Consider the following 144179-nt stretch of genomic DNA (forward strand, 5'->3'; position numbering starts at 1 on the left):
TCTAAACTCTATTCATCCTTGAAGGGTCATTTCCACTCCCACTGCTTCTATGAAATTATTTTCTCATCCCTTTTTAAATTCTACCTTTCACCAGGCAGTTCTTCACCCTTAAACACATTGTCCACAACCCACAGTCACACACTCACTCACATACTCACTTGGCATGGGTGGGCTCATTTGATATGTTTTCTCTGTCCTTGTAAACCCCATACAGTGCTCAGTTCAGCTCTGATTCTGTGAGCCTTCGCTAATAAGAGACATATTTATTACACAAAGGACAGGAGAGTGTGTCCTAGAATAGAAGAGTCATAATAAAAATCCTAAAACATTCAGGCTTGAAGGAGATGCCAGACCCAAGACTCATTCTGCAAGCTTGCCAAGGACCTGATAGTTCCTTCCTGCTCAGTTGTCTCACAGACACCCATCAAACCTGGGAACCAAGAAATTCCCCAAAGGAACTAATCCATTCCTGCTAAGAACCTCAGAGGGAGCTGAATTTCCCTTTTAACAGTCAGATGCCCTGCAGGGAGATGCTCCTGGGGATTAAAGTCCCCTGATGTGGCCGTCCTCCCCATCTCCTTGGATTCCCTTGTCCTGGGTGGATCTCCCCAAAATCAGAGATTTGGCCATTTCCACAACCAATTCTCTGCAGACACTAACTAGGTATCCTACAGGTCTATTCAGTTCTGACACTAACTACCTGGAGTTAGCTCAGACCCACAGCTCAAGGGGTCAGCCCCACAAAACTGCCCTCCACACATGCACTTTAGGCACATGCCACAAGTAGTGGACCCCCAGGTTTCTCACACTTCCATCCAACTTGGTTACAACTCAGGAGTTCCCACCCCTCCTTCTCAGGTTTGTAATTTGCTAGAACAACTCACAGAACTCAAGAAGGCATTTACTTACATTTCCAACTGAGGAACAGCCAAATAGGGCGAGGTGTGGTGGGAGGCAGAGCCTCCCCATTCTCTCCAGTTGCACCACCCTCCCAGCACCTTAATGTGTTCACCAACGCAGAAGCTCCTCAAATGTCCTGTTCAAGCTTTTTTATAAAGTTTCATTTCCAGTCCCCCCACCCCTTCTTGGAGGTCAGTGGGTGGGGCTGAAAGTTCCAGCCCTCTAATCACTTGGTCTTTTTGGTGACCAGCCCAACCTTAAGTCACTTCATTAGCATAAACTCAGATCTGACCAAAAGAGGTTCATTGTAAATAACACAAAACACTCCTACTACCACGCGGGACATTCCAAGGGTTTTAGGAGCTCTGTGCCGGGAATAAAGACCAAATACATTTTGTATTACACCATAAGAGCCAAGTGTGATAAAGGTATCTCTCTTGCCTTAGAGAGTTGGGGGCCCCCTGAGGAGTTATTACGCTTGTCCTTTCCAATAAGGGCAGACATATTACTCTGCTTTCCATCTTGTTCTGGCTGCTAGGAGGCACAATATGAAACCTGCTACTTCTTCACAACAACTGTGTTAGCCCCTATGACTGGCAATTTGTTCCCTTTTCTTTGTCTCAATCGAGATTTTCTATTTTTATTCTATTCCATTAACCTCATTGTACATGGTCACTTTAGATTCTTCCTGAAAGGGGATGAGGTATAAATAAACTAACTGATAACATAGCCATAGGACCAGTGTCTGAAGAGGAATTAATAAAATGAACCTCCAGATGGAGCCTGCTGACCTAAGCTGATCGGTTTTCTCAAAGCAAAGTGCACAAATCCATGTGAAGTCGAGTCGCTGCACAGTTTTCAGGGTCAGTAGGAGACTGCTTAGAACCCTACTCAGTGTCGACACAGTATGCCCTCAGTGTGGACTCAACCATGGATTAACCATGATTCAGGGGTGGCAATGATGCTGAGAGCACGGAAGACGAGAACGTTATTAACAGCCCCCGGAATATAGACCAGCCTGAAACAGGGTAGGCTGTCACAGGCCAAGACTTCATGGATGAATGGGACCTTGGATGGGCCTTTTTTGTTCTGAGGTGTGACTTTCTTAAGGGCAATGACTGGACCGTAATTATTTTTGAGTCCTCATCTCCTAGCACAGTGCCTGGCACACCCCAAACATTCAACAAATTGTGATTTCTCCCTTAATACTATTCCTTGTTTTCCTTTCAATTTGGAGGCATACAGCCATGAACACTGGGGAGCGTATCAGTGTGTTTCCACAGGAGAGAAGAACTCTGGGCTGGGACTCAGGACGCCTGGGCTCTGGCCCCACTGTTAAGGAGCCGTGTGATTTGCACAGAGCAGAAGAGCAGTGGTTGAAGGTGGCAGCTGAAGTCAGACTATTTGGATTTGAACCCTGGCTCCTCTCCTGCTCTGTCTTTGGGTAGTCATTTAACCTCTCTGTGCCACCTATTTCCTCCTCTTTAAAATGAGGGTAAACACCTAGGAGGTGTTGTGAGGACTGAGGTGCTACAGTCATCCCTCGGTATCCATGAGGGATGGGTTCCAGGACCACTGCAGATACCAAAATCCGCAGATGCTCAAGTCCCTTATATAAAATGGTATTTTCATATAACCTTTGCACATCCTCCCGGATGCTTTAAATCATCTGTAGATTACTTATAATACCTAATACAATGTAAATGCTACGTAAATAGTTGTTATACCATATTGTTTAGGGCACAAGGACAAGATCAAAAGTGTGTACATGTTTAGCACAGACGCAACCATTGCAGGCCTTTCCATCCGCACTTGGTTGAATCCACAGACGTGGAACCTCCAGATACAGAGGGCCAACTGTATATAGAAGTATTTAGAACACTCCGTAGCACATGCTAAACTTCATATTGCTTTTATTATCTTTAATAAGTCACAGTATTTTTAGGCCTTAACTTTTACATGTCTCAAGAGTCACGTTTGAACTGGATGAAAGACGTCCGATATGCAGCATTCATCACTACTTTCTCATTCTTTGCCCATAACAGACATCACTAATTGATCACAGCACTCTCTCCTACCGAGTCCAGTCATAGCTTTGCAATCTTTCCCAGGGCGATACTCCAGGAAGGCACTGCCAGTCTTTCAGAGTTAACACAAGAAATAAAACCTATCTGCTATCCTGGGAAGAGATTACCTTACAGATGCTGTGATTCTGTGATTCTTCATAAACAGATGTGAGACAGGGCTACAGAGGCCATGGGAAAGGAAAGGAATCAGCCTGTACGAGACCTTCAGAGCTATTCTGGGTACCATCCTGGATCAACTGACCCCTCCAGACACGCAGCTCGGAGACCTTGCTATTCCTCAGCTTCCCCCTGGGACAAGGACTGGACTGTTTTCTCCCCTCGCAGTGTAATTGCAGAGATAAAATGGTGTGTGGCTAATTGCTGAGTAGGCCACAAACAGAGCAAGCCCACATGTAATTTCAGACCGGCAGAGACTTTAAATTATTCAACCTGATAACCAAAAGATGATAGCGACGTGTGGAAGTGGAGAGAACATTTCAGGGAAACAAGAGGCCGGCTTTGAAGGCAGGGTAGTCAAAAACAACCTTGTATAAAAGTGAAGAATAACCTTGGGCAGAAATACAAGGGGGCAGCTGAAGCTCACTCTGTGGGTTCTCATTCACCAGGAGCCTCAGTTTACCTGTGAGAATAACAAACTGCTATAGACAACTAATTCTTAGTCATCCGTGAAAATCCACAAATAAAACAAAATAATACATACCATTTTGACAAAAATAACCCCGCTGTGCCCATCCAGCGAGAGCAGCCATCTAGCTTCCCTTTCTCCATCTCCCTCTGTCCTCGCAATCACTCTGAGGTCTTCTTTTGCCCTCCTTCCCTCCCAGTTCTCATCCCATCCCCACCGTTTCCTAGTGAAGGCCTTCCCACCCTCCTTTTCTTTCCATTCCCATTGCCACTGCCCTTATCCGGGCATGAGCCATCATGGCAGCCCCTGGGCTCTGACTTCCTGCCTCTGGCTCTCCCTAACATGACCACCTTTTCCATTTTCTCAGGGAAAGCTCTGATCAAAGCAATTCTCCACTCAAAAACCTTCCATGGCACCCCCTGCCTGTGAAGGGAGGCCCCAGTTCCCAGCCTGGCATTCGGGGTCCTGTACAATACACAGTCCACTCACCTTTCAGGTTTAATTGCTGCCACTTCCTCCCACTCCCTCTGTTCTCCCCAAAAAGCCTAGAAGCTGTTCCTGAGATATACTCTCTCCTCTTGGAGGCTTTGCTTGGTTATTCCCTCACCTCAATGCCTTCCCCACGGACTCTGAAGGCCAGGCCTGGGTGACTCCTTCGAGATATTTAAACATGCTGACAATCACCCCGTTGAGTTCTAAAATCATGACACCCTTCCTTAGACAATGGGAGCACTGTCTGAAGGGCTGTAGGGAGTCTGTTTCTACCTCCTAGGAACTCCTTGCCTGTACTGCCAACCACCCACGGCAAGGGCTCCTCCAGCCCTGACCCCAACCCTGACTGGCCTCTGCCTGTTGGCAGTGGGGGATCTGTCAGCCTGCTGTTAGGACAGTTGGGGTGTGATGGAAAAGGGGTTGGCAAAGGGGTCATAGAAGATAAAAATCTCTCTAGAATCCCCTCTTGTCCTTCTTTGCCTCCTTCTACCTTCAGTATTGTTCCTGATTTCCCAAATCCCCTTTAAGGCCATTGAAGACAAAGCCACAATATTCTGATGGGTTCCAAGTCACTTTTTCCCCCGAAAACAAACTCCAGCCAACTAGGTACAGGCTAAACCATAGCCCTCATCTCCTTTTAACTCCTGTCCTATAAATCTAAGGTGGAGAGAGTCATCCTGAAACATCCTCAGTTGGAGATCAAGCCCTCACCACCTCCACTTTATGCACCTCCAGGATGGGACTGCTTTGGCCGCTCCCCACCCTTTCTGCCCATCTGCTGGGATGGCATGGTGCCCACTCACAAGTTGGTTGGAGCCTATGGAGGTGCCAGGCAACAATGTGTTTTGATGGGCAGCCTGCAGAAGGTGGCAATTGCCATCTCTTGTGAGTGAAGGCCATAAGCAGTGCCAGCCCTGGCATGCCAGGTCTCTGTACACTTGTTCACACCTGTTGACTCTCCAGTGCCAAGAAAAGCATACTTGAGCTAGGGACAATGGTGGGGGCAGATGACATTCTCTGAGCACCAGCCTCTTTGGGTTTCCTTGTGGGGGCAGATAGAGCCTAGAGAGATTGGGTCCACCAGATCCAGAACCACACCCGTGTCCAGCACTGGAATTGCTCTGTCCAGCACTAGTCTGTAACTCTACTGTCCTCTAACACTGGTCTGTGCTCACTAAGGAAAAGGTACGCAGCTGAGAGACTGCAGCACAGGCACGGTTCAGCAGAGACACAGCCATATCTCCAAGCCAGAGAAGAGAAGCAAAGGGAAGCTTGGGTCAGATTTAGGAAAGTTCTTTCTATGAATAGCCTACAGTGCTTTGAACCCTGATAACGTATGTCCGGTCTACCTTGGCACCTCCACTTCCTCATTCCCCAACCTGTCCCAGAGAATTGCTGTTTTCTAGCCAGAACACGAGCCCAGCTCCAGAGTCAGACAGACCTGGTTTTGTAGCTCAGCTCCACTTGCTGATCTTGAGCAGGTTACTGACATTTCCTGAGCCTCAGGCTTCTCATCTCCAAAATGGGAGTAACCACACCTATCTCCTTGGATTGTTGCAAGAGTGAGATGGGGCAACATAAGTAAAGTGGCTAGTGTGGTATCTAACACACTGTAGGTGTCCGTCCTTTCTGCCCCGCTGTCCCTGTCTTCCTTCATTCTCCACTCCAAATAGGAAAGGTGTTTCAGGAGCCAAATGATATTACAGATGTTAGTCTAGGAATAGGCCATGGGGAATAAGCAGCAGGAGACATTCCAAGGTAAACACAGTGGGAGAGAAGAGGGAAGAGAAAGGGATGGAAAGAAGAGAGGAGGAAACTGGGGTTCCCTTCCATCTCTGCACTCCATGTCAATGCCTCATTCCAAAAACAGCTCACGCACTCCATCCCCACCTCCGCTCGCCAATGCCTTCCCACTCTTTCATTCCAACACCTCCACAACACTTGCTCAGAAAAATAAAAATTAGAAAGTACATCACGAATTCTCATCATCTAAGGCCCTATGTATGTACACAAGACGATCCTACACCAAGCCCTTGTCATTCTCTCGTTCACTATTCTGTGGTGCCTGCAATGTGCCAACGTCAGTGCTGGGCAGAGGGAGGGTGACGTGGGCAAAAGTCCTGCCCTTTAGGTTCTCAGTGCAGGAGGCAGAAATGAGCTCAAATAGCCCTTAAGCAAGGCAGTCTGGACTGAAGCGCTAACCAAGACATAAGCAAACAGCTCTGGGGAAACACGGCTTTTGTTTGTTTAATTTGTCTCTGCCTTCCACATTTGGCTGGTGCTAATGTGCCAGGTCTGCCTCCTGCCATAAGGCCCTTGAGAGTAGGAACCACCTGCCCTCCAGCATGGGGCCATCTTGAGTCTGTATCAAAAGCTTGAAAGACAGCTTGGATCTGCCAGAGATTCCCAAGGAGTTTCCCCGAGGAATGATCCTAAGTGCTGGATGAGGTAAGTGATGCAGAAAAGGAAGAGGAGCAAACCATTGGAAGAAAACACACAGGCAAAACTCTGCCTGCTTCCCAGGGCAGGGGAGGTAGGTAAAGAGGAGAAATGGGATGGGCCAGGGGCTGAGAATGGAGGAGTAAGTCTTGGAAGTCGAAGAAAATTCTTGTAGGGCTGTTCCTGGATGCCTCAGAACTTTCAACAGAGTGTGGGCCCCCACAGCCCTGAGGGGGCACAGGGTGCTTGCACAGAGTGCATGGGATGGATAGCCCAATCCTGAGCAGAACCTAGCTCTCGTGTCCACAGGAGACCCAGAGGAGAATAGAGCCGCCAGAAACCAATCAATTCAATTCACAAATCATTTAATATATTCCCCCTCTGAGTCTTTCCTGGGGTCAATGGTGAGCTAAAACATAGTCCCTAATCTCATGGAGCTTAAAACAAGCCCTAGAGTCGAGAAGCCTGTATTCAGAGCCTGTCAACTCCACTGAGGAGCTGGGCGAACCTGAGCAAGTTACATAAGCTCAGTTTCCCTATCTGTAAAATGGGAATAAAAAGTAGTGTGTAACTCGCAGGGTTGCTGTGAGAATTAAGTCAGGCAGTCCAGGGAACAGCTCAGTGGTCTGCCCGGAACACAGGGTCAATGAACGTCAGCTGCTATTTTTGTTGTCATTGTCATTGTTATCCTTACCATGTTCTTTATTATCGGTAGTAGTTGTCTCAAAGTTTAGTTGGGGAAATGGAAATTAATCAAATATAAGCACATTTCAAACCTTGATAAGTGGTAAGAGAGAATCACCATAAACAAGTCATTTATGGTACTCTGAGAGTGAAAACCAGCGTCCTGACAGGGAAATTGGAAAGGACTTCGCTGAGGAAATGGCCTTGCAGCTGAGAACTGAGAGCTGCTTGGATGTCAATCATGGCAAAGGGAGCGAGGGGGTGTGGGTGGGTGGGTGCGACCAGGGTTCCAGGCAGGTGAGACTGCTGGGGTAAAGTCCCTGAGACAAGAAGCTGATCCCTACAGGACAGTTGGTAATTCCCAGAGGGCATAAGACAGAAAGAGGAAGCCCCAGGAGGTAAGAAATGGCAGAACCACGATCCTTATTATGTCGGGAGAGGCTGAAAAAAGATTTGGGAGATCCAGCTTCTCTGGGCACAGCAGGCTGATGGCTGCCAGAGACACCCAGCATAGCTCCACCGTGATCTGGAACTCATAAGCTGCCTAAGTGCCAGCAGAGCCCAGGCACGCTGCCAGGCCCGGGAAAAAATAGAACTGCCCATTCCTCTCCTGATGGTGAGGACACCATCACCCGGAAGCAGAGTTCCTATCCCACCCCAAGCCAGTCAGTGCCACAGTACTCTCGCTTCTGTCTGAGAGGGTCTCACGGCTCTCATCAGCCAGGTCTACCACCTACCTAAAGGGAACAGCCAACGGTGCCAGTCTTAGACTCAGCAGATCCACTAATCTCCCTTCTGAGAGAAGAAGGGAGTGTTGAAGCAACACTTGAGTCTTTCCTCCAGGCTCCACCGGAGTCCCTCCGGGGCTCAAGAGTCTCAAAGACTGAAGTATAAATCCCGTCTCTACCACTTACTGTGAAACAGCCTCAATCTCCTCATCTGCAAAATGGGGCTGACACCAGCTATTCGCAGGACTACCCCAAGAGGATAAACGAGGTGATGTGTGTAAAGCACTTCACACAGTGCTAACACATACTCAACAAAGGGTCAATAGCATGGCTATTACTACCCAATTGATCTACACTGGATGAGGAGGATCAATCCCCTAGGGAAGTTGGAGCTAACAACCCTGACTTTGAGCTCTCACAATTACCGCTCACCCGTGTGCTCCTAAGTTGCTAGCTGTGTAGTCTTGGGCAGATTATTTAACCATGTTCTACCTTGGTTTCCTCATCAGCAAAACACATATAGTAATAAATCCTATCTTGTAGGATTGTTATGAGGATTAAATAGATTTACATATATATATATATAAAATGCCTGGCACCCAGTAAATATTTGCTATGATAATAATGGTATTATTTTAACTTGGGTTATGAAAAGATCACTGGCTGCTGTAGGGGCAGAGTGAAAACAGAGAGGCCAATTAGAGGTGTATTGTGATGAACAGGTGAGAGGCAGTGGCTTGGATCAGAGTGGCCACAGGCTTGCAGAGAGGCACTTGGATTCTGGATATATTTTGAAGGTAGAGAGACAGTATTTGCTGAAAGATCAGCTGAGGAGTGTGAGAGAAAAAGAAGAGTTAAGGGTGACCCCAAAGTGCAAGGCTTAGAAACTGGAAAGATGGAGTTGCCGTTTACTGACTGAGAGTAAAGCAGGTATAGGGAAGAAATTGGGAGTCCTTGATTATAGGAGCAATTAGTGATCCAACTAGAGATATCAAGTAGGCAGATGTAGGTAAAGGTCTGGAGTTCAGAGAGAGGGACCAGCTGAGGATGCAAACTTGTATTTAAAGCCACAAGACTTAGATGACATTATTAGAGACTGGGAATGGATAAAGAGAAGTCCAAAGACTGAGCCAGACATTCTCACTCTTAGAGGTCAGAAGGTAAAGAGAAACCCATCAAGAAAACCAAAAGGAGCAGCCAGGATGGCAGGAGAGAAAGAGAGAAAACGTTGTCTCTGGCTATAAGCAAGGAAAGGGTTTTGTGGCAAAGGGAGCGACTGATCAACTGTGCCCAGTGCAGGGCTGATGCCCAAGGAAGATGGGGCTGAGGACTGACACTGCACTTGGCAACGTGGGGTTATTGGTTACTTGGAAAGTGTCTTCTTTGGTGTAGTGTGAAGTGGAGGTAAGCCTGAATAGAGTGAGTCCAAGAGGAGAGAAAGTAGAAACAGTGAGTATGGACGCCTTCTTTAAGGAATTGTGCTGGTGGTACAGAGAAAAAGGATGGGGTCATCCTGGAGGGAGAAGCAGGGTCCAGGGAGGATCTTAGCATGTTGGTTTGTTTTTCTCTTCTTTCCTCTTAGATTTTTTATTTTCTATTGAGGTAAAATTGATATATAACATTATATAAGTTTCAAGTGTACAACATTATAGTTTGACATCTGTATACACTACAGTGATCACCGTCAAAGTCTAGTTACCATCCATCACCATACAGTTGATCTACTTCACCCATTTCTCCCACCCCCCAAACCCCTTCCCCTCTGGTAACCACCAATCTGTTCTCTGTATCTATGAGTTTGTTTTTGTCTTGTTTTTCCCAGATTCCACATGAGTAAAACCACACAATATTTGTCTTTCTCTGACTGACTTATTTCACTTAGAATACCCTCAAGGTCCATCCATGTTGTCACAAATTGGTTTTTTTTTTCCTTTTTAATGGGAGATATTACGGCATGTTTGATCACTGGCAAAAGCAGCCCAGAAGAGAGGGAAAATTGCAGGAGAAAGAAAGGATGTCTCTAGGAGTGATGGCCTAGAACAACCAAGGGAGAAGGGTGCAGATTACCCAGGACAAAGGCAGGTGGATTGAAAGGTGTGCTAGCCCAAGTGTTTATTCTCTTCTCTTCTGTTTGCATTGTTTCCTAGGTGAAATGTGAAGCAAGCTCATCACCAGAGAGCCCAGTGAGGATGTTGGAAGGTGGAAAGATAAGAGCACGTGTGATATTGTCAACTAGGAGACAGGGAAGGTGATGGATGAGGGAAGCGTAGTGTTGTAGATTGCTGGGGAGCATTGAGGGCCCACTTGAGCTTGGCCAGTCAGGAACCTAAAGTAAGGCGGTTATTATGGTCCATGTTTCTCTCCAGCTAGGCTCAGGTGTCTAGGTGGAGCACAGGAGGAGAGGAGGGTTGAATTAACTAGGGCTGGGATTTTGCCAAGCAAGCATGATGGAGGGAGATGGAGTTGAAGAAGATGAGGACATGTATGCTCAAAGAACGAAACCTATTAGAAAGAATGAAAGCTTGCAAATAGTCCTGACACCGCAGTCCAAAATCCCAAATAGAACACAAAGTGGATGAACCCAAGTTGCCTCTGCTCCCTGAGCCTCCATTTCTCACCTATAAAATGGGGATCATAGCCCACCTCACAGGACATTTATGAAAATGAAATTACAGATGTGAAAGTAATTTATGAAATTGAAGCAAGGCATCATTTATAAGCCAAAACGCTACTTGTAAATACTTTGTTAGTCCAATTTGAGTTACTCTTTGTTCTTGAAAGTCAAAATTGCATTTCTTTAAAACAGTACTCTAGAATTAAAAATGTTTCTTTATTTTAGACTAGCAGTCCTTCCACAAGTGAATGACACCCTGAGGTTTTCTGGTCCCTAGCTAACTCATCGGGTGTTTAATTGACACCCTTTCACTACTTTACTCCATTCACCAAAAAGAGATGCCTTAGGCAAGCCATTGGGTGAAGGTGGGGGATGCTGTAAAGGTGACTAAGACTTGGGCTCAAAATGTGAGAAGCTCAAAATCTAGTGAATAATTTGAAAGTCTGCATTTGTGAAGCTCCTAGAGGTCTGGAACTCTCTCTCCAATTTGCTTTGCCTGGTGATGACCACTGCACAACGCAAAAGAGAGAAATACTCAGTAGACGGGTCAGACACTCTCCCGCTGACACCTCCCAAGCTGCAGTGTTTCACAGCTTATAAGTCACTTTAAATCGTGGTCTTGCTTGTTCTTTGCAATCACCTGCAAGTGCGTGGAGTGGAGATGCTCATCCTGCTTCACAGAACAGGGAGACTAAGACCTGTCCAGGGACCCAGAGCCAGTAAGTGACAGAGCCTTCTTTCCAGACCAACTGTCTTTCCACTGCCTCATGGGACTTGTGGCCACATGGGACTAGAGCCCAGTTTTCAGGCACACTACCAGTGGGTAGGTATCATCGACTTAAAGAGTAGGTGGCACGGTACTAAGGAAGCGCACTCTGTTGGAGAAGGTGGAGAGCGCTCCATAGAAGCTGAGCACGATTCTCAGAACATTCCCACTCTGCAAATCATGGCCTATCCTGAGACCCTTTTCATGTGCTCTTGACATCTGGGGAAAAGAATAGAAAGAGCATTGGCCCCAAATTTAGAAACTTGGGTCTTCATTCTGCTTCCACCACTCACTGTGGCCTTTTCCTCTTCCCATGCTTCATTAGCCTCATTTGTAGCATGAGGAGGCTGGCTTCTGACATCCCAGACCCCTCCAGCCCTGACTCTCTGGTTCATCTGTGTCTGCTCCCGCAGGTCAGGTGTGCTTCTGACCTGGGTCCTCTCAAGAGCCTCACGACTGAGAAGCATGAACAACAGACCTCAGTGGCTCTGGTCCACGGAAGCAATGAAGGAAAAGACTTTGGGTACCGATTATCCATTAGCCCTTTAGAAGTCCCCTGGAAAAGACACTGGTGTTAGGAATGCAACTAAAGCAAAGCATTCATTGATGCATTCACTCCTTCAAGTTACACACAGAAAAATCTTTGCTTGTGGGCCAGGCACTGGGAACCAGGCAATAAGACCACATTGGTGAGCGAAACCAGGCAGTTTTTGCCTTTCTGCAGTTTACAGTCCACTGGAAGAGACAGCATTAACCAATTCATGGCAGAAATACATATAAGTTACAACTGTGGGAAGTGCAATGAAAGGGAAGTACACAGTGCCTTGAGAGTGTGGAGTAGGTGTTTAACCTAGTTAGGGAGCTCAGGGCGGCCTTCTCGGAGGAAGCAGCAATCAGGCTGCCATGGTAAAGGAGCTAACAAGGCAGAGAAAGGCAGAGTGTTCCAAATGAGAAGCATGGAATGTGCTGTCTCCATAATGGAAGGGAACCTGACAAATTCATGGTCTAAGAGAGGCCAGAGGAAAGGAGTCACTGAGAGCAAGGGGGAGCATGGTGCAGGATGGGACTGGGATGCAGGAGCCAGGCCAAGAGTGCCTCCACACAGTTCTTAATGCGTGCGTTTTTTGACCTAGCAATTCCAGCTCTAAGAATTGATCTTACAAATACTTGCACAAGTCTACAAAGATTATCCTTATATATGTTTACTGACATGCTTATATAATTAATCTTGTTACATCTATTGCAATGGATCATAAGGTAGATTTACATGTACTCATATGGAAAGATATGTTATTAAGCGAAAAAAGCAAATTGCAGAACAGAATGTATAGAAGGAAGAAAATTTACATTTTAAATGCATACGAATATTATGTGTTGGGTATATTATATACAATTCCCTAAGAATAGAAATGAATCAAGGTTATATACATCAAATTGTTAACAGTGGTTACCTCTAAGGAGTAGGAATAGAGAAGGACTTTATTTTTTTCTTGTTATGTGTCTTCATTGTTTGAATGTTTTCTTATAACCAGTAACTATTTGTTTTGTTTGACAGTAAAAAAGCGTTATATTTTGTTTTGTTTTTTAAAAGAGAAAGAGCACCCAGCCAACTCCTTGAAAATCCCCCAATGAACCCAGGGCCTCAATTAAGGCTGGGTTTGTGCTTCCTTGGAGCAAGCAGACAAGGATTCTAAATCACCCCTCACCACCTCTCACTTTACATTCTCTTGGATTTAGTGGCGAAGGAAAATGAGTATGGGTCAAGTTTGATAGAAAAGAAGGAAGCAACAAAAGAAAGGAAGGGGGAAGGGAAGAAGAGAGGAAGAAGAAAGGAAGAAAGAAAAGGAGCCCTCCTATTTCCGTCTCCTCCCCAAGTGCCCCTCCAAGAGTTGCTGAGCAAGAGCCATTAGGAGTGAGAAGGAAGGGAATGCCACCAGGTGGAAGGGTGCATGCGCCAGCGGGACTGGCAGAACAGCACAGGGTTTGGACACAGAACAGTAAGAACCATAACAATAACAACTCCCGTCCTGAGGTGCACGTTCTTGGATTGGACCTTTTACATACAGCGGCTCAAGATAAGGAATTTAATCCCTAATTTTGCATTTAAAAAGCGGAAGTCCCATGATTTCTCAGAACTGTAACTTCTCTCATCATCTCAGTTTTCTCATTTGTATCATGGGGAAAACTTCCTAGCTCCCAGGGCTTTTTGAGGATCAAATGAGATCCTACATAAATAAAAGTATTATTCATTCTATAATTGACATTCTTATTGGCACTCCAGCTACTGAGCCAGAACATAGGATGCTCACGAGCATGAGGCGCAGTCACCCTGGTATCCAGTGGTTACCATGTGGTTGCTCTTCAGATCTGCTGAAAAATGGTGACTGGAAATAATTTGAGTCCCATTCACAGATTTTAAATAACTGACTGTATGCAGGGGAGAGGATTTGGCTGCGGGGAGGGGTGGTCGCTGGTACCACGCAGCTGCTATGGCTGTGAAAATTTAACCTCAAGCAGCCTAAACATTCATTTTACAATGTACACTGCTGATTACTTAATTATGTCTAAAATATAAGTCAGACACACTACAAACCCCAGGGAGTAAATTACACAGATCTATGAAGCAACATCTATGCACTCAGTCTGGTCTCACATTTCTGAATTATCTCTTTCCCCCCCAGTGAATGTGAAAAATCTCTTCCTTTTCTGCAAAACGTATGGCTATTGCAAACAAATGATCATTTTCTCGATATTATAAGCCCGGCGTAGGAGAGCCCATCTTCAACCTAACATTTCAGACTCTTACCAACAGGTTCTTATCTTTATGTATATTTGAACTAGGAGATCTACATATGCTTGATCTCAGCATGAACCTCCCCATGACCTGATTTTGTTACCATGGTCACCAATTAGATGAGTCTTGTTGACTGCAGAACAACAGTCAAAGGATTTCTATTAAGTTCCAGGGTGGAATAACATCATATTTTGTGAACACATTTTATAGGTTATTTTTCCCATTTGCTTGCCCCAAGGTCTGCCTCCCTCTATCTGCTGAGAGTGCAGTTGTTACATAAAACTCAAAGAAAATGCTTCCTGGGGCCAGTAATTAAATTTTCTTACAAAATGAAGGGATCAGCTGAGACTCATATTACCACCTTCTCCCTCTAGGATACAGCAATGTAGGTCTTACCCAGAACTTACCTACAATCATCCTTCTCTAAAATGACTTCACCCCCACTCCATGCCTCACATGGGTACACGTATATGAAAATACTCTGTAAGCTGGACTGATAATAGCTGCCCTATATATGCAAAACTCTCAGGGTATTCTTGAAAAGTTCAGCTGGGTGAGATTTTTCGTAGAATCATTCCAGCGAATCAGGGTGGTCCAATGAGTCAACGATCTCATGAAAGCCATGCCTGATGTCGTATGAATGTTGACATTAACAGGTAATAAGTAGGCACTGAATGTTTTATGACTGTATGAGTTTCCAGTGGCTGCCATAACAAGTTAACACAAACTTGTTGACTTAAAACAACAGAAATTAATTCTCTCCCAAACTGGAGGCCAGGAGTCTGAAAACAGGCTGTCAGCAGAGCAGCAACCCTCTCCCAAAGTTCTGGGGGAGAGCCCCTCCTTGCCTCTTCCAGCTTCTGGTGGCTTCAGGCATTCCTCGGCTTGGAGCCACATAGCTCCAGTCTCTGCCTCCATCTCCACATGGTCTTCTGCTCTGCATCTGTGTCTTTTCCTCTTCTACCTCTTATGAAGGTACTCATTATTGAATTGAGAGCGCACTGGGCAATCCAGGATGATCTCACCCTGAGAACCTTAATGATATCTGCAAAGACTCTTTTTCCAAATAACGTCATATTCACAGGTTCTGGGGGTTAAGATGTGGACATATCTTTGGGGGGGCCACCATTCAACACACTACAATAAGAAGAACATGCTTTTCTGAAAGTTTGATAAAATTAAGCTTAGGATTTTTGTATGTGTAACATCACGTACTTATCACCAATTTTGAACTTGATGCAATGCCAAAGACTAATTACAAGAATATATACCTCCCTCGGTATTTATCAATCAAAGGCTAAAAGTTTGATTTTAAACTGGGGAATCAGGTGTAAGAATGTTGAGAAGGTATAAAAAATCCTAATAAGATGGCTTAAGATTCAAAATGGCTCTAAGATCAAAATAAATTCCAAATACCAAAGGCATTCTGAGAACAGTCAAGAAACAAAAGAATGACTGGAGTTGAGAAGACCACTGAAACAGCTCAGAACCAATCAAATAGCTGAAAACTAATAAAATAGGTGGAAACGATCAACAAGCAATAAGCATCATGGAAGACACGGCACTATTAATATCTGTGAGCATTTCGGTGCAAGGCATCGGGAACAAGGGCCACCGTGGAATCTATTTTGACAACGGCTATGAGGATGGCTGGACCAGTACATGTTACACTGAGAAAGCTACTCACCTGCATTACTTTGTGTCATCCAGCCATATTCTTCCGTTCTTGCGATGGTTGCTTTTGACCAAGTGGCTTCATGTTTCAAGTTATGCCAGGTGTAGATGTGTTTATGCTCCTCTGTTAAAATGCTGTGCGTGCCACAGAGTCTGGGGTGGAAAGTTTGGGGGTCTTTGTTTTGTTTTTTTGTTCTGTTTTTTTATCTCCTGCTAAAGCACCATATTAAGGATGGGGTGAAGAATAAAGTTTGTACTCTCCAAATACTGTTGCAGAAAACCTGCTTTTTGTGCCCATTTTCTGCCACCCCAATACCTTAAGAACAGGGATTACGTTCTCCGTTTTCAATTACCCTGCCACAAAGTCCACCCACCACCCTGAGTACTGTATTAGTTTCCTATCGCTACTGTCACAAATTAATAAATGTGATGGCTTAAAACAACACAAATTCATTACCTTACAGTCTGAGGTCAGAAGCTGAAATGTTGCTCACTGGACAAAGATCAAGGTGTCAGCAGGGTTGTGTTCCCTTCCAGAGACTCTGCGGAAGAATTCTACGTGGAGAATTCACGTCCTTGCCCTTTCCCGCTTCTGGAGGCTGCCGCATGCCTCTGCTCCCTTCCCTCCTCCATCTTCAAGCAACAACAGGGAAGTCTTCTTACATTGCATCACTCTAACCTCCTCTTTTCCCTCCTTCTTCCACATTTAAGGACTCTTGTGAGCACATTGGTCCACCTGGATAATGCAGGTTACTCTCCCCATCTCAAGGTCTTTAATCACATCCACAAATTCCCTTTTGTCATGTAAGGTAACATATTCATGGGTTGCAGGGATTCAGGCAGGGTCCAGCTTTAGCAGGGGCCACTAGTCTCCCTACTATAGGCATAAAACAGATCAAGAATCAAGCCAGGCTAACTTCTTGCAGTCCACACACAGGCCACCCCTCCAGGTTTGGCAACATCTCCTCTAATCACCAGAGTTTTTAACTAATTCCTCTGTGGTTGGGAGCAGCCGCAGGGGAGAGGGGTGGCAATTAGAGGTAGGTGGCTAGTGGTCGGGTCATCAGCAGCTGAGAGTCTATAGTTTACAAGAACAAAACTACCCCTTTCCAAATGATCGCCCTAAGAATTCCACCCCAGATGGGACACGGAGTACAGGCGTGCCTCATTACAAGTAAACGTCACACGAGGAAAGCTGCCCTGACCCACTCAGATAATTTGCCAAAGCAAGGAATCACCACGGTGAAGTCAACCAAGCCTCACCCTGCTGGAACTGCCAGCGGTTTGCACCACTTAAACGTCTCCTAATGGGCTAAAGCAGTTGCTAATGGGCTAATAAGCTGGCCATTAACAGCTTCTTAAGTAGCAGACTGGGGGAGCCTGTGATTCTAGTTACAGCCCCTGAGATTGAGCTGTCGTCTCAGTTTATAAAAGCCCCTAAATTGGGGCAAGAACTCTTTCCCCTAAAGGTTGATTTATTTGCCTCCAAATACCAAGGCAGCAATTGTTCAAGTTACCAAAGAATTTCTCCCTTCATGAAAATATTCCCTCTGAAGTTCCCTGCCAGGTTCTTCCTTTGGGCATTTAAATGTTGGTTTACAGACCCTGAGTTATTTCCAGAGACACTAAGGAATAGATACATTTTTTAACGGAACTTTAAGACATACTGTTTAAAAATCAGTCAGAAATGAAGATAGAGCCTCATGACAATCGTAATACAAATGTCCCCCAGCATAGAGTGCAAATGAAGTCAGGGTCACCTTAAAAGCTGACCGTCACTACCACCAATCAGGACCCACCTGCTCATTCGCTCATCCAATGAAGACTTACTGAGCACACAGCCGGTGGTGCTGTAGAAGGGAGAACAGCTGAGAACAAATGGGCAAAACTCTGTGCCGTTCCGGAGCTTACATTCTGTAAGTGGAAAGACTGAAAATAACAACAAATGAGTAAATGATATATTAGAGGGTGAGAAGTGCATGGAAAAAGATAGAGCAAGGGAGGGAGAATGAGGAGTGCTGGGGGGAGGGTGGTAGTGAAGGGACACCTCCTTGAGAAGGTGGCATTTAAACAAAGACTTGAAGGAGGGGAGAGTGGTGAGCCAGGAGGAAATCCTGGCCTGGGCAACAGCTGGTGCAAAGGCCTGGAGGCAGGCTGGGGTCTAGCTTAGTGGAGGAAGAGTAAGGGGGTCCGTGTAGCTGGAGAAGACAGAATAGATGAAGTCATAGGGGTCACAGGAGTCTGGATTATATGGGCCTTATAAGCCGTTGTAAGGACTTCAGCCTTTCTTCCAAGAGGAATAAAGAACTGCTGGGGGATTCAGAGCAGAGGAGTGAAGGAACGCCTTTCCTATGTCAAAAGTCTCTCTAGTTGCTTCTGGAGAACCCCAAAGCAGTGCCTACAAGTTGGCTTGTTCCCCCATGGTACTCCCCTAGTCAAGACACCTCTCCCTGCCTCCACCGCCAACGTCCCCTATGAAATGCCAATTCCTGGCCAGACTGCTGCTCCCTGATGCTCCTGAACAGCCAGCCCAGGTGTGCTAGAGCAGCGCCATGCAGGTGTGACCTCCCAGCCCCATCCTGCCCTCAAAGAGCCTGTTCCCAAAGCCACGCAACTTCAACAAAGATGCTCATAGCCCGTCTGAGAAAGGCTCCCCCAGCATTTAGCCCTCGTGCCAGGCTAGTGAGCCATTCCTATTCCTAAAAAAAGACTCCTAACAGATATCCTAATCTTATAATTGAATATTTTTCTTGAATTATGTCATGTCATAGCTCCATTTTCCATGAGCATATTACTCCCTTGAAGTCTAGCTATATGAGTGTAAAATCCAGCTTCTTTTACCACCTCTCCTTTGGATTTATCCTATCTTGGAAACCCCTCTGATGTCAGGGAATACGGTTTTCACTGTATTTTCCCCCAGTACTGAGCACCAAGCTTTGCATACAGTAAGTACTCAATCAATATTGGCTAAATTTATGTTTATTTATTCCCTATGACCTCAAGCCCTGTGCTAGGCACTAAAGCAATCAGAGAAGTGAAGGGACCCCCACCTACCCCCTCAAAGAAGCTTATAATATGTTTGGTGGATAAGGAAAGTCTGGGAAACAGTGTCAAATGGTGGTAGCATATGATTAAGTACAAGAATTGGACATTAGAAACTGGCTCCCATGAATCCAACGAGGAACTGAGTGAGGTCAGAATAGTGGAGAATGGTTTCCCAGAGAAAACAGGACGTAAACTGGAAACACTGAAGGATGAACAAGGTCATACAAGATGCATGGAGTCACCATACTCCATTAAAGAGGGAGATACAGGGGCCGGCCCGGTGGCGCAGCAGTTAAGTTTGCACATTCCGCTTCTCGGCGGCCCCCGGGGTTCGCCGGTTCAGATCCCGGGTGCAGACATGCCACCGCTTGGCAAAAGCCATGCTACGGTAGGCATTCCACGTATAAAGTAGAGGAAGATGGGCATGGATGTCAGCTCAGAGCCAGTCTTCCTCAGCAAAAAGAGGAGGATTGGCAGTAGTTAGCTCAGGGCTAATTTTTCTCAAAAAAAAAAAACAAAACGAGGGACATACAGAGTTATTGGCAGCCACAATTTGTGTTGCCTAGGCTATTTCAAAATCACCCTTGTTAACGTCTATGACTTGGCCAGTAACCCTCGCCTCGAGTTTCACAACAATTAGTTGAGGTGTGTAGAATAGACCTCAGCAGAAATCCTATCAATGTTCCATCAACAACAAAAACAAACTACACTGTCCTTACCTCCAGAGAATGAGCTTAAATGACAAAGAGAAAAGTGTTGTCTAACTTCTGGATAAAAGAGGTCAGGCAGCTGGAGACACTGAAGGGTTTGCTGTAGGTGTGCAGGATCCGGTGATTGGCACCAGGAATTCCCACAAGTACATAATGGAGGAAACTTGTTTACAAACAGGTGCGGGTAATGTATGGGGCTTAGGAGACGACAGAGCACATAATTGAGGGGGACTACGTTGGTGCTGAGTATTACACCCAGAGGCATAATAATGCTGTTCCATGTCACCTCAGCAATTAGCCCTCCAGTAAATGAGTCAGCACGCTATTGCAAGCAGGAACCCAGGAACTTGTTGCCTGAGACAGTAGAGGCAGGGTTGTGAGAATCAGTCTGCCTACATGGGAAAGAGATCAGATACTCTGCTGTTCGAGAAATATATGAAACAACTAACTGACGTTCTTCTTCCACCAATGAAAATAATTCAGAACACAGGCTTCAATAAAAGAAATACATCTATGAACATAATTAAAGGGCTAAAGATGGCCATAGAAATCATGGGACATCAGTATAAAAATTGGTTATCTAAGAGGTGAAAATGATTTTTGTATTGCTAGCATTAAAGTTTGCAATCTCTGGGTGCTGTCTTTGCTGGGGAGAAAATTATGAAATTCATTAACCCAGGTGCTGCCTACCCTCTAATACCTAAGAATTGGTGTTTATTGGTTTGATATCACATATGTGGATCCAAAGTGTCATCATTTGACTCTGTTGACTGAACTCAAGTCTCTGCGAAGAAATTAAAATTGTGTGTAAAGACTTCACATTTGTGTCAAAGATATTCTCTAGGCAAGATTTGAATAAGTTAAATCACATACAAAAACAGGTTGCTGGCTTGGAATCTGGTAAACCTTTTCATTATGCAATAATTACTTTGAAAAGTAAACTGTTCATGGGGCCAGCCCCATGGACTAGTGGTTAAGTGTGGCAATCCGCTTCAGCAGCCCGGGTTCCCAGGTGTGGACTTACACCAGTCGTCAGCAGCCATGCTGTGGCGGCAACCCGCATACAAAATAGAGGAAGATTGGCACAGGTGTTAGCTAAGGGCAAATCTTCCTCAGCAAAAAACCAAAAACAAAAACAAACAAAAAAAAACAAGTAAACTGTTTGCTAATTTATCTAATATGTAAAAACGGACTTTTGCTTATTGTATTTTCTGAAAGTTGAGTTTACTTGCTTTTGTGAGTTCTAGTTAGCCAAAAAAAGATCATCTATTTTTCTTTAAAGATGAAACAATAACCAATCTCAAAAGAAGGATATAGTCAGACCCTTGAGACGCTACTTTTTCCTTCTCCTTCCTTGCTTTAAGTCTTGGCCAGAGTTGGTCTTTAGCCATGTGATTTTAGGGTGATCATATGTCCAGTTTTGCCCAGGACAGTGCTGGTTTACACTTGACATCCTGACATAATTATGTCTCTCATTCTCAAAACGTCCCAAGTTGTATGATAAATTATATTGTTACCACGTATATTACAGGTTCTAAGGAACTAGGCATTTATTGTATTTTGAAATCAATTAAGATGGCGGTATTTGGACATTATTCCCATTACCTCTAAGGATGAAGTCAGAGCTCTTTACAACCCACTTGGGAGATTTTGCTAAGTACACAAGCCACAACCATGAGTTTTCTGGGTGTGCATTTCCAAAACCAAATGCACATCTATCAGTACCCCCTTCTCTCTAACAACCACCTCCTTTTGTCGGTGGTTCCCTAAGCACAGTAGATAGTATTTGCAGGTTAGCAACTGAAAGCAATCAACAGGAATTTATTGAGCCCCCAAAATATGTCTCAGATAATACAAAACGCCTAGTAGCATCAATCGTTTGATCAGACTATGATTCCTCACCATTTATAATGCCCCAGTACTCACAAACTTGTCTTCCTGGTTTCTATGTGGAAACTGAGGCTTAAGAAAAAAAGAATAAACTCACTGGGAATTACCTAGTAGCAATTCCAAGCTCTGCCCAGCAACCACCACCCACAGCCCCTGCCCCGACACACACACACACACACACACACACACACACACACACCCTTTCCCAGTGGTAGAAGCGAACCTTCAAAAGAGACGCAGATTCATTCGACAAATGTCCTATTTTCTGTCTCTCAATTTTTCATAGGCTGAATTGGTAATGGAGCTAATAAAAGTTCAAGACTGCTCTTTCTGGGGGCCAAATTTTTCTTTTCTCCATGTCATGCTTTTTATTCAGAAAATAATTTTCTTTGCATTGTTTTCACAAAAGCTTTCCAGCACCCCCGAATAATGCAGAGAAATTGGCTTTTATTTTGAACGGGTTTTTTTCAATGCACACTGTCTCTCTCAGCATATCTATTATATTAATCTAAGCCTTAATGATACAATGGGTAAAAACAGTGTACGGATGTGTATAAATGAAAAATTTAATAGATTTCCCTCTTAATGTAATAGAATTGGCATGAGGCATTGGGAACAGGAGTGAAAGTAGTCACTCAAGCATTGTGTTTGCACGATATTTAAATACAAGTGGCTGGGGTATAAGTACTCCTAAGTACACCTGAATGGGATGGTGCCTCCTAATCATTGTTTCAGCAAGTGACAGTTGTTTACACAACAGCAGCACATTCGCTGCTGATTTGAATAATAAACATGTTTAAATACCAGCTGGATAATAGAAGGATAATTGAAACATAGTTTAAAGCTCTGATTTACAGGCATTGTAGCAACACTTTCATTTGCTATACAATGCTACACTTCTGTGCAGTCTCTGAAAAAAAATGTAAGGTATTGTTTCAAACATTGGGGTCTATTAAACTAGATTAATACACCCAGCGTCTGTATCCATAGCTCAAGCCATGCCTGGGTGTACTTGACGTGGCTATTGTGCAATGTGTTTTAGCAAAACACTCGAGGACAGAATAGAATCAGTCAGAAGCCCCGCAATGCAGCGTGTCCACCAGGGACCTGAACCCTGGTACCTGACACAGAACCAGAGCACATCACCTGGGGCTCACGATTCACAGGTGAAAAGCAAGCGGGTTGACCCAGAAAATCTCTAATTGTGAAATTTTATGAAGTTACGATTCTAAACTCTACCATCTTTTTCTCAGTTTCTCCACATGTCCTTTTCCTTCTTTGCATGCCCATTGCTACCATCTTAATTCAGGCCAGTTTCACCTTTTACCTGGTCAGTGGTGAGGGGCCTAACCTGGGCATGTGTTCCCAGGGCATCCCTGTTTCAACCAACCCACACAGCATCCCCCAGTCAATGGTCCCTTTCCAGGTGGGAGCTCCAGATGAGGCTGGCTGCCTACTCAGGGCGGCCCTCATGGGTGGGCAGTACCCAACAGGTGTTAGTTATGACTCAAGTCCTTAAACTTGGGGGATCCTGAAATGTGATTAAACCTGTTCACTTAGAATAGGTCACACTTGGGGAAGTTATTCCAGTAACCAAATTAGCAGGAGCCTAATTTGCCAACCAGAATGCTAATATGTTCATTGATTTATCAATTTACAATGGGAAATATATCTTAGAGGATAATTCACAGTGGTCATTCAGAACACTCTCTCCTGGAATGATTGCCTCAGACGAGCAAATTACGTGTCAGAAAGTTGCCTAATGAATATAAAGTGAGAGCAAAAGGAACGGGAGGAATTGCCACTTTCCACTCCAGGGAAAATGTTGCCTAAAAGTAATAGCACCCAGGCACCAAGCCAGGCATCTATTATCTCTAATTCTTATAAAATCTCCCAGGAATTATAATTCCCTTTTAAATATAAGGGACTGATCTAAGGCCACATCGTTCCTGAGTTATAGCATCAAAACCACACTATTTGCTAACTAATTGCTAATCATAATGATGACCAATAATAACTACCAGACATTAATATTAAGCTCTCATTCTCTTTCTCTCTCTCTTCCTTTCCCTCTCTTGGATTTGGCTGAATAAAAATGGACAGGTGTTTATTTTCTGATTCCTTTTTCAGTGAATCATCTCCACCAGTCACAGGGGCTGTCTTACACCCCTTAGAACGGGGGGGGGAGGGGGGGTGCCCCACAGAGGTTCAATGAGTGACTGAGTGAAAGGTTAAATGAACCTTACATGATGGTTACTCAATGCTAGACATGACGTTCTGAGAATACAACCTGGTGCGTGGTAAGAGAGTTTGGACAATCATTGCATCTCCAACCCATTAAGAAATGGTGTTACTTCTGCAAATGATGCTGCCTGTGATATGAGTGGCTCGCTAAAATGTAGCTTCCATCACAACCACAACCTGAAATTCTGAGGACAGATTACCAGCATCCTTCCATGTACAAAATCCATTTCCCAAGGCCATCGTTCCATCTTGTTACTCACCTATTCAAAACTAGGTCCAAAACCAGGAGATCCATTTTCAGAAGAAAGGACTGCAAGCTCGAAAGCCTTTCCTGCCGTGTCCTCAGCAGGTGAATCACGGTGCCATCTTGCCCTCAGCTTCCCTTCTAAGAGAATTTGCTCCAGTCACAGTCACTGTTGAAGTAGTAACTTTCTGATCCTTTCCAAACCCCAGCTGATTGGAGGAGTGAGGGCGATGATCTCAGGACAACAGATACGGGGGCCGGCCAACAGCCTACGGCACGGCCAGACACCAAAGAGGAGTTGGTCAATTGTCTCAATCTCTCTCTCTCAGATTAGAGAAAAATCAGACAGTTGGTAGTGAAGCCAGAGGCAGGAAATGTGCATAAAGAGAGAAGCCATGAGGTAGAATCAGGGCCATGAGGAATGAGAGCAAATTACAGTTATATGGGAGCAGGAACAATGAAGAAGAGAAACCAAAAGAACAGAATAAGGAAGTGGTCAGAGTGTGATCTATGGCACCAGACTGCCTGGGCTTGAATCCCGGTTCATCCTTTCCTACAGTGTTGCCTTGGGCTAGCTGCTCCACCTCTCTATCAGTGCCTGGCATGTGGGGAGCACCATGTACATGTTATCACGTTAGGGATTGTTACTGAGCACTTAAAATGTGCCAACAAATGCTCTCAGTTTATTACATGTATTGATTCAATTAATCCTCACAATAAGCCTATGAAGCACTATTGTTATCCCCATTTCGCAGATCAGGAAACTAAGGCACAGAGAAGTTAAGTCCTTTGTCCAAAGTCACACAGCTGGCAAGTGGCAGGGCTGGGATTTGAATCCAGATAACCCAGCTCTAAAGCAGCCATGCAAAAAAATCACAGACACCATCAAAGAGAGAGCACGTGACCTGCAACAGAGAAATGGCGGCTCAGGAGGTACTTTGGCCAGAGACTTAGTCCCAATTCACAAGTGTCCAGCAAGGCACCCTCCTCCCTTTGCCTCAGGTGGTCTGCGTGAGTCGCTTTTTCTTGAAACTGAAAGAGCGTGACTAAAGCTGAAATTGCTCCTGAATTGGGTGACAGTGAGGTGCACTAGCGGAACACAGAAGAGGATCTCAGAAGACACATGGGCTAGGTGGAAGTGGACAATGCACAGTGACAGGGAGAAGAGAGGCAGGAAGCCCCGCAGCCCCACGCTCCAAGACGGTGACAGAGCGAACATTGGGCTTTCTTTTACAGAAGCTAGGGATCTTGAGCCCACTAGACGGTGGCTTGTGGGGGACTTGGCCTTAACTCAGCCTTACGGGATTAGGAATGAGGTAAAGACGACAAAGCAGATGGATGCCATGCGCCGTATCAGACAATTTACAATGGGAACGCGGCACCTCCCCTCTTTCCTAAATAAGAGGTTGTATGCCAGGTGCCTGATTTGCTTCGCTGGTAAAGTTAGGTGTGCTTGCTACACTGAACTCACTCAGGTTGAAGAAAGGCAGGCACAGCTAGTGCGGGAAACCAAGCCTGGGACAGGAAAGGATTTGTTTTCTTTGTCTCCTCCTCTCTATTTGTTTTATAAATTCTAAAATAGGCTATAAGAGCCACACAAAATAATCAGAAATGATAAAATGTTAGAAGTTACCAGCAAAGAAAGCAGAGGATTTCGTAAGCAGAGGAGCAGTCTCCAGCCACTCCTTCTAGAGGATGAAAGCACATTGTGGATCAGTGATGGTGAGGCGGGGCGGAGGGAGCTGAGACTCAGAACACACGTGGAGGAGCCGGAGGCCCAGGAGGAGCTGCTCTGAGGGCTGGGATGGGGTGGGAATAAGAAAGGGGGCAGAAAAAGAAGGAATTCATTGAAATTCTCTATAGTGACTCATCAATCTCCATTTTCCCCTTACCAAACCAGGTGTTTTTAGCCCAGGTTAAAAAAAATCACCAATTTATGGCTAAAGAAACTGAGTGAAGCAAGAAGAATGAGGACAGCTAGTGAGGGACATTTTGGCATCTAGGGGACCCTCAGCATTAAGGCAGCTCTCTAAACTGCCTACATTAAAAGGAAGGCTGGCAGGCAACATGCCCCACCCAAAGGACCAGAGATCCCAGTCAGTGATTCCACTGCCTCACTCTACAAATAAATGGACAAGCAAGGATTACAGGCTACTTGAAGAAAGACAGAAATACGAAAGAGAAAGTTCAAGATAACCAAAAAGTGTCTGTGGAGAAAAGAGGTAAATTCTGGGATGAATAAAGAAAAACAAAAAAAAAGCAAAACCTTAATTAATGAGTTCAAAAGATCTGAGAAGATCCATAAAACAAAGATGGGATGCTATTTAAAAAGACGTGAAGAGGGTATAAGAAAAAACACAGGGAAATGGAATACAGGATTGATGAAATAGAAAATTCAGATTGAGTTTGAAAAGTAAAATCAAGGAAATCACCAAAAGTAATTTAAAAAGAAAGAAATACAAAACATCAGAGAAAAGATGAGAAGAAATACAAATCCATCTGATAGCTTCAATACTTAATTAATAGGCGTCTCAGCGAGAGTAGAAAGAACAAATAATAGGAGGAATGTCCCTGCACCAAAGAACCCAAGTTTTTGATAAACAAGTTCACTGTGAGTAACACAATGAATGAAAAAGGAACTATAAATATTGGGAACTTTCAGATCTTTAGGGATTAAGAGATGATTTTAGAAGCTTCCAGAGAGAAAAAAAATCAAGTCACCTGCAAAGAAATGAGACTAAAAACGGCATCAATTTCCCAAGAGCAACACTGAATGATGAAAATGGTGAAGATAATACTTTCAAAATTCTGAGGGTAATTGGATTTAATATCCACTTAAATTGTCCATGAAGTGGGACATTTTTCACCCTGAAAGTTTGTCTCCCATACTCTGTATTAGGAAATCACTCGAGGATGTGCTCCAGCAAAACAAAAGAGTCCCACAAGAAAGAGCATCCATGCCCATCTTCCTCTACTTTATATGTGGGACACCTGCCACAGCATGGCTTCCTGAGCAGTGCCATGTCCGTACCCGGGATCTGAACCGGCGAACCCCAGGCCACCAAAGCGGAACATGCGAATTTAACTACTGCGCCATGGGGCCGGCCCCTCCAGATTTTCCTTGTTACAAATGATACTATATAAATATCCTTGTACATATTCTTACATACTGATATATTTATTTCTACAGAATACATTCTAGAAGTGGGGTGATTAGAATAAAAATATATGCTTTTGTAACTTCCACAGATACTTTCAGATTATTTTTCCATAAGGTTTTAGCAGCTCGCACTTACACCACTAAGAATGACAGTTTGTACATCTCCTCACTAGCGCTAGATGTTATCAATTTTGGTTTGTTTGTTTTGCCAATCTCTTGCATGACAGTAGTATCTGATCATTGTTTTAATTCTGGCAAACATATTTTGAAATGTCGCAGGCTCCAAATATAGATACAGCATGAGGATTTTTTGGTTTTATATGTGATAATTAAATGTTGATAGGCAAGAACGTCTTTTCTGGAGCAATGATGTGAGAAAGAGGGCGAGTGTGAGAGCAGGCGTGAGGTGAAGTGTACTACATATGTCAATCATAGTGACAGCAGTGAATGCTACAGGCATCTCATCTGAGTCCCTGCTGAAGGAGAGTGCCATGTCACCCTGCTTTGTACCACATGATCACCCTGCCCACCCGGTGTCTCGATTAAACCAGTGAGGGAAGCTGGCCTGAGGATGACAGATCCACAAGTTGTCAGCTGTCTCTAACATGGCTTGGTGGTGAAAGACTGGCTAGCCTAACTAGATTCTCACTCTCGGGAATTCAAATTGAGGAAATATGGAAACAATTCTGTCGCTCACTGTGGTGAATGAAACTACGTGGCCAAGAGCGGGAGTTGAGTCATGGCAAGCCAAAATCAGGAAGAAGTTGCAACAATAAGGTAGAGAAGAGATTGAGCAGCCATAGAGAAAAAAGTTGTGAGATAAGAAAAGATACCGAGAGTGCAAAGAAAAAATAAGCCGCTTCTTAGGCAGAAGAACATAAGGAAAGCAGAGAAACCATAAGAGTAAGAAGAGTTCCTGGTTATGAGAAAAAGAGACGAGCCAGCTCTTCAATCAGCCTTAATTCCTAATGCTTTCCTGGTTCCTCGTTTCTATTCCAGTTTCAATCTTTATTTTTTATTATTATAATTTTATTGCTTGTCTTTCTTATTACAAAAGTAGTTCAAGTTTATTGTGGAATATGTAGAAAATGCAAATAAATAGAAGAGGGAAATAAAGATCCATCCTTGATTCTATCATCCAAAGATAACCATAAAATATTCTTTATCTTTTCTTCTATTAATTTTCAATGGGATTGTATGGCCTATATTATTTTGTAAAATGATTTTTCAGAACATTTAACAACATGAAAATATTAATAATATTAACAATATATTATAAACATTTCCCATGTAATTATGGAAAATGTATTTTTACTGACTATGTGATAATCTGATCTATAGATGAATTGCAATTTATTTGACCAATGCTCCCATTTTGGAATTTACAGTTATTTAATTGTCACTACATAGGGGGATAAAAATCCTTGTACTGATATCTTTTCCTATAATCTTTGCAAGTTTGATGCATAAAAAGTGGTATTGTTTTAGTTTGTACTTAGTGGATTATGGGAAAGGCTAAACATTTAATGTGTCAACTGGCCATTTTATACCTTGTTTTGTTAATATCCTATTTATATCATTTTTTACTGAGTTTGTTTTCAATGACTTCTAGAAGCTTTTTATTTATTAATGATATTGACCTTGTTTTATACAGTGCAAATATTTTCTCCAATTTATTTGTCTTTGAATTTTCTTTATTGTGGATTGGACATTCAAAAGTCATTTATAATCTCTATCTCCCTAATTCTCCTCTGTATTAGAAGTTGGAAAGCACACTTTCCCAGACTCCCTTGCAGCTAGGAGTGGCCATGTGACCACTTATGGCCAACAAGATATTAATGGAAGTTGCTGGGTGAGGCTCTGGAAAAAAAATATTCTTTTACTAAGGGATAGAATCTGCTGGCATGCCTCTTGGTGACTTTGCCTCTTTGCCTTCTATCTGGAAAATGAATATGGGCCTAGGGGTACATCAACAATCATTACGCAACCATGAAGTGACTTCTATGAGGACAAAGCTCTATACTCTAAGGATAGGAAATAGGAGGATGGAGACAGCACAGATTTCCTGAGCCACACTATCAGATAGGCTACCAATCTCCAGATTGCTTATTGCATGAGACAAATAAATTAATACCTATTTAAGACAGATTTAAGTCAGGTTTTCTATTACTAGCCATGGATATTCCTAATTAATAAATTTATGGTAGTTTTTGTAAACATAATTTTTAATGTAATAAAATCTACCCATTTTTTTCTTTATAAGTCTACTAAGTGCCAAACAAGTACCAGAAAAATAAATGAATAAATGCTTTATGCATTTTGACCTGTGAAGAAATATTTTCCTCGCACCAAAGATGATGTCAATATTCATCTGTATTTGCTTCTAACATTTGCATCCATTTTACTTTTGGTGTGAGGAAAGTATCTCTTTCATACAGGAATTTGTCTTATGGAGTGAATTGGGAGAATCTAATTTTTTTCTCTAAATTATAATCTTGATTTTTAAAACACCTTTTACTGAGTAATCTTTTTTCTTTTCACTGACTTAAGATGTCACCTTACTACTTTATTCAACATTTATAATACATTTTATGTCTTATAGAGCAAACCTAGTGTTCTGTTCTTCTTTCTTCAAACTCTATTATCTCATGTTTAATCATTTAGTTAAGTTTAGAATAATTTTGTTATGTTCCAAACATGGTCATTTGGAAATTTTGATTTAAACTGAATTAAATCTATAGATTATTGATAGCTTTAAATATTGATTGTTTTCATATATTCACTCCGATTTTCTCTTATGTCTTTCAACAACACTTTATAGTTTTCTTTCAATGCGTTTTTTTTCTAGGTATTTTATAGATTTTGTTGCTATTATTGATACATTTTTTCTATTTTTTAATAGATTTTATGGTAGACATAAAAGCAGACAACTTTTTTAGGTTTGTTTTATATATTGGCACCCTCTTGAACGCCATAATTTATTTTAAAATTTTTTGATACTTTACATTTTTAGATGTATAATCATATCATCTGAAAATAATTATAATTTTGTCCAGCCCATTCCCGTTCTATACTTCTAGCTTTTTATCTTGTCTTATGCTTTGGTACCACTGGAGAATAATTACAACATAGAGGTGGGAATGGGCAGCACGATCTTTAATGGGTCTTCCTCAAGTGTTGTAATACTGTTTATGATGCTAAATGTTGACATAAAATAAGTAATCTTCAGCATGTAAAGAAAACACACATATTCTTAGGAAGAGTTGCTTAATTTTCTCAAAAGTCTTTCTCGAGATCCATTACAATGAAGCGTTTTTTAAAATTTCTGAGCTATTTTGAGTCATTATATTAAGAGATTTCCTAATGTGAAAAGATCCTGTATAACTAGAGTAAAAATTCTTGGCCATAACCTATTTTTTTAACTTACTGGCAGATTTTATTTGCTAATATATCACTTATATTTCTTTTATGATATGTTCATCATGGATATGTCCTCAAAGAAATTGGTTGTTAATTTTGCTTGTTGTTATCTTTGTCAAGTTATAGTATAGGATTACGCTTACTCAGGAAATGAAATTACAAACTTTCACATTATTTTTCTAGTTAGAAGTAATTTTAAAGGATAGGAATTATGTGTTCTTTAACAGCTTAAAAATACTCAACATGGAAAGACCTTGGGCCTTTTCTTACTTAACGTAACTGTTTGAGAACTTTTTCAACTTTTTTTAGTCATTAGTTTATTTTTTTTTATCTTAACACAATTTTTACAGTTAGGAACACAGCATTTTAACTAGTAGTCTCAAAATTTTTGAAACTTTTCTATGTATTCAATTATATCCCATTTTGATTCCTACATTGTGTTTTTTTCTTTATTATATTTTCCAAGTTTTAATAATTTTTTAGTCTTCTCAAAATCCCAGATCTTGGATCTATTTGCTAACTACATTACTTTGTAACTGTTAAAGAATTTATAAATCTCTGCTTTTATCTTTAATTCCCTCAACTTGCTGTCCCTGAGACTGTTTTGTTGGCTCTAATTTCTTGAACTGAAATACAAGTCATTTATTTTCATTAATTTTTTAATATTAAGACAATTAAGACAAAGAATTTTAATTCTGTTACTTCTTTGATTGCATCCAAGTTTTGATATGTAGTGTTCTTTTTATGATCTTCTAAGTTACATGTAATTGAAATTTTAATATCCTCATATTATTTAGAAGCTATTGGAGGTGGCTGTTTTGTTGTTATCTTATTTTCTGCTTTGATTGGAGGTTTCATTGCTGCTTTTTTGTTTGGGGCAAAATTCCATGTGGTTGGGTATATTTTTTCTTAAGTTAAATTTTTCTTATTAATTTCTAGTTGTATTACAGCGTGACCAGAAAAGACAGCCTGTCCCATACCTGCTTTTGGGAGTTTGTTGAGATTTTTGGGTGAGGCTTAGAGGTCACATGGATGCTGGAAAAGAACTAGCATATACTGTAGCATACACTGCTGAATAAAACATATTTATTAAATCAACTTAATTTTTTATATAATTCAAATTCTCTACATATGCATTGGTTAGGAACTCTTTATCCAAAGAATGAGAGAGAAACATAGAAGTCGCTTATTACTATTGTTTCTGTCTTGATTTTCCTATGTATTCCCAGCAATTTTACCTTATATATTTCAAGACAATGTTCACGGTGCATAGAAATATATGATGCATATCTCCCTTGTGAATTTTACTCAATCAATATAAGGTAACAAGTTGTATGCTGGTAAACTGGCTCTCTAAAGAAAAACTTTAAAAGCCATGATCTGTAGCATTTGCCAGTTCTGTGGTGTAAATGCTCCCATCATGGCTAATTTCAGGTTATTGATGTGGTCACTGAACTCGGAGTTGGAATGAGATGGACACAATGAGCTCTCACAGCCAGCACAAGCCAGCTCCACCATACCACCAAAAGTAAGTTTCTTTGTTATGTTTTATGATCTTTGCTTTGGAGTCTGTTTTAGTACTAAGAATAAATATATACATATACATATATGTTTGCTTTTTTGTTTATTTGCATCTGCCTGATACATCTTTGCCTATTCATTCATTTTTAGTCATATCACATTTTTTTTACAGATACATCTCTTGTGAACCATATTTTGTTTTAAGACCCCTTCTGAGATTTTTTTATGTTATAATAGGTTTAACGTATTTATATTTATAGTTTTTGCTGGTATATTTGGTCCTACATTTTTGTTTTATTTTGTGGTTTGTTTTTCTTTTGCTTCCTTATTTTGTTCTTTGCTTTCTATCATTTGTTATATATGTCACATTTACTTTTCTAGTTTTTATTTCTAACATGGGTTCCCTTGCATTTTTTCAAGAGCTTGGTGAAATATAGACTTCTCTAATTGTCAGATTCAAGAATGAAAAAGTATCTTTTAAGATCCTCTTATTTGGGATCAGAAACGTAGGACCCAGGAAGGGTTTGTGAAAAAAAAGAGCACTCATAACACGCAAATGTTTTGGAGTTCAGTTATGTTCCCTACGTTTTTAACCCCAGATTATCATAATTACTTTGTGTTATTTTTATTTATATATTTCTTTTTTTAAGAATAAGATATTTGCGTTCATTTTTATAATCACACATTAAAAAGTAATATATGCCTAACTGCAACTAAAACAATTTTAGAGCTGACTATCGGCCTTTTATAACAGGAAGACAACAGAGCATAACAGTAAAGAGGAAGGACTCTGGCACCGGACTCCCTGAGTCCAAATGCTGGTTGCACCCTCCACTGGTGGTGCAACCTTGAGTAAAGTTACTTAACTTCACCGTCCCTCAGCTCCTCATCTGTAAAATGGGAATATTCATAGGACATACTCCATAATGTGGTGTGAAGTTTACATCAGTTAATATGAACAAAGGTCTTAGAACAGTGCCTGGCACACAGTAAGCGCTGTATGTGTTTGCTAATATTATTATGACTGAATTTTAGTGTTGCTCTCTCTCTAAGAACGGCCTCAGGAAAACATCCTTGAGTAATTTTTCAAGATGGGCGTGTGTGGTATATTTTCTAAACCTAGTGTAGCCAAGGCTATCTTTCTCTTACCTTCACATGTTAACGACAATATGACTGGGCTTTAAATTCTTGGGTCACAACCATTCCCCCTCAAAGCCCAACAGATGATTCTCCATTACTTTCTGAAATTTAATGTAGCTAAGAAGTCTAAAGCCAAACTTATTTTTGCTTCTTTGTAGATAATCTAGTTCTACGTGAATTTTTATATGATTTTTCATCATCATTGTAATTCACAATTTTTATCAGAATGTCTAGGTATGGTTTTCTTTTCATTAATTTTGTCTGGAGTAGTCTTACAAGTTTTTATTCAGTTCAAAAAACGTGTCTTTCCTCACATATTTATATATTTGGGTTTTTCTCTTTTCCATTTATTCTGTCCCCTGCTTCAGAGCCACCAATTATTCATGTGCTGGCTCTCCATTCTGTCTTCCACTTCTATCATTTTCTATCTCACAACTTTGATCCATTTTCCTCCTCTGCCTTTAAAATTTGTCCTTCAGAACACTATGACTTTCCAATATATCATGTAGTGTTCTTCACTGACTCCATTTTGCATCCAAGTACAGCTATTAAAATTTTAAAGTTTTTTCTATCCTTCCATCTCTGTCCACCTTTCTTTTTACCTCATCCTACAGCAGCTTTCTTTTATCCATGTTGATTTGCCCTCTATTGAAGACGTTAAAGAATTTTCTGAATTTTAAATCTGAATCCTGACATTGACAATTCTTAGCAGTATGCATTTCCTTGACTCTTCTCTTTATTCTCAGCATTTTGATAGGCCTCACTATCCTTGAACAAGGTGAACCATATCTACCCTCAGAATTTGTCAAAAGACATGGTGAACTGATTGCATTAGTCTCATTTCTAAATGTGTTTGGCAATCTCATCCCAATCACTTTCACAGCTGGGGGTCAGGCCAGTGTGCAGATCTCCACTTTTAATTCCCAAATACAGCAAGTTTTCCTCTGCTAGGTCACCACTGTTCTCTGAAATAGCATCATTTACTACAATGGTTCTCAAATTTTAACATGCATCAAAAACACCTAGGAGTCTTGTTCAACCCCACATTGCTGACCTCCATCCCCAGATTTCTGATTTTGCATTTCTAACAAGTTCCAAGGTGATGCTTCTTCTCCAAGACCACACTTTGAGAACTATTCATCTATAAAACCACTGTCTGGTTCTCTGATCCTCTGAAATGATGTAGTGCATGAAATGCAGTGATTTCCAGCACATGTTTCTTTTAGGCTTTCCTCTCTCTGCATTGCCCTACGGTGTCTCACTTCCGGGTTCTTTAGAATAGAGTATGCCTCCACAATCCCCCATTTCACTTCCTACCCAGGTATTTTCTGGGAATCTCTGACTTCAAGTAGTTATAAAAAGGTGACGGGGAGTGGGGAGGAATGGGAGAGAAGACATCAGCTCCCCTAATGTCTGTATTTTGGGTTGATACTTGCATACGTTTGAGCCTCAGAGACATGAGAAAGAGGAATGCATGGAGTGCCTTTCCGCCATTTGTCAGATCATCTCTGTTTCGTGCAGCCAAGAATGTATCCATCTTTATTTATGCAGCTCTTTGTTGCGGGTAGTACAACTTCATCTTAAATGTTGGCACTTGGCTGTCTGGACTCTGTTTTTAATGTCCAAAATGTTTCAGTAGATCTTTGGTGAAAGCTCTCTCAGAGTCCATTGGCCAGGCGCCATTTTGAACTAAAACTTTTCTCGCACATCTTGACCAAAATCGAAAGCTCAGGGATCCTGACTTCTTACTTTGACATCCAGCCCAATTCCTGACTCCACGTTAATGACGAACCCAAAGACATAAACTTCATGCAGCCAAAGCTTTTGTGACTAAGAGCCAACTGCCACTAACTTCATACCAGAAGCAACTTAAATAGAATCCTTTATGAAAAATAGAGTAAAATGGTGCTATGAAACGAGCCTTTTGTATTATACAGGACATGTGACTATGACTGCAAATGGTGTCTTGTCTTGTAATTTTAGACCCCAACATCGCCACAAACAGCATCACCACCCTCTGTCTACCCCTACCCCCACCATGTGACTCTTCTAGAATGTGTCTCCTCTTAAGCCACATCAACCATCTCAGGGCAGCACTCTGCCCGCCTATCACATGCCCAGCTGAGCTCTGCCTGGGGAATCTGCTGAAGGTACCAGCTGCAAATAGTTCCCCAGAGGAGCAGCAGTTCCCACACAGCATTATAAGGGCATAGATGCTTTAAAAAATGGAGGACAAACATTTTCAGGAATTGTTCATAGCCACTTTATAGAGAGGGAGGGAAAGCACACAGGCAAGAAAGGTAGTAAGCACAGGGGCGCTCAGAAACATGGAAAAGGACATTTCTCTATCGGTAACAATGCCTATTATATGACATTCAAACACCACAAGTGCTATTCAGCTGCTTGTAAGTCACGAAAGGTGAGTGAAAACACTTATCTCCTTTGTAGAAAGGGAAAAGGAGGTGGAGAATCCTTCACACAAAGATCCACTTTGACTTAAAATACAGGGTAAGCAGTACTAGAAATCTGTGTGCACAAAGCCCACCTATTAAGATTCTGAACAAACAGGGAGCCTCAATCCCACAAGGCTCCATTGTTAAGATGTGGTTAGTTATGTCGAGGACACTAAACGAAGCTGCTTTTCATGTGTCACTTTGAGCACTCCCAGTTGATAACCATAGTGACTCCTGGGTCACAACCTCAAATGGGCAGCCATTGTGCAGAAAACAGCAGATGGGCCCCAGTGTAGACAGTACGACTAGGAATCCAGGCCTTCGGCCAACTGGGCTGGGTCTTAGCAAAACTCAGAAGTAGGTGAAGTTTTACTTAGAAGTCTGTCTGTTGTCCTTTCCATACCCCCTCTGTGCACATGGTGGCTGCCTGTTTCCCTGCTCTGAGTCTCTCCTGGAGCCGCCCTTTTCCAGGAAAGCCCCCACACCTGATTCAGGTGTCCCATTAAAGTCTTCCCTCAGGACCCCAGTTCTGTCAGTCTAAGGATCTATTTGATGCTGAGGCACTGATGGCTGCTGATAGATTAACCCACCTCCTTGCCAGAAAAGAGATGCGTTTTGTTCCACATAAAGGAAGTATTTTAACAGCTGCCTTCAAGGCCTCATCACCACCAGGCTGGGAGGTGAATCATGAGGTGGGTGAGGAAGGAAATCTCAGTTCCTCCTCAATTGACACAGCTTCTAACCACCCTACAACAAGCCCAACCCTGTTTCTGCCCCATCACATCCCACTGAGGTTTGGCACGCTGTCTCCTGGATCCTCTGCTTCACTTCTGTTTAGTAAGTTCTGAAAATTCTGTGAAGGTGAGATCTCACCCCAGCGGGCCATCACCTGAGCTCTTCTGCAGCCCTGCCCTCTCTATAGGACACTCCCCTCCCCAATTGCTAAGACAAAGACAACCTGCTGCCACCTTTTAAGATCCTGTTTAAGACAATCTGCTTTTCAGATGCCCTTGAGAGTGATTAATTCTACCTCTCACTGCACTTCTACGGCACTCACGGTGCTGCCATCTTGAACTTCCCATCCTAGCCAGTGGCAAAGTGTCAGCCTTGTCTAGGCAGCCAAAGGTCAATGCATCTCCCCTCCTCTGATGACCACAGAGAGCTCCAGGTCTTCCTAAAAGGGGCCGCTTCTTGTGCTGGAAGCAGAACCTTTGTCCAAAGCCCAAGCACAATGAACCCGTTTCCAGGCGGAGGAAACAACGCCTGCTTCACCTCTCAATGGAGTCAAGAAGGAAGCAAGAAAAGATTGGTCTCCAAGAGCCCCTTCTAGCAGGTCAAACGTGCTTTAATGTTGGCTTCTTCTGCCAGACCCGTGAAAAATCCACATCAGCACTGCTTTCCCTCCGAGTGGGATTCATCGTACGTCTTGCCACATTAAGCTGCTATTGATTCCTGTAGGGGAAGGAAGGGTGAAGGCTGAAGGAAAGGATCTGAATCTGTATTCAATAGGACATTAATGGAAACAAGAGGGAAAGAGCTTCTTCTGGAAAAAGTAGAAACCACACCAAGCAGAGCTTCAGAAATAGCCCCTTCTCCATTCCTCCGGCCCCAACCCATTCCAAGCCCATTGTCACTCAGTTCCTGGGACTGTCACAAAACCCTTCTTCCTAACTGCAGTCCCTGCCCTGGGTTTTGTCTGGCTCCACTCTGTCTTTCAAAGCATTTCCAGAGCTCTTATCATGGAAATAAACGCGATCACGTTGCTCCCCTGTTGATGTTCCCAGCCAGCCCCTCTGCCTGCAGAATAGAGGCTGACTGTCTCCATCTGGCTCCAAACTCCTTCTCCCACTTCATGTCCAGAAAATCCTCATTTTTCCCCAAAAGTTCCAGTCACCCTGAACTTCTTGCTTTTCTCCTTGAACAAATTAGACTCATTCACAGTTCTAAGCCATTGGGATGCAATGCTTGTTGCCTGAAATGCCTTTTATGCCTGTGAGCACATCTCCCAGCCATTCCTCACCTCTTCCATGAAGTCCTTTCGGAGTTGCTCCGGGTTGCCCTGCACACCTGTGTTCTAGCCTGCAGCAGACTGTATTGTAATTTGCCATTTCCGTGTCTCCCCCACTCAACTCTGGCCTCCTCCCAAATGAGGATGGTGCCTTATGGTTTTTGTATCCTCAGCATCTACCTTAGAGTCTGTAATCAAGTAGATGCTCAATAAGTGCTTACTGAGTGAAGAAGCTAGGAGGAAAATAAGCCTTCTCCACTCTTAGATCCGTGATCTCATCCACATACCCAGCTTGCCAGGGAGGGTGATTCCTAAACATTGTGACTCTGACCCCGCAATCACCCACTTCCATTTGATTCTCTCTCCTATGGGCCTCCTTGCCTTTCACTTCCCACACAGCCCACCTGTGTCCCCCCCCCCCCCCCCCCCCCCCGCCCTGGGACTCTTCACACCTAGAATACCATCTCTCCACACCTGGAAAGACGCTCAAAATTCACCACCTTCTGTCAGCCTTCCTTACGCAATTGCACTCAGGTCTGGTCATTCCCTTTGCCATAGCCCACCAGATGAAGAGGCATATTTCGTACTACGTTATTCTACCCCCAGATTCTTGAGATATTTTTTCTCTCTTGGATGTCTCTGTCCCACGCCATTGACAAGAGCTCTGTCTCCCTAAGAACATAAACTTCTGGATCCTCCCACTGTATTACAACAGGTGTGATCACATTAAGGGGAAGGGGAGTAACGTAAAACCATCTGTCCTTTACTTCAAATTTAACTTGGGGACAATTACATGAATCACCAAAGGATACTCTGCAGTGTTACACTCTTATAGAGTATTTTAATTTTTTTTTTTTTTGACAGATCACAAGGCTTTTAACACCCCAGGTAACTAAAGCGTTAGAAGCCAAACTCAGAGTCACTCCAAATGAAGATCAAAATCTTTGAAAAGAGTATATGGAAATTTGGGACAGATAGGATTCCCTGTTCCAGAATCATTTTTCATATACAGCTTTGTGGGAAATGAAATATTCGTAGATCATGGACCCCAATCCTGATGTCCAGGTGCCTAACGCAATTTGCGTATTTCCTGCTCTGGTTCCCTGTGGGTGGAGTCCGTCTGCTCCGGAGGGCATTTGGAACCTCCATTTTCTTCGGAAAGTTTACTTTTTGATCTAAGAGGTTGCCAAAATCTTCTGGGGATGGAGAAACAGACACTGCAAGAGATAGCCCACCAGCACCACCAAATGAAATCCAGACTGCCACCCACCACTGGGAGGGCTGCTGGAGGGGTCGGACATCTGTCAGGAACTCTCAGCAGGACGCTTTCTGTTTCTTTGGACACGGCTGAACCTCTAAGGGGCAGATGTCTATGCTCCCATAATAGTTCATAAACAGTCCTGTTATAGCGTGTTACACTATGTTATAGTTTAGCTATGTTTCATTACTAGTTCAGTCATCCCATGCCAGCTACCTCCAGGCACTGTGCATGAGCTGAGGGTAGCACAGTGAATAAAGTGCGTGGCTTTCCTGACTCAAGGAGCTTGGATCTTTCCAAGAAGACAGAATTTGTTTAGGTGACTACAAGTGCGATGAGCGTTATGGAAGAAAGACACAAGTTGCTATGGGCACATATAATAGAGAGAAGCTGCTCTGGAGAGGGAGTCAGGAAAGGCCTCCTGGAGTGTGTGACTTTAAATTGAGACCCAAGTGTTCATAGAGCATAGTCAAAGGAGGGGAAGGAGGAAGGGCCCAGAGAGAGGTTACGTCATGCACAACCCCATAGCACAAAGTGGCAGAGCCAGGATCGAAACCCAGGCAGGCTGCATGCAGGTGCATTAACCACTATGCCTCCCTGTGAGGCGCCAGGTGGGACAGGGCTGTGTGGGATTTCGTCCTAAGAGAAATGAGAAGGAATTAAAGAGTTGTAAGCCAGGAAATGGCATGATCATTCTTGGACCTTAAGGTCACTCAGGGGCTGGCCCCGTGGCCTAGTGCTTATGTTCAGCATGCTCAGCTTAGGTGTCCCAGGTTTGGTTCTCAGGAGCAAATCCACACCAATCATCAGTGGTCATGTTGTGGTGGCAACCCACATACAAAATAGAGGAAGACTGGCAACAGATGTTAGCTCAGGGCTAATCTTCCTCAAGCAAAAAGAGGAAGATTGGTGACAGATGTTAGCTCAGGGTGAATCTTCCTCAGCAAAAAAAAAAAAATCACTCGGGCTGCTATCTTGAGAGTGGATTGGAAGAACACAAAGATGAGTTCAAGGAGACCACAGAGAAGGAGAGATGATGGTGTCTGGGAGCAGGTAGTGGTGGTGAAGCAAAGTGGATGGACCCAAAAGACGTTCAGGTGGTTCAGGTAGTAAGATGTCAGGACTGCCTTTTTGACTAGATATAACTAGAAGGCAGAAATTACCACTCAGCTAGATGTTCTCATATGGCTTAACTTACTATTTCCTATAATTCTATATATTTGTCTTAATTTTCTGCACTGAGAAATGAAGATCTAAAAAAATGCATAATTTCAAGGTCAGAGAGGCTGTAAATGGTGAAGACAGGATTTGAACTTAGAATTAGAATCATATATATATATATGTATATATACACATACATCTATATTTCCTGTTCTTTGATTGCTAAGCTCACATCTTGGTCATATTGTATTCAAAGCTCATGGGGCCCATACCTGCCACATGGCAGTGGCTCAATAAATTATTGAATTAATGAGCAAGAGAAAGTCATCCATGGGCTTCAGCTCTGCCCCTGACATTGCCTCTTATGACATCATCACACACTGGCAGGTCCCACTGTCCCCAGGCAGCACCATCAGAATCTTCCAGGCCTGCTAAACAGAAAGGTTCACGCCAAAGCACCAAGGCATCACTTTCTCTGCTTGCCTATCAGGCCCCAGCTAGTGACACCTGCCCACTGGCCCTGTCTCACCTGACCAAGTAGAGTCCTGTGTCTGCACCTCATAGCCTCATTAATCCTTAGGTTAAAAAAAATTAAGCCAAATTAAGCTGGACAGTTCAGGTATTATTTAAGTTCCTCCAAAGTCTTAATAAATTTCACAAATATTTAACAAGCGAATTAATTTATGTAAAGATCTGTACATATTTGATAAACTTAAACCAATTTAATAAATCCTGTCTTGTTTTAATAAATGCAGGATTAGGGTTAGACTTCCTACAAACAGTAAATACCTAAAGAAAATATTTGTGATGTGTGTATATATACTGTGCCTGCCTCTTCAAAGATCAAGAAAAGATTATCTTTGCCATAAGGACTTTAAACCACTGTGTTGTGTGTGCATTTGTAGGGAAAGAGGCAGAAGAGTGAAGGTTAATGTGTTGACATGTTCAGACTATCAGGGCAATGATGGCTTTGTGGACAAGATGATGTGCCAGAGAGAGCACCAAAAGCTCAGACTACGTGAAACTTCCAGAGTAGAGTAAGGACAAATGTGAGAGAGGATCTAGAGAAACTATACTCTTTTTAGAAATAGCAAATACCTCTGCCACACGTTTTTTTCTCCCTGCACTCCTTCCTATTTTTTCCAACTAACAAAGCCTATCACAAAATCCTATCCATCCTTAGTAGATGGACTAAGTCCAAGACTTAGTTCACACTTCCACTGTTGTGTGCAACCTTCCTTAGCTACATCTCCACCTCCAGCAGAGTTGACACTTGCTGCCTTAGACCCTGATAGCACCCCGTGAATATCTACAAGACAGCACTGATCCTACTGTAGTCAGCAGTGTGCAAGTCTGTCTCTCTCACTGCACTGTGAGTTCCTTCTTGGTGCCATTATCAACGGCCTGTATTCTTTCAAAGGATATTTGTTGAGCGACAGTATGTGCTAGGTGATATGCTAGATAATAACGACGCGATGGAAAGAAAATTATGGACAGATAGTTCTTGCCGTCATGAAGCTTACAGTCTAGTTGAGTATAGCAGATGTTCTTGGTGTCCCGCCTGTATCGTTTCAGCATTTATCTCCATAGAAAGTAGGATTAGAAGTTGACGGGTGGGAAGGAGAGCACTCTTAGCATATGCAAGGCAAGAAGAAGTGCCAGAGAATTAATTCCCCTACAAGCAGTCCTCAACCAATGATGGATGGAGAGTTTGTAGATAAATACCCCAGCCTCCTCCATCATTGGTTGGGATAACACTACGGCATGCTCTGTACTGTTTCCCAGAGTTCCTCAGCAGAACTGAGCTCCAGCCACCCAGAGTAGTAATTGACTTGAAAACATTCCCTTTATGGGCTTTCCTGCCTTTCCTATCTCACATCCCCATTTATTACTAGATTTTCCTGGGATCATCTCCCCCTAAAAAAACTGTTTACAATTGAATCATTTCTTCAGGGTATGCTTCAGGAGAAACTCACACCAGGACACTGGAGAACAAACAATTAAGTAAGAAGTATGATCCCCACCTCCTGGTATTCACACTCTTATGTAATGCTCATCCCTCTAATGTGGGCTTGTGTGCTGGACTTATTGACTTGTCTCTAGTGAATAGACTATGGTACATGTGATGGGATGTCATCTCCAAGATTAGGCTATAAAAAGACAATGACTTCCATTTTGGGTGCTCTCTCGCTTTCTCTAGGGAAAGACAGCTGCCATGTTGTGAAGCCGCCCTGGGGAGAGGTCCACGTAGCAAGGAACTAAGGCTTGCCAGCAGCCACATAAATGAGTTTGGAAGCAGATCTCTGAGGCCTGCCAACCACCAAGTGAGTGAACTTGGAAGCAGATCTTTCCTCATTCCAGCCTTGAAATGACTGAAGCTCCAGCCAACATCTTGATTGTAACCTTGCGAAAGATGTTGAACCAGAACCACCTTGCTGGGCAGCACCTAGATTCCTTACCTGTGGGAGATAATAAATGTTTGCTGTTTTCATCTTCTAAGTTTTGTGTAATTTCTTATGCAATAATAGATAACTAATACAAGTGATACCATAGAATTCTAGGAAGATGGTGATATAATTATATCATGGGCTATCTTCCTCCTTTTATTAATTCTCTTCCTGAGGCAATTCAGTTAGTGCAAAATAAAATTTAGTTACATTACTGAAAATAGGGAAGGGATCTCATCTACATATCAGAAAATTTGGATTCCTATGAAGATAGGATCCTGAGAAAGGGGAGGAAAGATTGCCACGGGCTTACACTGTCTACACCTGGAAGAGACCCTTCTTTCATGTCAGCTTTTTAGAGCTCCTGCTCACACTCTCACCACATCTGAGTACAACCTTAGACTCTGCCAGGCAAGCAGCTAGAGAAAAAGGGATTATACAATGCAAAGGAGAAGTCCCCAGAGCCACCCACCTTCCCATGGGGCTTTGTTTGTATACAATAACTCCACAGCTGCCTTCCCACTCCTCAGGAGTCACTCCTCATGCTAAGAGCTATATCCACTGCGAACACAGTTGCTGTAGAGATGCTGATAGGGGTCAGAAGAAGTTGTCACGACTGCCCTTAATGGGGTCCTTTCTGGGCTTGATGCCATTCCAAGAGCTTCCAACTTAGATCCAAGAAATAAATTTTTTGAAAGACATGAACTATCAAAGCTCACTCAAGAAGAAATGGAGATCCCATACATTGCTGATGGGAATGCAAAGTCTATAATCTCTTTGAAAAACATTCCGGCAGTTTCTTACCAAATTAAATATGCACTTACTATATGACCAATCAAATACAAACCTTTGTACACACAATGACTTGTATATGAATTTTCATAGCATTTTCATTCATTATGTCCAAAACCGGCGTTAGAGGGAGGGATGTCCATCAACTGGTGAACAGGTAAACAAATTGTGCTATATCCATAAAAAGGAATACTGCTTAACTATGAAAAAGAACAAGTTATTGATACATGCAACAACACAGATGAATCTCAAAATCATTATGCTAAATGAAATATGTCAGACACCAAAGACTATAGATAAATAATTCCATTTATATGAAATTCTAGAAAAGGTAAAACTAAGGTGAAAACAGGTCAGTAATCACAAAGAGTTAAGATAAGGGAAAGGGATTAACTACAAATTGGCAAAAAGGAACTTTCTGGGGGGATGGAAATATTCTGTATGATGATTGTGGTAATGATGACACAACTGCATACATTTGTCAAATCTTGAACTGCATACTCAAAAACGGTGAATTTTATTATACACAAATTTTTCCTTAATGAACTTATTTTTTTAAAATAGCAGCACGTTTCTATTTTTTAAAGACTTGGGATAATCTGAGTGCAAGAGGATATTTGAATTTAAAAAAAAAATTTTTTTAAATCTCAAAAATAATAACTCAGTGGAGGACGCGAATGGTAGAATGTGTGTTAATGAAAACTGATTTGTGATTTAGAAGCTTGCCTTGAGAAACTCTCACAAAATACAGGGCAAAAAGACAAAGTACTGGGATTTAAGAGAGAAATGGTAGGAGTCATGGAGGACGGAGTCAAGAGAACCAATATCAATACACAAAGGTGTCCAAAAAGAAAAGAAAGTAGTGGATAAGAGAGAGCTCATAACCGAGGAAGTAATAGAAGCAAAGTCTTCCAGACTGAAGAAAACCCTAATCCTTCACACCGAAAAGGCTTGTCAAGTATCAGGAGGAGTAAGAAAAGGATCAAAGTGAACATGTCTGATGAAACTTAAAGCTTCATACGCCCTGTGTAAGTTTCCAGATGGACAAGATTAGCAACAATTAAAAAAAAACTCCGACTGTCATTAAATTCTCCTAAGTAACACTAAAAAATAAAAGATAGTAGAAAGATGTTTTATATGTAATTCTTATGGCAAAGGTTTGCCATAGCTTCTCTATCCAGTGTAGCAATTATTTCTCCTGAGCACAGAAGAAAGGGGATTTTTGACATGCAAGTATTCAGAAAGTTTACCATTCTGTCTCTTTATGAGAAAAATTACTCCTGAAAAATTCAGATAAATTGAACATGAATTCAAATGAAGACCCCATGAAAGAAAAGGACAAAATATACATGAATTAATTGTGATCAATGAAACCATTAATATGTATAATTACTTCTAAGCAAGTCTTGATGATATGGCTATGAAAAAATATGGTTTAAAAGAGGATATAATGCAATAGTAAAATAAATGTTAATCTGGAAATAAAAACTCAAATTTTTATGAGATTCAAGAGGAGATGGGAAAAAGAAATAAAGGCACAGTTAAACAATTTTTGTCTAAGATGATAATTTTAATTCATGAAATTAATAAAGAAAAATACATTTTAAAACATTTATCAACAATATGAAGATTCTCACTAGTAGAATACAATTAAGATGTTAAAATTCCAAGTCACTTTGTGTGGGGGTGGAGAAGAACAACGAGGAAGAGGTGCCACTCAAGTAAAAGCTGGGAAAAACGGAAAGAAGGGCAGTAAGACATGTAACAGAAAAAGGATGGGAGCCATACCAGACACCGAACTTATCCCAAAAGAACAGAAGTGAGTGAGTTAAATTCCCTTAATAAAAGACAAAGATGCTCAATGTATGTGGAAAAAATAAAAGCCAAAGCCACATATAAGCTCTTTGTTAGAGATTGACTTGAAATGATACAAAACAAAGTGTTGAAAATAAAGAGATGGGACTGCGATTTTACATCTAAAATTTTTTCCTCTATTTCAAACATAGAAATAATAGACTTTTTATCGAGTTTTAAAGAGGCACATTTACACACCAAAATGAACACGCATTTCCATGGGCCAAAAGTGGAACAAAAACCTCTGCAAAGGCAGAGATGGGAGAGTAAAACAAAATTTACCAAGTCAAGAGGAGCATCAAAAAGAGAGAAGAAAAACAAAACAACAGGGAAAATGAATAGTAATCAGAAAAATAAAACAAGATGGTAGATACAATCCATGATTTGTATGTAATCAGAATAAATTTAAATGGATTAAGTGGGCCTATTAAAAGACAGTGGCCTCAATTGGGTTAAAAACATTAGCAGCAACAACAACAACATCAAAATCCAAGTATTATGCCGCTTAAAAGATCTACACCCAAGATAAAATAACGTTACATTTGAAAAAACAGGCAATGAAGAAAAATATACTAGACAAATACTAACCAAAATAAAGCTGATTTAGCATTAATGTCATCAGGTGCAATGGAATTTTAGGTGAAAAACCTTAAAAGGACTAAAAACCTTAAAAGGACATCAACATATTGGGAAAAAAACATCAATTAGATATAACAGTCATGATTCCCAAGCAAAGGGCCCAAGACTCATGAAACTGGTTCTGGTTCAACTACTTTTAAAATTTGTATTTGGGAATGCAGTTCACTTTGGTGAGCAGTGTCTATTTTATATTGCTGCATCAATTGAACTTTTAATATAAATTATCTCATTTACAATTCAAGAATCTTGTTTCTGTCTAGATTTTCTTTTCAATTTTACGTGGAACATTTAAAAGAATTGACAACATTCTAGATAACAATTTCAAAGAATTGACATCATATAAACCATGTTTTCTGACCACAGTGCAATTAATAAGAATTCAACAATAAAGAAGCATTTTTTCTTAAAAACCGAACATTTGGAAACTAAAAATCACACACTCAACTCCTGAATTAAAGAGGAAATTACAAAGGATTTCTAACTAGAGAGGTTCTATTTATCAGGACTTCAAAGATACAGACAGCATATTACTTAGTGGAAAATAGACAGCCTTAAATGCATTTACAGAAAACTAATGAGATTGGGGCCGGCCTGGTGGTGTAGTGGTTAAGTTTGTGCGCTCTGCTTCAGTGGCTCAGAGTTCACACATTTGGATCCCAGGCATGGACCTATGCACCACTCATCAAGCCATGCTGTGGCAATGTCCCACATACAAAATAGGGGAAGATTGGCACAGATGTTAGCTCAGCGACAATCTTCCTCAAGCAAAAAAGAGGGAGACTGGCGACAGATGTTAGCTCAGGGCCAATCTTCCTCACCAAAAAGAAATAATAATAGTAAATTAACAAGATTAAAAATAAATGAGTTGAGCATTTGTTTGGAAAAGTAGGAAGAATAAAGAAGAGAAAAGAAAGAAGGCACAAATAAACAATATTAAGGATGAAAAGAGGAACTTAACTACAAATATCATATATATTTTATAAATTATATGAACAACGTTATACAATAGATGAAATAAATAATTTTCCAGAAGAATATAAACTATTAAATATACAATAGAAATTATCAAAATTCAGGTAGAATGGAAATCCTAAGCAAACCAAAAGTCATTTTTTAAAAATGGAATTGGTAGCCAAAATATTTTCCCATTCTTGCCTCTATCTTTCCAAAAAATGAATACCAAGATCAGCGGTTATTTCAGGTAAGTATCACTAAATTTTCAGGGACAGAAAATGTTACACAATTTTTTTAAAGAAAAATAGTATCAGAGGGAGAGTGCCCCATCATTGTATTATACAAGACCAGGATAGCTTTCATATGCAAACAAAAAAATGACAAAACAAAAAATATATGGACTTATTTCATTAATGAGCATAGAAAAGAAACCAAACATAAAATTTAGCAAGTTGAATCTATCAGTAAATTAAAATATGTTAATTTCAAAGAAGGATTTATCCTAGAAATGAAAGGATGGTTTAACATCAGACGCCTCTAAAGTAATACCCCACAATAAGAGTTTGAAGGAGAAAAATGCACATGACTATCTCAATACATACAGACTACGAATTTAATAATATTAAACCTCATTCATGAAAGACTCTTAGCTATCTAGGAACAGAAAGGAATTTTCTTAACCTGACAAAACATATCTACCAAAAAAGCTGTTTATTATACAATATTGAATAGTAGGAGAGAGAGCAGGGATCTCTTTTTTCCTGACTTTAATGGGAAAGCGCCTGAAATTTTACCATAAAGTTTTACCATTAAATGTGGTTCGTGCTGGGTTTTTTTGGTATATGCTCTTTGTCAGATCAAGGACATTCCCTTCTATTCTCCGTCCATATGAGTTTTTATCCTGATACTCAGTCAGCCAAAGCAATAAGATAAGAATGAAACAAAATTGTCTTTATTTGCAGACAAACTATTAGGACTGATACAAAATACATCAAGATTGCTAGACATGTGATAAGCACACAAAAATCAGTAGCATTCAAACACAGGTGGAACCAATTGGAAAATATAATAGAAAGTAAAATAGGATTCACGACAGCTACAAAAATCTAAGCTACCCCAATGAAAGGTCACTATCAAAGCAAACCTCACAAGCTACAAGTAAAACTTTATGGGGAAAAAAATGCATGAAACTTCATTGAAGAACATAAAAAGAAAACCTGAATACATGGCAAGATAAACCATGATCATGGATAGGCAAACTCAATACCAGGAAATGTTCTTCCTTGAATTATTCTATAAATTCAATGTAATTCCAATCAAAATCCCAATGGAATGTTCCCTAGATATTTAAACACTGATTCTAAAACTTACATAGAAGAGTAAATGTCCACAAATATCCAAGATACTTCAGAAAAAGAATAAGGAGGAAAAATCAGAATTCCTTAAAGTTATAGTTTAATAAAAAAAAAAAAAAAAAGACAGTGTGATATTGGCAGAGAGGTAGACAAATAAATCAATGAAACAAACTAGAAACATCAAAACAGACCCAAAATATATGATACCTTTGTATAAGGTAGAGGAGGCATAAAAATGGCCAGAGAAATAATGAACTGTTCAACAGAAGAGGTTGGGACAATGGATTTTATTATTTAGAAAACAATTGATCCTACCTCCCATCATATTCATTAAAAATTAAGTTAAATATCTAGATATAAAGGAACAAATCTCTATAATTTTAGAACAAAAATAAAAGAATGTCTTCATGAATTCAGTTTGTTCTAATTGGATATGGCATCTATTTTGATTGACAATTACTCATGCTGTGCTGGTGTTCCATATTTTATTGTTTAATATTTTTAACATCACCTCTGCCAACAAAAACTTTGCATCTAGAATACATGAATATCTCCTATAAATTAGTAAAAAAATAGACATCCCAATAGAAAATAGGTAAAGAGTATGAACAGGCATTAACAAATGAGAAAATGGCCAATAAGTTTGAAAAATGTTCTGTCTCAACAGTAGTCAGGGAGATGCAGTTTAAAAAAACAAACACACACAAAAACAAAAAAAAATCAGTGCAGAGCTAGCTGCTATCCTTTAAACTGACAAAAATTTAAAAGTCTGACCATACCAATTGTTGGTAAGAATACTGAAAAATGAAAACCTCAAATATCTCTTGTGTATATTGACACAATCACATTGAGAAGAAATTTGGCAATGTCTAGTACCAAAAAAATCCTATAACTCAGAAATTCCACTTCCAGTTTCATACACTAGAGGAATTCTTTCACACAAACAAAATGAGACATTGAAGCTTTGTTCATAAGAACAAAAAATTAGAAATAATTCAAATGCTTGACATAGGCGAATGGATATAAAATGTGTGATATATTCATATGATAGAACTCTGCATTAGTTAAAATGAATAAACATATTCATATATATTAACGCAGATGCATCTTTAAAAAAACATAGAGTGGGGGGAAAATGGTCTTAAAATGTAATGTACAGTATGAGATCTTTCAAGTAATTTTCAAATACACAAAACATTACTATGTGTTACCGTATACGTGTAGTGAATATATGAGAGTCTAGACTGAATACACACCAAATTCATGATAATTCTTCCCTCTGAGGATGGAGAGAAGGGAATTGGACTAGAGACAGAAATGTAGGAGATTTAAACTTTATGATGTTTTATTTCTTTCAAAACAAATCTATCGCAGACTAGGAGAAAATATTTGCAAAAGACGTATCTGATAAAGAATTGCTTTCTAAAATATAGAAAGAACCTTTAAAACTCAACAATAAGAAAACAAACAACCCAACTAAAAAATGGGCAAAAGACCTAAACAGACAGCTCACCAAAGAAGATATACAGATGGCAAATAGGTATAAGAAAAGATGCTCCGCATCATACATCATTAAGGAACTGCAAACTAAAACAACGAGGGACCAGCCTCTGGCTGAGTGGTTAAGTTCGCGTGCTCTTATTCAGCGGCCCAGGTTTCGTGGGTTCAGACCCCAGGCAGAGACACGGCACCGCTCACCAGGCCATGCTGAGGCAGCATCTCACATAGCAGAGCCAGAAGGACCTACAACTAGAATATACAACTATGTACTGGGGGGCTTTGGGGAGAAGGAAAAGAAAAGATGATTGGCAACAAATGTTAACTCAGGTGCCAATATTTTAAAAAAAAAAAAAATGAGATGCCACTACATACCTATTAGAACAGTCAAAATCCAAATCACTGACAACACCAAATGTTGGCAAGGATGTGGAGCAACAGGAACTCTCATTCATTGCTGGTGGGAATGAAAAACTGTACAGGCACTTTGGAAGACAGTTTTACAGTTTCTTACGAAACTAAACATATTCTTACCATATGATCCAGCAATCACGCTGCTTGGTATCTACCCAAATGAGTTGAAAATTTACGTCCACACAAAAACCAGCACATGGATGTTTACAGCAACCTTATTCATAATTGCCAAAACTTGGAAGCAACCAGAAAGTCCTTTAGTAGATGAATAGATAAATAAACTATTGTACATCCAGACAATGGAATATTATTCAATATTATCAAGCCGTAAAAAGCCACGAAGGAAACTTAAATGCTTATTACTAAGTGAAAGAAGCAAATCTGAAAAGGCTACATACTGTCTGATTCCAACTAGATGACATCTGTAAAAGGCAAAATTATGCAGACAGCAAAAAGATCAGTGGTTCCCAGGAATTAGGGAGCCAGGAGGAATGACTAGGCAGAGCACAGAGGATTTTCAGGCAGTGAAACTTAGTGTAATACTATAACGGTGGATCCATGTCATGGATGAACCCTAACATAAACTATGGACTTTGGTGATGATGTGTCAACGTTGGTTCATTGATTGTAGCAAATGGACCCGTCTGCTGCAGGCAGTTGACGGTGAGGAGGCTGTGTGTGTACGGGGGCAGGGCCCAATTTAGGAACTCTGTCCTTTCTGCCCAATTTTGCTATGAACCTAAAACTGCTCTAAAAAGTAAAGTCTACTAAATTTTTTAAAAATTTGAAGTACACACGAAAAATGTTAAATTTGTTCATTTGGGATGGGTGAGCATCTAGGCTTTACTGTATCGTCCTTTGTAGCTTTCTTTGTGTTTATTTCTGATTTTCAAATAAAGCTTTTTAAAGAAAAAAGGATCAAAACTATATATCAACAACTGTAACTTAAAGAAAATAAAAATGAATATTTTATAGTGATAAAAGGTAGAATTCACAAAGAAGATAAAACCATCATAAACATTTACACTTTCAAAAATCAGAGAAATTTATGAAGCAAAATCTATTAGAAACACAAGAAGCACTGAGAAAAATCTCAACAGTAGTGGAGGTTTTCACTTGCCTTTCAAAATATCAATAGATAAAACAGATAAAAAATAAATAAGGATATAACCAATATGAAGAAACCATTGTAAGCCCGGTTTAATAAATATATTTTGAACTTTGCAACGTAAAACATTACATATTTTGAATTAGATATTTGAAATTCTTTTCAAATATCCATGGAACACTTTTAAAAGTCGATTATATATTAGACCACAAATAGAACTTGAAATATGTAGAAAATGGAAATATGAAAAGCCAGGTGTTCTGGCCTTATATTAGGTCACATTAGGAGAGAGTCAGGCTGCCAGGAAGGGCCCCCTTGCCAATCTCAGCACCACGAAGGCACTCAGCACAACCATCAGATCTTCCCTCTGGGTGAGGTTTCACCACTCCTCCTACAGGGTTCCCAAAGATGCCCAGCGCCATTGTGTCCCTCTTGGAAATTCCCTTTCTGAGGAAGAGTAAGGGACTGAATTGAATGGAGAAAAGCCACAAGATGGATCCTTCTTGACCTAATTTGAGTTAAGTCACAAATCACAGCCTCTAAACCCTCTCTTTTTAGAGCAACCTGCCACGATTCTCTGTAAATCTTTTGCTGGTTAAATTTCCCTTCAAATTAGTTGCACTTTGAAAGTGAAAGAGGCAAACGGGAAAAGAACACCAGGGGCGACAGTTAGTGGCGTGAGGAAGGCAAGGAACTGGGGAATCTCAAACACAGAAGGGAAGTCTTATTAGCAACGCACCTGCCTCAGGCTTCCTAGACGAAAGTTTTCTCTGGCTAATTTACCGTGTGTGCGCTGGATTTGCTCACCACTATGAGCAGGACATGTCAGTTTCCGTGGCCATATGTAAAACCCCAGCACAGACCAGGTCTGCACCCTCCCATAAACATGAGTCAGAAATAAATGGGAAGATTTATAAAGGGGTGGTGCGATGCTTCAGCTACATTGGTTTAAAGATGGTGAAATAAATGAGTTAAACCGTTCGCTCTGAGTGTTTCATGAAGCTGATCTAACGTGCAGTTTTGTCACCTGACGTGTCTTTAACTCCTCAGTAAATCAAAAAGCTTAACAAATATTAAGATGGCAAAGATTACCTGTGTGGGACAGATTTGATCTTTCATCCATGATCATTTAGGAAGCCAAGGACTCAAGAAGAAAGCAGCCCGCATGTCACGTGGCCAAGAGGAAGGTGCTGAGGAGGTGGAAGGAGAGGCCATGCCCCAGCCAAGAACCTCATGGTAAATACTGATCTTTCTGGTCCGCCAAGAGGGATGCCTGAGACTTACAACTGTGGAACTTTCCAGAAAGTGAGGCCTGCCCCTTTGCTGAGTGTTTCCCAAGGGCCTCTCTTTCAGCTCCTGACACCCCTCAAAGCAGACCAGTCAAACCCCCACACCAGGCACGGTACTCCACAAGTAGAAGTCACGGACACAGGCACTGGTTCCTTCTCAGAGAAAGAATGCAAGTGTTGCCTTGGGGCACCCAAAATCCACTAGAAATATGCTGTGTGGGAGAAGATTCTCCTCTCAGTTCTGAGAGATTGACTTAGGGCACCCCAAGTTATGAAACCTTTCCATCTGAAAAGGACAAATGAGTAGGAGGGCAAAAGCCGACAGCCTCACCCTCTTTTTTCATCATATACATCAGAGCCAACACTGGAGGCCAGAGATGGCCACCTACCCATGAAATACCTAGAACCCCCAAACCCTAGGGCTGGAGAGACTTAGCAATCATCTAGTCCTGGGGATCCAAACAGTGACCTGTGGAACCCTGCACCTTCATGTCCTTGTGGGCCTTGGGGACCACCAAAGAGGCAGAGGGAGAGGCAGGTAAAGAGGGGCCGGTGGCTCCTCACCTGATTCCAGCCAAACAGCTCTACTGGGACACATTCCATCCATTGAAATTTTGTGTAAGATATCTTGGAAAAAGAAAGGTTGCCTCTGCTCATTTTACAAATGACAAACTGAGGTGCAGAGCACAGTACCTAACGAAGATGTAAGAGTTTTAACACCATAGGAGTTCAAAGGAAGAAAAATAGATTATACATCAAGGGGATCCTAAAGCCCCTGTTAGTTAATATGCCTTTGAAAGAGGAGATGAGAAAGAAAAGTCAAGATTCTGCATCCCCGAGTTTGATTGGTAACTATATTTGAAAAATTGCACCAAAGTTTGTGAGTGGTGAAAGGGGACCCATGGCAGACATCCTCTCCAACTCAGAGGCACCACACACCTGCCTCACAGGCCCCTTTCGTGCGGAGTGAAGACGTTCACCCTAGAGACACGGACCTGTGCTTGCCCCAGGTACCAATAAGATAGCCAGTCAGACACGTCTCCCCCGGCCACTCCCTCTGCCAGCACGGATGCGCTCAGGATCAATGCTCAGAACAGATCCTGCTGCTCCTCCTCACAGCTTCCAGGGCCCAGTTACTGGAGATGTTATGGGTGATGAGGCTTGGAGGCCTCAGCTCTTTCTTAGAGCACAGGAAGCAACTCTCTCGTATCCAGGGATCTGCCATGACTGTGTTAAAAGGGAGAGAATGGGGAAAGAAAGAAATGACTTGTAGAGGTTTATACTGAATTTTGTCCTGATACCTAACCAAAATGACCTTTTTTTAAATTTTGAATTTGTAAAGGTAATAGCTTCTGCTATTATTTGTCTGGGAGTCCGTAAGAGTCCCATTTTATTAGATCCAAATTTCCTATTTAGACAACAGAGCCTAAGAGCCTCTTCAGAACAAGTAAATAATATGCATTTTCCAAAGTAATTTGCAGACACAAACATGTATGCGCTCTGCTCAGATTACCAAAAGGACAAAATCACCAAGAAGATGATGATGACGTTTAATAATTTCAAAACTAAATATTTCTGGACCCAAAGAGAAATACCTACCGTGTCCTGGAAAGGTCCCCTTCAGCCTGCTTGATAGATTACACCTCATTTTACCACCTTCCAGATGCCCTTTCTGATGGCTTTGAAAAAGCAGCTGGGAGAACATCATCTTTAAACCTGCCTGTACTATTTTCGGTTTCAGAGCGGGGCTCTCCCACTCCCATAACCAACCATGTGAAATATCCTTGCAACCACTCTCAGAAACCACCTTCGGGAAGAGATCAGAGCACCTGTTCACCGCGAGCTCCAGGTCCCTTCTGCTGGCTGTCTCCAAGCCCAGCTCTGTTTGGGACTGGCCCTGGCCAAGGAGAACCCCGCCAATGGCTGACATCCACCAACCACCCACAGGCAGACTTACAGGAGCAGTTGATCCATCTACCCTGAGCCCTGTAACAGTTGGGCTAAAATTAGCGGCCTGGGGACAGGCTGCTTGGAAGGAGAATAGGGGATAAGAGAGAGAAGGGCGAGAACAGCCTGGAAGACCAGCTTTGGAGAAGCAGACTGAGTCTCTCCTCGCTCTGTCTTCAGGAGGGAGAGGGAAGGCTGGATTCTTAGATGGGGCTGGACGGCAGCCACCTGGGAACCTCGGGATACACCTGGGGTCAATTGCTCCCTCAGGCTCCACAGAGGCGGATCCAGTTCTCTGCCTCCCCTCTGAGACACCTTTCCCACACCTTTCCGTTAACTCCTATCTTTCTAATGCTTCAGAACTCTTCTACATTTTTTGTGAAAATTTCCCTATATTAATCCTAATCGGTTTGGGAAAATTTGGGGTTTTTAGACCATAGTCTAAAATGGTCAAATGGAGCAGATGATTAAAAGTCCTAAGCGGCACGTAAGCATCAAATGTAGGCTTGTGCACGTGCCCCCAGACTGTTGGCCTTGGAGAGGGAGGATATATCTGCTAGGGCTTAGTATTCGTCCTCCTCCTGCCGCTACAGACCACTGGGGTCCGGTCTTCCTCTTAGGAATTTGCTTAAAGCAAAAGTAGCAATCCTACCCACGTGTCCTTTACAAGAGGTTTATTACTTTTAACAAAAGAAACAACAAAAACAGAGCTGGCAGTCACTGCTACACAGGTGATGCTCTGGGGTACATCCTCCACTTCCTCCCACACCCACTCACAGGTAGAAAAGGGAAGCCAGGAACTAGGGTGAGGAGAAATGACTTCGTGCCTTCTCCAGTTTATTGGGGCCAGTTTTATGGTTAATGCAAAACCGAAAGGCCCCTGGCCACTATTCAGTGATAGAGGATTTTGCACAGTGCTGCTCTGTAGTCAATGAGAGAACAGTGAAGTCTGACTCCTGAGCTACTGGCCTGACTCTGAGCATCAGGGAAGACCTGGTTGGCACTGGCTGTTGTCATTGCTGGGCTGATTGGCATCACAGGTAGACAAGGGAGGCTGGCATTCACCTTTAACTGTAACATTGCCCAATATTGCTTGGTTCTGTGAACTAGGGTCATAAGGTCATTTTCCTGGTTACAAAGGCAGAGCAGATGTTCCATCCTAGGCATTAAAAATGGCAGATGCCAAACTCTGCAGACGTCTCCCAAAGCAGGGTTCACTGGGCTAGCTATTCATATTGACGTGCTGATATTTTGGAGATGACATTCAAGAAGATGTATAAATTCTGATGCATTCTCTAAGAAAGCCATCACAGAACTGTAGAGTCACATCTTGATATAGGTCCATGAAACTACTTCTGGTTAAACATACCGGAATTCTTTGGAATGAGTGTCCTTGATACTTTCTTATAAAGCTCTTCTGTTTTCTCCCTTGGACTATGTGCTTCCCTAGGAAAGGAGTCATGTTTATTTCTTCTATCATCACCTCAAATATACCCATCCTGGGATCCAAAACCCGGAGTATCCTATAGATGGATGCTCCAAACAGATTGTTGACCCTTGATGAGGGCTTTCCAGCTCTCCGGCTTACTTCAGTTTCTATCTTACGAAGACACATGCACACAGAACCAAATGCCCCAAAAACTGATTGTAGACAAGGACACCACTGACAAACATCAAACATCACTAATTTCCCAAAGCCTCACAAGCTCCCTCAGAAGGCCGGCAGAGTCACAATGGCTACCTAATGATGGAACTCTTCCAGGTGCTTTCATATTAACATGGTCCAATGTAATGCCAAGCTGGGAAGAATAAAGGTTAACATATTCTATTAGTCCCAATTGTCATAAGGATTTTACCTAACAATATGGTTCATTAAATGCTGAATCCGACAATTATGTTCCCCATAATAGAAATTATTCAGATAGCTATGATCTGAATAGTTGTGATTTATTAATTTAGACACAAATTTAATTAGCAATTGATTTCAATTGTGCCTCCCCCTGAACAATAAGTTTTGTGGAAAAGCATCCTGGAAAAAAATATCAACTAAGAAATATCAGGTAACAGTAAAGGAAGCAACCACTCTACTTTCAGAAATGCTATTATTGCTTTCCCCTGAAATAATAACAACAAAAATAACTCCAGGCAGCTTGAAGAGGTGGTTATTTTCCCTCCATCTGAAACACTGCTCCTGACCCCAGGGGTAATGACATCCCAGTGAGGTGACAGCTGTAGTGGCACAGACACACTCACAGAGAAGAAGTATTAGAGCCCCAGGTTCTTCCTGATCCATTCGAAACGCCCTCTCCAGCTCCAGGTCTAAATGGAGAACTATTGCCATGCCTTCCACCTCCTGTGCCCTGGGGGCCCTGAGAAGACCCAGCGCTGCTCCCTCACCATTTCCACGAGTTTCTGATATCTTGTACTTGGAACCAAACTTTTACATTCCTCTTTGGTATCAAATCCAAAAAGAATGATGCTATCCATAATCCAAGAAAAAAAATGGAAACAGAGAACTATAAATAGAGGAGAATGCCTTCTTTTTAGAAAGGAAAAGTGGAATTTCCTCTCAGAGGTCCTTTAATCACTTCTCTACACCCAATTCCATTGCTACCCCAACCAGATGTGATAGACCAGTAGTAATTTTCCATTTAGAAAAAGGCTTCTCATGATGTTCAGAGATGTGGGGTAGGACAATGACAGGGTAGGGAAAATGGGAGGACGAGGAGGGGAAAATTGGAATAGATGTCTTTCTTCTCCTCCTTCCTCCTTCCACTGGCCTCAACCTTAACTGGCTTTCTTCCTACTGGTTCCATGCCTTGGACTATGAAAGACTGTTAACTATATTGCTTTAATAAATAAATATACTAATAATAGAAGCCAACATTTGGGATTCTGGATTTAAATCATTCTACATTCAGATTGTGGTCCCTAAACATAATTCTCCACTAAAAGAAATCCAGGTTCCTAGGTGAAATGACTGATTTTAGGTTGAGGGCATGAAATATACAAGAGGAACCTGGAACATCTAGTCACAGCAGGCGACCAGCAAGACTACTAGGGCCTTGCCAAAAAGACTCAGATGCCAATTCGAAGGGGCTCTGACTGCAAAATTTGGGGCAACTTTATTGAAACACACCAAATACATTATAAATCCATGATTGCCTAATGATACAAAACAACAATGACAACACCTCATTGGTCATCTTTGAAGAATAAAGGAAAATCAACTCATTTCTCTGAAAATTGGTACACAAAGGGAAAGAATCAAGCGTTTATCTGCCTTTTCTATATGAACTGTACCTCAAAGTAAACAAATAGTTGATGAGGAGAAGTTCCTCTTTATACAAGTATTCCAGCTGACAAATAAAGGAAGGATAGAAAAATTTAAATATCACTATTGTGTAACTCTAATAAGTAATGAATCTAGGCAATGATCTTTGATGGTTACTGACATCAAAAAAAAAAGAGGACCGGACATTATGTGCCTCTGGGTGGATATGCAGAGCACCATCCATGAAGTATCTTTGCAAAAACACTGAATCTGGTTGCAATGGATTGAATGTTTGTGTCCCCTGAAAGCTCGTATGTTGAAACCCTAATCCCAGATGTGATGGTATTTTGAGGTGAGGCTTTTGGGAAGTAATTAGGTAATGAAGGTGGAGTCCTCATGGATGGATTAATGCCCTTATAAGAAGAGGCCAAAGAGCTAGCTAGCTCCCTTTCCACCATGTAAGGATCCAAAAAGTCAGCAGTCTAGAGCCCAGAAGGGGGCCTTTCCCAGAGCCTGACACCCTGATCTCAGACTGCCAGCCTCCAGAACTGTGAGACATAAATTTCTGTTTATAAGCCACTCAACCTATGGTATTTTGTTATGGCAGCCTGAACTGACCAAGACACTGATCAAGCCACTAGACCTAGTTACCAGCTTACAGGACATCCTGGAGGCAGGAAAACATGTTCAACAATATCACACAGATGCATCTGGCAAAACTAAGAATGGGGAAAACTTTACAGGACAAATCACCTGTTTTTCTTTTCATCCGTAAATCACAAAGAAAACGCAAAACAAAAATAGCAACAAAAAAAGGAATGGGAAGAACTAATGGATTCAGAGACGTTTTTTGAACCATATCAACTAAACGCAATGTGTGGACTTTGTTTGGATCCTCCTGCAAACAAATGAACCTAAAAAAAATGTTATTAAATAATCAGAGAAATTTGAAGGCAGACTGGACATTCAATGATATTAAGGAATTGTGATTTTCAACTGTGATAATGGTAATGTAGTTATGTGTGTCTTTTTAATTAAAGAGTTATTGCCTTATACAGACATATACATACTGAAATATTTACTAGTGAAATGATATGATGCAGGAGTGGGGCTGGGGTCCGGTTGTCAGGTGGTGCAAAGGCAAGGTCAGCACCTGGGACGAGGATCCCTTCAGCGTTGCATCCTAGGTGCCTCACTTGACTCACCATAGTCCTGGCCTGCCTGTGATGTCTGGAATTTGCTTCAAAATAATCCAATAGTGGGGAGAGAATGATGACTGGGAGTATAAATGAAACGAGATTTGAAAGTTTTTATTAAAAAAATATGATTTTTAAAAATCCTCAAAACTGATCATGCTACTCAAAAAAAAAAAATGCAAGGTGACAATAACTTTTGAAATAACTGACAGTAATTACTGTTTGCAAGTTTACTACCACTCAGCACTCGACTGTGAGCTCTTTCACATCGGATCTTATTCAGCTTTGATTGACTGACTCAAAAATACATCTCATGCATCTCAATGAGCCAGGCCCTGTGCTAGGAGCCAGAGATGCAGCATTGAACAGGAAAATCCCTGCCCACAGGATGCTTATATTCTAGTAAAGGACAAAGATGAAAAGAAACAAAGTGACACAAAAGGGAGGGGTTGATAAGACAGAAAATCACAATAGGGAGTGTACTGAGGACGGGAGGCTGGGAAGGCCTCTCTGAGGTAGGGCTACCTGAGCAGAGGCCCAAAAGAAGAGGCATCACCATGTGAAGAAATGGGAGAACTTCAGGCAGAGGCCTCAGGAAGCAAATGCACAAAGGTCCAAAGTCAAGAAAGACTTGGCTTGTTCAAGAAAACAAGAGAAGATAGGTGGGGCTGGCACATAGTCAGCAAGGGGCAGAGAGGAGCAGATAAGGTTAAGATAGACACGGGCTAGATCATTTAAGGCTTTATGAACATCATGTTTGTTTGCTTATCTGTTGTTTTGTTTTGTTTTTGCTGAAGAAGATTGGCCCTGAGCTAACATCCACTACCAATCCTCCTCTTTTTGCTTTAGGAAGATTAGCCCTGAGCTAGCATCTGTGTCAATCTTCCTCTATTTTATATGTGGATCGCTGTCACAGAATGGCCAACAAGTGGTGTAGGTCTGCACCTGGGATCTCAACCCACGAACCCAGCCCACCGAAGTGGAGCATGCCAAACTATAACCCCTATGCCAGCGGGCAGGCCCCAACTTGTCTGTTTTTTAATCTATATCCACTACAACAATCGGAGTGTCTGGTGCATAATAAACTCAGTGTATTGATCTGGATTAACTGCTTCTATATTTGTAAAATTGTTTTATTAGAACTTTAGACATTTGCTCTTTATGGATTAATTCTTAAATCTGTGCTGTTAAAAAACAAGACAACAGGCCCAAAATGGAGTCGCTTATGCTAAATTCCATGTCACCAAATCAAGACTTAATTAAAGTTTTGGCTCTCTCAGAAACAGAATCAAAAACTAGTTAATCGAGAGTCACCTGATCAGCGCTAGTTGGGTCATCTGCCTGATAGACCCCTGCCATTCCCTAAAGAAAAGTAACTTTGCAATAACCAACCCACTCTTTTGCCTAGTATAACTTCTTGTGCCCTCTCCCTTCTGCCTATAAAAGCCTTTTATTTCCTACAGCCCCTCAGAGCTCCTTTCTGTCTGCTCGATTGGATGCTGCCTGACTCAAGTCGTTTTTGCTCAAATGAACTCTTAACATTTTTAATATGCCTCAGTTTATCTTTTAACAATATTAACCACAGTTCTGCTAATTTTGCAAGTCTCTGTGTTGACTCCAGGAAACCCGCTGAAACCAATCTATTTAACTCCTTCCCTGCTTCAGCACAGGTTTGGCAGAGAGGGAAATGTCAATGAGCCTGAGTCCTTCATGCTTTTCCACAGCTTGAAGTGAGTTGCAAGGTGGAATTAATTGGGGTTGGCAGGACTAGAAATTGAACATAGCCTCTTCGTTCCAGAGGCATGAAGTCTTCCCACTTTGGCTTCCTAATCTGGTTTGAAATAAATTTCTGGAATGTCCAACATCCCCATATTCAAAGGTAAGTATGTATGTATATTCCAAAGACAAATAAAAATGTCTTTTGGATTATCTGCCGTTTTCTATTATTTGTGGTACAGTTCCCCTCATTTCATGCCTATGATCAAGAATTAACATTACACCTCAAATACAAGTGAATGGGAAAGGTAACAGAGGGGAAAGGCTTTCAAAATAGCCTGAAATAGAAGCAATTTGTCCATGTCTAATTTGTTGGGCAAAAGGACTTTCACCTGTTAGGAGAACAAGGCAATCTAGTTTGAGGTCTTGAAAGAGAGGACAAATGGAGCATTCTCTTTCTTCATAATTGTTCACATTTAATGGCATTGCAAGGGCATGTTAGTTATTCCAACTGAAAGCAGTTTAATGAAAATATATGCATATTGGTGGTATTGATATGTTAATGTGGGCAATAAAATATAAACCTTTGGGGAAACAAATGGTAAAGGGGGCACCAAGAGGCATTATTCCCCATCTCACTCGGACTTGGGCTCCAAAGAAGAATAACCTGGGCTACAGTCTCCCTTCCTGCAACGTATAGGCTATGGGTGCAGGGAATGCAGATCAATGGAGATGGGAAGATGATCGTCTGAGATCTCCACGGTTTGAAACCACCACTGAAGGGAACAGATCCCACCACCTGGAATTTCTCCCCTGTCCACAACCCCAATCTATGTCTTCATTTGCCTTAAAAAAAAATGTAAAATTCTTCTTTAGCAAATCTTCCCATCCACATTGGTCACTCCGCTTGGGTTCCATGTACGTACAGAACTTTTGCACATGTTGATGTATTGCTTCAAAGACCACAATTTGCTGAACATTTTTCCAGATCATTTCATCTGAGTATTTTTGTGTTCGTTTGAGAATTCAGGTGCCTGGAACTTTTCCCTCTCATTTGGGAATTCAGGTATAAAGTCAATTTTCTATAATTGTTTGTGGCTTTATTCCCAGAAGGGGAACTGTTGGATGACATTTCCATCAGAGACGAAAACTGACCAGCTATTTTGTTTAAACATTGCTTGGTCACTGGAATTCCAATTCAGTTGGTATAATTTGTATTGATTCCTCCCATATGTTCCTTTGTCAATTCCTAGTATCTCCACTTCCTTCTCCTGTCCCTTTATCAGCAGGCTCTAGGCACACAGACATCTGCCTGGAGGCAATCAATTCTTCTGCCAATATGGAATTTCACACTCACACACACAAAAGTAAAAACAAAAGTCTAAAAGAGACTAGTAAAAAAAAAATAGGTTTTGACTCATTTCCTTAAGGCTCTTGGGCCTGCTTTCTATTAAATTTGTAGACCGGTTTTCTTCCGGTCTGTAGACAGGACACGTGGTCATTTATTTTCATGGCTGACTGGGCATCTTCTCACAGGAAACCAACAACCTGCCTGTCAGAGAAAAACCAGAGCTCTTTCCGCAGCCTCCTCCTTACATTTTTATCTCTACCCCAAAATCTCCGAAGGAAGGATCCTAAGTCTCTGAACCAGAAAAAGAGTGTTGCTGATGATAACTATACATAAGGGTGACACTAGGCCTTACCCAGGGCAGATTCCAAGGACCTTGGAGGATCTTGAAAAACTGGCTATGAATTTAGCTTCTATTTAGTTCTCCACATGAAGAAGCATGAAACATATACAACCAGAAGCAGAATACATAATAGCAGCTTGTTCCCTCCTCTTTGCCATTCTTCTGGTGCCACCTCAAACTCCATCTCCTCAGTAAGGACTCCTTTGGCAACCCCAGAACTGAGAAGCGTTCATTCCTGGCCATACCTGGAGCACTCCCTCGGGAGCATGCTGCTGGTGTTCCAGATCTTGCCACCAGACTGTGTGCCTTGACAGAAAAGACAGAGTCTTGTTCTGAGTTACCAAAATAGCATCAATAAATATTTTTTCAATAAATATTGATCCATCTAAAACCTTTACTTTTAAAGGACCAGATGTTTGTTACTTATTTTAACAGATATCTCAAAGCAGAACTAAATAAAAGCTATTAAGTAGTAATTAGTGAACCCTGTCTCTAGACCAGGAAGTGGGAAGTCAGTCGGAATTTGAGTTAGGTGGAGGTTGAGGGGATGGGAGGGACGTACGTAGTAAAGAGAACGAAGAAATCCATCTCAGTCATCCTCACTCCAACTTCTGGGCATTCTCTTATCCTAAGCCTGACCCCGAACACCTTTCACCAAGAGAAGCAAAAGATTGCTTCTTCTTCTAAGAAGAGAGAGGATGGCCCCTGGGTATGACTTCAGTGTAGGCAGCAGTGAGGTGGGGATGGTGGTGGAAGAGGAATAGGGATTGAACCCTGCGAATCATTTGCTTTCGGAGTGGATGGGCCTACGAGATTCTCTTAGTCCAAATTCCGTATTTAACAGATGAGAAAAATGAGGTCCAGAGAGGATAAATGACTGACTCTAGGCTATAGAGTTGATCTTAGGCAAAATAGGGATTAGAATCCAGATTTCCTGACCCTTGGTTCTATATTTTGAACTATCTAAGTCAATTAACTATATCCACTTAATAAAAATGATATTAATAATGAAAGTAAATATCTAGAATTAACCTCGTGAAAGTTGGAGTCTCGTTGATTGAGTTTTTAAAAAACTACTATAACCTAGGTATAACCTAGGTGTACAAATAGAGTGACCTCAGAAAGCTATAACCAAGGGATGGTCACATAAAGTGTTAGCAGGGGTGTGAAGTACACTACTGATGGGAGGGTAAATTGGCACAGCCTCTTCAGGGAACTAGTTCGCAACACCTGGTAAAGCTGAAGATGCATATTCTCTTTAACCCAGTGGTTCCACTTCTAGGTATAGAAACTCTCTTATACGAGCATGAGGAAAAATGTTCATTAATGTAAATTACACTAGAAATAACAACCAAAAGATAACCCAGTCAGAGACTGGGTTCCCCAGGAAACAGGATCTGAGATGGATATCTGCATGCAAGGTGATTTTGTGCAGCAGGTTTTAAGCAGTACTCTTGGGAGCAATACCCGTGAAAGAATGAGGGAAATAGGATGAGGCAGAGGGAGAGGTTGAACTGCACTGCAATAGTCACAGAGATCTCAGCCAATCCAACAGAGAATTCTGGATCTGAGACTGCCCCTTAAAGGTGTACCAAATGGAGGCAAGAAGTTCAGGCCTTTGTACCCTTCATCAACTAGGCACTGGATGTGAGCTGCCCTGGGAACCTAAGAAGGGGTGTGACTTTGGGTTGGCAGCTCCCTTTGGCTGAAGGCAATGATTAAAGAAGGACTTAGCCATGACCCATTAGCAGCCAACATTCTCTTCACTGGGGAGAATGAATATCTTGGTCCTAAAGGAAGAACTAGGTGGCACACCATGGCTTCCCCTATAGCACCCCTCTACCTCCAAAAATGTGGAGCCAGAAATTTAAACACATTTCTGAAAAAATCTTGGATTAGAAAGAAATAAGTGCAAGAGGCCGACCCCGGGGCATAGGGGTTAAGTTCAGCATGCTCCACTTCAGCAGCCTGGGTTCATGGGTTCAGATTCCTGGTGCAGACCTATGCTACTTGTTGGTTATGATGTGGTGGCAACCCCCATACACAAGGGAGGCAGATTGGCACAGATGTTAGCTCAGGGCTAATCTTCCTCAGCAAAAACAAAAGAAAAGAAAGAAATATACAGATCATAAACTGTTTAGAAATGAACAACAAATAGAACACAACACACCAAAATCAATGGCATGCACCCTATATGAATCTTAAGAAAATTTATGGCCTTAATACATTTATAGAAAATAAAATCGTTGATAATTGAACTAACTAAAAATCTGGAAAGGTAAAAATAAATAAACCAGGTAAAGTAGAGAGAATGTAGATAAACCCAGAAACTAATGAAAGATAATATTTTTTAAAAGAATTGATCAATAAAACTAACAGCTAATTCTTTGAAAAGACCAAAAAAATAAACTGGCTGTGTGTGATCAAAAAAAGAAGGAAAGCTACAAAGGAATGGAAAAGGGTATTTAACTATGGCTGCGAGTTTTTAATTATAAGAGAATACTAGGTACAATATTATGCCAATAAATTTGAAATCTTGATTTAAAATAATGATTTTATAAGAAAGCATGAATTATAAGAGTCTCAAGAAGAAATGTAAACGGTAATGGACCAAAACCTTTGGAAAAATTGTACCAAACATTCAAAGAACAGAAAATACCCAATTTATACCAAACGCTGCATAGCATGGAAAAAGTTGGAAAGCTACTAAACTCATTTTATGAAGCTAGCATATCTACGACATCAAAATTGGACAAGTACAACACAAGAAAATAAAACTAAAAGCCAATATCACCTGTGAACAGATGTGCAAAGGTCCTAAATAAAATATTAGCAATTTATCTGCAACATATTAAAAATAATAATGAATCATAGTCAAGATAATTTTATCCTATAAATATAAGATGGCTCAAGCTTTAAATATCTATTAATGTTACCCATTGCATTAATATATTAAAGGAAAAATCAATATAATTATCTCAATAGATTCCCACTCCCAAATCAACAACCTATTTATAATGTTGATTATTTATGATATCAGTGATTACAATGGCCTGCGGTGGCTTAAATGACTCGCAAGGACCAACACAATCTAGCCTCCTGTTATAACTCTGACTTCATCTTTTTCTAGCTCACTGGCTAGAAGAAACAGAGAATCGCATTAACAGCTGCCACAGTGATTGAAGCCTAGGGGGTAGAGCTTCAGAAAAAAGGGAGCTGGGGAAGAGAAGACAAAAAAAAATCTGCATAAAATTCACTTTAAGCTTTTATCCAACTCCTGAGGGCAAGACCTCCAAAGACCTCACAGAGCACAGCCACTGGGAGGTGAAGAACTGGCAGATTTCAGAAGTTGTACACTGCTGGGAGATGTTGAGGTTCAGGTCCAGCCGAAGTGGCTAGATCTTGGGGAAAATCCCAGGCTTTCACTATCTGGTTTTACAGAATTTTACTGTTGGAGGAAACTGAGTAAAGGGTACACAGGAGGCCTCTGTACTATTTCTTACAAGTGCATGTACATCTATGGAGATCTCAAGATAAAAATTTTCGTTAAGAAAAAATGAAGGCAAAAAAAAAAGAAATGTTCTCAAATAAGGCAAAACTGAGAAAAACTGAGCAAATTCATCAGCCCCACTTTTGGCCTGGAGTAAAGGAAGTTCTTCAGGCTAAAGAAGCAGTGAAGTGCACAAAGGAATAAACAATGCTAGAAAGGGTAAATGTGTGGGCAAATATTAAAGGCATTTAAGAGCAAGAATATTAACAACATCAAAATAGCAAGTACATGTACACCAACACCAACACCAACGACATGTATATCCTATAACCCAGTAAATCCACATCTCAGTATTGGCCCTAGAGAAACACATTAAGGTACACATCCAAGAGGAGGCAGGTACGAGGGTATTCATTGCAGCTTCATTAGCAATAGCAACAAATTGAAAATAGCACGAATATCCAGCAATAGGGGATGGCTAAATAATTTATGTTATATACCTATGGTGAAAAGCCATGAAGCAGTTAAAAAAGAGTGGGGTTACATTTAATTGTGCTAATATGGAAAGAGTTTTTAAAAAGCAAGTAATAGAAATGTATGCACAGTATGGTACCATGTATATAAAACATTATAATTTTCTAGAATATGTGGATATACATATGTGCAACACTTTTGAGCAACTACTATATGCCAGACATTGTTGTAAGTGCTTTACACAAATTAACTCTTTTAATCCTACAAAAACCCTAGGAAATAGGTACTATCATTGTCCCCATTTTTGCTGGTGAAGAAACTGAGGCATAAAATTAAGTTACTTGCCCAAATTGCTGTGGGTAAGTGACAAGACTGGAATTCAAACCCAAGGAGATGGGCCCCGGAATCTGTGCACTTCCGATGATGCCTGAGAAAGGGGCTCAAATGTGCACTTGAAATTTTTAACAATGGTCACTTGTAGTTAGAGATTGGGTTTGGGGTGGTGGCCCAGGGGAACTTTAGCTTTGTCTGTACTGTTTGAATTTTTAACAAGAATAAACTCATGTATTGCGCAGGAATTCCAAAATAACAACTAAAATTTAAAAGGAAAGTAATGAACCTTATTAGAAAAAAAGTAATTCAGTGGGGGCCTGATTCTATACCAAGAAGGAGATCTCTACTTAGAAATATATGTATACATAAATACGAATAAAAGCAACTTGGAACACAGTTTCAGGAAGTTCACTTACTGTTAGAAAAATATCTCATTGAGTAAGAGATAAAATGTTCACAAAAGCTGAAAAATCACAAGACAAGAATTTGGTTCAGGAGAAAGTCAAGAGTCTTATAAATATTTTTATATTTATGAATTTGGGGACTCACATGGCTCTCAGCCTACTCAAGAGTTGATTGCATTAAAACATAAGCTGACCCAGCAAACAAGTTCTTGATCCCATTGTTCTTTGCAGTGGACATACATATATTAAATTAAAATCATTCTAGCCCCAAATCATTTATTAATATACCTAGAGTACTCCACTTGCTGGTTCACTGTATACCCAAAAAGGGATTAATCGCGCAGCTACTTAACCTAACTCATACCTAGGGACTCAGTAATTAGGCTGAACTCTGATGAGATGGTTGGCTGCAGAACTGAGCTGTCCAGTCAACCATGCATAACCAGCGAAGCTCAAAAGGACAGGTGAAGAGCAGACTCTCTCTGCTCAGTGCGGGAGGATGCCCGGGAGGCCCCTAATGAGTTAACTAACGGAGGCAGAAGGTCCCTGGAAGCGGTCCATCAGCTCCACAGCCATGGGCCTTGCCCGGAAGCCCAATAGTCAAAGCAAATCACGGGAGCCGACTAGTGCAGGTCTGGAATTCCCAGAGAGCACAGGTCAGCCAGCTGGCACAAGCTCCTGGGCTGCCGAGGGTGCTGCCAAGCTGGGAGTTTCTCACTCAGAGCTCGGGGCTCCAGCGGGCAAAGCCTTGGCTCAAAAACAGACAGCTGGAAGAGACAGAGCAGTCACATCAAAGAATCTTAGGGCTGGATCAGACCTTGAGAAATCGTTTAACTCTCCCCCTCCAGCCCTCACAGATTAGGACAACCTCCTCACCCCACTCCCCTTTTTTAATTATGGCTACAGTCGTCCCTTGGTGTCCACGGGAGATTGGTTCCAGACGCCCAGGGATACCAAAATATGAGGATCTTCAAGTCTCCATTACAAAATGGCCTAATATTTGCACATAACCTACGCACATCCTCCCCGCATACTTTAAATCCTCTCTAGATTACTTATAATACCTGATACCGTGTAAACGCTATGTAAATCATTGTTATACTGTATTGTTTAGGGAATAATGACAAGAAAGACGCTTGTACGTGTTGGGTACAGACGCAACCATCGTGGGCCTTTCAATGCATAGTTGGTGGAACATGGGTATGCGGAACCTGGGGAACAGAGGGCTGACTGTGTTATTTTAAAGGAAACATTCCACAACCTCCCTCTGTCAGAAGTTCTCCCTCCCCGAGCTCCGGCCCAAACTCTCTTTGGGGTATTTTGAAACATTTTCTATCCCTAGAAGAGGTGGAGATGAAATACAAGGCCCCACATATATATTGACAAACTTCCTTGGGCTGAAAAGAGATTCACACGCACTTAAAGAAACTATGTACAAAATTGTGTTCTTATAAAACCCGTAAGTTGTGGGAGAAGGGGTAAGTAGAAAAGAGAAGATACATTTTAACATTACTAAGAGGGGTTATTTTAAAAATGGAATTATTTCATGATTCTTGAAGGTGAATTATCATGGTATATTTTAGAGATTGTTTACAATAGTAACTGCTTCATAGAAATTTGTAATAAGCAAATTAGCAGTGAAATTACCCAGTGTCCACTGTGTATCTATAAATCACGAAAACGCATAAATTCATGGGTTTTGCACTCCCCAATCCACCCATCGGGACCATGAGGCTGACCGAAATCTTCATGTGGCAGAAAGGAGAGGAAACAGCGGTCCTAGTTAGGGAGACCAGCAGGTGGAATTGGAATACCCAAAGAAAAGTGATGAATGAAGATATGTTCAGGACAGACATCAGAATCAAAAGCGTCCAGTTGCCAAACAGGTGGTATCATTATGCTTCTTGGAAGGTTTATCTAGAATGAAGCAGGACACAGCCAGGGGCTGGTACACAGGAGGCAGGGTCCAACCTCAACAACTAAACAGGGAGCCAGGCCTCCAGAGCAAAGGAAACCGAGGCAGAAGCCCAACAAGAAGACATCCTGTGGAGGAGGTACACTACATGCCAAGTTTGAGCACAAAATGAATTCCAAATACCATCTACTGGTAGAAATGGGTCACCTATTCCACATTCAGACTTGGTTCTCTTTGGCAATGGATCTGCTAACGGCAAATGCTTGGTGGGGCTGGAGCAGTGGTAGCAGCTGTAAAGGACCATTGTGAGGAGATTTTATCATCAAGAAGCAAATAGTCTCACAGACATAGATTGTATGTCAGAGATTATTTTGTCCAGTGTATTTTGGACTTTGGGGTGAGACCTACTTGTAAGTCATGACCTTAGTGGCTCTCAACCCATCAGTTTTTGCTAAGTTCTGTTGTGAATGGAATGGAATGGAATGGAGTGGTGTGGAGTGGAGTGGAGTGACATGGTGTGGAATGGAACCAAATGCATTGCATTTAGCAAGGCTAGGCATTGTTTCTAGGAAATTTATTGGAGGGGTGTGTGTCAGAGAGACATAGGGAGAGACAGAGACGTACAGAGACAGGTAAATAATGTCTGCATAGGTGATTTCCACTAGGTCACAGTTTTAAAAAGTTGTAAAGTCACTGCCCAATCAACTCTTCTTCTTTTATAGGTAAGTAAATGAAGGACCAAGAAGGGGAAGAGACCACAGAAAGAATGCCCTAGGAGGAATATCCTAGTCTGAGTCTTTCTGCCATACCCACCTACAAAAACCATGCTCTCTGAACAGAAAACTCAGGACACATAACAAATTTATTTCTACGAATACTCTCAATAGATATCAAACAAAATTACATTTTTGTTGTTCATTTAACAAATTGTGTCAAAAAGAATAAACTACACAAAAACAAGACTTTCTCTGAAGGATCTGATCTATATGGTTGCTAACCATAGCCTGTAACCTCTCCATATGGTCACCACAGCTATAGCCTGCGGCCTGTTTTGCCCACCAAACAAAAAATTAAACCTGCAATTTAGATATTCAGCCACTACGTGCCAGCCATGCCATAGAGACACATTTTGAATACCAAGGCTCCAACACTTCCTCTTTTAGTAAAACAAAAAAATTTGATATTAAAACTCATAAATATAACATGGCCCCCCAAAATAGATAATTGTTTTAAAGCAAAAAAAAAATTGAAGTTAAAAAATCCTCAGGTACAATTTAGCGTCTTTCTCTCTGATCTTTATTGCAATTTTATCAGTTCACCCTGAATTCTAGATTACTCCAAAGCCCCTGCAGTTGGTTTATCCTTAGCTCTTAGGTTTCCTTGGCACCAAGGCCCCTGAGCCACTCAGCTCCCGGGAGCCCCCTATGAAGCCATTTCTTTCCAGACTTCTAAGAGCATCAAAGGAAAGAACTCTGTTTTTTCCAGCTCCCTCTTCTCCGAGTCTCGCTTCTTTTCGCTCCACTGAGCAGAAGGCACAGGGAGAGGAGGCTTTGGGTGACATAAAGCCATAAATACCAGTCAGAGTCTTGCTCCCCAATACTTTTCTACTTCATCTTCTTTTACTCTCTCCAACTCTTCTGTTTTTCCCTACTTGGACTTAGACTGAATGTGTATCCTGTACTCTACCCCTTAATAAGTCACATCCATATCCAATGTGATTCTTGGAACAATCCTGGTACGGGGTAGAGAAGGTATTCCTAGCCCCGGTTTATAGATGAGGAATTTAAATTCGGAAAGATGAAATGACTTTCCAAGGTCTCACCACTGAGAAGAATGCAAAGTCACAGTGTGGGGCCACAAGTCCGTGTTCTTTCTATCGTTTATCATATTAGTCAGGATCCAGTGAGGAGGCAGCATCCACACAGTAGTTTGAACAAGGAAGGTTTAATATAAAGACTTATTAAATAGTAACAGGGAGTTAATTACTCAAGGATAAAGAGACCTCTGAAGAATAAAGGGATAGCGAGTACAGGGAGCAGATAGAGGAGCAGTCACTACTTCTAAGGCAGAGGCACAGCAACTAAGGAAGGACCGCCAGCCCAGGGCTGAAGGCCAGGCCTCGTTGGGGAGGATGTGGCTGAGGCCCACTGGATGGTGGAGATGTTGGGTGCTGTATGCTGGGGCTGGAGGGCAGAAAACTGTCTGCTGGGGGTGGAGAGGACACCAGGGAGACTCCCTGGAAAGCCACCCATTGGGACAGCAGTGAAACTCACCAGAGGGTAAGTACCACTAGATGACGTGCAAAGTCACCGGCCACAGGGCAGGAGCAAGAAGGAGGAAGCACACCAGAACCAGGAAGAGAGGCTTCTGCCTCCTGAAGTGCCTCCTTAGCGCCCTCTATTGGCAAGGGTAGTATTGCACCAGCTGGTGAAGAAAAAATGTTACAGTGCCCAGCTCCAGCGCCACAAAGCAGGGCAAGGTGGGCTGGATTTGGAGCTGAGAGACAATGAATTGATAACTGGCTACACTTAGCAATCAAATGTGAGTGCCCTTTGAGAAAGAGAAGCACACCTGTGATTTTTGGAAAGGCAATCTGTAGATGCTCCTTCCTTTGGAATTTGAGTTTCATGTCCCACTAGCAATGGAGGAGACTGTTTCCTTTTGCATGATGATGCCACAAGGTGCCATAAAAGTATAAAGATGAGCATGAGAGTTATTGATTTGGTTACCCCTGAGGGAAGGTGGAGAGAATGATCAGGAAAGTGATTCATGGAGAGTCTTCAACTGTTCTCAAGCAGTAGGGAGATGGTGAGTGTTTCCTGTATTATTCTAAACTATACCCTTCAAATGTCTGAAATATCTCATGGTAAAAAAATAAATGATCAAAATAAATAAGCATAAACAAAATTTTAAAGACGCAATGAGACAAAGATTCAGAATTGCTTCTTAGAACGGGTTAATTTTCTTTATTGTTTCCTTCTTAATATCGTTTATAGTTTCTATTCCTTGATTGCTCCTTAAAACTGGTTTTCCTCAAGGTTCCATGCTGAGCCCTTCTCTCCACTCACTGAGTGACCTTTTCTAATTCCAGGACTTCCTTCTCTACGTGAATGTCATCCAAGTTTTATATTTCTCACTTGGATAAGGCTCCTGAGCTAGAGCCCATCCACTCAACTGCTTCTGTGACGTCTCAATTTAGATGGGCCACAGGCACCTGAAATTCCATATGTCCAGGCTGTGGACACCTATCCCCTACATCTACCTCTCTGCTCTCTCCTGCCTCTCTCCTACCATCCACTAAGATGCTCAAACAAGAAATACGGGCACTGTCCTCGACGTTTCCCTCGTCCTCCAAACCCAATTGCCAAGTTCTGTCAAGTCCTCTTTTTAGTGTTTCTTAAGTTGGTTTGTTCTGTTTCCACTAAGAATTTCCTGGTTGAGACCACCACGGTCCCTCACCCAGGCCACCAACACTTCTCCCTCCTGCTCCCTTCAAACCCAGCGTTCACACTGGAGTCAGACAGAACCAGATTATGGGGCCAGATGACCTGGAAGCACCCTGGGGCACCAGTTTATTTTTTTACCAGACACCCTGAGCTATTGCTCAAGTAGATCAAAGACATGGTGCCAGCTAACTCTGATTCCTGTGTGTGACTTACATCACTGACAAAATATAAAATGGTCCCAATCCTGCTAAAGTAGATGGTGTCCCCTTGAGAGATGACCTAGCACTACACAGTATTCTTAAGAGCCACAATGTGATTGTTTGGTGAAATCTAGGCCACACCACCAACCTGAGACCAGCCAGAGGGCAGCCATCGAAAGTCACTCATCTCTGCTGAAATTTTGAAACAGTTATTCATGGCGCAGTTCTGATTAGCAAACAAGTGATCTATTTCACCTAAATCTGAAGACCTTTTAAGCCTCGCAAGAAGTTGCTACATTCAGAAAATGACACACACACAGCAAATAGAAAAAGGAGAGAGAAGAAAAGAACTCAGAAAAGTGAGAACACTTTTTGTCTACATGAAGGCAAAAAGAAGACATTAAAAAAATACTTTTAAAAAAAAAAAGAAGATTGCGGGGCTGGCCCCGTGGCCGAGTGGTTGAGTCCGTGCGCTCCGCTGCGGGCGGCCCAGTGTTTCGTTGGTTCGAATCCTGGGCACGGACATGGTACTGCTCAACGAGCCATGCTGGGGCGGCGTCCACATGCTACAACTAGAAGGACCCACAACGAAGAATATACAGCTATGTACTGGGGGGCTTTGGGAAGAAAAAGGAAAAAATAAAATCTTTAAAAAACAAAAAAAGAAGAAGATTGAGTAACCACATTTGTGTGAGTTACACTTGTGCATGATAATACCTTCCAGGTATGTATCAGTTTAGACAGGAAAAAAAACATAATCCAAATATGTTAAATTGTTATGTCACATTCGGGGGGGAAAAATTAACTCCTTATTTTGAACACAAAGAAAGAGATATACAATTTTTATTCATAGAAAATCAGTTTATCTAAAAATAAATCTTAAAAAAATACATATTTTTTTAAATAGCCCCTTGAAGTGGCTGGTTCAAGATTCTGTGCCCCCCTTAAGATGGTTCTCTTGGACGTTGGCGCCATCTTCCCTCTTGCTAGCGAGCTGTAATAAAATGCCCTTTCTCTGCCACCATCTTGCCTCTTGACAATTGGCTTTTGTCTTGTGACGAGCAGATCGTGCCCTTTGCGTGGTAACGTATGGGGGTTACCTTTGTCAGATTCTCCTGCCCAAATTGATTTCCCTTCCACCTCAGAATGTTACTGGGGTGCTATCCTCACCAGCAGTCTTTGGGCATATTGAAAATGCCAACGCTATTCACCCGAGCAAAGCAGAAACAGCCAGGTACGTCAGCACCGTATGAATCACGCAAGGCATTCCAAAGCCAAGTAGAGATGACTATTGGATTAGACTTCCACTCAAGCTGATAATTGAGAGTTAGTCCAGTTTGGGGTTTGTTTGCTCATGTCCCTTTAAATCCTGGCCATGGGATCTGGCCAGCCTGGGAGGAGAGTGGGGCCAGCAAGACAGGACAGGACAGGGCAGGGCAGAGCTTGCTGCTGAAGCCCCTGCCGCGGAGGGGAGGAGAGCAGGAGGACAGTGCTGGCCACTGAGCAGCCGGTGGAGATCTATTGGGTCAAGGACCCAGGAGGAACTCATTCTGTACCAAGTTCTATCATTGTCTCGCTCAACCCAGACAAAAAGTGGAGAGAAAGAGCTAACAGCCATTCCATCTGAGTGCGAGAAGCTCCCACCAAGAAGCAATAAGAATGTGAATAACAGGTACATCGTCCTCAGAGAGAAAAGAAGAAAGGGAAAAAAGTAACCCCCCCATCCGTGTGCGCCAAGTCACAAAATTTAATTAGGAAGATAAGAACTGGGGGGCGAGATTGGGTTGATGTTCCTTTTTTTTTCTGGTTATGAGCTCAGGGGGGAAAGGAGTGAGAAATAATTTAAGCACAGAATTAACATCTTCTAATAATCTTAGACAAAACCTGACTCTGTTTTGCTTTGGTTTGTAAATTAGCTCATGATTAAAGTGTCTCTTCAGCCTTGTGCTATTGTCTTCCCGGGCCTGTTTGCTGAATGCCACCCTGACCCCAACGCCCTTGTAGCTCGAGTACAAGATTCAAGAGCGCGAGGGAACAACTATTATAAAGCGAAGTACTTGCAGTTTTGCTGCAAAATCAATGAACTTTTCAAGTGATTTTTATCATATTTTGCAGCTGTTCTGTTGGCTCTGGAGTGGTTATCGTGCCGTCAGCCTTGGTGTTTTTAAAGAGCCTTCTTCGGCTGGAACCCTCCCCTTCTCCCTGAAGAGCAGCTGGCCCGCCCTGGCTGGAGAGGCAGGCTTGCTAGAGAGGGTTTACCTGGCTCACCTTAGACAGAAACTCCAGGAACGCCCATCTTGCATTTTTAAACATCACAGGCTGATGGGGATGGAAAATACAGTGGCGGTCAACTAGCCTCTGTGTCGCCAATGGGAACGTGGATACCCAACCTGCTAGAAAAACAGGCCTTAAAAGATGAAAAGTCAGTGTAGACTCAGCGGCCATGTGCCACTCTCACACGCTGGCTTTATGGGAGCCCAGGAGAAAACAGGGCAGCTGAAGTCAGCAGTGGCTTAGCAGAAGGGGAGGGGATGGGAGCGTCCCAGTTCTGTGTGGTCCTCCTGTCAAATGGGCTTGTAGACTAAACCACGTCCTTCAGGCATGGGTTGAGCCTGAGGACATCAAGGAAGTAAAATCTAACAGGAATCTTTGCTTAAAACATATTTGGTTCATTTGCTCACATTCCCTGAGAATCCAGGTGACCCACATAAAATACTGAAGCTTCAAAATACAGGTTTACTTAAAATGACTTTAAAATGGGCCGATTTCATAATGCTAAATAACACTATATTTAGTTGGGATACTGAATTAGTGAGAAATCTGAAAACACGCCCACGGTCCTCTCCTCCTCTCCTTGCCCTGAATTCAGCAGGCTAGCCTCCAACAGAAGAATCAGAACTGGTGGTTAGACATGAGCCAGGAGTGAGGGCTCTTTGGAACGTGGAATAGGTGAGCATTTTCTCCAAAGAACTTCCCCCGGATAACCTAATGGTTGTAATCACCAACCAGTTAACCAATAAATATTTTGGAAGCATTTGGTATGTGCTCAAGACAGAGAAAAGTTCTCTGAGTTCCATAAAATAATGATAAAATTTAATTCCCAACTGCAGGAGACAATTGTTAAGGGCTGAGCTCCACGACACATACTCTAAGATGGATCCCAATTGGTCTCTCAGGATGGGTCAAATTTAGGTAAGTGGAGAGAGGGAAGAACAAGCACAGTAGGGGATCAGCCCAAGAAGAGGTGGGGTTGGTGCAGGCAAGAGTAAGGGCATCCCACTCGGATTATTTTAAAGACCCACCTGAATTAGGTAGAGCAGGTGATATGCAGGCATGGGGTTTGTATTCCACCTGATGGTGCTAATTTGGGGGTGAATCAGGAAGGGAGTTTATTACGGTTATCCCCAATGTCTACAAGCTCAGCTATTGCTACTACTGTCTTTTAATCTGCTAGCTTTGAGAACCAATGGTAAAACAGGGAACTCTTACCAAGGATTGGTTGGTTGTTGGGAAAAAATAATTGACCATAATAATAGTAAACAATTAAATAACAAAATAGTATTGAGTTCTTTCTCCATTCCAGGTGCTATACTAAGCCTTTAACTTTCTTTATGTCATTTAATCCTGACAACAACCCCATAAGGTGCATACCGCTATTAGCTCTGTTCATAGAAGAGGAAGCTGAGTCACAGAGAGGTTAAGTAGTTTGCCCAAAGTCACACAGCTGATAAGTGGCAGAACAGGATTTGGAAACAGCTTAGGTTTGGAAATCGTGTTTTTACACCATGGATTTTGAGGTGATAGTGCCGGCTGCAAGCATCTCGTCTTGGGCAAAATAAGAGTTTGACAAAAGTGATGTCTTTTCCAAGACCTCAAGTCAATCACTATTCCATTTGCTCAAGCAGCATGAGCATGGACATCAACACTCTGCTGAGCACTATATAGCAAGGAATCCACAGGCCCAGAAAGGGATGGCAGGAGAGACAAAGTGACTGACTCCTCAGGGTTTGAGGTTCAGAGCTGGCTTCCTAGAGGAGATGGAATCAATCTAGGCCTCCAAGTTTGAGAAAGATTGGGAAGAGAAGTAGAAAGAGAGCCTTGAACAAAGAAGAACATAGCATGAGCTAAGATACGCAAGTCAGAACATGCACAACATTTCAAAGGGTCAGTGGATAGACTGATCTGGCTGAAATAAAGTAACAGTTTAAACAGTAAACATTTTTAAAAAGCATATAAGTGTTAAAAGCCAAATGCTAGTGTTCAGCTAAAGCAGAGATGTTATCTTGTAGACTTTGGGGGGGCACTGGATGAGTTGAACACGTGAGTAACTCAGTAAAATCTGTGTTTGAAATAGATTGTTCAGAACAGATTTGGGGAGTAGGAGAGGGCCTAAGGTTGTAAGAATCTGGACCACGACTGTGGCAATGCAAGTGGAAAGGGCAGGTCGAATGTGGAAGAGATTTAACGAAGAATGAAGGGTGATGGGTTGAAAATGATTGCAAGGAAGAAGGTGCAGTCAATAGATCATCTCAGCACCAATCGTCAAAAACAAAATTAGAAGGGATCTTTGGAGCGGGAATGGATAGAGGAAAAAGAGTTTGGTTTTAGACTTAGTGAAACACACGTAGGGTGATCATATAATTTATTGTCTAAACTGGGATGCTTTTGAAAGTGAAAAGGGGGCATTCTTAATAATTACTACATGACAAAACACATAACTGGGACTGCCAGGGCAAACTAGGATCCATGGTCAGCCTAGACTAGGTGACAGTGGAGATGTTCAGCAGACAGTCGACAATGCCAGTCCGGAGCACTGAGGGGGGAAGACAGGACAATGGAACGTGGTCTCTGCTAGCTACTGAGATGTAGAGTGTGAAGCTCTGAGACAGGGTCACTCTCTAAAACATCTTTTTCTATAGAGAAGAAGGGTCCAAGGGCTGAGATTCGGTGGCTAGCAACAGAGGGAAGAAAGGAGGTCAGGAGAAGGCCAAGAAGGAGTTATAGAACATATGGTCATAAAGGTAGGAAGAGAGCTAGTGGAGCGCCATTTTAATTTTAGGAGCTTTACTGTACACACACACACACACACACACACACACACACACACACAAGCACACTCCCCTCTTGAGGTAGGTATGATGCGGGGTCAGTGATCCGAGGAGTTGAAAGAAAGATTTCTTGGACTCTCAAGATCTGGCAGTAGTGCTCTTTTATTTAGAGAATAGTGTGGAATAGCATGGGGACAGGACCCATGGGCAGTCAGAGCTCCTGCTGCCACTGCTGCTGCTGCAAACATGGGTGGAGAGTAAGGCTAAATTTAAGGCATAGTTATGTGAGTTATCTCTTTACAAGACAGAGGAAAGAATATGTCAAAAGAGTCATTAAAATGGTATCAGTGCTGGTAGGGTCCTGGTTATTGGGTGGTCCTATAACTTTTTAGGTAAGAATCAAACCAGATTAAGTAAATGGCAGAAGCCACGGCTTAAATATTATCTTCAGCTAAAGACAAAGGAGGATGTTGGGGGGGTCAGTTACATGAGGTTGCCAGACAGTAAACAACTTAAGTTCTTGCCTTTGGCATTGATTAAGAGTTTCTAGAGAAAAGGTTATCCCCCTTCTTCCTGGCACAGAGAGGGAGGCATCTTTACAGATGGAGATTTTTTCCCTTACAAATGTAAATGTTTCCCAACAAAGGGCAAGCAAACTCCGCTCCTCAGAGTTGCTTTTATTAAAAGTAACCAGCCCCCTTCTCATCTGCAGTTTTAAAAGTAACCAGCCTAAAATAATCCTCATCAGGTATAGCCCTCAACCTCCAGGCTATCAGGAGAACCATCCTTGGGCTTTAATTACTGGCCTCCCAGAAACTACATGCAATATTTACATATTTCGTCAGTTGCCCCACATCCCTTACACCTCCAACCCTTCCTATGCTGTGACTTCTGCTTGGAATAGCCTTCATGCCTCTCTCCTCTTCTTACCTCGACCTCTGCACTAGGCTAACTCCCACTCTCCTTTCAAGATTCAGCCCAGCCTTCATCTCCTTTGGGAAGCCCTTTCTGAATTTCCCAGTGTGGCTGTGTTGCACTCTGGTTCAGATCGCATGCTGGGTTTGTGCCCATTGCCGCTCCTTCCACACTGTATCCCAATTGCCTGCTTACTGGACCCTTCATGCCCAGACCAAAAGTTCTTGGTGGACAGGAACAGTGTGTCTCATCTCTATCACCCATCATGCTCAGCACGCTGCCTGGGGCATTGATGGAGCTCAGTGAATGTTTGATCAATGAATCAATGGATCAATGGGTTGATGAATGGTGCCAAACAAAAGCTTAGTGTTTCTTTACTTCTCAAGGTCACTAAATAAGCTGTCACTAAAGACTTGAATCTGACTATTTTGCCCTCTCTTGTCTTTTGTTTGATGACTGCAAAGAAAGTAGAAATGGTCTTGGGTTCCTGCTGTAAAATAGATTGGAAAATAAGAGATAAGTAGATGCCCAGCCTTCTAATGGAAAGAATAGGAGTGCTAATGGCTGCAAGGATTAAGATGACTAATTTCTGTTCTCCCATTGAATTTGGCCAGAGACTGGGCCAGTGAAGGGGAGACAGACCACCAAGGGAGAAGAGAGCAGGGGAATGAGTGATGTGTGCACAAAAATCAAGTTTTACCTAAAGCTTGGAATCATTTCTGAAGAGTCGGGAGTAGAGAGCAGTCTCTGATAGAATTCACAGCTGACTACAAAACACTTTTCTGAGAGCCAGCAATGGCACCACAGGCAGAATCTAGCGTGGCTTAGTGGGCTGAAGACCCTGGTCAACCCTCAAAGAAGTCCAAGCAGGCCTCTACCCAGTGCAGGAACAGCCTCCAGGGGGCGATGAGGTGGGAACCAAACCAAACCTTGGTCACTGAGGTGGGGCCCACAATCGTCCTGTGTGAGAACCCCAGAATCCGAGAGGGAGCTTAACAACAAGCAGAAGCCAACTTAGTAACTGTTATGGACTAAATTGCGCCCCCCTAAAATTCATATGTTGAAGCCCTCACCCCCAACGTGACTGTATTTGGAGAGAGGACCTTTAAAGAGGTAATTAAGGTTAAATGAGGTCCTAAGTGTGGGGCAGTAAGCCAGTAAGATTGGTGTCCTTATAAGAAGAGGACGTGACACCAGGGATGCATGCACAGAGGAGTGGCCACGAAGGGACACAGCCACAAGGTGGCCATCTGCAAGGCAAGGAGAGGAGCCTCAGGAGAAACCAAACCTGCCGACACCTTGATCTTGGCCTTGCAGCCTCCAAAAGTGTGAGAAATAAATTTCTGCTGCTTAAGCCTCTCAGGCTGTGGTATTTTGTGACAGCAGCCCTGGTGAATTAATACGGTGGGATATTGAGATTTTGTGGGAAGAGACGAAATCTATCTCTGGGTGAGTATTGGGCTGGCAGGGGTGGGGGCCAGAAGCTAAAACAACTTCTCTAGAAGCTGTGGCAGAGCCAGAGGTAAAGGCTTCCATTTCCTTGCAGAAATTCTGGCCCGAAGCCTGATTTAAAGTGTCGAGCCATGCAGGAAAGATCCTGTGAGGAGAACCTCACAGAAAGAGAAGATGACAAATTACAAAGGACGTCTGTGATGGTTTATATAAGGAAACTGCTTCCAATATCAGCCAATCACCAAGACTTCCCGAGCTGAGGCCACTGGGATTTCTATAGGGAGCCTTAGCCCAAAACACAGCAGCAATGAACCCTGGGGGTCAGGGACAAAAAATCAATACACGCACTGCCTTTGAAAGCCAAGATGTTCTATAAAAGCTTTGAGCAAGGACAAGAAAAAATAGAGTTCCTTTGGGTCTAGAGATTTTTTTTCCCTTTTTTTTTTTAACAGATTGCCTGTCTGCTCCAAGAGATGGAGATTGAAAAGTTGTATTCTCTGTGTGAAGGATCAGAGAAAACCTTGAAAATCCCAGTATCCTGGAGGATTCACAAAGGGTCTCAAGAAGAAGCAGGACTGTGTGGAACTTGTGTTCTGGCCTGTGTGGATGTCAAGGCGGCCCAGGGCTCCCCACTGCTACTGGGATGGTGTCTTTGAAGTGAGCTGAGCTGCCCTCGTTATGAAGACCCACCCAGCCTGAGGCTCGATCTCTGGACACACAACAATTTGGGGGAGAAAATAAAATTAAAATGAAAATTAAATGACATCTACATTTCTTGGGGTCTTTGACCTAATTTCAGAAGACTCAAACTTCCATATGCCTAGGAATCATCAGGGGTTTGTTAAAAGCACAGATCCCCAGGATCCACCCCAAAGACTCTTCTTTAGTGACCTAGAGCACTGCTTCTCAACTATCTCTGTGAAGGACCAGTTTTTATTGACTTCCACTCCATCACAGACAGATAGCTTTTAAAATACAATACAAATGAATTTATAGAAAAATTAAATTTAAAAAAACATATAATGCAATCCTCAATTTTTTTACTATGAGATTCAATGGATGTAAAATTACTGTCAAATTGTTATAAAACTCACTAAATGCTTGCTATCAATTTCTGTTCTTATCTAGCCGACCACCGGTCACGAGCAGGCTTTGAACAGGCAGGCACGAGTCAGCGAATCCTACTGAGTTTGTTCTGGAGTGGAGTCCGTGACCAACATGCCACCCACTCCACACCCAGCCTCGGTGATGAGGATGCAACCATTCAGGAACTAAGCTTGCGTCCAGTACAGCAGCCACTAGCCACATGCGGCCATTGAGCACTTGGAATGGCCGGTCCAAATGGAGGGTGCCATAAATATAACACAAGCTGGATTTGAAGACTTAGTGTGAAAAGAAAGAATGTCAAATGTCTAATTAATAATTATGTATTGATTACGCTTTGAAATAGTAATACTTTTGGATACAGTCACGTGTCGCTTAACAGCAGGGATGCGTTCTGAGAGATGCGTCGTTAGGCGATTTCCTCGTTGTGCGAACATCACAGAGTGTACTTCACAAACCTAGACGGGATAGCCTAGTACACACTCAGGCTACATGGTACTAATCTTATGGGACCACTGTTGTACGTGGGGTCTGTCATTCATCAAAATGTTATATGGCACGGGACTGTATTAGTATCTGTTTGTTTTTTTAATATGGCTACTAGGAAAGTTCAAATTACATATGAGGCTGTAATCTATGTGCATTGGATACTCATGCTTGTAAGGACCTTGTTTTCATTTCTTCATATGTGTGGAGCATTTACTCTGAGCTCTGTGTAAACCAGACTTGGGCTTGCCCTCCAGGAGCTTACTGTTGGGTCCACTCCCATCTCTGAGTTCCCACAGCGCACTTCTGCCCACTAGCAAACACCACCTTATGTGTGGGATATCTGAGTAGCAAACACCTTGGAACAAAGCACGAGCCTTTTGTCGAATCAGCAGCAGACCAAAACTAAGTGGAAAATAAATATAATAGCCACAATAATAATACTAATGAGTAAATGTTTACTCCTTGTGCGAACAATGTAAACAATGAACCATGTATCGGTTCTATGCTTAGCCCTTTGCATATATTATTTTACTTAATCCTTATAACTCTCCTAAGAGAGAATGTGATGGTCAGTTTTATGGGTCACTTTGGCTAGTCTATAGTACTCAGTTAATCAAACAGTAATCTAGGTGTTGCTGTGAAGGTACTTTGTAGATGTGGATAATATCTAACCATCAGTCTACTTTGTGAAGAAGACTACCCTTAATAATGTGGGTGGGCCTCATCCAATCAGTTGAAGGCCTTAAGGGTGAAAGCTGAGGTTTCCCAAAGAAGGAATTCTACCTCAAGACTGCAGCATCACCTCCTGCCTGAGTTTTCAGCCTGCCAACCTGCCCTACAGATTTTGGACTTTCCAGCTCCCATAATTGCGTCAACTAATTACTCAAATTGGCAGCCAATTTAAATAATTTTAAATTCCTTAAAACAAATTGTGTCAGCCAGTTCCTTAAAATAAATATGTATCTCCTATAGTTTCTATTTCTCTGCAGAGCCCTGACTGATACGGGGAGGCATCATTTGCTCCATTTTATAGATGAGATTAGTGAATTTACCAAATATCTCACAGCCAGTGTGTGGCAGAGCTAGGCCTGGGAACTGATCTGTTTGACTCGAATCCCATGTTTTCATACTATTCTCCTGTGTTCCCAGAGAGAAGGCAGTGGGCACAAGGGCACTGGCGAGGCATGAAACACTGGGGACTGCCCGCTGAAGCTGCCTCAGGCTGCAGTGGGTACAGCACTGGTCGCGGCCCTGGCTAGGAGGCCTGACTGCACAGGTGTCTGCTGTGCATGAGGGGACATTGCGTCATTCTGGAGGCTCAGCCTCAGCGCCCAGAGCTAAAGCTGGTCAGAGAAGCAGACCCTTGAAGGTGCTGATGAGAAGCACCCCGCAAGGTGCAGTCCTTGCACTCCTGGGGCAGCCGTGTTAGTGCCAGCACCTGATCTGGAGGAGAGTTTGGACATCTCACTGTGCCCGGGAAGAGAGGAGGCCACACAGAATATGCAAGATGATGGATTACAAGCCCTGCCAACTCCATCTTGAACCAGAGGAAGGATGCTTGCGGGGACTAGGGTGCCTGCAGCTCTTCGGGGGCCTGAGCATATCAACACATCAACAGTTTGATCCTTGACTGTCCTCTGGATTTGTGTGTTCTGGAGAAATACTTGGTCCATCCCTACAAATTTCTAGTTCCTCAATTGTCTATTCAGGACAGGAGTCCTTCAGATCTAGCACAATGCTTGGCATGCAATAGGAGCTCAATAAGTGAATGCCAAAGGATGGATCAAGGAGCGACTGAATGAACGAATGAAGAGACTATACCGACGACAAATATTGTAGACCAAACATGGAAGTGTGTAAAAGAAAATCACCCCTTGTATTGTCCAGGATCCATCTACTTTCATTTAAATGACTCCAGGGGAAAACAAAGTGGGGAGAAGAGGGGAATTGGGGGTGTGGGCAAAGGTCCGCCTGGATGCACAGAAGCAAGTCAATCGCCTGCAGGTCCCCTCGGCAGCATGGAGACAGGTGAGGGGAAGACATGAGGAATGGTGGTGGCTGGAAGCCGGGTGGAGGGTCGTGCAGGCCCTTGAAGCCCAGGCTCCAAGTCTGGACGGATGCTCATTTCCACAGCATGATCCTCTCCAGAAGGCTCCAAGAGGCAGCACGGTCAGGGAGATAAAGCTCGGGTTTGGAGCAGAAGAGCTGGACCACGTTTGCACCACCACCCGCAACTCGCCCTCTGCCCGCCAAGGGGGGGGGGGGGGGAGGCAGAAAAGCCCAGCTTCCTCGGCACAGGGCTTCTGGGTCTGAAAAGCGGAGATAACACCTCCCATTAGGAAAGGCGCAGGAAGGCTTTGCGCACCGTGAATGCAAAGGGCTCCCAGGCACCAGGAGCCAGAGACAGCCCCTCAGCAGTCAGCCTGCAGCCGCATCCTGCCTCTGCCGTTCCTGAGCACCCCTTTCCAGGAGAAAGCGTGGGCCACAGTAACTGGGATGTGGCCTCCTCAGCACCTTCAGCTTTGCTGTGTTTGGTTTTCCCAGTAAAGCACAGGCTGGCCTGTTCCGCTCTCAGGAGGGTCTGTCCCTGGAGCAGCCTGCTCGACCCTGCCCTGCCTGCCTGTGCTCTAGTCCTCAGCCCTTCACTCCCGCAGAAAGTCCCTGAATTTCACCAGTTTCTCCTCAGCCACTGAAATGACAGATGAGGCAACAATGTCACTTCCATAGAGAAAAACATGCCAAACTGGATGGAATTTGGAACGATCAGATGGAGGAGTATGGACGAGGATTCTGGTTCTTACAGCCTTGAGACTTTGTCCACGGTGTGCATTCTTCCTGCCTGTGCTCATTCCACTAACCCCAAGGGCGGACACCAGCCCCACTCCTTCCCTGGGATCGGCCTCCCATGGAGAGAGAGTCCTGGTACTCAGTCACTGACCGACCCCACCCAACCCACAACAAGGCGGTAGTCCTGGGAGGGCAGCGGCCAGTGATGGCTTATAGACAGAGAGAAAGGAGTCCCCATCTTCACATGGCTTTTAACTAAGCGGAGTGACCTTGTCTTCTCTAAGCCTCAGTTTCCTCATTTGTAAAATGGGGAGATCCTATATGTAGATGTAGGGCCAACACACTGCTGAGTCACTTTCAACGTGGTACTTCATTCACTCATTCATTCATTCATTCAACAAATAATTATTGAGCACCTACTAAGTGCCAGGCACTATTCTAGCACTTGGGGAGCATCAGCTGATGAAGCCAAGGTTGTGGGTCTCACCCTCATTAATGCCAGTGATTTTCACCTGGGGGAAAATTTCAACACACTGTGTGGCGCCTCGAGGCCATCAGCTGCCCCCGCCCCTAGGAAGTGCCCTATTTTGCTGTTTTATCAGGAGTGTTTGCAAGGAATTCTCTCAGGAAGATGTGGTTCCTGCTTCTGTGATGTCATTTTCACAGGTAGGTGAAAGACACCTTCAAGGTCACTTCTAACACAGCTTATTGTCCTTAAATGTAGTCTGCAGTATTTTTTTGGACTTAACTGTAAATTTCCCCATGCAACTCACAAAACATCAAAACCTTGCTCCCTGTGAAAGGTAGCGCTTCCTTCTAGGACCAAAGCCGACTGTCTTCCCACTTCAGGGAGCGTTTGCTCCTCTCCTAGGTGCAGAGCACAGCTTTGCTTATCCGTTCAGTAGGCACTTGGCGGGTCCTCAAGGGCCCGCAGGCTAGACGGACAGAGACAAGCAGGCAGCTGTAGGTCAGAGGAGGCCCCCGGGGCTCTGGGAACATGAGGGCAGGTGTCCGACGCGCATAGGAGTGGGCGTGGGCCAGGGAGAAAATGGCAAGAAGATTTTTGCCAAGACAAACTGAGCGGCAGAATGCGCTTGGATTTGTGCCAACGCAGTTGAGGTGAAACCCCCTAACTTCAAGTCATTCTGCCAGGGATTAGGATCTGGGGGGCCTGCTACTTACGAGACATGGGCGGCCTGAAGAATTCTCTTAACTTCTCAGAGCCTCGGTTCGCTCATCTGTAAATAAAATAAGAGCTAATGTGTAGCACTTAACATAAGCTGCCTCGAATGACCGTTTTTAGTGCTCTACAAATGTTAACGCATTTCCCACTCACAATGACCCAATGGGTTAGGTCATATTATTAGTTCCATTTTATAGAAGAGGAAGTGGGATACAGGGACGAAAGCCAAAAGTCTTTACATCTGGTAAATGGTGGCATGAAGTTGGACCAAAGCACTGGGGCAGCAGAGCTCATGCGCTTGACCAGCAGGCCATCCTGCCCTTTAAGGAGAGGGTAATACGCCAATACAGAGAGCTATCTGGAGATTCAAACAAGTCTTTAGAGACTCCAGAAATGAAAGAAAATATTCTCATTATGATATTTGTTATTATTAAAATGACTAAAAGCACAAGTTTAAGACTGTCAGACACGTCCTCTTCCATCGCATACAGAACAACTAGCCAACACATTAGAGGTGAGAAAGACACACCCACAACACAGAGTGTCACACTGAAGAGTTCCACGTGAGAATTCCGGTGCGTGTTATCTCCCACTTGGGGAGAACACAGCTCCTTGGAAGAGACGGGCGCACACTGTATTTCATCCCCCTTGGAGCCTGTGTCTCTCACCCCATAGAAGGAGATATGAGGGGGCTTCTCCCGGCTCCACTTCGCAAACTCTCCTTTCCTGGGAGAAGCTTGATCATCTATGTCAGAGCCTCTGCCAGGCCCCAAAGATTGCACTGAGGTTGTGATTGAAAAATAGGTACACGGATGAACCCCACGGCCCGCCAACCTCACTAGAAAAAATCTCACCCGCATGGTGGACACACACCCCCAAACGCGAGAGACGGGATTGCTAAAGCTTTTGTACCTGAGGCATATGCAGTTCTAGAATACACCACACCTGGAGGAAGCCTCAGTTTAGCTCAGGAAATGGTTCTGCAGAAACCAGCTTAACTGGGACCAACAACAGAGAAGGAACATCCCAAGGGAGGTGTTATGGTTTGAACTGTGTCCCCCAAAAAGATGTGGAAGGCCCAACCCCCCAGTACCGGTGGATGCGGTCCTATTTGGAGACAGGATCTTTAAAGAGGTGATTAAGGTACGAATGAGGTCATTAGGGTGGGCGCTAATCTGATGTGACTGGCATCCTTAGAAAAAGGGGAAATTTGGACACAGAGACAGACACACGTGGAGGGAAGACTAGTGGAGACGCAGGGAGAGTGTCGTGTGAAGACTGGAGTCATGCTGCCACAAGCCGAGGAATGCCAGCAAGCCCCCAGGAGCTAAGGGAAGGATGTGGACCAGCCTTTGGAAGGAACCAACCCTGCCGGCACCTTGATCTCGGACTTCCGGCCTCCAGAACCCTGAGACAGTAAGCATCTGTTGCTTAAGCCACCCGCTTTGTGATGCTTTGTTATAGCAGCTCTAGGAGACTAAGCAGGAAGAGACAGAGCAATGGAACTCCCCACAGCCCCCCAGCCAGGCTCCCAGGGGAAAGGAAAGCCCAGAACGTTTCTGCTCAGGCAAAATGGGAGGGCGTCCAGAGTGGCTCCGTGCTGCTGACACAGCCGCAGGGAGATAGCCAAGGCCTGGCTGAAATAAGGTCTGAGGGGAAGGGGTTATTACCACTCCAGGGCGAGATGAAGTACCAGGATCCACAGGTTTCTTGCATGAAGCAAGAGCAAAGCTGCCTGAACAATTTACAAAGCTCACCACTCAAACAAAAATCCTGATAAGTACTGTGTGTGACCTGCTGGGGCTACCCAGAGGCCTGTGAGAGGGGTACAGAGACGGAGGAGGCAGATGTATTCACTGCTCTCTAAGGAACATCATGTACCTTAATACCCAAGAGTCCTCACAGCACCCAGAAGCCCAGAATCTGAAGAGGACTCTAGAAGTTACCATGTTAAATGTATGTTGGCAAGGCTCATTCATTCATTTATTCAACCATATATTTATTCCACAAATTTATCACTGCCTCCTATAGCCGAGATACTATGTCACCGTGTGACAACAGCTGTGTTAGTTAGGTCCCTTGACTGAAACTGACAGAAATCCAGTTCAGGCCAAAAAGGGGTTGGTCCAATGCACAGGACCACTGTGAACTGTTGTGTAGGTTGTGCACTGCACAACCCTAGAAAGCAGCATGTGAACATCAGTTGTCATACTACAACAATTTTCTAGAAGGGAACATTCATATGGTTGATGCAATTTCCTGATAAATGGAAATGTTATGGTCTTGAGAAAGGGAGCTTTCTCCGAGTTCACACAACAGCACCACGTGGGCTGGCCCTGCCACCACCACAGCCTGGGAAGGGCTGGAAAGAGCTGGCTCTCAGGTATGTCTGGTATCGGGACTGTCAAAATGTTTTCCATCTCTACCTCTGCCTCTGTCAGAATGTTGGCCTGATTCTTGCTCATTAATGGAAACACGGCTACCAACAGCTCCCAAAGTCTACCTCCACCTCTGCCAGAAAGAGGGAGAGAAACTCTCTAATGCACTGGTTGACCTGCGGGCAGAGGGGCAGCATTTTGGTTGGCCCAGGATGTACCAAGGGCCGAGAAGGAAGCAGCTAGGTATGGCCGCAGGAACAAGGCCAGGCAGGAACACAGGAATCCCCAGGGGAGCCATTTGAGGGGAAGGGGCAGTTCGCAGGACAAGAGATGGGGCGGGGCAGAAACAGCCCCACGGATCCACCGGCATAGCTAATGCCACCTGCCAGGCACCATGCAAAGCAGACGTCACATACGCTGTGTCATTTCAGACATTTAATACATACACACATTGTGTCATTTAACCCTCACCACAATGCGGCTGAGTAGCTGCTCCCACTTTACCCGTGAGGAAATTGGAGCTTCCCACATGTGAAGACTGAGCGAGGCAGGGGCATAAATGTCAATATTCACTCCAGAATCACTGTCAGTCATGCTTGATAGGCCCAAGTTCTAATTCTCCCTTCCTGATCCTACTTCTTCCTTCCTTTCACAGGTGCTGATCCTTAATAAACATCTTACACCCCAGTGTGTGTTCCATTGAGCCCAACCCACAACACAAGAGCCCTTTGCTAGCCGTGGTAAACCACGACCTGGACGCAATACTCACAGCAATAAATACTTCCAAATTCTACCAATAAAAAAAAACTTATTAAGAAAATTAATCATCAATCCAACTATGATAGAGTAGCTTTCATCAAACCAATCTGCCTGCCAAGAAGAATTATAAAACCTAGGGGGAAACAAACTGTTTGAAGGCATCAGAGAGAAATCAAGGTAATTAGGATTTGAAGGTCCAGGATCTTTGAAAAATTAGAAAAACACATTAAAGCAAGCAAGACTTTTCTCTGCTGCTCTTTCCTGTAAGAGCATTTGCCAGTTCACATCATTGGGTCCAGAGGCTGAGCCCCAAGCAATAACGTTGAGCATTTGACAGTCCCATGGTGTTGGGAAGACAAAAGTTGGAATTCAGGGATCCCAAGGTAGTTATGACTTAATAAACCAAGATCCCAGAGAAAAGAGAACATCAGCAAAAGAAGCCTAAAGTTCTGTGCAGCTTCTGCTCCTTAAGTATTTGCTGAGTCTTAAGCAGCCCCTGAATAAGAGTCTGGGAACCCAAGCAGAAAATAGCTGCTAAGTGGCTACAAATGTTAAAAAACAAATAAATTGTGTCAGTTGTATAGAATGCAAAGACTAAAATTAGAATATGGACCCACCAAGAAGGAATAGCCTCCATTCACATAAGACTTTTTTAGTTGAGACGCCAAAGTGAGAAACCAGAAATTAAGTGGCCGACATAGAGTCTACATAAAACCTGAAACTGTCTTGAACCATCCAAGACCTGACTGAACCAAAGTAACCCACCCTTAGTGAACTTGCTGGCCAAATAAATAAAAATAAACAGATCTTCTCCAGAGATGGACAACATCTTCAAGACTCTTAGAATTTTTCAAATACAATGTCCAGCATTGAATCAAAAATCATGAAGCATGCCAGAGGATAGGACCAAACCATTGAAAATCTAGAGAAAAAATAGACAACAGAAACACTCACAGATGATCCAGATATTTGAATTATCAGACACAGAACTTAAAATGATTGTGATTAATTTGTTCAAGAAAATGTATGACAAGATGGAAATTTCACCAGTGAATTCTTTTAAAAGAATACAATGTAAATTTTAATATAAAAAATGTAATTATGGATATTATGGGTGAAAGAGATTAATTTAACAGCAGATTAATTCATCAGAAGAGAAGGTTATTCAACTGGAAGATAGATTAGCAGAAAATGTAGACAGGCACACAGAGAAAAAAAAAATGGTAAAAAATTATAAATAACCCATAGGCCAAAGAAGAAATCAAAAGGAAAACATTTTGAAATGAAAGATAATAAAACACACTATTATCAAAACATGTAAAATACAACTGAAGCATATTTAGAGGGAAACTTACAGTTTAAATGCACATACTAGAAGAGGGCTGAAAATTCAATTATCTAAGCATCTAGCTCAAGAAGCTAGGAAAATAACAGTAAATTAATCACAAAGAAAGTACGAGGAAGAAAATTTAAACAAAATGCACAAATTAATTAAAAAACACAACCGAGGAAAACTGACATAAGGACAAATAAAAAAATCTGAATAGTCTATATCTACTTAATAAATTGAATTTATAATTTAAAAATTACTCACAAAGAAAAATTCCAGACCCAGATAGCTAGCAGTTAATTTTTCCAAACATTTAAGAAATAGCATTAATCTTAAACCAACATTTCCAAGCTCGTTATATAAAACTAAAACCAGCATAATCTTGCTAGTAAAACCAGATAAACACATCACAAGAAAAAAAAAACCAGGCCAATATCTCTAATAAACAAACTCAAAAGTCTCCTTTAAAAAGTCTTACTCAGCAAAAACATAGGCAAATAGAATCTAGTGACATCTAGAAAGGAAAATACATCACACACAACTTATTTTAATCCAAAAGTAAAATGTTGATTCAGAATTTTAACATTAATCAACATAATTTATCACACTGACAAAAAAATAAAGACTAAAAGATGGAATCATAGCAATAAAAGCAAAAACCAAAGATTGGTAATATCCAACACCAACACCTGTAGAAATAAAAAGAAATTTTAATCAAACAAGAAATAAAAAGGGAACTTCCTTAATTTGATAAAAGTTATCTTCCAAAAAAAATCTATCATGCACCATACTTAATGACGAAATATTGAAAATTTTGACCCTGAGATCAGGAACGAGAAGGATATCCATTATCACCACTACTGTTTAGCAATAGGCTGCTGGAGGTCCTAGCTGGCATAAAAAGGCAAGAAAGAAAAATTTCTTCTATTTCTCTTCTCTTTAAAAGAAGATTTTAAATTATCATTATTCATAGATACGTAATATGTTAGATACAAATTCCAAAAATAATCTACAGATAAAATTTTCAAATAAATAATTGATTTCATCAAGGTCACTGATAAAAGATCAATATAAAAAACGGATTGCATTTCCATGTTAGAAACAAAAGATTAGAAAATGGAATTTTAAAAGGATGCCATTTACAAAAACAAATAAAATATCAAATACCTAGGCATAAATCTAATGAAAGATATCCAAGACCTTTACCCGGAAAACTATGAAACATTATTACTGAAAGAAATTAGAGAAGACCAAAATAAATAAAGGAATAACCACATTTATAGATGGAAGGGATGTAAGTTTCAAAGATGTCAATTCTCCCTCAATTGATATAAAGATTCGGTGCAATTCCAACCAATATTCCAGCATTTTTTTTCTGGAAATGGATAAATTGCTTCCAAAAATGCAGTGGAAATGTGAAGGTCAAGAATAAAGAGCACAACTTTTGAACATGCATACTGGAAAAACAATATCATCTTGACCATTAATTCATACCATATAAAACAATAGATCCAGATGTTTTTGTAAAACATGAAACAATTTTACTTTTATAACAGAGTTGTCCAATTAAACTTTCTACAATGAAGGAAATGTTTTATATCTGCACCATAGTCAATGCCATAGCCATTAACTACATGTGGCTTTTGAGCACTTGAAATGTGTTTATTGAAGTGATTGAGGAACTGAAATTGCTTTTAATTTTATTCATCTCAAATAATTCAAATGTAAATTGTCACAAAGACTGTTGTTTTCAGCCTAGAAGGACTGGAAAACCAAATTTACGCTCCCACTTAAAAAATCAAAAAAGAGGGGCTGGCCCAGTGGCACACTGGTTAAGTTCACACGCTCTGCTTTGGCAGCCCGGGGTTCACCAGTTCAGCTCCCAGGCATGGACCCAGACCGCTTATCAATGCATGCTGTCTAAGGCGTCCTGCATGTAAAATAGAGGAGGATGGGCACAGATGTTAGCTCAGAGCCAAGCTTCCTCAACAAAAAGAGGAGATTGGCAGCAGATGTTAGCTCAAGGCCAATCTTCCTCAAAAAAAAAAAGACCAAAAACATAAGAAAATGCTTTTTCAAGACTGAATATTAAGCAACAAAGAAGAGTGATCCCTGAGAATGGGAAACAAACAACGCGAGTCTTATGATTGCCTCTGCATAGTGCCTTGAGAGAGTTTCCAGCAATGCAGGGAGAGGAAATCCAGGCAGAGCCCCGAGTTCTTCTGGAGTAGAGAAGATGCAGTTGAGAATCTAAGGAAACCAAGCTGCAAAAGTTTTCTGGAAAGAGTACCAGAAGAAAAGATAGCTTCACACAGAGGGAACTCTGTAGATCTACAGAAGGTCGCATCAAGTATTGAACGGACAATTGATCAGGACAAGTAAGAGGAAACTACCCAAGGCCAGGGAAAGAGCCACAACAAAGGGTCAGAGAGAATAATACCAAGCACCCACATAAAGCTGAGAATAGTACCTGTTGCCACCAGCCAAACCAGAAAATCCCATAATTCTCAGGGTGTCAGGTAGAGTATTCACAAGGTCTTGTCTCAACAGTGAGTGAACCTTAACCTAAACTAAACACTGCTCTCAGCTGCCTGACAAAAGCTAAACGAAGACCCAAAGATATCCCACTGTTTCCAAGTAACTCAATGGCTTCCCAGGGATATTTATAGGAATATAAAAACATCTAGCACCCAATGAGGAAAAGCTTACAATGTCTCATACAAAGACATTCCATGTACATGGATTGGAAGAATAAACATAGTTAAAATGTCCATTCCACCTAAAGCAATCTACAGATTCAACGCTATCCCAATCAGAATCCCAATGACATTCTTTACAGAATTAGAACAAAGAATCCTAAAATTCATATGGGGCAACAAAAGACCCCGAATTGCTAAAGCAATCCTGAGAAAAAAGAACAAAACAGGAGGCATCACAATCCCTGACTTCAAAACATACTACAAAGCTACAGTAATCAAAACAGCATGGTACTGGTACAAAAACAGGTGCACAGATCAATGGAACAGAATTGAAAGCCCAGAAATAAAACCACACATCTGTGGACAGCTTATCTTCGACAAAGGAGCTAAGGGCATACAATGGAGAAGAGAAAGTCTTTTCAACTAATGGTGCTGGGAAAACTGGAAAGCCACATGTAAAAGCATGAAAATTGACCATTCTTTTTCACCATTCACCAAAATAAACTCACAATGGATCAAAGACCTAAAGGTGAGACCTGAAACCATAAGACTTCTAGAAGAAAATGTAAGCAGTACACGCTTTGACATCAGTATTAAAAGGATCTTTCCGGACACCATATCTTCTCAGAGAATGGAAACAATAGGAAGAATAAACAAATGAGACTTCCTCAGACTAAAGAGCTTCTTCAAGGCAAATGAAAACAGGATTGAAACAAAAAAACAACCCACTAACTGGGAAAAAATATTTGCAAGTCATATATCTGACAAAGGCTTATTATCCATTATATATAAAGAACTCTCACAACTCAACAACAAAAAATCAAAGAACCTGATCAAAAAATGGGCTGGAGACATGAACAGACATTTCTCCAAAGAAGATATACAGATGGCCAATAGGCACATGAAAAGATGCTCATCATCGCTGATCATCAGGGAAATGCAAATCAAAACTACACTAAGATATCACCTTACACCCATTGGAATGACAAAAATAGCTAAAACTAATAGTAACAAATGTTGGAGAGGTTGTGGAGAAAAAGGAACCCTCATACACTGCTGGTGGGAATGCAAACTGGTGCAGCCACTATGGAAAACAGTATGGAGATTCCTCAAAAAATTAAAAATAGAACTACCATACGATCCAGCCATTCCACTACTGGGTATCTATCCAAAGAGCTTGAAGTCAGCAATTCCAAAAGTCCTATGCACCCCAATGTTCATTGCAGCATTATTTACAATAGCCAAGACATGGAAGCAACCTAAGTGCCCATCAACAGATGAATGGATAAAGAAGATGTGGTATATATATAATGGAATACTACTCAGCTGTAAAACAGAACAAAATCATTCCATTTGCAATAACATGGATGGACCTTGAGGGAATTATGTTAAGTGAAATAATCCAGCTAGAGAACGATAATCTCTGTATGACTCCACTCATATGAGGAATTTAAAAATGTGGACAAAGAGAACAGATTAGTGGCTACCAGGGGAAAGGTGGGGTGGGGGGTGGGCACAAAGGGTGAAGTGGTGCACCTACAACACGAATGACAAACGTTAATGTACAACTGAAATTTCTCAAGATTGTAACCTATCATTAACTCAATAAAAAAAAATTACCAGGCATGAAAAGACAGGATAAAACCACGAATAATGAGGATAAAAATCATTAAATCAGACCCAGAATTGACCCAGATGTTAAATCAGCAGACAAAGAATTAGAAGTTATTGTAACTATATTCCATATGTACAAAAAGTTAAGTAGAGGCATAAAAGATATAAAAAGACATGTCAAATTTCTAGAGAGGAAAAATATAATGTATGAGATGAAAACACACTAGATGAAATTAATAGCAGAATAGCTATTCTAGAAGAAAAGATTAGTGAACTTGAAGACATTACAATAAAAACTATCCAAAATGAAACCAGAGAAGATAATTTTTTAAATAAAGAGAACAAGAGTAAGCTTGGGACAACTTCAAGTAGCCTAATTATAACATGAGTAATTGGAATTGCTGAAGGACAGGAGGAGGAAAAAGAAAAAATACTTGAAAAAATAATGGTTGAGACTTTTCCAAATTTGGTGAAAACCACATAACCACAAGTCCAAAATGTTCTATGAACTCCCACAGGAAAGAAATATGAAGACAAATACAACACGGCACATCTTTATCAACTTGTTCTAAACCAGTGATAAGATGCAATCTTAAAAGTAACCACAGGGAAAAAAAGCAGTTATGTAGAGAAACAAAAGTAAGAATGACAGCAGAATTCTCACTAGGAACGATGTAAGTGAGAAAACAGTGCAGCAGCATCTTTAAAGTGCTTAAGGGAAAAAACTGTTAACTAGAATTCTACTTCCAATGAAAATACCTTTCAAAACTGAAGGTGAAATGAAGACGTTTTCAGACATACAGAAGCTGACACACTCATCACCAGGAGATCCATACTACACGATGTAAAATGAAGTCCTTTGAGCAGAAGGCAAATGATGCTACATGAAAATAAGGATCTATACAAACGATAGAAGAGCAATAGAAATGGTAGCTAAACGAGCAAATATGTAAGACTCTTTCTTATTATTTTTATGTTGTTAAATGAAAAAACTAAGACTATAAAACTCCTGGAAAAAAACAAATGAGAAAAATCTTTGTGATCTTGAGTCAGGCAAAGATTTCTTAGATACAACAAAAACAGATGTATAATAGAAGGAATTGTAAATTGGACTTTGTCAAAATTAAATCTTCAAAACACACTGTTAAGAGAATGAAAAGACAAACCACATACTGGGAGAAAATATTTACATATTATATATTTGATAAAGGACTTAAGCCCAGAATATTTTTTTAAAACTCACAAAATTCAATAATCAGAAAACAAACAACAATTTTTAAATGGGCAAAATATTTGAACCAACATCTCACCAAAGAAGATCTATGGATGGCAAATAAGCATGTGAAAAGATGCTCAAAATCATTAGTCATTTGGGAAATTCAAATTAAAACCACAATGAGATACCACTACGCACCAACTAAAACAGCTATAATCAAAAAGATAGCAATACCAAGTGTCGATATGCAGAGCGACTACAACTCTCTTAAACTGATGATGGGACTGTAAAACGTTAAAACCACTTTCAAAAAGAGTTTTTCAGTTTCTTAAAAAGTTAAACCCACACATACCACATGATCCAGCCATTCCACTCCTAGCTATTTACCCAAGAGAAACTAAGGCATATGGACGTCAACAGAACAGGCAGAATAATTGCCAGCCCCCCCACCAAATGCCCACACCCTATAATCCCTGGCACCTGTGAATATGTCACTTTACCAGCAAAAGGGACTCAGCAGATACAATTAAGATTACATCTTTGAGAGGAGGAAATTAGCCTGGATTATCTAGGTGGGCCTAGTCTAATCTCATGAGTCCTGAAAAGCAGAGATTCTTTCCCAGTTGTGGTCATCGAGGGATGTGGCAACAGAAGAAAGGTCAGAGAGATTCAATATTGCCGTCTTTGAAGATGGAGGAAGGGCCCACAACCAAGGCATGCGGGTAGGCTCTAGTAACCGGAAGAAGCCCAGAAATGGATTCTCCTCTAGAAAGGAGCTCGGCATTGCTGACACATTGATGTTAGCCCAGTGAGACCCATTGTCAGACTTGTGACCTGTAGAACTGTAACATAATCAATCTGTGTTGTTTTATACCACTAGGTTTGTGATAATTCATTATGGCCACAATAGAAAACTAATACGTGTATCATAGCAGCTTTATTTATGATAGTCAAAACCGAAAACAACCCAAATGTTCATCAAAAGGTGAACAGATAAGTAAACTGTGATATCTCCATACAACGGAATATTATTTAGCAATAAAAAGGAATGAAATATTGATATACTCAAGAACATGATAAATCTCCAAAATAATTATGCTGAAAGAAGCAAGAGCCAAAAAAAAGAGTACATACTGTATGATTCCTTTTACGTACAATTACAGAAAATACAAGCTAATCCATACTGACAGAAAACACATCGGTGGTTGCCTGAAGACAGGGGGAGGGGTGGGAGAAAGGAATTGCCAAGGGGCACAAGGAAACTCTTGGGGGTGATGGGTACGTTTATTATCTTGATTGTGGTAATGGTTTCACAGGTGTACATAAGTCAAAACTTATCCAATCACATGCTGTAAAATGTATAGTTTATTGTATGTCAACAAATCTAGGAAAAGAAATCCAAATAGCTACATGAAGCTATTAGTTACTATACTGGATAGTGCAGTTACAGAATATAAAATAAGAGAATATACGCACGATGTTGGATATACATAAAGATTTCCTTAAAAAGCAATAATTATAAAAGAAATGATTGATAAATTGAACTTCATTAAAATTAAAAATTAAAGCTCATCAAAATATAACATTAAGAGGGTGAAATAGCAAGTCATAGAGTGGGGAAAGATATTTGCTATATAAATATTAAGAAATTGTGTGTGTTTAGGACTTGTATCCAGAATACATAAAAAAACAACAAATCAAAAAAAGAATAATAGAGAACCCAATTTTTTAAAAACAGGCAAAAATCTTGGACTGGCACATCTCAAAAGAGAATATTCGAATGGCCAATAAAAACATGAAAAGATGGTCATTATCATTAGTCATCAGGGAAACGAAAGTTAAAACTTCAATGAGATACACTACACACCCACCAGAATGGTTAAAATTTTAAATAAAACTGACAATACTAAATGTTAGTGAGAGTGTGGAGCAATTGGAATTCTCATACACCGCTGGTGGGAGTGTAAGTTGGTACAACTACTTTGAAAAACTGTCAGCGTTTACTAAGTCTGAACATATATAGTCCCTATAAATCAGTAATTCAATCCTTTGTATATTCCCAACATAATGCACACAATGTGGATCAAAAGATGTGTACAAAAATGTTCATAACATCATTATTCATAAAAGCCTAAAAGTTGAAACAATACAAATGTCTATCAATGTATAATGGATAAATAACACACAATATAGAGACAAACACACAATGGAATACAATAGAGCAAAGAAAATACTGCCATACTTTCAGAAATGAATGAATCTCACAAACGTAATGTTCATTGAGTACAAGAAACAAGACCCCAAAAAGTACATACCAAATGATGAATGGTGACAGAAGTCAGCAGAGTAGTTACCTTTGGGGGAGAGTAAGTAATGCCCAGAAGAGGGTAACAGTGAATTCTGGGCACTGATAAGTTCTGCCTCATGATGTATGTGGTGGTTGAACAAGTGTGTTCACTTTGTAAAAAATTACCATCTTGTTTAACTATGAATTATGTACTTTTCTGTGTATATACTGTACAGATCTTCATCAATTTATGACAGGGTTATGTCTTGATAAACTCATCCTAAGTTGAAAATATTGCTGTCGAAAGTGCATTCAATACACCTAACCTGCAGAACATCGTAGCTTAGCCTAGCCTACTTTAAACGCCCTCAGAACACTTACATTAGCCTACAGTTCGGCAAAATCATCTAACACAAAGCCAATTTTAGAATATAGTGCTCAATATCTCCTATCTCAAGTAATTTATTGAATACTGTACTGAAAGTGAAAAGCAAAATGGTCATAAGTGTATCAGTTATTCACCCTGGCGATCCCGTGGCTGACTGGGAACTGCGGCTCACCACTGCTGCCCAGCATCGCCAGACAGTGTCATACTGCACATTGCTAGCCTGGGAAAAGACCAAAATTCAAAATATGGAGTACGGTTTCTACTGAACGTGTATCGCTTTCACACCATCACAAAGTCAAAAAATCGCAAGTCAAACCATCGTAAGGTGGGGACCATCTATACGTGAATAAAAAAGTTTACTAAAAAATTCTCATTTAAAAAATTAATCGAACAATTTAAAAGAAGAACTCAATGGCCTAGATAAAGGCCTGCCATCAAGTTCTGGGTGGGGGTATTCAACAGGAAGCACCCATGCTGACTAGCCAGCACTAGTCTGCTCTCCCCACCTGTCACCGCTCCGGATCGGATAATAAACATCCTCACCAGAAGAAAGAAATAATTGCAGCCACACAATTTTTGACTTGAGATTTTCCTGTTTTTACACCTAATTTATCTGAAACATTCTCCTCCCTCTTCCCTCACTCCCCCACCCCCACCTCATTTCTGCGTCCATTTCGCTCAACTGAAACAACAGAGAAGAGCCGATGCAGGTAGAGCGCGGAGGCAATTACAAAATAGATACTTGTAAAGGCATCGCTGCCATTTGCGCCACTTCAAATATTATCCCTTATGAGTTTTCTCACTGAATTAGTGCCATTTAATGTGTGCATATGGCCAAGGGGAAAATATAAAATTGATCAACAAGAACAGGAAAATGACTCCAGAGAATCTTTGTGGCTTTGTGAATTGTTGCTTGACATTGTGGTTTTACCAGATATAATGGCATGATTTACAATTTACAACAGGGCTTGGGGGATGCAGATACAAACATTTTTACTTAAAATACCGGGAGCAGATGGGCAAAAAAAATACAGACTGGACTTGGTCCAGATGCTGAGGATGTTGCACATTTTCTGACTCCTGCACGAAGGCATAAATAACACCAATTCCTCATCGTCCATAGAAATTCGAGAGGCCTCACAAATGTAACCCGAACAGTAGATAAATATGAAATAATTTCTGTGTGTTAGGTTATTTTGGAGTCTATGTGTTGCCTTTTCTTGTGAGGATATCTGATGTCCCAGTTATTCATGATATCGTACACAAAATCATGAAATTGCACCATGAAGACAAAATTCCAGAGAAGCTGGGACGCTAAGAACTATCTTGTTTTTCAGCTCTGTCCCCAAATGCAATTCTGTCCAGCCATACTTTGCATGCCGGAAATGGGTAATTTCACCATTCAGATTGATAAGTAAGAATCGTGACAGACTGTACAGATATCCAGACCTGGATCCCGGTATCAGAGCTTCCTCCACGTAGCTGCGTCACTTGACAAGACTCTTACCTAATCAAGGTCTTGATTTCCTCATCAGCAAACCTACTGGAAGATCACCAGATGACCGCAAAGGCCAACCTGACTCTTAGCATCCTGTGGTCAGTTTAAGCCAAGCTCACCCTTCCTCTAAGACCACTACCTTTCCCAGTCTGACTGGCCTCAAAATAATTATTTTCATTTTGGACGTTTCCATCTTCTAGTTCCCATTAAACTCCAATTTCAGTAACAGATGGCAATGGTTATAAAAGCAATAAAGAAATTAAGCAAGCCACAGAGATGTTAACTAAGAGATGGAGGCAAGATTTGCCAGAGATAAACTGCAACATAATCTACTTATAATCAATAGAAAGTTGGCTGTATTTCTAATTATCTAGGTATTGGTATGATGTTCATCTCTTCCGAGGAAGGACTTAGAGGAAACAGGATAAAATGCAATAGGAGGGATAGCGGTTAGAGATAGGGAAGAACTTCCTGAGAGTCGTTCAAACTAGAACACATTACAGAGTTGCTACGTGGGCTCTGTTTTGTAGTCCCTGCCCTGTATGTCCAGTTTTTCCCAGGTCTATGTTGATGGCGAAGAGACGAAGATAATCAAATGCTCGAAAGAATTATAATAAAAAGTCAATGGGTCATACGAAATTTTTCATTAAAAGAGAGGGAAAGGACAGTGTCAAAAGCAATGGATAGGATGTCTTCACTCTAAAACGGTTAAGAATTGCTCCGTTACGGAACCTCTTTCCCTGGGGAAGTCCTTTGAGAATAGACCTCCTATTGGCCTCTGGAGAATAGTGACTATGCTTGGAGGCAAGTGAAAAATAATGCGATTGCCAAACAGATGATTCGCATTTGGGGCTAAAATGAGAGCAGGTCCCAGGCAGCATATTTCACAGCTTCTGGCTCCTCTCATGACAGCGTTTCTGAGGAGGTGGCCAATATGAGGCTCCCAGAGCCTGGAGCAGAAAACCTGTTCCCTCCTCTTCTGCACTCACCCACTGAGCGATACACAAGTCACTTCTCACCCCACCTCAGGGCCATGCAGAGGCTGTGATGAACGCTGACTTTGAGGAGGAGCCCTGACGGGGCAGCTCAGAACACAACAGAAGTGGTGGTGGGTACCATAACTGCAAAGATCGGGAACTCAACCCACAGCATGGAAGGCCCTGAGAACATCTTCTCCCTTGCCTCTGTCCCTGGATGTGGCTGGATGGATTCAGACTCCTTAGCATCCCAGACTTTCAGGGGAGAGTAGGAAAGCTGTAAGGGAGGCTGACAAATTATGTGAACCTTGCCAAAGAAAAACTAGAAAATCATAGCAGACCACAAGGTAAACTGATTTTAGCAGATTTCATAGTTAACATCAAAAACATCAGCTCTGGGCACAAAAAAGATTTCTTGACTGCATTCATTCCTATGTAACTTAGACAAGTTACTTAACCTCTCTGGTCTATTTCCACCAGAACATTTTCCCACCAAGTATTCAAATACTATACAGAAATGCATTTAATAAAAAAGGACTCAAGAGAAATAAATATTTCAGGTGTTAGAGCAAAGGAAAAATATAATTATAAACAGATAGAAAAGTAATACAGTTTTAGTGGCATTCATACATAAACTATAAGACATCTAGCCCTATTAAGTCAATGGAGATAAGCTAAAATTTGGCCTTTGAGCTTCCTAGCAGCCAAAGCAAAGAGGAAAGGATGATCAGTCAAAAAGTACAGGATATACATATGGTGCAGGGGAAGCCAAGCCTTTCCTTAAACAGAAACCTAGAAGGAATTTTTAGAAGATCTTTATAAATAAGACTCTGTATGATGCAATGAGAGCATCTTGCACAAAATTCCTAAACCCTAAGAGATACATGTGGCTGTTAAAGTCCCCAATTTCCCTCCAGATAGAATAGGAAAGATATCACAGATCAACCGAACTCTTTTCACTGGGGCTTTGTGAAGGTAAATAGAACTGACTGCAGGAAGCCTGAGCACTGTGAGATGGAAGTAATTTGGTTGAGGTGGGATCATGCATGAATGTGTCTGCCTCCACCATGGAAAACCCTGGCTAGCTTGATGGGGCATTTAGCAAGACCAGATGAATCTTGGGACTTTGTCTCTTACTTGTGTAAGGAACAAACTTATCTTTACTTACCACTCGAAGTTACATTAAGCTGGGACTATGCCCAATATAAATATTATCTACAAGACCTTCACCGTAACACATATAGAGTAGAGTTTTTAGAAATGTATCCTGGGTGATAGAATAAATGTGTAAATTTCTGTTCTTAACCTAATGCTTTAGTGTGAGCTATCAGGGAGTCTTGAAAATCATGTCAGAATTAAACTTTGGCTACAAAAGCAGACACAGAGGCAAACTTCATCACTGTGTTAGCCTTAAAAGACTTCATTTTCATATGCCAAACTCCTATTTAAACAGCAGCAGCTATGGGCTAAATTAACCAACCGATAACATGGTGAATACTGGTATGGCCCAGGCACAGTTATGGACTTGAGATAGATGTAGTCATTAGACATTATTAGCCAGACCATGTGTATCCAGTTGGTCTCAAAATTTTTTGGCTGGAACCCTTTGTTCAAAGAGAATTGATATAGAAGAATATACAAATAACAGCTGAGCTTCTCTAGCTGAGGGGTAGGGGACCCCAATTACTCACTCCAGTTGAACCAAAACCAGCCCCAACTGCCCTCCCAGACACACCCACATGCCATCCACCCCTGTCCCTGAGGACATGAGCTGGCCAGCCTCCCCTCCCAGCTTACAGAGGAGGAGAAAAGGAGGCACCCTGGGACTTGCCTAAGGTCACACCATCTTCAGCCCACAGGAAAGCCCTACAGCCACCGAACTGAACAAAAGAGCATTTAGAACACGATCCCAGAGGAAAGGGAGCCAGAAGAAACCATGACAAGTGAGAGAAGTCACTGCACTAGTGAGGGCACACACAGGCCGGGCGCTCCGGGGCCCCTCCCTGACGTCCTCGTCCTCAGGTAAGCCCGGGCAAGGGCACAAAGGATTCCTCTTCACCCACGTGGGAAGAGGGGGAGCCCAACGCCAGAAGGAGAAAAGGAACAAAAAGAGAACTGAAACACACCGCTCGATCTTGGGGAAATCTTTATTCCCTTTGAGGACACCCGCCAAGCCAGGCGACATTCCTGCCTCCACCCAAGTGTCTCTTGCAGAGGCCACAAGAAGCCATCTCCTGCCTTCCCACTGGTCACTATCCTTCAGCATCCGCCACGGCCACCACCGCAGCAGCCGTGACGGCAATCCTGAACAGACCCGCAAAACTCCAACTAACTAAAGACAAATAATTAATCACATTCAGGCGGGAGAAGGTTGGCAAAGCCCCCCTGCATTGTGTGACCACCTTGGCACCGAAATGGTTAGAGACCATCTCCCTCCACGTCGCCTCCTCTCATTGTGGTGGAGAGCTCTTGAGAACGTTATTAGCTGGGTGTGCGCCTTGCCGTTTTTCCACACGAGGCAGATGGGTAATTACGAAGCTAATAGTCTGATTGAGAGAAATCAGATGCAGTGGTTTGCCCAATTAGATGATACATTAGCTTCCTTCTTTGTAAGCAGCTAATGTGCGAAGCAAAGTGGTATTTTCGAGGGTCAGAATCCTTAAACAAGTGCCGAGTTGCAGATTATTGTATCTCTCTTTTTTTTTTCTAATGGAGGAAAAGTGCTAAGTCTTCATTACTAAAAGCATAGAAAATGCAAATCAGCTTCTGAAACAAAAGAGAGAAGGGACAGGCGAGAATATTTGGTGTCCGATGTGTCAACCTACAACATCAATTACATTGAAATGCAATGCATGGCAGCCTAATCAAGGATAGTATAATTGTAATAATTGCGTGCTTTTGTTGCAGAGCTGCCGCTGTTGTTATTTGTCAACCATTTGTTCCTCTCTATTGTTAAGGGGGGGAAAGATTTTTTTTTTAATGTAACTGAGAGATTGTGTAGGTAATGGGTGAGCAGGCAGCCGTCCTCAGAATGTGTATGGGGGGTCTTGCTTCTCTGCTACATGGTGGCTCCTCCGTGGCCCTGGCGAGCTGCTGGGACAGCAATGTGCGCTTGGGGTAGGAAGGGACAAAGTGGCCGGCCATGCCAGGGTGGGCTTCAGTCTCTGCCCATGTCCCCAGTGTCCTGGGGACAGAGGCAAGCCGAGTGACAGGCCTGAGGAGGCTGAGAGGAGAGCAGTGCTGGGAAAAAGCCTCATGCCACATCCTTCTTCTCTCCTTTAGCAAAGTAAGATGGAAAGGAGAGAGAGGAGATAGAGCTGTTGCACTGAGATCTCCACCTCGTCCTGCATCTTTAAGTTTGGGCCTAAAGAAGGACTTGTTTTGTTTTGATAAATGACCATTGCCTGCAAAATTCCCATGGAAAGAAGTGGGAAATAGTTGTTAAAACAGCAAAATGAAAGATGAGGTAGCTAGTAGACCAGCCAGGCTAGCAATGTCTCCCAAGATGCAGATGGAGCCTGGGGACTAAGGCTCAAATCCAACTCCATCCCTCACTGGCCTGGGGAGCCTAGCCTTTCCACGGCCTCATTGTCCCCCCCCGTTTAGCACACGGCTGCGAATCACCCTGAGCAGTGCCCCCTCTGTGGTGTGCAAGGACTCCAAACCTAGGATGCTCCCAAGTCTTTGGGAGATAGAAAGCACTCTTGAAATGCCTCTAAGTTATATAAACAAATTTCTTCTCCTCTCCCTCTTTCCTGCCCAGTTTTTTTTCTTGTGTATAGATGTTTCCTAAAACATACTTATAGGGAAGGGAGAGGGGAAAAAATCAGCTTAATAGCCAACCCTGAAAAGAAAACACAAAACAGGGATGTTCACGGAAAGCCGAAGTTGAGCTGGAAAATTCTTCTTAGGAGCAGCTCTCAGCATTCAGATCAGATAAGAGGTTTATTTTCTCACTTCAATTGGTCTTGCCAATAGGTTGAAACAGAGGCACAATGGAAATGGGCTAAAACATTTAACAGAGCTGTTAAATCTCATTCTCCACAGCTAAAAAAGAACAATCCGGGGCCGTCTTTACCAAGGGGAGGCTTCCTGGGCTGTAGGAGGCTTTGCGTGTATCCCTGACAATCCTGTACATACTCCAAAACTCACACTAATTAAAAGCAAATAATCAAATACATTCAATTTGAAAAGTTGGCAAACTCGCGTGTATTATTGCGTTAGCACCTTGGCATGGAAATGCTCACATCGCGCTAATCTCATTGTGCAGAAGAGCTCTTGAGCTCACTATTCACCGAGCCCAGGCCCCTCCTCCCCCGGGCTCCCCTTTGGGCTGCCTTCCCCCCTCAGCCCTCTGTTGCCCCCCCCACCACCAACTCTCCCATGTTAACAGCAAAATAAGAACCAAAACTGGGACTCAAGATGGCCTTTCGCCTTCGTTTGGATCTGACCTGAGGTCTGATGTGAAAAAGATAGCCTTCCTCTCACCGCATCTTATTTATCTACCTAGAGAGAGAAGGTCGGGGAGATACTGCAGTTTTTGAATGAACTTTGCAGCCGTGAGCCTTGGCTATGCCGTCACAGTCGCCATCCTCAACCCCCCGCAATGTTGCCCTCCCGGGTGCTCTCCTTGTCAAACTGGTGGCCAAATCTGAGCGATGAGCTGACAAAATGAGAAGAAACCTTCAGATCCAACGCTGCCGCCTCTGGGATTTCAGTTTCTTGGGGGCTGGTTGAGGGAAGAGAGGAGGGAGTTGCCCAGAGAAATGCAAACTCCTGCCATCAAGAATGGGGTGAGACGAGCTCCGACCAGCCAGAATTTTTCTGGCAGATCTGCTACCTGAGGCACATTTCTTTTCTCATCCTGGACTCCTGCCAATCACGGCCTCCCAGCATCCAGGGCTAGGAGGAAGATGGGCAGCTTGTCCTCAGCTCTGAACAAAAGAAAAACAAATAAAGTCACATTCAGCCACATGACACTCATGTCAGTGGGAAAAGGAGCGAGTCATATGGGCCGTGCTCGTAGCCGATTCTGGGAGGCAAAAAACAGATGCGTGAAGCAGGAGCTGGTTCTGGAGAGTTCCTAGGAGTGGGCGCTGGAAGAAGCCGTGGGGAATCCTTGCCGGTGAGACTCGACTAGCCTGTGGGTGAGGAGACGTGGAAGGCTGTTCCCTCCAAGTCCAAAATTCCAGATCACTTTCACATATGTCCTAGAGCACAGTAATTAAACAAGAGCATCCACCGAATGGTACTCTCCTTACTTCAGAAAGAATTGTTTGAGGAAAACATCAGGCAAGTGTTTTGGTTAAATCCTTTATGGTTGTAACACGAAGCCCGTACAGATGATGTGTTGGGCAGTTCTTGCGAAGTCTGACCATTCCCTTCCCCGTCCTTTTAATCTGGTCCAGGGGCCTCATCTGGATCCTCTCACAGTTAAAACGACTACCTCTTACCTTGCCAGGTTTCTGTTTCTTGTTTTGTCCATTACTCAATTACTCATTCAATCATTCATTCCTTAATCTATTCATTCAACAAACACTTATTAAGTAATACGGTTCCATCAATACTGTTATTGACCCTGAGACTACAAAGGTGGATAAGGTTAGACACGGTAATTCCACTTCTGGGTATGTACCCAAAAAAATTGAAAGCAGGAAGTTGAATAGATATTTGCACACCCGTGTTCATAGCAGCACTATTCACAATAGCCAAAAGGTGGAAACAACCCAAGCGTCCATCAGTGGATAAACGGATAAACGCCATATGGTATATGCGTACAACAGAATGTTGTTCAGCCTTAAAAAGGAAGGACGTTCTGACACAAGCTACAACCTGGATGAAACTTGAAGACACTATGCTAAGTGAAATAAGCCAGTCACAAATATTGCATGATTCCACTTACATGAGGTTCCTACCGTAGTCAAATTCACAGACACAGGGGCTGGGGGAAGGGGGAAATGGAAAGTTAGCGTTTAATGGGTACAGAGTTTCAGTCTGGGAAGAGGAAAACATTCTGGAGACGGATGGTGGTGATAGTTGCATAACAATGCAAATGTATTTAATGCCACTTCACTATACACTTAAAAATGGTTAAAATGGTCAATTTTATGTTATGTATATTTTACCACAATAAAAAACGAATACAAAAAAGTGAGTAAAGTTAGTTACAGTATTCAAAGAACTCAGAATCTAGCAAGGAAAGAAGATGGGTTAAAAAATATATAGTCAGGCCTGGCCCAGTGGCATAATGGTTAAGTTCAGTGCACTCCACTTTGGTGGCCTGGGGTTCACTGGTTCAGATTCCAGGTGCAGACCTATACAACTTGTCAAGCCAAGCTGCGGCTGTGGCCCATATACAAAATGGAGGAAGATGGGTGCAGATGTTAACTCAGGGCCACTTCTCCTCAAGAGAAAATAGGAAGATTGGCAACAGGTGTCAGCTCAGAGCCAATCTTCCTCACCCCTCAAAAAAAATTTATATATATTATATAAATATATATAGTAAGTGCAATACCATGAGGTGAGTACCATAACCACAGGAGACACAGATGAAATGGAGTCTAAGGGGAAGGGGGTTCAGAGTCTGCAGAGATGCTGTCTCACTGCCCCCAGAGCAGGTTATCTCTAAGCCTCAGTTTCCTCATCTACAAATGGAGATAACTTTCCTCTTTGTATCGAGCCTCCATTTATTGAGCAGCTACCATGTATCAGGCACCACACCGGGCCCTTCAGGTCATCAAACCTCATGTGTGACCAATAAGGCGGACATTTTGCCACCACTTTCCAATGAGCAAACAGGGTTAAGAGACTGATGGGTGTTCCACAGCCACATAGCTAGTAGATTGGAACGCCAGGGTTTGAACACAGTCCTGTGAATTTCTAGCCCGTGTTTTTCTGACTACACTAGTAGTTTGTGGACTGTAAAGTCTCATTCAAATTTAAGGGACAGCTAACTGAAAAAACAGGTCTGGGAGAGAGAGGGGCTACTGGGGTTGAATTGTGTTCCCCCGAAAAAGATACGCTGGAGTCCTAATCCCCAGAACTCAGAAGGTGACCTTATTTGGAAATACGGTCTTCACAGAGGTAATTAAGTTAAAATGAGATGGTTAGGGTGGACCCTAATTTAATAGAACTGGCGTCCTTATAAAAATGGGAAATTTGGGCAAGAGACAGGACAGACATGCACACAGGGAAAACGCCACGTGAAGATGGGAGTTATCCTCCCACCAGCCAAGAAACTACCGGAAGCTGGGAGGAAGGCCCAGAGCAGACCCTTCCCGAGTGCCGTCCACGGGAGCAGGGCCCTGCAGACACCTTGATCCCAGACTTCTGGCCTCCGGAACCATGAGAGAGTACATTTCTGCTGTTCTAAGCCGCCCAGACTATGGTACCTGGTTACAGGAGTCCCAGCAAACTAAGACAGGAGCCGACCAGGAAAAATTGAGAGGGAGGCCTCCTTGAGGTTTTGGAGAACATTCGCCTGGGGACGCTGGGATGCCTCACAGCCCTCAGGCGGGAGGATGCCAGGGAGCAGAGGGCTGGGATCCCCGTTTTCTCCTCTCTTGCCATCCCCTGCTCTTGCTCACTCACCCAGAGCAGCTTTCTTTTAAGAATTTGATCCATGATGTTTTGCTTTTATTTTTATTTCTGTCTCAGTTGTAAGCATCGTTGGAACGTTATCGGCCTCCTGACAGCTGTTTCACGGCATGGGGCTGTTCCCCTTGTAAATTACAGGTGCAAGAGCACCCATGTCCTCAGTGCTGAGACCTCAGACCAGGTCCTGCGCCCCACAGCGGGGCGGGGGCTGCATCACTTTCTCCCACTTTTTTCTTTTGGGGGCCTGAACGCTTACCTGAAGGCCAGCTGCTCTCTGAGAAAAACAGGACAGCTCTGGGGCTATGGTTTAAACAGAGCAGGGGTAGAGAGCTGCCAGCCTAAACTGGTCCAGAAGCCAAGGCACCCAGGAAGCCACATCTCCTCTTCGGATCCCCGACCCAGCGGCAAGATTAAGCAGCCGGCTTTGCAAAGGAACTCCAGGAAAATACTGATAAATTGAAGAGCAATCCACGAGGCACTCAGGCTCCCTCCCTGAGCTCTACCTAGCCCCCTAAATTTCTGTCAAATCTTTTCTTTTGTCCCCCTCAACGAAGCCCATGTGTGAACGGAAATGTTTTTGTGCATTAAAGAAAATCAATGAGAACAGCTCAAAAACAATTTCAAGCTCCTCTTCCTCCCACAGGGTGGCAAAGGCAGACTCTGCAGTGTTGTGCAGGGGTGCCAAGGAGAGCCAGACTCATGTGGGTGGCAGAGTTCCACCGGAAAAGTCACAGACTCTGACGGGCTGCATCTCACTTCTCGGTCCTAACACGAGACATTGTTCCATAAAGCCAGCCAGCCTGGGAGAGTGCTGACTCTCTTCCCAGAGCCCTTACGTTTCAGTCTTCAGCTGTATTTCTGTGCAATTTTTGTCCCTGACCCCAAGGTGGGGCATCTTTGGGCATAATCGGGTATTAGCACTAAGACAAGGGTGGGGGGAGGCGGCTGATGGAAATTGTACAAGATGTAGAGTCAGAAGATCTGAGTTTGAATGTCAGCTCTACCACTAACTAGCTGTGCAACTTTGTAACAGTCACTTAACCTCTCTGAGTTTCAGGTTCATCCTCTTTAAAGTCAGGATAGTCGCACAGATCTTGCCTGGTTATTTTAGGTAGGAAATGAGATAATAATATATAGGACTCAGTACATGGTAAGTGCCCTTTAAATGGCTGGTTACCACAACCATTTTTATCACTGACCTCCAGCTAATTGCACCTCCACCGGGGCAACAAAGCCGGACAATGTGGCCACTGGGAAGGAACACTGTCCCGTCAGCCAAGAAAGAACCCTCAGGAGCACCTGCCGGAAGGGTGCCATCTTTGGAGGTGAGGGACGGCTCACTTCAGCCTCCAAGAGAAAAATGAAGAGATTTATTTTTAACCACTAAAATAGGCACATTGGAGCAGTCAGGCTGGGAGGGGCAAGGGGAGGCGGGGAAGGTTCAGACTGCGGCAGATGTCTTGGCTGGAAGAGAAAGTTCTAGAGAACGCACCGAGGGTTGGGGAACAGGGGGCTTGGGCTCAATTCAGAACAGCCAGCTCCCTTCCAGACGGGAAACCAGAGCAGCATCCAGAGGGATCCCCGGGGAGACCCCGCGTGCAGGGCCTGCCAGCCGAGCCGCCGGGGCTGGGGGAGCCGGGCACGCTCCCCACGGTCTTGGAAGACAAGTTGGTTCACCTGAGAGGGCTGGAAAACCGTCACCCTGGGGAGGAAAAAGAAGATGGGATTTCTCCCGGGGTCGGAACAGGACCCTGCCGGCCGGAGACAATGGCTCGGAGAGCTTAACAACTCCACCCCTGTTGACGAGGGAACTCAACACCCTGGAGATCGGCGTGTGAAATCTGCACTGGGGAAGACGGTCCTCCTTTAGCTGAGAAAGCGCTGCGCTATCTACGTGTGAAAGCTTTTGTAACACTGTTCCCTGCTCTCCATATGGCGAACTTCACCCAAATTAGGAGGAACTGACGAACAAGAATCCAGCAACTTGGAAATGAGAGCGAGCTCCAGGAGCCCATCCCAAAGGCAGCCGCAGCTGGGCCCCACCCCTCCGGGCGGTCCAGCAGGGCAGGGGAGCTCCCACCTCCTCTCCTCGAGACTGCAACCTCCCTTCAGCCCCCAAAGGCTCCCCCCACCCCACCCCGGGGCAAGGTGTGTTCCCTCTCAGTGGATGCAATCACCATCGCCAGTAATTAAAATAATAGTAATAATAATAACAACCATTTATTGTGCACTCACTGTGGGCCAGACAATATGCTAGAGAACTTGCACAAGCTATTTCAATTAATCCTCATCAAAACCCTGTGAATATGTATCCTACTTAAAGTTAGCAAAATTGGGGGTCAGAGAGGGTGGTTTTTTGCCCAAGGTCACACAGGAAGATTCAGAGGCACACTGGTTATTCAGTTAAGGTCAGTTCCTCAGGCCCACTCTCACCTTCTCCAGAGCCAGCCCAGGAGTGGGGTGGGGGCTTTGCTCCAGTGGAAGCTGAGGGCACCTCCTGCTGCTGGCATGGAGGAGAGGACAAGTGGCCAGAGCCCTTGATGGTTTCACACCAGGGGGATTCACACACAGAATCATTGACTCAGAGGGGACTCTGACAGTTGACTCCACATGTCAGGTCTGGAGGGGAATTTAATGACCGAGACCACCCCCTCACGGAAAAACCAAGGTTCAGAAAGACAAACCTGAGTCACACAGCAGATTATGTTAATAAAACAGCCAGGACCTACCCACCGCATGTTCATTCTGTGACATCCTAAAGACTCCCAGAAAAGGAACAATTTCTCCTGTCCTTCTGCCCACCTCTCCCTAGTCCTGTCTAAAGTGGAGGAGTGCCCTGCCGAAGCAGGCCCACGTTGTTTGGGCTCCTGCTCCCTCTCCAGGACCACCCTCCACCCATGTCTCCCCACTCTGTGCCCCGTTTCCTGACCTCATTAAACTCAGCAGCCCTAACCACAGTCCCCATCTCCCTTTCTCCTGGCGCCACCTCCCCTCCAGCTGCACCCTGTTGGCTTCCCCCTGGGTCTGAGCACCGCGCCTGCCCCATCCCTTTCCTTCCAGCCTCCCTGGCCCAGTCTGGCAGGACGAAATGAAGCTCGATGCAAAGATGTTTAGAATGTTTATCCCGGCGATCGCATTATTTACAGCAACTCTGCGCTGTGCCCGGGGCATCGCATGGTTTGAAAGATGCTATACAAACTAAAATTGCGTGGCATTGTTTGTTCCTCCACATTCTGCGAGAGAGAACCAATCTCGTAATCACTGTTTTTGCTCCTCAAATCAGGGACGCTCCATTTTGTGTGCATGGTGGCTAATCTGGAAATAAAGATTCATCGCAAATGTAGAAGGAGCTCTGGAAGCAGTCAGGGCCTGGTGAAGGAAAGGAAGGCAGCCGGGAGAAGGAGGAAAAGACAGTGGAGGTGAGGCCAGCGAGAGCCCTGTGGTCTCTGGGAGCAGGGACAGCAGCCCGTGCCCGGGGTGGTGGCAAGTGCCACATCGCATATCGGTTCCCGGCCGACAGAACAGGCCCCAGGGAGCGCTTTGCCCCAGACCTCCACACGGCCAGCTGCAGTCCTCCTGCAAAGCTCCTTGCTCCTGGGTCTTCCCCCCAAGGTCAAGTTCTCTGGAGCTGGGGCTGACCCTTTCAGAACATAAGCCAGGGAAGCGGAGTGGGGAGGAGAGAAGAGGATCCCAGCAGAGGTAGGAACGACCAGGCGCACCGGAGTCCCTCTTCAAGGACATGGCCGGAGGGCCAGTGGAGGAATAGAGCCTGGGGGCTCTGAAGCCATCCAGCTGGTTTGCAGCAGGACTGAGTTAGCCCTGAGCTAACTCAGGCCTCTCGCCCTACGTGTCAACCTGGCTTGACCGGCCTACGTTCAGTCCCAGCTGAGGCACAACCCCAGGGCTCGGGTGTGGTGGCTGGATTGTGACTGCTGTGCCCGCACAGTATGTCAGCTTGGGAAAGGGGATGAATCTGTCCTCACAGCCCAGCCACAGCTTACTGGAAACCATGCCATCCTCTTATTTTCCCCACTCCTTTTCACCAGCTCACCTAACCATCCACCACCCTGCTCACAGCCCTGGCTAAGCTGGCATCTAGGTCACTCCCTAACTTTCCCCTTCAGCCCTCCCAAACCCTGTGCGTTTTTCAATGTCCAATTCAGACCTCCCCTTCTCTGTAACACCTTCCATAATCTCCCCATACCCCATGGCAAGATTACTCAGTCTCCACGAGGCCCCAGATCCTCGATCTGTATCTCTATAGAACATATCCCATGTACCCGTGAAACAGATGTGTGTGGTTCTGCCCCTACCGGACGTAAACTCCTGGAGGACAGAGACCCAGTGTGGTCCTATCTCCAGCACTCGTTATCCCCAGCATCCCGCAGAGTGCCCGGTGCGGTGTGTGATCGTATTGGAGCATGTGAGTCATCCCTGCAGCCTCCAGGCTGTAATCCCGGTGACATGGGGCCAGCTGGGTAGTAAAGGGGAGGTGGTCATGGATAATCACCTGGTGGTCCAACACTTCACTGACTTAACTTTTCCTTTCCAGAGGCTTCTCCGGCACTTTCTAGGTTGTTCTAAAAGCTAACAATTCCCAAATAGTTCACATTCTCTCCATTTGCCAAGTTTGAGCATGTTGTCTGCTGAGTGAAATTGCGGTGGAGTCGCACAGCAATTTAACTGGTCTGATGCACGAGGCCTCATCATCCATTACCACGAGCGTTTAGAAGCGAGGTAATTACAGGCTGCATTCCTGAAGCCCGCGGCTCTGCGGCTGCAATCCTGGAGTTTATTATAACAGTGGTGATGGAGACGGGTCCCAGGGATTCCATCTCCAGACTGTTCAGATTGGCGTTAAAGAGCCTCAGAGGGATTGTGGGATGCCACTGCCCCTCTCAAGGTCAACTCCACTCCCAGGAGGAAGCCCTGGGCTTCCCCACTCCAGCCTTCTCCTGTGGGACTAGGGGTGAAACCGCCCAAGGGCAGAGATGGCTCCTCTGATTTCTCCTGTCACCAACCCCAGTCCTGTCGCACCTCAGATTGCACAGGGAAGCCCACTCCCTTAGCTTGTCACCCACGAATTCAGGCAGAATCGTTGCTCTGGGGTGAGCTGTAGGACAAAAGGAGCCTTACCTTGATTAACGTGTTAAGGAATGCCCAACACTAGAGGGCGGTTAAGGAGTTTTCCAGATCTCACTTTTAAAATGTAAATACCATGTTGAGGAAAAACCCGCTGATCACTAACAATAGTACGATTAAGTGGGGATGAATTAGTATAGCAGAGCCTTTCCAGTGAGGGAATGGCTTTGATTTTAGGAAAAGTATTTGATTCCAAGGTGGAAGGTCGGAATAAACTCTAGAGAAGAGGGAAGAAATAAACTGCACAGCTTCGCTCACAGTCAACCTTGAATTAATACTTTAGATAACTAGTTAATCAATGAATGAATTGTTGATGAAGTCACTGGAGGGGCCATTGGATAGGATGGGTCTCATTTTGCCGCTCTCCCTTTTCAGATGGAGTAGGTAAGCCAATGCAAGGGCCTCGGGCCCCACTGCCGCTGCAAAGTGTCGACAGTCCCAGGACCTCGTGGCCGAGCACCGTTGTGTGGGGCGACGGGGTGGAAGCTCTGCTCCCCAAAGCGGGAGGTGAACAAGCTGCCCTGAGGTGCTCCAGCTTATGAAGAAAGACCCCTCCTCCCCCACAGCACACCCGCCCAAACCCCACTGCTGCTCCCAGGGACCCGTCCTGAACCGTGGTCAGGCTTAGAAGGTCTTTCAGAGGTTGTGTTTTTCTCTCTCCTACTGTGTTAGTTTCCTGGGGCTGCTGTCACAAATCAACACAAACTTGGGTGGCTTCAAAGAACAGAAATTTATTCTCATGCAAGGCAGGAGGCCAGGAGTCCAAAGGCAAGGTGTGGACAGGATTGTTTCCTTCAGGCATCTTTAAAGGAGAAATCTTGAAAGTTTTTATCCTGAGATCAGGAACAAGATAAGGATGTCCGTTATCATGGCTACTGGTTAACAATAGACTCTTGGAGGTCCTAGCTAGTATAATAAGGCCAGGAAAAGAAATATGAAATAGAAAGATTTGGAAAGAAGATATTAAACTGTCATTATTCATAGATACATAATTGGTTACACACAGATTCCAAAAATAATCTACAGATAAAATTTTCCCATGCGTCTCTCCTAGCCAGCAATCCTCGGTATTCCTTGGCTCATAGATGCCTCACTCCAATCTCTGCCTTCATCTTCACATCATCTCCTTCTCAGTGTTTCTGTGTGTCCTTTTCTACCTCTTCTAAGAGCACTTTCACTGGAATTAGGACCCACTCTAACCCAGCATGTTCTCGTCTCAATCTGTACTTTAGTTTTATCTGCAAAGACCCTAATTCCAAATAAGGTCGCCTTCTGAGGTTCCAGGCAGACAGAACTTTGGGAGGGACACTATTCAACCCACTCCACCTTCCTACAGCCAAACAGCAAGAGAAGAACTTAGTTTGATCACAACAAGAGGAGTAAACGATGAGAAAGTTTGCTGGGACTGAGAGGCGATGGGTGAGCTCCCTCTAACTGAAGCCTCCCGTTCTGCCCAGCTCACCTCCCCCACCCCAAGTCCAGGTCTCTGAGATCAGAGCATGCACGTCACAGAGATCATTAGGTCTGCCTCACCCCCCACAGCAGGAAGCTGTGAAGACCCCTGGGCAAGACCAACCAACCACAGGGGATAGACCCCCGGCTTTAATCTTCAAAGCTAGCTCGGACAACATCATTTTTAGCTTCCCCTGTGGTCTCCAAAGTATCTGACTGAGGTAGGCCCTAACCCTGAAAATCCATTTCTGGCTGTCTTTGTGAGCCATGTGGCAGTGGACAGCCCCGAAGATGGCACTAATGATTCTTGCCTCCTGGTAGTCACACCCTTGTTTGGTCCCTCCCCACACTGAATGGAGCTGGCTTGTATAACCAATAGAATATTGCAGAAATGAAGGAGTAAGACTTCTGAAGCTAGATCATAAAAGACATTGCAAATTCTGCTCTGCTCTGTCTTGGTTCATTTGCTTTGGGGGAGGCCAGCTGCCATGTCGTAAGGACATTCAAGTAGCCCAATAAGAGATCCACATGGATAGAAACTGAGGCCTCCCACCAATGGCCAGCACTCACTTGCTGAGTTCACCTGAATGAACTATCTTGGTATTAGATTCTCCAAATCTAGTCCAGCATTCAAAAGATGGTCCCAGCCGTCATCTTAGCTGACTAATATAAGAGAATCATGCAGCTAAGGCACTCTAAATTTCTAACTCCTAGAAATTCAGTGAGATGATAAATGTTTATTCTTGTTTTAAGCCACTAAGTTCTGGGATATTCATTGTGCCTTAATAGATAGCTAACACACATACTCAGCTACATTGTCATTCATTTGTTCATCATTCAATAGATATTTACAGAGCAAATAAAACAAGATAGGTACTCTGGGGAAAGAAAACTTTAACATGATCTCTTCTCTCAAGGAGCTTATAACATAGGAAGACAGGATTTATAAACCCAACTCAAAAAGCAACATGTACCAAGGGCTTCCAAATTTAAGGAAAGGTAGAAAGAGCATTGTAGGTTCCAGGGGGTGCTTCTCAATCTGGATTCTCAGTTGCCAACAACAGAAAGCCACTCTAACTTCAGTGGAAAAGAGATTTATTGCAAGGATAACTAAGAGCTCATAGAGGTGATGGAAACACAAGAGAAGCAGCCAACAGGCATAATAAGGAGGCAGGGAGCCGACAGGCAGCCAATACCCACCCAGGCACAGTCTGGTTTATTACCCCAGGTACCACTCCCATCACTTGGCTTGCATTGCCCCTGTGGACCCTCCCTGCTTCCAGTCTCAGGTAGATGGGAGCATCCAATGGTCCAAGACTACATTACCTGTATGTGCCCAGATACAAGGGAGCAGGACAGGGCATGCCTGCCCCACTTCAGCTTCTGAAGGGGGAACCAGAGACCTCTACACAATGTGGGAATTGCCCCCAAACAGGAAACATATTAGGATGTTGAGACATCACTGCAGAGAGGGAAGGGGTCCTTCGGGGGCAGAGGAAAAGCATGACGTAAGGGGGTGGGAACTGCGGCTCACTCCTCCGCTTCCTTGGGCTAGGCTTCATCATACTCAGTGTCTTCATCAAAGAAATGGCAGGAAGATGTCTTCTCCCTCCCTCCTTTCCATCTTGCTCACCATAATTGTGAAGCTTTCTCTCTCGCCTTCCCCCACCCTCACCCCAATCCCATCCCATCTGCCATTTGCTCTGCAGATCTAAGGATGGATGGTCTAAAACAGAATTAGTTTCTGCAGACAGAACTTAGTGAGGACTTCCCTGACAGACAGGAATGCCCCATCATGGCCTGCCAGGCACAAACAAAGGGGACTTAACTGGTCTCAGCAGGAGCCAATGATGCAAACAAAATCATGGGGAGCAGCCAGGCCCACGGTTCTGCCTACCCAGGCTTCCAGGGGTAGTAGATTGTAGCGGCCATCTTGTACCTGCAATGAAAACAAGTGGGAACATTGTGTCTGAGCAATAAGACTTCTGAATGCCTACAAAACACACAAGGCCAGTATGATAAACTGTGCCAATCTGCCGAGTAACCGACTCACCAAACCCATTGCTATCCCCTGAAGATGCTGGCCACAGTCTCATGCCCATTGGTGTGGCTGCCAGAAGCCAAATAGGGCACTGAGTGGCCCTTTCATCTGACCCAGTCTTTGACCTCTTTGAAGCACTGTCTCCTGTGGAGCTCAGCCCGCTTCCACCTCTGCTCCCAGTTGTAGAAATGCACCCATTTTTAGTGGCCCAACTGCCCCGGACTCCTCTTTGACCACTTTAGCCTGATAGCCCGTGGCACTTTCCATCTGTGCCACCAGCTTCAACAACTGATTAAATGCCACCTTGAAGGTTTGCTGTGTTATCAAACAACCACTCAGTCACTTGGAGCCAACCTCCACCAGCCTGGATGCCCAGGAATGCCCACCTCTCCCATCAGGGCACAGCCAGTTTTATCCTACCTCTTGGCTCAGAGATGACCTTAGCCAAGGTCAGAGAGCACTGAGAAACCCATTGTCTTCTGTTCTGATTCAGGCCACAGCAATCCCTCCACCCAGGCAAGCCTGAGCTCTACAAAGGCCCAAAGCAACCTTTCTAATGTTCTCTCTGGAACTGTAAGCAAAAGCCCAATGGCCCACTGTACCACAAGCGATGAGGGGACATCGTCCTCTCATGGACCTGCTGCAACTCAGAAATACCTTCACACCACAGCTCCTGCCTCTCCACCAGGTGAGCCTTCAGCTCTGCCAAGCACCTGCCTTGACATTGCTCCTCATTTGACTTCCCTCTGCCGCTTTCATGGGCCCTCTGAAATCTGGCCTTACCATCATATAAAAATGCTTTCCATAAAAACAGGACCGGTGAGTTAAAACAGCAGGTAAATGAGGGGAGGCAGGAAAAGAGGCCAGTGGATGACAACACTCAGGAGGAGAAGGAGGGAGTTCACATGCTCTGACCGCATTGTCACTCCCCCTCATTTATCTGGCTATCTTACTCTGCATCCTGATCCTGTCATCATCCAGGAAGTCTTCACAGATAGAAGGACAACCCTTCCATGCTACACGCTTATATTCCTTGGCCTATTTCAATACACTGACTCTGACCCCTTCAAATGCGCATCCTGCCTTTTCAACATCGTCAATCGCCTGCTCTGAGCACAGTCTCTTATCTTTCTTTTGTTCAATTGACATTTTTTTTTTCATCTCATGGATACTTTCTGTCCATGACAAGCTAAATTTCCCTCCATTTATCAACTCCCATCTGGCTTCACATTCTTCCCTTTGTAACCAACACCTCACGACCCGTCCCTTCAGGAACTTGCTCGCCAGTATCTTTGAGGTCTGCTTCCCTGACCTGGAATCCTAAATTCTGGATCCCTGAGGACAGCCAGAGGAAACCACACAATTATTTGCGCCAGAATCTCCATGAATCTGGGATCTCCAACCTCAAGCCTGCCGTCAAGCCCTTCCTCTCTTCTCCTCATCCACCTTTCTAGAATCTTCTTTCACCTCAGAATCCCTCTTCTCCCACATTATTCCTCACTCTGTCTCAGCCTTGCCTCCTTCTTTGGTAAAAATACTGAGACCCTAAGGCACCTGCTCCCTCAACTTCCTCCTCACCACTTACCTATCTACACTTTAACCTATCTTCTCCTCCTTCCTTCTGAAATGTCCCTCCTCCTGTTCCAGGCAGATCCTGTCACCCGGCTCTGGATTCCACCCCTCTCACCATCCATCATTTCCCCTCTCCTCTGTCTTTAGTCTCTCCCTCTCTGCTGCCTCTCTTCCACCAGCTTGTGTCCTAAACGTGCTTGTCTCTCCCATTTAGAAACAAGCACGCTCTCCCAGAGAGTTTTTCATTCTTACCTCCTCAAATCAACCCTCTGGACTCCTGAATCGCCAGTCTTATTCCTCCATCACAGCACTTAAACACTGAGGTATAACAAATAATTTACCTGTCTGTCTTCTCCCACTAGATTGTAAGCTCCTTGAATGCAGGACCACATTTAAATTCAATTTTATATACTTTAACAGTTTCTGAAGCATGGCAGACACTGAATAAAAGCTTCTCGAATGAATGTTAAATGCTAAATCTATCTTCCCAGTATGACTACAAACTCCTTAGGCCTGTGGCTGTATCTTCTGTTTCTTAGATGCCCCCTCTGACTCCTATAACACAGAGTATTCACTAACCATGTTGGAGCCATGTAACAAATTGAACTAAAATGGGAAATAGCACCCATTCTCACAATGTTATCATTCTGCCCTGTGTATGACCCTAACTCTGAACTTGAAATTCAGTTCTGTTCTTATTCAGGTCCACATCCAACTTGGTGTTTCTTCTTTTCTTTCAACCCATACATCAACTAAGTTGAACGTTAAACATACTTTCAAAGCTGTGTGAATGAGCCTCATGCTTTTTGGCCCCTGTGCCTTTCCTAGAGCTATCATCTGTCTCAGGAACAGTCTCCACCCGCATCTTCGTCCCACTGGCCAAAGGTGAGTCCTCACCCAAACTCGGTTATAATGGTGCCTCTGAGAAGGCTTGCCTGGCTTCCCCATCAGAGCTACCTCCCCTTCCTGGGATCCCTAACACTTGGTTCAGGCTCTGGCATGACAGCCTCAGAACACACTTTGCATTTTAGTCAGTTGTGGGAACTTCTGGAGGACAAGAGTGTGACTTGCCCAGTTAGGCAGTAACAAATGTGTGGAATTAGGTTGAACTGAAAGCAGAAGACAAATATTAAGACATTCCATTCGAATAGGCCCTTACGTCATCACTCCTTCAGCCCTCCACTGCCTCAACCATCTCCGGGAGGTTTCTGTCCCAGGCAGGACAAATTCTTTACCTCTTGAGCAAACAGAGACCCTCCCAGCGAAATCGTAAAGGCTATGAGAGGAGATGCCAAAGAATAGGAGAAAATGGGATGTGATATTTCTCAACTGTAATGTAAGTCCCTTGAGAGAAAAAGCCATGCTCTTTCCCCCTTCGGCTCTATAACGTAAAGCACAGCACAGAACACCCCTTTATCACAGAGCTTATCACACTGTAGTGCTCAATAAATGTAATTATTGAGGAATAATAATAAGACAATCCCTTCCTATGGGATTATGAATTTATGGTTTAATAGGACCTACATAAAAGACCCACAGGTATGAGTCAGGGTTCTCCAGGGAAGCTGAACTAGTAGAATGTGTGTGTGTGTGTGTTTATAAAGAGATTTATTTCTAGGAATTTGCTTATGCAATTATGGGAGCTGCCAAGTCCAAAATCCACAGGGCAGGCAAGTCTGAAATTTTTAGGTCAGGCCAGCAGGGTGGGAACTCAGACAGTAGTTGATGCTGCAGCCTTGAGGCGAATTTCTTCTTCTCTGGGAAGCCTCACTTTTGGCTCTTAAGGTCTTCAACTGATTGGATGAGGCCCATCCACATTTTCAAGAGGAATTTCCTTTACTTAAAGTGAACTGATCTTAGATGTTGACCACATCTACAAAATAATTTTACAGCAGCACCTACATTACTATTTGATTAAATAACTGCGTACTATAGCCCAGCCAAGTTGACACATAAAATTGACCATCATTCCATGGAAGGAGATGAAGCAATCAATGGAAACATCCACAGGGATATAGGAATGTGTCACCAACCTTGTCCATCAGCAGGGAAGGGATGTGAGGTCCCGTATCATGGCAAACCTACACAGGGCCACCCATCTTTCCTGGCATATGGACTTAAAAGTGTGATTTTAATCTTCAGCTTCCTGCTTGCTATTTTTACCCAGAATTCTATGGCTGGACTTAGGAAAGACTCTCAAGTTTAAAAAAGAGACAGGCAAGTCCTCACATTATACGGACAGAAGAATAGATGTCTTAAGTGTCTCCCAGTGCTGCCAGCAGTAAGGGAAACTGAGAGTCAGGTCACTGATAGAGTTTCCAGGTCTGTAGCTATGGGATTCATTCAATAGTTTTTTATTAAGTATCTACTATGTGCCAGGAACTTCTCTAAGGTATACAGCCATGAACAAAACTGGCAAATTCCTTACCTCATAGAGTTTGTATTCTAGTGGGCCAAGTTCCATTCATCTCAATTCAACCACTATTTATCAAGCCTCTACTATGTACTTGGAGGATGCAAAGAACCGTAAATCACTGGTGACAAGGAGTGTATCAAGTCATTGGGGAGGGGTGAGAGCAATGTTGGACAAATGGAATATACATTCAAATGCCAAAAATGTACTCCTTTCCATTTTGTCATCTTAACACTGCTTTCCACCTCCTTGAAAATAAAATAAAAGGATGGATGAAAACCTGGTGGTAAATTTTCTTCCAGAAAGTTAGGCTAGACCACACTGTGGTAAAAAATCCTGAAATCTCAGTGGCTTAATCCATTATTTCTTACTCTTTCAGAGTCTGTTGCAGATCAGTGGGTCTCACCTCCATCTGTGGCACCAACATTCCAGCACGCAGCTTCCGGAATGGCTGCGGTAAAGGAGGACTCACATCGCTTCTCCTATGCTTTGCCCTGGACTTGACAGCCATCACTTCTGCTACAGTCCATGGCCCAGTCCTGTGTCCCTGCCTAACAGGGAGGGTGCTGGAAAATGCATGAGCTCACATAGATAGCCCAGGCACGACATATATCTCTTTCCATGCAGCCCATAGGACTTTTTATTCATCTTAAAGGGTCATACTCACATAGACCAACTCAAGGAAAGAAGAGATCTCATACTTAGAAAAGAGACATCCACAGAGAACACTGTAAAACACTAGAACAAAAATATATTTAAAAGGGGCAATGTTAAATGGGCAACGTTTGCCATAATCTTCAGTAGTCAGTCAATTGATTAAAGAGAACTTGTGAAGCGTTTTCAGTGTCTCAGAAAAAATAAATTTCCCATGGTCGGCTTCCATATTGGATGCATGTCAAAGAGCTGGATAACAACGGACAAGCTATTTCATGTGATTCTTAGGTCTTAGAATTCCAGATAACAGTTATGGCTACCTGGGCTGGTTTCTGCTCAATCTCAGTCCCTTTCTATCCCTGCTATAGTCCTTCACTTTCGCACTTATGCAGAGGGAATGAGCATCCGTTCCATGAGAATCCACTCCATAGGGGCTTCCCAGGTAATCTACTCCAAGGAAACTTACCTTCCTTTGCAGTCTCTCTCTCTCTCTCTCTCATGCATGTACACACACACACACACACACATATCCCGGAAGCTGCCAGAATGAGTGAGGAACCCAGATGCAGTCTTCAGCTTCAAGCACTGACATGACCCTCAGTAGGTTGAGCCCACCTCCCGGATGTCAGGCCTGCAGGCAGGACCTTGGGGCCTGGGATGTCCGCTCCTTTCTCCCTCACCTGGGTGAGCAGAGGATCCTCAGCCTCACGACCCCCTCACCCTCTGGAGTGCTCTGGCCAGGCCTTGTAGGTAAACAAACCTGGGTTAAAATCTCAGTTCTATATGACTTTAGGCAAGTTAAGGTCTTCAAGTCCGTTTTCCCATTTGTAAAATGAAGATAATCATGCCTCTTTAGGAATGACAGAGGACTAAATGTGACAATGTGGCACTGAGCCCAGGGCAAGAGACCACAGCAAGGACTCCGTAAGTGAAGTTGCTTTATCATCATTGCTAAGTGACCATCATCAGAAGGACTTAGTGCTCTGTAAGAGGGCTTGTGAGATATTTCGGGGGATGAAGGATGGAGGTGTTGCTGGCTGGTGGTTTTTAAAAACCTCTTGGACGCTTGCAGTCCATATAGAAGAGCTGTGATTAACCAGAAAATTCAGGGAGGTGATCTAATCCAACAACGCCCTCTCTCCTGGGTTGATAAGGAGCCCTTCACACATGAGAGTGAACAGTTCCAGCTCTCCAGGGGCCACTATCCACCTTTCCTCTGACCTCCTGGGAAAGGCTGGTGACCATCTAGTGAGCTCACTCTGCTGGTCACATGATCATTGCTCTTTCCAGTTCCATAAAGTTCCTTCCCAGATCATCAAAGGCAGAGGAAAAAAATACAACTAAAAAATAACTGAGCAAATAGCCCTTTGTCCACTATTGTCATCAAACGGCAGACCAGCTTGTAGGACCATACCCTTGAGTGGGGCGTCTCCAGTCTGCTTACAGGACTCCTAAAAAATTCCAGGCGGGTCACACACAAGCCGACCTCACTGTGGAACCAGTGGAAATTCCCCAGCCCCATTCCTGCTCACTCTGGGTTGCTGGCCCCTCTGTCTGTGTCATCCTTTGTAACTGGGCAGCTCCTGTTTTCCAAACAGTGTTCTGCGACCCCAGAGAGCAGATACCCCGGGACTTACTCTTTGGTCTCACATTCCAGCACCAGGCCCCTTGGACACTCTCCAGCCCCAGCAGGTGGGGAGTGACCCTTGACGTCTACCTTGGCTGGGTCAAAGGAGGCACCCCCACCGTGACCCCACAGTGTTCATTTCTTCCACATTCTTGCTCCCTCTCACAGTCCCCTTGTCCCCCCACCTACTTATGGTATGTTGCCAGCTCGTTTGCCCATCATTCTGTCAGTCACATGTTCTTACAGAGGAGGAAATGGGCAGAGAGAACCTAGACCTTCACTGAAAAAGACCCCACAAGACTCCCAGACCTCAGTCCTGGCCATTCTTGTCAAATGTTCAACCGAGAGAAGCAGATTGCTGCTGCTGCTACTGCTGCTGAAATTAATGGAATCTGGCAGGAAAACCTTTTGTTTTTCCAATCCTAGATTTTGCCAAGCAAACACAAGGATCATGTTGAAAATGGCTGCTGTCGACGAGTTGATTCCGGCGTGCTACAGAAGATTCCACCACCCCACCCTCAGCCCGTGAACAGCATACGCACACATACTGAATCCGCTCCAGTTCTGAGATGCTGGCTATTTTTTTTTAATGCAAATAAAATGTTAAACAGGAAACCTTTCAGGATCACTGCCATGAACAAGGACCAAGTGCCAATTTCCCTTCTCTCCAATGACAGCAGCTCCAAGCCGACATTTTGTGACTTGGAGATGTCGATTACCGGTTGGGCGGAATTGAGCCAGAGAACCTGGAGAAAGCCCTGTTGCTGTGCCGAAGGATTTTGTCCTCCATATTCCAATTCTTATCAGCCTGGCCTGAAGTCCTAGTGCCCAAGTGGGTGGCCCTAAAGGGAGAGATGGACAGAGACAAACATGGGTAGCATCAAAAGGACACGTTTATTTCCCAGGTGAAGAAAAATACCTTTTTCCACACACCCTGAAGAGGTCAAAACTGCCACAGTCTCCTCCCCCCTCTCTTTTCCCCCTGGTTTCATCCCACAAATAGAGCTGAAAGAGGGATTGGGTTACGCCCCGAACTTGAAAGGCAGCATTTGTGCCTTTCGGGCAGGGCGGCCGCAGCCTCCACCTCACTCTGCCACAATCTGTCCCCATCCCATTGTTTTAGGGCAGAACAAGAGGGAATCTCCCCTATGGAGACTTTTGTTGAAACAGAAACTCTGTGTGGCCTAAAAGAAACTGAATTAAGTAGGGATGTGAACTGAACACAGCATTCGTTTTCCATCGGTATCGCTGGAGAAGGAAAAGCCCAGGGAGGGGGAGTGGGGACCCTGGGTGCCATTTTTGGCACCAATCAGTTCACCAGAGGCTTTGGGCATTTGGGTTCCCCTTTAAAACCTCTATGATCATCCCAGTCCTGACTGACCACTGCTTTCTCTAAATTCCTAGGGTACATTTATCTCAGCCACACGAGTTAATATTCAATCAAATGTTGCTTCACGCATGCCTACCGCAGCAGGTCATGTCATCCCAATGAGACAGTAAGAATCTGCAAGAGGGAGCCTGTGCCTTAGACTTCTCCTGAATATCCCATTGGCGCTTACAGAGCAGGGGTTCATGGAACATTTATGGAAGAAATAAAGAAAGAGAGGGAGGAAGAAGATAAAAATGTATTGACTGGCAAAACAAAAGCAATGGCAGTTATGTACTCACTGAACAAGGAGAAGGAGGGGATAGCCCACACTGTCAGGCCCCGCCCAGGTGCCCTTTCCCAGGCTGGTGCTCCCATCCCCCACCTGCTGTGAATACTGGCTCACAGATGCTCCCCTTTCTTCAAAGAATTGCCTTCATCGGAACAACAGCCACTTCACCTCCAGGTGACACCCCCTTCCTGCAGTCAGCCCACAGCCATTAACTGACTGACTCAAGGGTACAAAGGCAGCCCTTTGCCTCCAATTGGGACCAACTCAGTGGTGCAGTTTATGCTCCAGAGCTCCCTGTGGACCAAGTCGAGGCCGGACTCCAGCTGGGACCACATCCTTGCTTTGCACCTGCCTGGTGCTACCCCACTTCCCTCACTTTTTCTCCTGAGGTTCTCCCTCTGTAAGCCATGGACACTCAGATCCCTTCCCAAGCTCTGCTTCGAGGGGATCCAAATCAAGACAGAGCGGTCGGAGAGAGAGAAGGTGGGAGAGAACAGAGGGGTCTCTCTCCTCCAGTTTAGCTTTCTCTTGAGACGAAGAGCAAGGCTGCTTTCTGCATTAGTCATCACTAAATTAAGTAATTTTGTGTGTGATGGTATGTGTCTGGATGACATCACAGCCCCTTTTCTTCCCAGATTAGTGTTTACACACCTATAAAAATAAATTTGGTACAACAACTACAGCAAAGTAGCAGGGTATAAAATTAACGTGCATAAATCAGTAGCATTTCTATACACTAACAATAAACTAACAGAAAAAGAACTCAAGAACTCTATCCCATTCACAATCGCAACGAAAAGAATAAAATACCTTGGGATAAACTTAACCAAGGAGGTGAAGGATCTATACAAGGAAAACTACAAGACTTTCTTGAAAGAAATAGGCGATGACATAAAGAGATGGAAAAACATTCCTTGCACATGGATTGGAAGAATAAACATAGTTAAAATGTCCATACTACCTAAAGCAATATACAGATTCAATGCTATCCCAATCAGAATCCCAAGAACATTCTTCACAGAAATTGAACAAACAATCCTAAAATTCATATGGGGCAACAAAAGACCGCGAATTGCTAAAGCAATCCTGAGCAAGAAAAACAAAGCCGGTGGAATCACAATCCCCGATTTCAAAACATACTACAAAGCTACAGTGATCAAAACAGCATGGTACTGGTACAAAAACAGGTCCACAGATCAATGGAACAGAATTGAAAGCCCAGAGATAAAACCACACATCTATGGACAGCTAATCTTCGACAAAGGAGCAGAGGGCCTACAATGGAGAAAAGAAAGTCTCTTCAACAAATGGTGCTGGGAAAACTGGACAGCCACATGCAAAAGATTGAAAATTGACCATTCTTTTTCACCACACACCAAAATAAACTCAAAATGGATCAAAGACCTAAAGATTAGGCCTGAGACAATAAGTCTTTTGGAAGAGAATACAGGCAGTACACTCTTTGACATCAGTTTCAAAAGAATCTTTTCGGACACTGTAACTCCTCAGTTGAGGGAAACAATAGAAAGAATAAACAAATGAGACTTCATCAGACTAAAGAGCTTCTTCAAGGCAAGGGAAAACAGGATTGAAACAAAAAAACAGCTCACTAATTGGGAAAAAATATTTACAAGCCACTTATCCGACAAAGGGTTAATCTCCATAATATACAAAGAACTCACACTGCTTAACAACAAAAAAACAAACAACCCGATCAAAAAATGGGCAGAGGACATGAACAGACATTTCTCAAAAGAAGATATGAATATGGCCAATAGACACATGAAAAGATGTTCATCATCGCTAATCATCAGGGAAATGCAAATCAAAACTACACTAAGATATCACCTTACCCCCGTTAGATTGGCAAAAACATCCAAAACCAAGAACGACAAATGTTGGAGAGGTTGTGGAGAAAGAGGAACCCTCATACACTGTTGGTGGGAATGCAAACTGGTACAGCCACTATGGAAAACAGTATGGAGATTTCTCAAAAAGTTAAAAATAGAAATACCCTATGACCCAGCCATCCCATTACTGGGTATCTATCCTAAGAACCTGAAATCAGATATCTCAAGAGTCCGTTGCACCCCTATGTTCATCGCAGCATTATTTACAATAGCCAAGACGTGGAACCAGCCTACATGCCCAGAAACTGATGATTGGATAAAGAAGATGTGGTATATATACACAATGGAATACTACTCAGCCATAAAAAAAGACGAAATTGGCCCTTTCACAACAATGTGGATGGACCTCGAGGGCATTATGTTAAGCGAAATAAGTCAGTCAGAGAAAGACGAACTCTATATGACTCCACTCATAGGTGGAAATTAGTATATTGAGAAGGAGATCTGATCGGTGGTTACCAGGGAAAAGGGGGGGTGGGGGGAGGGTACGGAGGGGGAAGTGGTGTACCCACAACATGACTAACAAAAATGTACAACTGAAATCTCACAAGGTTGTAATCTATCATAACATTAATAAAAAAAATAAATAAATAAATAAATAAATAAAAATAAAAAAAATAAATTTGGTAGAAGCAACTAGTTCGCATACTATCAATAAAATGAAGGAAATGGAGGGACACACGAACAAGGATAAGCTAGGAGAAATCTTAAATGCATTTTCAAGATAGGAGTTGCTGCACCCATTTATCCAGGTTGCAAGCATACTCAAGTGAGGATAATTTGATGACAGTCTAATATAGGAAGTCTTTCAAAAGTGTGGACAAAGTATAGGGAATCCACAAGGGTAATACCCAGGGCTAGTAACAGAGGGACTGGAATGACACGGGGAGAGTGGTTACAAGAGCAAAGAAGAGTCACAGACACAGACGGTCCAGGGGCATCCCTTAGGGAGAGAGCCAGAGGGAAAAAGAACCAGATTCCACCCTCTTTCCTCCCTCTGCCTCCTACTAGGATTCCCCACGGAGGAGCCAGAGGGCAAAGGAGCCACTGAGGAGGTCCTGTTGAGGGGCGGAGGGCAGAGCAGGAAACGGTGACGAGCAGATCTAGAAGAACAAACGGAGAATAGCTAGCATCTTGTAAATTTTTTTAAAATATTTTTTAATTAAAAAAATATTTCTTAATTCCCCCATGATCTGTTCTTAATGCAAATGATCCCAAGTCCATTCTATTCTTTTCTAACACGTCAATTTTCAACCCTTCAGACAACTATAGGTCTCCTTATGAGTTTATAGGGAAGAAATAACTTGCTAAATCCATTCTTATGCATCTAATTATTCAAGCAACATCATATGTATTAGCCATGTTCCATAGTAGGAGCTGGGGATACGAAGACGAACAAGACAGAGAGGTCTCCTAACCCACGGAGCTTATGGTTTTCCTCCTCCTGTCCAACCGGGGAACCTCACTACCTGAGAAAATTAGACCCTCAATTCTCCTCATTATAGGACCTTCAGTATCCTCAGTATTACAAATGAGATGTTGACATCTTTGCACAATGACAAGTTAAGGGCGCAAGACACAACCTAATCTGGAAGTCCGCTTCATCTGAAGAGGTCAAGGGGAGGCAGTGAGCCATCTCCTGGAGACTTGGAGACATCAGCGGTTTGCAGGTGGGGCTGGGTCCGCTGAGCAGCCAATGTCAGTGTGAGTTCCCTTGACCTGCGAAGCTGGAGGTGTCTGGAATGTTCAGATTACCTTGTGTACTTGTCTTCCTCCCCTACTAAACTGTCTGCACCTTGAGGCTGCCTGGCAAGGTGTTTGTTAAGAGAACAAATGAGTGGCTCAGAGCCCAGCCTGTCATGAGATCCAAAGTACAGAGCCACCTCTGCGACCCAGCTTCCAGCAACTTGGGAGACACTCAATAGACACTCATTCAATTATACTAAACCGTGTTTTTTAAATCCACTGGGGAGACAAAACATCCACATAAAGAGCTCTGGAACAGAGGTAAGAGCCCAGGGGTGCAGGTACCAGCTGTAGAGCTAAGCTGAGGGTCCGATGTGGGAGATGGTCTAAATGGCTGGGCTCCCTCTGGAGAGACTTCTGGGGGAAAGAAGACATTTTATTTATTAGAGATGTAAGAGTGTGAAGGAACAGACTACATCTCCTTCTACACTTCCATGAAAATCCACACTGCTAGTGAACACAGCATATGCCACTATCAGAGGGCTCACGGCCACACCCAAGACACAGACCAACACAGCTCCCAAGGCATTGCGAGAACAGCTGAGGGCCAGGGGAAAGAGCACCAGTCTTCGTGGCAGACAGACCTGGCTTTTAATTCTGGCTCTGTCACTTGTTGGTATTTGATCTTGAGGAAACCACTCAACCCATCTGTATCTCAGTCTTCAGATCTGAAAAGATGTGTCTGATGCTTCCCTTGAAGGCTATTGTGTTCACAAAATAATCTGTGTGATTGTACCCAGCACAGCGCCTTCTGTATCATAGGTGCTCAATAAATGGGAGCTACATGGAACAGAAGGAAACCAAGAAAAAGTAACCAAGAGGAAAGTTAGAAACATTCTCGTAGTTCCAAGACTCTAAGCACGGCCCCTGCTCACCTTCATCTCAGGAAGTCTTTTAAGTTCTTATTTTAATTCATTGATTAAAACAAGACCAAAAAGTAAGCAACATAGATGTTTCCAACAATATGACACATATAGACAATATAGAAACAATATAGAAAGCCAAGGGCTTGGCGTCAGAGCACCTGCATTTCAGTCCCAAAGCTGCTGCTAATCAGTATGACCTTGGGAAAGTCACTTAACCTCTCTGGGCTTTGGTTTCCTCAGCTTTTAAAGGGGCAGGGAGGCGGGTGTCTGGCAGGGAAGAGAAGAAAAGGGATGGATGAAGCTGGATGATTCATAAATCCCCCAGAGTAAAAACTGCATGTCACTATAGCACTACTGGCTGTTCCATTACCGTAGGACCCAATAAATGTGGCTTCGTGGCTCAGGTGTTCCTCTTTGAAGTTCTTCAACCTCAGGGCAGTTTCTTTCCCATCCTCCCTTTCTTCCTGGAGTCTACCTCCATTTTGCCTGGGCATAAGCTTCTGAGGAGGCAGGATTTAAAGGATCCCAGTGATACATCCCCACCCCATCTGTTTTTTCCATGAATTTCTCAGCTGAGCCAGCTGATGCCCCAAGTTTTCAGTGGTCAGCCCTCCTCTGCCATGCCTGTAACTGGAAGAACGCAATGCACGTGCCTAAAGCAGAATCTCTTCACTAAAAATACCCTGCATTCCTGAGTGACGACAAAAGCACTCTCCTCAAGCCCACGGACAGCCAAGCTAAAAACAGTAGCCGGCAGCTTCGAATGGCACCAGCAACAAAGGTAGAGGGGCCTGAACACAGCATGCCACCTCTAAGCCATCTGCCATCTTGGCCCGCCCTGGCACCCCTCATCTCAACAGCGATGGGCATCTATGGCAATGGGTAGGTGAGGGCTGGCTGCCTCATGCATGCACTGGCCCCCATGCTGTCTGGCTCAAGGTCTGGACATCATTTAAGAAGAGGTGACAGAGGCAGGAGAAGGCAACAGAACAGCTTGGGAAAGCCATATTGCCTACAACTGGGAGTTTAAGCAGTCTTTGGAGTAAACATTCACCTCCTCAACCAAAATAAGCCATACATAGTAGGTAAGGAAGAAAATGCTGGATTCACTCAAAAACAATAGTTAAGGCTCACATCTTCAGGAAGATGCCAAAGATTTATTCAACCTACTCTTGTCTGCTGGCACAGTCTTACAAGTTAGCGCCTCCAGAAAGCCAGCCCAGCCCACACCCTCACCATGACTGAGTTACATACCATCTATGTGGACCAACAGCTTTACCGCAGGAAATAATGCAGTGCCTCATGTGTTGTAGGTAATGTTTCTCCATGGATGGTGGACCAAGAAAAACCTTTCCACTGACAATGCCTCTACAATTTTTTAGTTAAACAGTTCTGTTAGCTTGAATCTATCTGTTTTGTCTATGACTTGGGACTAGAATCTCTTTGAGGGCAGGCACTTGTGTTTTCTTTACTAGCCCTCAGAGCCCAATATTGCTTGCTGAGACTTCAGGCATTGATTCACAAACCGTCCTATGGACTCTCAATGTACATTTATTCAAGGTAGAGGCAGAATATTCTAGGGATCATTCCTATTTAACTCTAAGTCTGATTTCTAAAAGAATTGAGGTGGATTATATACACAAAGAGATTGAGAAAAATACGTGTGGAAATTAGGGTGAGGGAAATATAAGGGAGGAAAACAGGATGAAGCCAAGGGTGAATTATAAACAAAATGGTGCCCTTTAGAAACAGACTGCAATTTGGTTCTGAATTGCTGAGGAACGAAGAAAACATCATCAATTACACACACTTCAAAGTCCAAAAGTCAAATAAATAAATAAAGGAAGCCCTTTGAATCCAGTGTCAGAAGCGTGCATCTTAGGTCACAACCTAGCTGTGAAGGAAGCGTGAGCGGTCCAGCGAGACCCATTTCCACTAACGAATACACAGGTCAAAGTGCAAGTCCTCGCCAACATGAGAGAGATGGTGCCATATTTCTGTCTAAAGCATGGCAGATCACCACAAAATACATTCGGTCACCCACCAACCTGAAAAGTTGAGTCAGAAATAAAACTCAAAGCTGATGGAGGCATCTCTATCAATTTTTGCCATTGTGTTCCATCCATATGTCCCCTCTCTCCTGCCCATGTCCTTCTTTCCCTGTGGCCTTGGGAAAATTCACTCCAGCAGGACACATAAGACCTTCTGTTTGGATAGGAGCTGACTAGTATGAAAGTCTCCCCAGAGTATGTGTTCCACATCACATCCCTCCTTTCCTGGCCCTGCCTCTTTGGGTCCTAATTACCCATTAGAAGCTACCCTGCCTAGCTCTTTGAAGCTTGCATCCATTTGATTCTTAAATGCCTTTCTGGTTTCTTCTCTGCCTCTCTGCTTTGACCTCCAGAATTTTAGATCATCTGCTGGCCTCCCTGGATTCTGACTCACCCTAACTCAGAGTGTGTGCGTGTGCATGTGTGTGTGTGTGTTTGTGACTCCTGAGCTAACCTCAGCATCCCTCAGACCTCAGATTCCCTGCCTTCCTAGGACTGCCCTTGGTGCCAACAGACCATCCTTCTCAATGGAATGCTAGTAAGTTGGAACCAACACTTTGCTCTACAGGCTGCCACGCAGTGCAAAAAAATTTAAATGAGAATGAGTAATTTCTTCAACTCTAGAACTACTGGGGGTTAAGTGGTACCTCTAAGAGGCCTTTGAAGGTTTGAGGGGAGAAGAAATTTTAAAAAAGGAGAAAGGAAACAGGAAAAAAATGAAAAAAGCAGGAGAGAGAAGAAAGAGTAAGATTATAGTCTTTCACCGAATGCTAACTGATGTCAGAGCTGGATCATCAGAGATAGGGGCTGGGGAGGGGCCTGCTGTACCAAGACAATTCTCAACCATTTAATAGCACTAACATCTTATCTGATGTGATGGACACCCCTAGTACCTCCTCTCCCAAAAGATGTAGATAGATTTTACATATTGTTTGTTTTAAAGGATTTGTGTTTTGAGAATTTAGAAAGGGCTTTGTGGAAGCCTCTATGGTTTCTGGAGATGCTGGCAAGTCGCATGAACAGGCCTGATGTCCAGGCTGAGGTGGAGCCTTTGCCCACGTCTTCCATAGCATGGATGTACTTCTCTACGACGGCACGTAAGCACCAACTTATAACTGAGTGCCCTCCCCGCTCACCATCAGCTGAGACCTTGACGGCAGGGCTAAGTCTTGCTCGTCTTGCTTCCCAGTGACGAGCACAGTGTCAGGCCCCGGTGCTCAATAAACATGCATGGAACAAGCCAAAGGATCTCATTTGCCAGCACCTTCCCTGATGCCACTTCCCAGAGGAGAGAATGAGCAGACAAAAAGGGCCTGGGGAGTAGCAGCCCCTCTGGAACTCTCCAGGTGACAGGTTCCACCACAAAAAACAAGGTGGTGACCCCAAAGCTTCTCAAAGCTGCCCCATGTCTCCAGAGCCAGGAAGGGTAGGGAGAAAAAACAATCCAAAAATGCCCTGCTGTCCAGCCAGGGCCCAGAGACGTGTCCTCAGTCAAACAGAGCTCTCGAGGTGGGCACCCAGGACGTGCCACGTGCTGCACTGGATATGGAGAAAAGGATTTCTGTTCTTGGGGGGCACTGGGGCATGAGGAAAGAGACAGACAAACAGCAATAATGATGGGTCCCATTCACTGAGCCCTCACCAACTCCAGGCACTGCACCCGCATTTTACCTGCCTCATTTCATTCAGTCCTCACATCACTAACAGGTAGGTGGCACCTCCATTTTATGGATTAGGCTCACAACCCTCCTATGTTGGTGGTGGAACCAAGATTCAAACCCGCCTTTCTCAGACTGCAGAGCTCAAGACCTAATCCACTGACTCACCCATGTTCTTTCTCTGTGCGAGTCCCAACTCACCCCAGAGCCTGACTCCAGATTCCTCCTTTGAGGCTTTACCAATGCCATTGGCCTACTCTGAGAGATCTACCTTCCCTCCACCAAAGTCTTTCTCATTTGGAATGCCAGCCCTGACTCGGTCCAATCCTCCCTTTTATGTAACACCGTCAAATGTAAACGGCTTCTTTGCACCCCCTTGTGCTGCTCTGGAACTGCTCTTAGACGCTTTCCTGTTGGTGGTTGTGGTTATTTACCACGTGTGTTCCTGGAGCCCACCTACAAACCTGGTCTGCAAGCCCCTTATGGACAAGGGTCTTTGCAGTGGTCCGCTGGATCCAGCTCACGCTGGTACTGATTGTTAACTCTTTAGGAAGTTTGCAAGCCAGTTGTTAAACCATTGGGAGCTTGGAACCAGCCGTGGTGAGAGAGTGTGTACGCTACAGAAATCAGCAACGGCTACAAATCAGGGCTTTTTCTTTCCCTGGAAGCTGGTTGTTAAACATTCAGCTGCACACCATTGCTTTTAGCTCTTGCTCCCCACCTCACTCCCTGCCCAGTTTCTCGCACCATAAAATGTGTTCATCCTTATACTGATTGGCAGCACGCGATAGAAGCATGTCGACGTGGGGCATCATCAAAAGTGTCAGCGACTAGTGACCAGAGGAGGATAGCAGCAGTCCAGGAACGCTTCCTGGGGGATGGGAATAGTGAATCCATAATTAATCTACCCCAGTCCCACGTCATCCCTTCCACCAACACTTTTTGAGATCCTACCGCATGCCAGACTCTTTACAAACATGATCACATTAAATCCTTCACAGAGGAGAATTCTGAGGCTGGACAGTTTAATACCTTGCCCAAGGTCACTTAAAGATGACCTGTCAGAGCCCAAAGTCAACCCAGCCAGGCCTGTCGGGCTCCAAAGCTGGGGATCTCTCCACTTCACTACACTCCCTACAGACTCATGACATTTCAGATCTTGAGTTCCAGATTCCTCTACATTTGCTATTGGCCAATGGCAGCCGGGCAGAAGCAGCTGTGAGAAGCTGTGGCAGGGGAGGGAGGGTGCGAAGACAGGCTGGAGAACTGGGAAGAAGAGAGCCACTCCTAGAAGCCCATGCCTACCACTCTGTTGGTGAGTTACAAGCTGCCACCGCACTGACAGTGTCCTCACCTTCAGCAAGAGGGGCGGCTGCACTGCTTGCTTCTGTGTGTGTGTTTTATGGACCTGGGAGGGATGGGAAAATCCCTCTTCTCCAGCATGCAGGCATAGATATAAATAATGAAAGCCCAAATTTGCCAGACTTGCCAGTGGGCAGAGAGAACAGCAGCCTCTCTACAGAGGAGCATCTCTTGCAGAAGAGCACCATGAATGCCCCAGTGCAGCCATTCCCCCAGTGAGGTGCAGCCAACCTCACAGAAACCACATTCTACCCTACATGTGTCCTATTTCTATGTGGACTCCCAGGCTGCAAAGACCCAGGAACAGAGGAGGAAGCTGAGACACAGCAGAGCAAAGCCATCATGTGCAGTGTAGGAGGTGTAGGCAGTGCACCAAAAGGGCGGACAAGGACAAACAATGCACCAAACGGAGCAAGGTGGGGAGCCAGAGCTAAAAGCAATGGTGTGCGGATGAACGTTTAACAACCAGCTTCCAGGGAAAGAAAAGCCCTGATTTGTAGCCGTTGCTGATTTCTGTAGTGTACACACTCTCTCACCACGGCTGGTTCCAAGCTCCCAATGGTTTAACAACTGGCTTGCAAACTTCCTAAAGATTTGACAATCGGTACCAGCATGAGCTGGATCCAGCAGACCACTGCAAAGACCCTTGTCCATAAGGGGCTTGCAGACCAGGTTTGTAGGTGGGCTCCAGGAGCACACATGGTAAATAACAATAACCAGCAGGATAGCCCAAACCTGGAAAGAGTTTCAGACTGCGCTCAAATAGCCTACCATGAGGTCGCCATCCACCCAGCCTCATTTGTATTCCCTCATCCTCAGCTCTACTAGCAACGTGTCCACAGCCCCGCACCCTCTGCCCTCTCTCCTTCCATCACATCTGTCTTCTGCTATGGCTACTCCTCCTCTGGTGCTCTGGATCCTGTGCCCTCTCACTTTCTCAGGGACATTTGTCCATGAGGATGCCTTCTTCCTCCAAATCCTCAACCTCTCTCTCTCTACTTTCTCCTTCCCACTGGCACTTGAACGTACACTGGTATCTTCCTCTTTTATTAAATAAACCATAAAAAATGCAAAAAGTTATTAAAGTTAAAAAAAAGCCTCTTGACTCTCCATCCCACCCCCATCTCTCACCTCTCCTTCACAGCAAACTTCCTGTGAGCGTTGTCTGCTCTCACTGCCTATCCTTCCACATCTCTCATTCACTCTCCATTTGCCTACCTTCTGCCTCCTGCCCCATCACTCCTCTGAAAGCTCAGGGAAAGGCCAGTAAGGACTTTCTGCAGATATGGCCATCTCATAATCCTTACCTTCATTCCAAGGACCAAATAGCAAAAAGCATAAACAGACACTTGCGTGATCAGTGCGGAAAATGGCAATTATTCAAGTCCTTCCAGAAAGAATGCTAGTCAAGTTGCAAAGGCGGGTGGGCCTCTTGCCCAGAAGGTCTTTAAATCAGTTGTGAACAGCAGCACACAGGATCGCATTAAATCGAGAACGAAATAAAAGATTGCATAATAATAGCAAGGGGAGGAATTTGAGGTTGGGAGTGGAAGGAGAGAGCACAGCGTTGAAACCTACTGCTCTGGGTATGCGCGAGAGAAAGAAAAAGGATTCTTGGTGGAGTGGCAATAAAAATGCTTTAGAAAACTGTTCTTGGACCTCAGGAGATGTTTGAGTGGGTGACTATGAAGTATGCAATGTTGGCCCTCTCTCTGTCTCCCCCACGAAACCCTCAGTAAATGCCACAGGCTCACTAATGCATTAGTATGAGTGGATTGTGGGAGGGGGAGCTCAAAGAGAAAAATAAGGGGACAGCTGACATCTGGGTTACACCAGCTACAGCAGGGAGGAATGACAAGTGAATTCAGCAAAAAATGTTTTATTTCCACATCTATTGTCAAGTCTAATTATTGGTTGAAATTAGAGGTTCTGCCCTGATCATGGCCATGAATAAATAAAAATATGTTTGAATTTCAGCAGATGTCATTGAATTTCACATATCTTTCCCTTCCCAGAAAGGAAAAGAAAGATCCAGCTAGCCCTTTCGTACACTGACATCCAAACTTAAGACACAGAAACCTGTTCCAGAAACGATTCACTTGACCAAAGGAGTAAAAGCCAAAACAGAATTCCTGAATTTTCTTCCTGGCTGTGGAAGCTACACACATTGGTATGGCATCCAAATTTGACAAGTTAATGTGAGTTTGTGGAAGCAGTGTTCCTTTGCACACTACAAGTATGCAACATTCACACAGTCAGTGATCTAATGACACAGAGCAAGAGCCTACTCTGGGCCAGGGACTCCAAGTGGCACTGAAAAAGCTATGAAGATGCATAAGATGTGGCTTTTGCCCTTGAGAAGCTCATTAGTTAAGGCCTATCAACCTTTGGGAGGCTATAATTCAGGCGCAACCAGCTGATGAGCACATCCAAGTTAGTGATCGACAAGGACGTTACTCGGCTCCCTTCCCTGTGAGCTGCCCTCAGGTTCAGCTTGACGAGAGCAGTGTCCCCAGCCCTGAACCTCCTTCTCCCACCCTCCAATCCATCCCTGCTTGCACCATGCCAGCTTCGTCCTTCTGCTGCCACTGTTTGCCGGCCCGCACAACTCGAGACTGGGCTTCAGGCACTATGGTACTACTTCTCTTGCCTTCCCAGCTCACCCCCTGCAGTAGTGCATGGATGGTGCTGCCTGCCTAGATGTGGTGAGCTTCTGCAGCGCCATGAGCAGATCATCAGTTCTGCTGATGAAACTGTTTGAAATAGAGATGCAAGGGCTCAACAGAACCAGACTCACAACTACATCAGGAGTGGGACTCTCTCTGTACTGGGGGCTGTGCCAAATTAACCTCTGCCTGCTGCTCGCCGAAAGGCATCCTTCCCTCTTGCCAACACCTGCTAAGGATTTTGAAGCAGAGGGATTCAAAAGGTTCAAGAAGCAAATTTCTAGAACTGACTGTGAGAGGTCATTCAGCTCAACTTCCCGCCTTCAGCTACATAATTTGGAGTGGGTTCCTTTATAGTGGAAAGATAAGAATCTTCTTTGTCAAGTAACAATCCTAAGCAGAACAATTAATACACGCTCAGCCCAGCATCTTAGACAGGAATAGAAAGAAAAATGAAGTAAATATATATAAAATAAGAACAATTCTTTGTCTATTGGGCATGTACTTGGTGCTGGGCACTGTGCCATACTCTATCATCCATTACTCATAACGTTACTGTAAAGTAACCACTATGATTCTACCTATTTCACAGATTTGAGAATGGAGGCAGTAAAAGATTAAGGCCAAGGATGCTTGGCTAGTAGGAGGCAGACCCAAGACTTGATCCAGGTACAGGGCCTCTTTCCCCCTAGTCTTTGTCTACTAAATTTACCAGACAGGTCTGAAATGTACCTCCATCCTGACCAAAACAGTAATTCCATTGTATCACTCAAGCCAGGAGCTAGTCACCAGAGGTCTGACACATTTGGACAAACATTGCACATGCATGGACTCCCGCCTCCTCACTTGTTAGGGTTTGATCCATCCATCAGAAAGTGGTAGCGGCCTCATGCTCTTAGCACCCCATACAGAGACTCTGCCACAATAAACCTCCTGCCCCAAGCCGTGTTATCATCTCACACCCCACTCATCAGCTCTCGTGTGCACGGCTCTGGTAGGCTCTTTGTCTCTATGTGTATTTAACTGTGCCAATCCAGTCTCTGCCAAGAGGTTTATAAGCTGTACAAGGGCAAAGACCATATTTCTGCCTTTCTCTGTCTCTCTAATACTCCCAGAATGCAAACAGGTGATGCTCAATAAATACACACAAAAAGGCTGAATCTACTTGTGACACCAAATCCCAGTGAATTCAGGAGTTGAGTACAGGCATGAAATAACATTAGACAATTATAAGAAAAAGAAAACCCAGAATGATATACAGATTGGTATCCTATCCCCAAAAAGGTGCATTTGAAGCTGCTTCTTCCTTTTTGCCAAGTTGTTTGAACAATATGGAAACATGATCCTTCACCTCCACACATGCTGTCAGCCTTTCACCTCCCCAGTATAGAATGTATTTGGTTGCAAAAATTAAGATCAAGGTCAATGCAGCTTTTCTCTGAATCTATGATTCCCAGGAGGATAGGAAGCAGTATTTCCAAGCGAAATATAGAGCTCTCAAAACATGAGGTCCACAGGTTCTTTGCAAAGTGCTTTTGTGTCGAGAAAATTCCAGCCCAATGAGAAACCAGATGGGTAGATGCACCAAATATTGAAGATAGGCCTCAAGGCAAAGCAGACAAGCACTCTCTCTGGTGTGCACTAAACTCAAGAGTGATCCTCCAGCCGTTACGAGCAGAGAAATGTCCCACCAGAGTTTTCCAAATAGCAAACTCTTAGTCCGATGATTGTTTCTATCATTTGCCATATTTTCTGTCCAAAAGCCTCTCTAGTTCCTACATGGTTAGCAGCTTTTATAGCCCAAGATAAGTGTCCATCCCTTTTAATTTTCATTGTTGCATCTGTTTTGCCATTTCTCTGCAGCAGGTTGTATTACAACGGAAGGATTAATGAGGAAACGGATGCAAACATTTTTATTTCAAATAGCAGCTCACAGACAAGATCTGGAAAACGGAATCAAGCCATATGATTGTAAAAGAAAAAAATCCTCGCCATCCAACTATTGGGCATTTTGCCATTATTTGTGAATAGCATGTAAATACAAACAACTTAGCCGGGGTGGGGGAAGAGATGTACATTTTTCATTTGTGTCTGGCTAATCATTTTTTTTTATTATTAATTTGGTCCCTTTTATTTCACATAAATGTCATCTCAAGCACCAAACATCAACAAATAAGATCGTTTATCTTGCTGGGGAAAGCAAAACATTGCATTGCCATTCAGAGAAGGCAGCTGACGTCCCTACCGCACCACTAATAAAGAAGGCCTTCAGAACGAAAAATAATCATTTTCTATTACTTTCCACCATGCCTCATCCATAAACACAGGGCCGCTGGTAATTACATTTAGCGAAGAAGCATGCTCTGTGTATTACAATTTCCTGAGACGAACAAAACCCTGAAGAACACGCAGACTGGGGGTCGAGATGAACAGCAGGAGGAAAAGACGGGTTGCCCTTTCCTCGGGGGCCTCTCTACGCCATCGGAGGGCAGACGGTGAGGAAAGAGGAAGGCAGGACAGGGTTTTCATGAGATTTTGCTGCTTTCTCTAAGCAAAGGAAAGGAGTGATGGATTTACAGGAGAAAGCCGGGACGCAGAGCAACAGGGAGACACTGGTCCGGGGGCCAGCGCTAATGTACTCGAGCCAGCCGACAGAGGACACGCAGACCCGGAGACGCGGGACGGCCGCGTCCACACCCACGTGCACGCGCACCGCGTTGCGGGCAGGGAGGCGGCAGGGATGCGCTGAGAAACCCGCCCCAAGGCCCCCCCACCCCCACCCCCGACTCCACGCTTCCCTGTCGCCGAAGCATTTGGCTCGCCTGCCCGCGCGGCCTCCTCTGCCAAGCAAGGCACTGACTCCACGGGAGAACCGTCCTGTCGATCTCTGCAGGAATATAAGACCTTTTTTTTCCAAGGAAAATGTTCCCCAACTCTGCAAGGGAGGTTGGCAGTACATCTCCAACTCTGGCCTGTCTTTTTAATACCCCTACAATAGCTCGGTTGGACTGAGACCAGCTGTTGGTACATTACCATTTGTAAATGCTTAAAACAGCTACTCCTTGTTTTCTTGGCAACGCTGACTGTGGAGGGGAAAAAAAAAAAGCAAGCTCCAGCCACTTCCATTCAAACATTAAGAACCACTGACTGCCAGCTTTGGCATTCACCAGCCATTGTTTGTACAGCTCTCTTCAACAAGTTTTTCCGTCGCCCCACTATGCCTCCACACACCCCTCCATACAGAAAGAAAACCAGCAGAGAATGTTCCGGTCCCCTTCATCCTAACTCTAGTTCACAACAATCGTGTAGTTAGTCTTCCTCTGAAAGAAGATAGAGGAGCCGAAAGCAACGCTCTTTGTTTGGGTCTTTTATCCGGTTTTGTCCATTCTGCTCTTCCCCAGGCCGGTTATCATTTTACAGATGCTCGGCTGAAGATCGGCATGTTCCAGATGACCGTGAGATTTTCCCAGGGTGACCCTCTCCCCCTTTTTCTGCTCTGAATGTGTGTGGTAAGGACGCCGCCTTTCCCAGGACTCGCATGGGATCCCAGCCAGGAGACAATTTGGAGGTGACAAGGACACAGCCAAAATCCAAGTCAGCCCCTACAGATGGGGGCCACTCTGAAGAAAGGCTCTTGATCTTGCCCCACCTCTCATCTACCCGAAGCCCTCAGGTTTTCTTTTGCAAGGAGAGTCAAAGTCTCAAAGTCAAATACTTCGCTACTCAAAATAGATGAGGAATTGCATGAAGAACTTGCAAAGCCCTTTCCTGCTCCCCCCATCCACCGGGGCCACCGCTGGCAGGGGCAGCTCCAGGGCCACATGCCCATCCCGCATCCCCATTCCACATGCCTCAAGTGGTAGCAGCCCAGGAGGACAGGCGCCCACATGCCCAGGGCTGCGTGGCCGGGACAATAGCCTTCATGTGCCATTTCCCGGCTCTCGTGCCCTTCTGTTCGATGGCCTCCTCCACCAAGGGCAGTGGTGGCTGCATCTGTCCTTGCTCCTTTAGTGGGATTTCTGGGCACAAGAGGGAGAGGTCTGTCAGCATCACACATGCTCTTGGAGTGGAGTGAACTCAAGCAGCCAAATGTTGCGGCAGGGTTGCACTTCTGCACAGAAGCTCTAAGGGGAAGGAGAGGGCCCCACCCTGGGCCCACAAGGACCTGTGCTTTTGGGGGCAATTTGGCCCAAGATTAAAAAGTCCCATCTGGTTTTATGGAAATGTTGTATAGCCAGTTCTTTACACTAGGGAGGGAACCTGGAACAGATAGTGCAAACCAGCAGATAACCCAGACAGCCTAGATAACTGCTGTAGGAGCAGCGGGACACACAGGAAGGAGCATTTGACAATGAGCCCAGCTCTGCCACTGGCCAGCTCAGCCACCAGAGACATTCATGTCATGTCTCAGGGCCTGAATGGTCTCATCTGTAAAAATCCAGAAGTTGGGGGCTGGCCCAGTGGTGTAGTGGTTAAGTTCACATGCTCCACTTGGCAGCCTGGGGTTCACAGGTTCGGATTCTGGGCGTGGACCCACGCACTGCTCATCAAGCCATGCTCTTGGGGCATCCCACATACAAAAAAGAGAAAGACTGGCAAGAGATGTTAGCTCAGGGCCAATCTTTCTCACCAAAAAAAAAAAAAAAATCCAGAAGTTGGGTTGGACGGTTGGGTTGGACAGCTTGGGTCCCTTCAGTTCTCGAAATCTATGTCCTTGCCTTCTTAATTTTCTTTAGCTTTAGCTAATATGAATTTGGGTATGCTCTACTCTAAAGACACCGAATGTACAGAAATTCAAACATTGGTTATGCAGTTTCCTTTAGAAAGTAAACTCTCAATACATTTGATATCAGATTTAGAAAAATTAATTTGAGCTTTTCAGGAAAAGATTCTCAGTTCTTTGAACTGAATCAGATGTGATTCACTTGTGTCTGATTTGACTCTCAGTTCCCAGGCCTACTGCAATGCCTGGCACATAGTAGGCTCATTATGGATGATGTTTGTTGAATGGGACATATTTGATGTGCAAGGTGGGGTCCCTGGGAAGGCAGCACAGGTGACTTGAGAAAACTAAACTGATGGAAATAGGTCAACTGGAGGCTAAAAACTTGTCCATGGGCAGTTTACAGAGTGGATTACCCGCCTGCATCTAACTAGAAGCCAGACAGTTGTAATAAAAATGAAAAACTTAAATCTGTGGGTTTTACTAAACCCTGAAATGTATTTATTACTAATACTAAGACAAAACCTGCTCTAAGAGTCCCTCAGACACTGGTCAGTCTGGCGTATTGTATGCAACCCCCTCAGCAACCCTGCTACAGATGAACCCCTCAGCAGAGCTCTGTCTGGGATTTCTGTCCACCGGACTCTCTCCATCCCTCTTTGACTATCCCCCTCCTGGGCTGAAAGCTCTTGTGGGCTGAGACTGTGTCCAGCTCGTCCGTGTTGGATTCTGGAGCTCTGACGAAAGGGGCACAAAAACTGATAGTGTTGAATACTAAGGCCGTTTGGGAACAAGGATGCAAGAGTTGAGTCTCTGCCCTCAGATTCCTTCCCCTCATTTTGTCTGAAGGCCTTGATGACTTGACTTATAACATCTAAGGAGAAGGGGAAAAAAGACAATGACACCTTCTGACAACAGAGAAAACGAAGCAATTCCACAGTCATTTGGAACCAGAGGTGGAACTGAAGAGCTGAGCCAGGCTGGCCTCTGACCTCAGCCCTTACGGCAATCGGCCGTTGACCACTCAGCTGGTCAGCCATGGAGGAGAGCCTGGGAGCTCACCTACTGCATTTGAAATCCCTGCCGAGCCCCCAATCATCAGTGATGACAAGGGGACCTGTGAAGCCGGCATGCCACGATGGTGAGTCAGTCGTAAGCAAGCAGACAGCCAGGGCTGCTGGGGTAGGAGTAGTAGCAAGAAGAGTAATAGCAGGCACTGTGTGAATCATGGCTCCAAGCAGACATTCAGTTCATCCTCACCACCACCCTGCAAGGGGGTACAGGGACTCGCCACACCACACAGATGAGGAAACCGAGACACAGCGGGATTCATAACTTGCCCATGGTGAGAGAGCTGGTGAACAGCTGGCTGCATTTGGAGCCCCGCAGCCTCCGCTCTGAAACAGTGGCTTGTGGAAGCTGCCAGCTGAGGTCAGCACCCAGGAAGGGCGGGAGCAATGGGGCTCCTTCCCATGTCACACAGAGACCTGCAGTGGGTGAAGAAGGGAAATAGGGGCCTCGTGGGAACACCCCCGGGCGTCATGGAGTGCACCTGTCCTGCGAGGTCTGCTGTCATTGGTACAAACCTATTTGTTCAGCACTGAGCCAAGGAAAACACTCCCCAAGGCAGTACCCAGGCCCATAATGCCACCAGCTTCCCTGACATGGGGACAAATGCATTCCACAAATCCCTGCTCTCTCCAGTCCTCAGCCAGCGAGGAGATATGCAACACTTTCCCTCTATCTTCCTTATTTTGCCTATAAAATCCTCCACCAGGTCAGCTTTATCAAATGATATCATCCGATCTCCTTTAGAGGCAGCATGGCATCACTGTTGGGAGGATGGGCACAGGAGCCAGGTCACTGAGTTCAAATCCTGACTTTGCCATTTAGTAACTGTGTGGTCCTGAGCAAGTTTCTTAGCCTTTCTGTGCCTCAGTTTCCTTATCTGTCAAATGGAGACAACAGCACCCACCTGTCTCTCCCCCTATGTTAAGTCACTCGTCATCGTCTCTCTTGGTCTATTTTTAATATTCCTGCTGCTGCCGCTGCGGCAGCCCCCCACTATTCAGGGATCACGTTCCTGCCTCCAGCACAGTGTAATATAATGGAAAGGTTTGGATTCCAAGTAGAAGCCAGTTCAAATCTCAGTCCTGCCAATGTGAGATCCAGACCCATTATTAAGCTCCGAGGAAATGGAAAGCATGACCCAGGCAGTAAAGCACATGACTTAGAGCCCAGGGTCAGAAGTCGACCTGCCTGGGTTCAAGTCCCTGCACCAGCACCGCTAACTGTGCGACCCCGAGCAAGTTACCTAACAGTGCTCTGCTCCCATGGCCTCATCTATGAAATGAGGATGATGTCCCAAGGCACCTCAGGGGACTGCTGTGGGGACTGAGGGGGAATGTGCATGTATGTGGACCCCT

This window comes from Equus caballus, chromosome 5, assembly GCF_041296265.1.
Source record: "Equus caballus isolate H_3958 breed thoroughbred chromosome 5, TB-T2T, whole genome shotgun sequence".
NCBI lineage: Eukaryota > Metazoa > Chordata > Mammalia > Perissodactyla > Equidae > Equus > Equus caballus.